Raw genomic sequence first — 136,947 nt, forward strand, 5'->3', positions numbered from 1 at the left:
AACTGTAAACATCCGCTAGGAAAAACAAACTTAAGTTGGTTAGCAATTTGCATACGTATTTAACCCCAAGCGACGATATGAATAAAGCCGGGGAAGGATATTTCAAGTCAGACAGCAGTTGGTAACAATAAAGTTTCTCAACACAAAAATTCAGATCAGGTCTGTGTGAATATTGTTCTTCATCATATGAAATCTCCTCTCCGGGGAAAAAAGGAAGGAGGGGAAAAAAATCAAACATACCATTTTTGACCATGTAGCCCGACCCCGGCTACTGCGGGGTGAAAAAATCGCTGATTTGTCTCTGCCTATCATCGGCTTTTGCACTCCCCACACCTCCTCCGGCCCTCTCAAGGCCCTGCAAATGTGTTTTGATATTCATGCCTTCGACTAGGCACATACAACCTTTCAGCCCTTCTTCCATATCACCGGGAAGGATGTCGAGGAGTATGTATCCAGTGTTGCTCCAGTGCGGTTTCCTCCCAGAACATTCAGCTGAAGCTGAGATATTGGATCTGTGGAAGCGGGTAATTATACGCATCCATAGAGTTCCGAGGAATATCCCATGTGATGCCACTGCGATTGCATGGTTCTTTGTGTTCACAGCGCTGTTATTAAAGTACACCTCCATCACAGCGGGGACTAGATAGTCGTCGATGAAACGGTCTGCCCGGGCAGCCATGGATTCATTACTCTCTCGGCTCTGATAATCTGGACCTCGAATTATTTGGGGCGTAGGACGACGTGAAGACCTGTAAGACGTCCCTTCCCTACTGCCAAAATCTACTTCCCGCAATTCAAACAATTGCGTTACAGTGGCCGCTGAGGGAGAAGGGAGATTAACTCCGCCAGTTCGCACGAGCTGAGCATCTAGTATGGCCTGTCCAGTTTTGCGCGCTCGTTGTAAATCCGACGAGAATATGTGTGTGAAGATGAGCCCTGCTCCCCCAGCGGATTTGGGGGTTGTCAAGTGCTCCCCTAGACGGAGAGCCTGGAGGACACCGTGGTTTGTTAGATGAGAATCGGTTACGCCTGCGCTGCTCCAAAGGATTTGTCAGTAACGTTTTCCAGGTCTTTCACTTTTGTTCTGTAAGAATGACAAGAGTCATAAGGTAGAAGACTTACTATTTATGAGCTACATTATCGACAGTTTCGCCGTGGCGGATAAGGAGGAGTTTCATGACTTTTCGCCACGCCCCGAAGGAAGAAACAAAAGTGAAAGGAAGAAAAAAAGTTGTGAAAAGCGGGACAGGAGGGGAACGAGGGGAATAAGTTATTCCCTTGGACCCTGAAAGAAAAGGCTTGGTAGGGCTAACTACATTTGTGATTACTGATTGGTCTTGGTCCAAATCACAATCAATAACCTAACCTTGTATGGTAATTGATACTAACACTACAGGCTCAGGCGTCGATTAGATTGATCTGATAAGATTATTCACTTGTTTCATCCGGGACATCCTGACGCAGCATCAGGGGGGGACATGTTTTGCTAGCCATCTGCAGGGACCATTTAAGTGGCTTGTGCGCCAATCTGACGTCTGCAGACACTCACCCTTTACCTACCACATCTGTAGTACACGTTGGCCTGTCGAATGCTATCCAGTACTCTACCTAGGAGTTGAAAGTGCAATAAAGATATTGGCTGAGGGTTCTTGATCGTAAGGAGTACGTACTCAATCCGCTGGCAGATGGTACCTGCATGTTTCGCTAGATACCTTTTCCTCGTGTCAGTTTCACAGTACCTTTCTTTCTCGAATGTAGAAAGCCCGTTTTCTATTCAATTTGAATAAGTGAATAGATAAATAAGCTCTTATGTTCTTTGCTCCGTCAAAGATGATCATCCATAACCCACCGTTCCGAAATGACTGCCACATTGATTGCCTTCTTGTTGCTTCTCGCAATCTTTTCGTGCATATCAGCACAAGACATTACCTGTCCTCCGGGCTCATTTCCCCAGACAAATGTAACAACGTTCACAGTCTCTTCCTCTCCAAAATCACTGGAGTCGACCTTGGGAGATTTCTATTCGGATAACTGCAAGTCCCCACGCCCAGTGATATTGCATTTCCTTCCCTGCATAATCGTGTAGCCCCTCTAACATGTTTACCTTCAGGGCAATCTCTCCTTCAAACATCCATAACCTTCACTCCTGCCTTTCTCTCTAGAACCCTGCACTTCACATCAGAATCTCTCAATATTACCGAAACCCTTTTACCCTCAACTCCTACGCTGCTTCAATGGCAGCTATCTTCGGGGACATTCGTGCTTCCTTTGGGGGGTGGAGAGTTCAAAGTGCTCTCATATAACCAATCTCTTTCTCTCCTTCCTGTATGTGACAGCGATTCATATACCACTGTAACCTGGAGTATTCATGCCTGTATCTCCTCGCCGTTCGAAGGGCAAGACGAGGAAGCGCAACCAATAAACTGGTTCAAGCTTCAGCACGACAACGCTGCCAGAATTATTTTTTCCACAGTCCCTCGTGGCTGGTTCGGTCCCGTTTCGACAGATCAAAAGAGCGCTGCATGTCCCACCAACGACTACAGGGCTTCTGTGCTTTCTAAACCGAATGGTGCCGGTGGGACTTTAAAGGAGCTATCACTCACACCTACACCTACTATTACAGCTGTGGTGTCAAGTTCTGTGTCAGCACCGGTACCGACGACTACGTTCAAGACGTCGTACCAACTAATTCCGTTACCTGTGACGGTGTCATTACCTGCCGAGAATGCCACATGGAGTACGGTTGGAGTGAGGAATGAGGAAACACGGACCTTTGAGAATTTTGAACCGATAGAAACTTATATTCCAGGAAATGGAGCAATAGGAATAAATAGTGTAGATACCACGGTGGTAATAGCAGCCATTATAGGATGGCTATTTTTGTAATGCGAAGGAAAAGGTGCGGCTCTTATGTAGAGTACTTGTGGGATCTCATTTGTAAATATTAAGTAGAATAACAATAATAATTCTGGGGTGATCATAGAATAAGAGTCTTTGATAACTAGGACTCTCGTACTCCCTCCCCTCACTGAACTTATCTGTCATCAGTTGGTGTAGCGATAAACCCTGGACCTTTTCGACTTAATGTTTGCAGAGCTGGCCAGCCGGGGTCTCTAGGTTGTGAGCTTGCTGGTAACAAGCTTACGACTTTATTTATCGGCACATGTCATACATATCAAAAGAACCAAAAGAAACAAAAAGATACTGCATGCTTGATAACTGTATTGCGTATAGTCTGTGGTCCATAATCCCTCAAAATATCAAGATACCTTCTGTGAATTAAAATTCTTTTCTTCCCGATTGGGATTACAACTAACTTATTGGTCTAATTCAAAACCCATTAATTCGTACCCCCACCCTACATTGTGACGTCTTTTAGGGTTAACATAGCGACAGAGCACTAATGTGCATATATATCGTGATTACTCAACCTTACACAAATATAAAATTTGTGCTTCATAGAAAATCACTCGTCCATGTTTTGCCTGATGCCGCGATCCTATTAGGGCATAGAAACCGAAAAATTGGATATAAACCCCCTTGACTGAGGGCCACCAGCTTGTTAATATGACGTATGTATAGATTGTCCTGGGCGGAAGAAGAGGTTAAGTGTGTGTTACATCAGATCTCCTTTCCAGATCTTTGGGGTGTTTTCAAAATGGGGGGCTCGCCCATTCAACACCCTATGCTGAAATTTAAATATACCACAGGCCCAGATCTGGAAATATACTGCATTCCGCGCTCTTGATAAACCAACTAGCTGACTCGGTGAGACCTTAAAATTGTATTTGCTTTTTGAGGTCATGGGACGAGAATTCGTGAGACACTCAAAGGCCTTGTTGACACAGATATATATCGACAGGTGCCTTTGGTTTGATTCTGTTGAAGAATTACTGACTGATTTAGAGCTCCTTCTCTCAAACGGAGCTCACTCTATCGTTGGCCGATAATAGCTGGGACACTAAACGCTGCCGTATCAACAACATATTGAAATTTGGTCTTTATCGACATTCTCACTTGCTACATTATATGATTAAGGCTTTGTTTGATTCGTTGCGTCGTTCCGTTTGTTGTTCCAATTACCGTCGTTTACATACACTCATGCACCTGGTTTCGAGACAGAGGGCTGCGGAATGACACTGGGCCTATCAGCGCTGTGCTGACCTTAAGGCGGCTTATCTTGCGCGCATACTGCACATAGGCAGGATCTTGATGCGAGGCACCGCACTCCTGAACAAAGCTTGACATACATATTTAGAGCTCTATCGTTATCAGTGGCATCACGTGAACAATGGAGGGGCAACAGCCTGTTGGGTTCCAGAATGGAAGCACGCGTCCGATACATTTGGCCCGTTTGCGTAAGAGGCTCAACAGATTCCCAAACCCCCCCCAAAAGTGAAAAAGAAAGATACGGGACCTAGAACCGTAGAGCGGGACGGCATGGGAAATAGTCCTCTAGGTGGCCGTTGACGTCGGCCCTTCCGTCTTCATCTCTCCCTCCTACCCCCACGGCTTGTTTATCATCCATCAATCAATCTCTTTCTCCCTTTCATCTCCATCGTTCTCTGCTCTTCAGCCATCCGTCAGTCTTTCGTCGGATATTTCCCGTCCAGTTTTCATATCTTTCTGGCTATTTCCCCACAGCCTTGAACCAGTGTCGTCCAATTACCCTGTCCCACTCGCCGCTATTATCTAAAACCGCTGACTGCGAGGTCTTGTCAATTCAACTCAAGAACACGTCCCCACCCCCGCTCGAACCTCTCATCCATTAAAGAGCCCCCAAAATCAGACTCAACCACAAGCAATAACGGAGATTTGCCACAATGCATACTTTCCCTCGCTCCGTTTACAGTATGTCCAATGTAAGCTCTTGCTTTTCCTTTCTCCGAAGACGCTTGTTTTTACTTGTTTCTTTTTCATGTTCCTACAAGGTTATGAGCCTTCAAATCCTGCTCATGTGACGCATATTGCTGGTTCCTCATTTCTCCGCTGTATGTGTATCCCCGCAGCTCTGTCCAGCCAGGATGCTTCGAGATTTGCGATCCAAGCTTCCCGAGATTCGGCGATTTCGGCAAACAGCTCATGCCTTGCTCACCCCCGTGCCCCTCCGAATGCATCTACCCCCCGGACTTTGGACCACGCGAGCAAAGGGAAATTTCTTCATTGTCTCAAAAGAAGAGAAGAAAAAAGCTCAGTAAAAAAATCCACAAAAAGAAATGCATTGGCAGGGTCACCGATTTTACCAACTGTGTACCTTTATGCCGCCATTCCCGTTCCTGAACACTCCTTGATTCGAAAGAGCTTGACAGTCACACGGGAAGTCAATTATCAGTGCGTGGTGATCAGTCGTCCCTGCGTCGACAGCCCACGCGGCGCCGTCTTTAAGATAGAATGAAGAGCTCACGATACTTTCTCCACTGCGGCCTTCAAATGACCGTCTGACCAGCTGCTGCTGCACCTATCATCCCAACCAAATTCGCTCTTCTCCGCAATAAGCCAAACCAGGGTTAGTTTTCTAAAGGCGACCCTTTGGTACCCACTCTTTCTACAAAGTCAGTTTGGGCCGTTACTACTGGTCACCCCACAACTCGAGCGATACCCCCCGTCAGTCGCGCCAAAGCATCCCTACCTGCCTTACCCACCACCCCACTCCCCTTTATCCGGCCCTTCCATAGCTCTTCTGGTAATCCAACTAAGACAACGGGAAGATCTGTCTACGCAAAACCAGCAACCCTTCGAGCTACTTTTCATTAACACTACCTCCCCAACCCTTCTAGACCTCAATTTGTCTGGAGTTTTAAATCTCTCTTTTATTTCTCATCATCTTTTCAACTGTTTCTTTAAGCCTCAAGATGTCGGAGCGTGTTGTTTGCATTCACATGAATTACCTGGGAGATGCCCAGGAAGAAGATGGAGAGGACATTCAACAAGTGGAATGCATGATGGCCACTAACTTTCTCGAAAATGATTTGCAGGTGGAAGATTCACACATTTGTGTAGTAATGGTGGGGCTTCCGGCTAGGGGAAAGAGCTTGATTGCACAAAAGAGTAAGTTGGACCTTTTTCTGGCTACTCCCCACTTCTTTTGAACTTCCTCTGTTATTGTGCATTTTTTTGTTGGATCCCGCTGGTTTGGAGATCAAGCAAAAAAAAAAAAAAGTTTTTTTAGAAGGATTAATTGCCAATTGAGCCTCGAGATTAGCTTTGGTGTTGGTTTGCTAATATTACCTTCACAGTTGTTCGTTACCTCAAGTGGCTTTCAGTGAATGCCAAGTCCTTTAATGTTGGATCCTACCGCCGTGCCGATACCCCAAGGCCTACAGCCGAATTCTTCGATACCAGCAATCCCGAGGGCGAGCGGCTCCGCCGTGCAGCTGCTGAAGCTGCAGTTACTGACATGCTCCGTTGGTTTGAGCATGAGAACGGCCATGTTGGTATTCTTGATGCTACCAATTCTACCAAAGCTAGGAGGGAGTGGATCAAGGAGCGCTGTGTGGCTAAGGGATATGATGTTCTCTTTGTTGAGAGCAAGTGCGATGATGAGGACTTGATCATGAGCAATATTCTTGAAGTCAAGACAACATCGCCAGACTATGTCGGTCAAGATCCTGAATTGGCTGCTAGGGATTTCAGGGAGCGCATCAGGAACTACGAGAAGGTTTACGAGACAGTCGATGAGCCCGACTCCACCTATGTAAAACTCATCAACGTTGGATCTCAAGTGATCATCAACCAAGTATCTAATTACCTCCAAACGAGGATTATTTACTTCACCATGAACCTTCACATTACCCCGAGAAGCATCTGGTTGTCCAGGGTAAGCACCTACTTTTACTCGTCTTCTATATTTCGGCGCTAACCTGTTTTGTAGCATGGTGAATCCGAATTCAATGTGCAGGGGAAAATCGGAGGTGATGCCAGTCTTTCTCCCCGTGGATTGGCTTATGCCGATGCGCTCCCGGAACTGGTTAAGCATTCCATCGGAGACAAGAATGTGACCTTATGGACCTCTACAATGAAGAGGACTATTCAGACCGCTAGGCATCTCACATATCTCAAGAAGCAGTGGAAAGCTCTGGATGAGCTTGACGCTGGTGTCTGCGATGGCCTCACATACGAAGAGATCGAGAGCAAATACCCGGAGGATTTCCGTGCCCGTGATGACGACAAGTAAAGCTCCTGGAGTTCTAAATTCTAATGATTTTATGCTAACGCAATATTCCTAGGTACAACTACCGTTACCAGGGCGGTGAATCTTATCGCGATGTCGTTATCCGTCTTGAGCCCATTATCATGGAAATGGAGCGTGGGGAAAATATCATGGTCGTTACTCATCAGGCTATCCTGCGTTGTATCTACGCCTACTTTATGAATATTCCACAGGATCAGTCTCCCTGGATGGAAATCCCGCTGCACACAGTTATTAAACTTACTCCAAGGGCCTACGGCACACAGGAAGAAAGGTAATAGCGCCAAGCCGCCCTTTTAAATACCTCTATTCAAAGACCATATACTTACAAAGTTGCGAGTTTAGATTCAAGGCGAATATCCCAGCCGTCTCGACATTCCGTGCCAAGTACACCTCTGCCAACATGGGCGGCGAGGAAGGCTTGGTCGACGAGGACAAAGTCCTCTCCCCAGCTGCTACTGGCGCCCAGGTCAACGGAGTAGTTCACCCGGATGAGGTTGAATCAATTGTTACACCTCATCACACAGCTACCACTCCCGCTTAGCTTTGCGCGAGCAGGAGCCAACAACCCTTTTTTGAAGGAAATAAAAAAAAGGAAGGACGGACGGACTAGAAAAATTTCGATGCGGCATGTACTCTACTCATCTCTTATCTCTGTTTTTTTTCCTTTCAATTTTTTTTTTTTTACATTTTTACTTCAATTTTTTTTTCCGGCAAAAGGGTGTGGTGGTTTTCCTTCTGAAGCAGATATAAGATCATAGCTCCTTCTTCTTCCATATGTGGTTATGAGTGTGGTGTTTGTCGGATTGAAAGCGGGGGGCTGGTAACGAAATCACTTGGGCGTTTACTCGGATGGGTTGGGGGGCGTCTATCGCAAAACTCAAACTACTTGCAGCACTTTTTCAATACTTTTTTCTTCTTTTCTTCATTTCCTATACCTTTTTTTCCTTTCATCTTTTTCTACTTCCTCTTTTTCTTACTCGCTTGGCTTTTGGTCTTTGGTTTCGAGATATCATTTCTGCCGGCTTACTTACATGGCTCTCTTTTTTTTCTTTCCTTCTTAGTTTGTATGGGGGGCTGAGAGGGGGTTTTCTCGGTCTTTACGGGTTCACGGGGAACTAGTTATATGTGGTGCCATGGGTTTCTTTTCCTTTTACACGATTGTCTTTGTCATCAGTCAGGCTCCAGACTAGACGGACGGTGTCTGCATCTATTCTGTATTTAACAGATAGTTAGAGATCTGAACAATAGTAAAAAAAGATCTTGCTGCTAATAAGCTTGCCTGTGGGAGGCGTCTGCTCTATCATGGAATATGGTTCGTCTACTAGTCACTCACGGGGTGAAGGCGGATCCTGTCTGATGGCGGTCAGGGATTTGAGGCCAATAAAAGAGTTAGGCTTTGGACGCCAAAGGCAAATTACTGCAAACAGAACCATCAGACAGGATCCGCCGTCAGCAGGTGAGCGACTGTAATACCCAACCTTATGTCCAGAGGGGAAACTGTGATCATAAGTTTCAACTGCTATTGAAACTTAAGGACTACTTGCTACGTATAACGCTGTTTCTCTCCCTGTCAGTGCAGCCTATACGAAAGCTGAGTGAGTATTTTACGGCAGTCTCTAGCTGAAAGCAGTGCGAGTGAGAATCCATGACCACACAGCTGGCTTGGCTCGCTTGTTAGCGTGTTTGTATTAGTTTGCCCTCGGTAGCTGTTGGCTTGGCGGGTCACATGCAGGCGTGTGATCTCTTACCCCGGATTTTCTTGTGATAGAGATATATTACTCCACAGCAGCACCGCAATAACATCTTCACCCTTGATACCCCACAGACATCTCTCATTCACCACTCACTGCTCGTTGCCCACTATTACTCACCTCTGACAGCTCTACAGCAGACAGCTAGTTAGCTAACACGCAACACCCACACACCCACAACACCCCCGGCGCGCACCACCATGGCCGCCCAATCCAAACTCCTCCCGCCCCTCCCCTCTGACCGCTCCCTCGGCAAGCTGCTCTCGTACGCAACCTCCGTTTACGCCAAGCACCGCACCAACATCTCGCGCGCAGTCTACCTCACCCTCTTCATCGCGCTCATCAACCGCATCCGCGCCGCCATCAGCGAGCAGAAGGCCGCCGTCCCTCCACCCCCACCCGATGCCGCCGGGGGCAAGCGCAAGAAGGTAGAGCTGAACAAGGAGTTCTTTCAGAATCTCTTCAGGCTGCTGAGGATTGTGATTCCCGGTGTGAGGAGTAAGGAGATGAGGTTGTTGATAAGCCATACGGTGTTTTTGGTGGTCAGGACGCTGGTGAGTTTGTATGTGGCGGAGCTGGATGGTAGGTTGGTTAGTGCGTTGGTGAGGGGGAAGGGGAAGGACTTTTTGATGGGGATTCTGTGGTGGATGGTGGTGGCGGTGCCGGCGACGTTTACGAACTCGATGGTATGTTACTCTGTCCGTCCGGGAGTGCGGGTGCGGGTGTGTGCAGTGTACTGACGGGGTTGCGGGGATAGCTATCGTATCACCAGAGTAAGCTGGCGCTGCAGTACCGGAAGCGTCTAACGACACACATCCACGAGAAGTATCTCTCGGACATGACCTTCTACACGCTCGGCAATCTCGACGACCGTATCAAGAACGCCGACCAGCTCATCACCGTCGATGTCGCAAAGTTCTCAAACTCGCTCGCCGAGCTCTACTCCAACCTGGCAAAGCCCGTGCTGGACATGGTCATCTACAACTACCAGCTGTCGCGCAACGTCGGTGGTGAAGGGCTCTTTGCAATGGCGCTGCTGGTCCAGGTCTCGGCGAATGTGATGCGCGTGCTGACGCCGCCGTTTGGCAGGTTTGTGGCAGATGAGGCACGCTTGGAAGGAGAGTTTCGGTTTAGCCATAGCAGGCTGATTGAGAACGCGGAGGAGGTCGCGCTGTATGCAGGCCATGAGAGCGAGAAAACGACGCTGGATAAGGGATACTTCACACTCATAAAGCATGTCAACCATATCCTCAGGAGGCGCCTGTATCATGGCATGATGGAGGACTTTGTGATAAAGTACTTCTGGGGCGCCCTCGGGCTGTGTCTGTGCTCGGTGCCCGTGTTTTTTAAGATCCCCGGGGCGGGCACGTCGCTGGGTGATCGGACGGAGAGTATGCTTCCTGCACCTTGAATCTTCCTGGAGTCGGGGTCTCTGCGCAGACAGTGCCATCTCCAGTTTTCAGTACCCCGAGTGGTGCTGCCCCACTCGTGCTACCGAGAATTGGAGCTGGCTCTGTCTAACCACCTGCCCCTCAAGACTCCCAATACCACTGCAGGCATACAATACTAACTAACACTCACAGGCTTCGTGACGAATCGCCGCCTCCTCCTCAGCTCCTCCGACGCCTTTGGCCGTGTCATGTTCTCCTACAAGGAGATCACTGAGCTGGCGGGCTACACATCCCGCGTCTCCACCCTGCTCAACGTCATGTCCGACATCCATGCCGGCCACTTCGAGAAGAATCTCGTCAGCTCCGCCTCCACCGCCGAAAACGCCGAGGTCCTCCGTGGCCGTGGAGAGGTCATCCAGGGCTCCTCCATCGAGTTCACAAACGTCCCCATCGTCTCGCCCAACGGCGACGTGCTCATCAAGTCCCTCACCTTCACAGTCCACCCCGACGAACACCTCCTAATTGTCGGACCCAACGGATGTGGGAAGTCCTCCCTCTTCCGCATCATGGGCGGCCTATGGCCCGTGTACGGCGGCGTGGTCACGAAGCCACCAAGCGAGGACATCTTCTACATCCCGCAGCGGCCGTACCTGTCCCGCGGGACGCTACGGCAGCAGATCATCTACCCAGATAGCCACGCAGAGCAACTCCGCCGCGGCGTGAGCGACGAGGAGCTGTTTGCTATCCTGGAGATTGTGGAGATTGAGAGCCTGGTTGAAAAGGAAGGGGGATGGGGCGCGGAGAAGGAGTGGCGCGAGGTATGGAGTGGCGGGATTCAGCAGCGGGTTGCCATGGCGAGGCTGTTTTATCATGCGCCGCGATATGCGATCTTGGATGAGTGTACGAGTAGCCAGGACCTCGACACGGAGAGGATCATGTATGAGACGGCGAAGCAGCTAGGGATTACGTTAATTACGGTGAGTCACAGGAGGAGTCTGTGGAAATATCATACGAATATTTTGCAGTTTGATGGGGCGGGCGGGTATGTGTTTACGAAGCTGGATGCAGAGAAGAGATTGAAGTTAGAGGAGTAAGTTTATCTCTTTCCTTGTTTAGTGATGAGTTGGCGAAGTGGTGCTGATGTGAGTGTGGGTGTAGTGAGAAGGAAGAGATTGAGCTACAGCTCCGCGCCGTCCCGGAGATTGAAAGGAGGATTGAAGAGCTGGAGGCCGTCATGGCCGAGCGGTCGTAATTTTAGTTATTTGGCTGTTTATTTTATATAGGAATCATTAAGGGCTTTGGGACTTACTTTGTTTTGAGGGATGGGATTTGTGGTGTATATTCGGTATTAGCTCTTTTTGTGCAGTTTTTTTGTGCTTGTTTGGGATTTGTGATCGTTTTTAGTTGGGGTAGGAGTGTAGCGGGGGGGAGGGGTGGATTGAGGAAGCATTGAGAAGGGAGGTAGGAAGATAGGCTTTGCATAGATAGCATTGCGTTGCATTGGGGAGACATAAAACAGTTACATCCATACACGAATAGAGGGCTTTGTGTATTGTGTTTTTTTTTACCAATCCACTTCATCCGGGAATACAGTCCATCTGAAATGGGTGCTTATTAGGGTCGCGAATGATGGGCCATGATGGTCCTATCCTATCTTCTAGGACTGTAGAAAGATCAAACTATTGGATTAGAGAAGAGGCGATAATTGTTTATAGGACAAGAGAGTTTCTAGCCTTATATGACATGATTGAGGACAAGTTGTTACGCTACCTATTCCTCGCCATAAGTCCACAGTTGTGGTATACGTAGCTGACATTCATGACACAGAACAGTACGCAGTATGAAGACCGCTGTTGTCATGCTATGGATCAATCGGTCAGGCCATAAGCACTGGTAGCCACAGGTTCCGGTTTGATGCAGCATGACGGCAGAAACATTTTTTATCCTTTATCACCCGATCAAACAGCCTTTGTTTTATCCTATTGTATTTTGATGTGGGCGCTGTATATTGGGGGTAGTCAGTTGGGCTTGGTGTCAATGATTGAATCGTTGTTCTCCTGCCTTGGCAGGATTCGTTTGGAGCTAACATCTCCTACTAACTGTCCCGGTTTTGATAGAACGGAAGGTTGGAACTTTGAATATATACCTCGGCCCTCGGATCATAGTTCTTTCTGCCTCTGGGCCGGGAAAGAAATATGTGGACCAAACTTCAACAGCCCGGTCCATCCATCAGACCTCTGCACAGTATGCACTGTTTTCTACTGTCTTTCTACTAGTACTGGGTAACTGTTGTTCACACGATAGGTGTTCTTGATAGTTTTTCTTATGAAAAGGCTCTGCCCCTTCTATCCTTGTATGGTCATCATTCAATACAATACTTCATTTGCCTTGTTTTCTGCAGCCACAAATACCCAGGTCCCATCCTTGAACCGGTTTCCTATTGGGCGCCTGTTGAAACGTATCGGAGCGGAAAAACAATAATCCGTCCGCCACAATCAACGAACCGCAACCACGGGAATGGACCTGTTACCTGGGATCTCGACGCTTCCCAGAAACCCGGTAATGAAGGCGGGAGGCAGCTCATCACCTAGGTCTCAGATATCTGTAACCTGGGATTTGTTCGATGAAGGGAGCCGGTGATGGGGGTCAAGGTTCATGGGACTAAAAATATGAGACACCGCCACAACCACACGAGCCACAGATGGGTCCCGAGACACTGGGGCATGCGTTCATTCGCAAAACTGCCGCTGGGGTTCGTTCCAGTGACGATTACCTACCGCGTGCTAGCTGTATGTACACCGCATCTTGCATCCTTCTTCTTCTTTTCTGGTTTCCCACTTGTCTCTTTTTTTCCCTTTCCCCTTCCCCAAACCCCACACTCTCTCGAATCAGAGACGACCACGAAAACGTTCACTACCGACCGGCGCTGGCTTGCATAGCGTGCACTCGGCTGCTTGCCTTGCTACTGCTTGTTTATTCGTTCCTTTGTGGTCCGGGAAGACCGTTTTTTTTTTTCTTTCCTTCGTCTGCCTGCATCTACTTTGTTCCCCCACCTTTTGCACTTTCTAGAGTAGTAGTCTTTGCCTTTTTAATTTTTTACCCTTCATTTCCCTTGCTGCATACGTGACGTGGGAACCTGCGGGAGCGCCAGTTTGTTTGGAGATATTTTTTTTTCTGGAGACAGCATAGAACAAGGTAGCGGTGCATATCCATCCGGCGTTCATCGAGTGTTTGGAATCTGAATAGACTTAGGTACGGGCCATGAATCTCGCGTCGTGCTCTTGTTTTCCGCACCTGCCTGTTTTTAATGAAGCTGTGATTTAATAGCAGAGCTGATCAAGAGCGCGGTTCGTTAACTACAGTAGTTACTTGGTTAGCTTGTTTTAGCATTAGTAGTAGTAAAGTAATAGATAGTAGCACCGCCCAGACCTCCGATAACCCACCCCCCAGGAAAGGAGCTAGCTAGGTCGACATCCATCTCCTTGGTCGTGGCACCCCCGGCCTCATCATCAGCATCACCACATACATACATAACCTCACGATCTTCGGCTGCTCGATCAATTGCCTCTCTCTCTGCCAACGCATTCTGCTTTCGACCCCGCCGCCTCCGACTCCCCCAATCCACCCCTCTACTGCATATCAAAAGCTCTCTGGCCTGACTTGACTCCCCCCTCGGGTTTGTGCACTGCTAGAGGAAGGAAGGAGGAGGGGCACACCCCGCATTCTGTGTCGGTGTTTATGCTGTGTTGTCGTGTTCTGTTTGGTCCGGCAGCAAATAATAATCATCGTTGAGCTTTTTGAGCTCGAGAGTGAGAAAATCTAGAGCTGGGTGTTGTAGTGTGGTGCGTGTTGTGTGTTTGTGGGTGTGGGAGGAAATAGTAATTTTTTTTTCTTGTGTGTAGAGCAGAAGTGAAGGAGGGGAGTCTGGGTAAGAAAAGCTGAAGCAGCTCTTCAGTGAAAGAGAGACGAGAAGACCACAGTTCGGTATTTATAGAGGACTGGTTTTCCCGCTGAGATTGAAGTTCATTCTCTAGCTACACTACTACTCTCTACACTTCTTCGATATACTTGCCTAGCCTACATTGCCTAGCGTGCCACATCCAAGTTAAGCACTACCACTGCATACTCCACAAGTCTATCTTCACGATCGAAGACTATCTACTGCCACTACTGCACGACCACTACTCTACTCTTAATACCTAATCACAAATGGCTGCAAGACTTATCAAAGAAGACCATCTCCTCCGCAAAGACCGTCTCAAGCGCGCTGGTCCACTCCCCTTTCCCGTCTTAGTCGTATTTTAAACTAGCACAACATATCACTAACCTTTCTTGTTTCTATTAGAGGATGCCCGCCAGACGCTCACGGCAGAGTTCCATAGTCTGGGAGCATCTGTGGACATTGAGCTGCGGGACCGCATCACGAATATCCACTCCAATGCGTTGGCGCTCGAGAATCAGAGCAAGACGTTGAGGAATAGGACTAGTGCGTTGGGGAAGACCACGAGACAGTGGGGTGGGTTGGCGGATGGGGCGAGGACGAAGTTGAAGGTTTATTTCTCTCTTTTCTCTCTTTTTAGTTGTTAGGGGTGAGTGCTGATGGAATGTGAGAATAGGAGATTGGTGATATACAGAATTGGGCGGAGATGATTGAGCATGATCTGTTGTTGATCGAGGAGACACTGAGGATTGTGCATGAGGATGATCTTTCGGATGATAGTCAAATGCAGTAGTGGTCTTTGTGCTGTTCTTGTTCTAAGCTGTTTGTTTGTGCTGATTATGCTATTTGTGCTGTATTCTTTCGGGTGGTCTATTCCTGTACTTGCTGTTTTTTGCTTTGATTTGCCGTTTTTTCTGTTTTATTCCTTATTCCCTATCTCACTACTTCCTCAATTTTAATTTTGCAACGACACGACACGAAACATATTTTACTGTACATGTCACGAACCTCCCGCCTGTTTGTCTTATCCACCATAGTCCGTTCCAAAAGAATGTTTGTTTGCCCCCACCAGCACCACCATCAGATGACGTTGTAAACTTCCCCATCTGGAGGCCGCTACCATTGGTTCGCTTGTCTGACTTGTCTTGTCTTGCCTAGTCCCTGCGTAAGTGATGTGAGTGCGTTGTTTGTGCATGATGCTGGTCTGTGCGGCCCATGCCAGAGTGTTTCACTAGTGGTTCCTTTTTCTTTTTTTTGTTTTGGTAGATGGCAGATGGGATGCGGACTCCCGGGGTAGGCCGGGAAGAAGGGATGGGGGATCTGTGGCGGTAGAGATGGTAGCTGCATGTGTGATTGGGTAGTGTCAAGTGAAAGGCGGTGAAGTGAGGAACTGGTGGGGGTGGGGTAGTGGGGTAGGTATGGAGTTACTGGGGATGGGATTTGGGGATATGGCTTCGTGGCTAGAAAAAAATGAAAATAATCATTGGCTGTTTTATCTTTATAAATTCTCATCGCTGGGCTAGACTAGGCTAGCCTATTAGTTAGGTAAGAAATTACTTAGAGGATAGAATAGGGCTTTTCGCGCATGAGGGCGAGGGAAGAGGTTAGGGCGAGTGAGTTAAACTACATGTACCTGCGTAGCTAATATGGCATATATACATGTATGCATGATGTATCTACACTATATTCAAACCAAACAGACATAATGTCTCAACCACTATCAAGTAAATACAAATCATAAACTGCCATCCCCCACCGAAACCCGAGAGTGATATATTATGACTGCATCTAGATCTCTCACAGTTCAAGGCTTCTATATATAGAAAACGAGCGACCACTGCACCTTCTCTCCCAAGCTACAATCAACATTGAAGAACTCCGCGTGTTTTAACTAAACCTAGACCCTACCCCTCACTCTAACCCATAGGCCTGGTCTCATGCCTCCATCCTATCACATCCACACTGTAGGTAGCCGCACAGGGATCTATCCGCACCAGATGCTGACCGGGTAGATACCACCAATAGTATATATATATATATAGGTATATGCGGATCTGGATAGCTATGGTAGTGCTGGGTGTAGTAGTTTAAGTGGAGGTGTCGAGTGACTGTGTGATTGGATGGGTGCTTTCATGGGTTATCACTCGGTTGGTGGTTGTGGTGGTGGGCTGGATTGTAATTTTTTGTGGGTCGGGGTTTATATTTACCGGATTATACAGGTCTAGATCTTGTACTGTTATGTATTTGAGTCCCTGTTCTATAAATACAGGTGTGAAGAACACAAAGAAGATACTCCAAATTTAAAGTCAACTACCAAACTCATCTATCAGCTTGTTTTTTTCTCTCCATGAACTTTTAAGCCTGGAGTTCTCACTGCATCCGCCTGTCTAGCCTGGTGTGGTCCGGAAGGTGGGTTACTTTCTCCTGTAAGAAGCCATGTCCGGGGGGTGGGGGGCGCCTCCTACTCATTGTTGACTCCTATTGTGGATGTGTCTGACGAGACACTATAGAGGTGGAAGAAGGTAGTCACTCAATCCCCCTCTTCTAGACGACAAACCTCATATTACCTTCCTGAATCTTGATTCAACTTGCCACCGCTCCAACTCCCGCACAATACCGTAGCCAGAATGTTGATTCTAGTATTAACGTTTCTTTGTTCCCCTTATTACACTACAAGCAGTGCCAACCCTTTTAAACAGGGCCCGGCTCCATCAATCCGTATACCTACCTAACCTTGTAGCGCCACTAAGATAAGCGGCAGTTCTGCCCTAAAGAGCCGGCATAAATAATGTCTCAAAACATGTCTTAGTAGGCGCAACATCGAGTGACGAGGTGTGATTTGGTCATGCATCATCACTCGGGTGTTGCTGTAGTAAGCGTGACTTCCAGGATCGGAGTGTTGCCGCTATTAAGCCCCTTGCACAAAAGACTCCAGCTCCAGATTCCGGTAACCTGGTTGGTGCCGGCTCTCCCATTCGGCCAGTCGGTCATGCAAGTAGAATTTAGAGCCAGGGCCGTCTGTCTGTGGAAAGGGCCTACTAAGTATGAGGAGTAGAGAGTAGACTACTTGGAAATTATAAGGCAGCCAATTAGGAGCGCTCTTGGCTCTTGCTACCGTGTGTTGTTAGTTTAGCACCGAGCAGAAACCGCTCGCCCCTTCCCCCATTCTATGTATACCACATACCCACCTCGAGATCCCCTAGAGTAACTACCAGCAGAGAAGAGATCAGATCCACACACACCTCTTCTCTACAGTTAATAACTTAGCTACTCTAGCCATTTTATTTTCGGGAACCAGCTTTATGTTCAAGAAAGGAATCATTTATAAAACTGTGCCCCCAAACCCAGGTATAAGACAATAGGAAAGACTTGAGCTTACAACAGAAGGCGATCTACCGATAGAGTAGACGCACAGGTCCGGATCTACATCTACAACACTAGATGCAATGCATACAGACCGCTGACTATTTCCCAATTCCCAACCCCAACAAAAGAACAGAAACCTATAGAGAATGCAGTAAGAGCAGGAGAAAAAAGGGAAAGAGAGGAGGCGCAAGACGAGATGAAAGGAGAAGAGTATAGAGAAGAGAGAGAGCATTTGAAAGCAACACTTAAAACCTAAACTTAAGCCCATCATAGAATAGAAAAGAAACAAAAATATCTCCCCCCATAGTTTATGAAACGAACCAACGTAGAAAGAAGGGGGAAAAAAGACAGCCACCGATCTAAAAATTTAACATTTTTTTGATTTTTCCCGGCTGCGTGCCCATCGTACCCGCATTCGCCGTGACTGCCGCCTCCGTATTCTTTTTCCGGGTAAAACTTGGCTCGGGCCTGCTCGGCTTTGGTGGCCACTGATCGTCGCGCTTCCAGCCTTCGACGAGCGCAGTGCAGAGATGCCTCAAATTTATGGGAATGGGGGGCTGTGCGCCGCCGAGGCAGACCTTTGTGTAGATCTGGTCGTAGGATGCGGGGCCAATGAGGGCGTGGAGCGGGTTCTATCTGCTTGTTAGCCGGGGTTTAGCTAGTGGGGTACGAATTGGGGGGGTACGTCTTTAAAACGGCTCTCGCAGACTCGTACTTCACCATCCTCGGTGGCCCCAGTCCACGCATCGCGACGGTGGGTCCAGAGCTTTAGCCCAAAATTCCACTCCATATCCGCCTCCAGTGCCTGGCGGTGGCGCTCCCTGATCTTGTCGGCGGTAGGGACATCGTCAGGGCTCTCCCACATGTACTCATCTTCCTTCTTATCCGTGGACCCCACATCGATCTCGAAGTCGCTATCGTCTTCGCGGGAAACCCAGACACCCTCGCGCTGCTGCTGATTTTTCTTCTTGGGTTTACGTCTCTTATTGACAGGGGGTGGAGTAGTCGCACGACGGTAGCTGCTGCTGCGACCGACACCCCCGAGGGTGGCACCCCCGCCATTAGTACCAGCAGGACGGGAGTAGTGGTGGGGGTCGTCGTCATCATCGTCATCATCATCATCGTCGTCCATATCTATATCCATGTCCGAGTCGTCGTCCTCGTCAGTGACCTCCTGCGCAGAGAGCCCGCTTGGTCGCCAGGCGCCCAGACTCCCCTCTCGCCGACCGATATCGAGAAGCTTTGTCTTCTTGGGAGGGAGGCTGTATTCCCAGCCGACAGCGACGTCGTCAAGAATGGCCTTTGCAGATTGGAGAGCTTGGTTGCGTTGTTCCTTGCTGAGCATTTCGCCAGTGGAGCCGCTCCCGAGGCGACGCCGAGTTGTAGGCATTGCAGGCATCTCGTCGCCCGAGAAGCAGGAGCGTGGGAGAAACGTGGTGGTGGATTTTGGGGGGGCCGTTTTGAAAGATGTTGTAGCAGACAGAGCCGTTGGGCTAGGCTGGCTTGGTTTTGTTTGGGGTTGGGGTGTTGAAACAAAAAAAAGAAAAAAGAAAAAACGAAGCTAGCTGGGCTGGTCTAATGATCTAGTGACGGGCTGTGATGGATACTGAGAGAGAAACACACGAGAGAAATCCGGAGATGATGATTATGATGAGGAGGAGGATGAAGATAAAGTGGAGAAGGAGAGGAAGAGAGGTGCTCGGGAGAAGAAGGAAGAGCAAGCAGTGAGCAGGAGGAGGGAAAGTGAGAGGAAGAGAGGATTACGATCGTAGAGAGCTCTCTCTATATTAATCTGAAACGTGGTTTTCCTATGCCGCTGCCAATGCAAGAGCGGATTTACCCCACATTTCAGCCGCCTGCGCTTTTTACACACTTGTACCATTTTCTTTTCTTTTCGCTTCTCACATCACACCTTTTCTTTGGCTGCTCACCTCACCTCGCACCACCCTCCCCCCCTTTACCTCCTAGCCTGCCCCCCCTGGACCCAGCAATGGGTTCTCGTGAGATGGCGGATCTTGTTTTTTTTCTCCCGCAATGCTTCTGTTGCCCAGCCCCCCCCCCACCCCTCCCTCCAATCCTGCGCCCCGGGTATGCATCGATTGATACCCGCTCCCAAAAGAAAAGAAACCTGTAAAAATAATCCTCCCTGGTCGGTGGGTCATGCCTCTCAGTTTTGACTGTGGCAAAACTCCATCTACATAATGGCATTTCAATTCTCCGAGGTCCCCCGAGATGCAGTCGACAATTCCCGCCTGACGTCGTTGCTTGAATCCAGGGCCCGCCCCGGCTAACAAATTGGTCTGTGCACGTGATAGCGGATAAGGCTGAACCCTGTGGCGAGAGGGAAAAAAAAAGCTTAAGTGCTTTTAGCTCGCCCGCCAATATAAAAACGGAAATTTCAGAGTTTATCTTCACGTCCATGGTAGCTTTTTGGCAATTGAAGAGGTTTCTCTGACCAAGCTCCAATTCTGTAAAGTGGGCAACTCAAGAGAAAATTTGTTGTACCAAAAACAGGGATGGGCTGCCGGGTGGATTAAGTGCAATGTGGGCCAGTTGAAGTTGAACCCGAGCTCATGACCTTGGTTTAACGCGACCGGTGTTGTAGCTTTTGGGAAGCTGGTGCGCGTGGCTCTACTGTCCCATCGATGCTCTATCAAAATGCAGATGTATCGAGTCTTCCGGGCGCGATGGTAATCACAGCATTCTCCCTATAGTGCAGCTACCGAAGTGGATAAATGGGATCATTATGCACAAACACAAGCCTAATGCATTTAGAGAACCTGCTTTCATTTGATAGACCCTGTAAATTGACTTGTAAGAAAAATTCGAGTGATATTCTCTGCAACGTTTATATGAGCATATGCAATGTATTATTAGTCGTTTATCTGCTGATAAATGTCTGACATGATATTCGCAAGTGTATTTTTACAGCTTGCAAGGAAACACATCAATATAGCGCTAGCAGCTAATCCTACCAATCCACCTGTTATTCGTGCAATGAAATTTGAAACCACTCATAGATTCCAGTCACCAGTCATCACTAATTACCAATACTAGAAGTATTGACGTTGCCCATGTACTTGACAATCAGCATTCTAGAAAGACTTAGATACTCGCTGTTCCTCCACCCAGTCTTGTAAAACAAACCGTAAGGCCCCTTTTTGCATCGAGGCCTCTTTGACGGACTCCCATTCATATCCTCTAACAGATAGAAACATCATTGGAAGATTCTTAAGAGCGATCTTTCCAATCAAAGCCGGATGATCCTTACAAGTCTCCTCAAGGAGAACTATTGGAAATAGTAACTTTTCCTCCGAAATTATTGATAGAAATCTTTCTTTGGTGCAAAAACGCACACCGCCTAGAATATTTGGCTGGTCATCGTTGGCATGAGTCACAGCTAGGAGTTTCATGATATCAGGGCATTCAGCCTTGTATCTTGCGAGAACTTCAATGGGCCCAGACTCGTACCAATCAGAAAAAAAACACATCCTCGGGGGGCAAATAGCAGTTTGAATTGGCATCGCTTTTGTACGTTCCCAATCGAAAAGGTGCCCCGAAACTATGATATTATGCCGAGATATGTCAGGATATTGAAGAATAAAAGGGCCATACTCGTAACGTGAACTAAATAGCTCGTACAGCATAGCCTTCATTTGCCAAAGAGCTACGAACTCGTCGATCCCACGCACAAAACCGTGATTGAGAAGATGACGATAGTATGCAGTGATTGAGTCAAGAGACCTGATCGAGCTAATCGGTGGGAAGTGCCTGTCTCCTGGTGGAACATTAAAGGCTGCCACGATTGAGTGAGTGAATGGTTTGCATCTATCATAAATGCAGGGACGGATGCCAAATTCCGCCTTAGTTGTCCTGATTTTACGAGAGTTGGGTCCCTTCTTGACTTGCCAAAAGAACGTATTAAGCGTCAAGTATCCGCATGCAGATAATGGATGTTCAGCCAATTCCATCCGATACATCATAACCTGTTTCCAGGTCTTCACAATTTAGTAAGAGAACTCCACAAATCATAAATAACCAATTAACAGTAAAGATGAGTCGGTGAGCGGCTTACCATCAATCTTGAGTCGCTCGGGTCATTCGGGAGCAGGGGCTCCTTCAAGAAATTGTCCAACGGCAACCAAGAGGGAGTACCCCCAAGATCCCCCAATAGGATGAATGGCCACCCAATCCTATTTCCAGTAATAGGTTTCCAGCTATTGCTCTGTAGATCTGGCGATTCAATTTTTATTTCGGTTTCACCCCCTGATACTAGCGTATAGCGTACATCATAGGCATATATCTGAGGTGCCGGAACCCTTGTATGTTGGTTGAGAAAACGTAGGGTAGCACATTCACTTTCCATTAATAACTCTCTTTCAGAATGATTGTAAGTCTTGAGAGGTTTATAGGGGAGCATCTTGTGATTGAAGTCTGTTGGAAACTTAGCTACCCAGATTTCTTCCTCTTCTTCTTTTTCGTTCACGTAGATCTTGTCTAAGATTCCACCAGCCATTTCACGAGCAGGACAGCTGTTGCCTTCTTCGAGTTCTTCCAAAGATTTATCATCGGGCGATGATAAATAAACCCCACCCTTAACAGGTTGAAAACGTAAGAACACAATCTCACTCCATGAGCCTGACATAGAGAGAGTCGAGCAAGTACGAGTAGGGCCATTCTCATCAATGACGCACTCGATCTGACGTCCATAACCATCAACACTTCCATGAATAGAAAGTGCAAATTCACAAAGAGCCTCTCGATTGATATTCATAAGAGTAAGCTTTCTGCGGAGACGCTTCTCACAGGAATCATGGTACTCAGTGGCCTCTTCTGGTGCCCAGCAGTTGTTGTCGATTCCAAGTTCATCGGTGACCACGGGGAATTGAGGGTTCACTTTCCACAGGGTGCCATCGATGATGAACTATTCCGTCTAAGTTACCGTCGAGAAACCAATAGAAGAGAAAGAGATGAGACTTACCTTGAAGTAAATTTTACCAGCATGTTTATATTCTCCCAAGAAGAGCAAGAATTCACCATCTGGTTGACGATTAAGTTCGATCCCAGGCAGACTCCAATCAGATGAAGCAAATGTCACATGTACAGTTTTTGCATCACAGTCAGGCCTAAAAGGTGGTTTAGATCATCTGTTATAATCTTCTTGGGAGTCGAGTGTAAATACCAACAGACGGCCAAACGAGGAAGGCCTCCCCATTGAGGCAGAGATTCCATGTTGATGATTTTATGAGATTTTTTTATGTTATCTTAGATGTATCGTGAGGAAGAGTGAGTGGGGAATTTATGTGGGATGATGAAGCGTTCTAAACAAATTATACTTATATACTCTAGGCGGTGTCTTAGTTCCAATAACTTCACCACCACTGTATATAAATTGTCCCTAGTGACGAACTGGAAAAGGGTATACGTACACATGTGGGAAAGCTTAAATTAAGAGAAGTCCATACGTATCGTCATGCAATACAGCCGTCTTAACGTACGCACAATATGTACATGTACATGTATGTATATGGTTTATTATTATATGTCGCTTTTATCAAATGTACTTCGGGGGTAGGGGTAAGTGAGAAGACACCCTTCACGCAATCTTGGCATCGTGGTGTCTTCTCACTTATCCCTGATACCGAAGTACAGGTCACATTTATTCATATGTATCCCGCTCTTAAGTGACAAACCAAGGGATTCTTGATCAGAAAAGAGAGTGGTCAGGCTGATTTAACGAAAGAAACCGTGTACTAGCTTAAGAAGTAGAGACTAGAGATATAGGAAGGCACTCCTATTTCCCCGAATCAAAGAGATTCATTATCCACCAATAAACATTTTACATGTGATTAAAGATACGTAATTTCGGGTTTCAGGTAAATTATGTCGAGTGATATATCATGAATAAAATATAATCTTTCACGTTCCTTCAGCCTCAGATATAAACCAACGAAAGACCCTGGGCTAACCCGTCTCCATGCTTCTATTGATAGTAATACACCAGAATGTATATCTACCGGATAGATGGCAACACTTAGATCATTAAAGCTACATATGTATATAATTCACCGGCATATTTATGATGGAACCTTAGTGAAGGTAATTTCTTTTTATAATAATATATCTCCATAATAAGAACTACATGTAGTGTCACGTAATAGTGAGTAGTAAACGTAACCATCTAGTAAGATGATAATTGAATAGAAATAGACACACTCCGACACCACGACCCTCCTCTATCAAAAATTCCCTGTCCTAAAACACAATAAACCAAGATAATCTATAATATACCTCTAAGTCAACGTGCAATAATCTCTCCCCCTCGAATATTGATATGAACATAGATATTGTTCTAATACGATACTAATAAACCCGGCCACACAAATACCGCCGGAATCACTGACAGTAACGGCACCAAGAGAAAATTCCCTCTCGTCCGCCGGTACCTCATCCGTGATTTCGGCAAAGGTGTTGACATACACCATTCCGCCTAGCAGTCCTTCCCAAAATATGACCAGAAACACAAGCCATATGTTAGGGATGAAGTTGTACATTGCATGTAGTACCAAAAGACAAGGTTCACACATTGTAGAAGTGCGGGCGGATAGAGCTTGCGAAAGCGTATAAATGGAGTCGAGGATCGGGAGATAAAGACGCCTGTCTGATAAATCGTATTGTACATTGGGTAGGCATCACGGTACGCCTTGAATGGCATTTCAGCAAGTGGGAAAAGAAGCGTAGGCGCGACACCTAGATTGATGGTGTACTCGGCAATGTAGACAAGAAGAAGAGGTAGCATACTGTTTCACGTGTTAAATTTGGATCCCATTAGGTTGTAGTTGCCCATACGCCGTAATTTGGACGCTTTCCGAGCCAGAGAGTGGATGGGACCTACTAGGGAAAGAATAGATGTTTCGTCTTCTCAAAGTTGGCTCTAAAGCCCTGCCATGCTGCCGTTGCATGGTCTAATAAACCTTTCTCTTCATGAGGGCTATTCACAGCAGAAAAAACATGCCCACTAGCAGAATGGACTGTCGCTAACAGCGCACCATCAGCATCATCCGTTTCTTGAGCAATGCGAATCTCTTCGCCATCCATAGCAACATCAGCACCCTCAACAATCGGTTCATATCCGTCCCATTTCTGGCCTTTGATCCTATCTAGTGGTAGAATCATAAAGAATGCGAGAAGCATGACGATCGGTAGAAACCCAAATGCCATCAAACTTTCCCTTATACCCCATCCGGCCCAGCTTGTCGCGAAAACATACAGCCCTGCGCCCAGCAATCCTGCAGCGCCTGTGCCAGAGGACCAGAAAGGCACAGCGAACCGACCGTAGAAATGTGTAAGGCCCAGAAATGATAGCTCCCCTCCGCCAGACGAAATGGATGCTAGAACAACACCAAAGAGCCTAGCTGGGAGCGATTCACCCCACGCAACGATTTGCATACCCACGAAGGCGAGCATGACGAGTATCGGGATCCGAATCCGGTATGGGATTAGGTGGATGTAGTAGGGAGCTGTCAACTTGGTGATAAAAGAGGGTCCGACATCTGCGAGGAGAACTATGGCCTTTGGTAGACTGGGACCAACGAGATCAAGAGCTGCTGAGAGGATGATGACATATAGGACATTGTTGATGCAACCTGCGCGCAACAGGGAGTTTAGTTGAGACGGATTCTAAAGCAGCTGGAATCAGGAAGAGCCTCGTGAGAGAGATGACGTCATTGTTTACAGTGAGAGGGAGATGGAGGAATGTAAATGGAGATATAACATTAAAGGAAGAGAAAGAGCAGGACGGGGAGAGGCAGACCAAATAGCCAAAAGGCTACACAGACTCGAGGGTTGGCGCCAATGAAGGCGGCCCTAATCCGGGATTTGTAGGCTGCAAGACTGGATGAGGGGGATCCAGGAACAGGTAACGAGAAGGATGACATCTGTGAGGCTCTGGATGACGACGCTGCTACTCCTCCTCGGGGCGGAGGTGTGTCTTCCATCTAGAGAGCTCGAGACAAGACAAGACTCTTGGTGAAAGAACGGATGGGAGGATAAAGCTCATAAAAGCTTAAGCTTAAGGGTGAGGAATGGAAGGGGAGGATGATCAAGCTCTTTTCTCCCAAATGTGCAGAAAGCTTTGAGGGGGGGGGACGAAGAGAGACACAGTGCAGCGCTGCCCTTGGTCGCCCTTGCACAAGACCCACCGATAACCACACACACACACACACACACTCTGCCTGATTTACGCACGGTGCTGTCATCCATGATCCCTTCCTCCCTTCCCCTCCCCTGTCTCACCCCAAGGTCAGCAGCCGCCCAGGTAAAAATAATAATAAATAAAAAACCGCGCGATGGATGTCGGTCTGCCGAAAGGGTTTCACGATAGGTGCGCAAAGTCCACAACCAATTAATTCTTATTATTTACATAAGGATGTACCGCCTACACTAGATTGCAAGCTACACCAGATACCAATACAGCCAACCAGCCAGTCGGTCGGTCAGTCTATCGGTCGGTCAGTCAGTCAGTCAGTCTGAACCAGACATCCATCCCACGACGGCCACACGTACATACATGTAGTTAATTCCCCCCGGCTCTCCAAGCTGCTGCTCTTCTTGCGAGTCTTCGTGATACCCCGTGCAGCAGCACAAAGCAGCAGTCACCTCTTGGCACTCTACGTAATCTGCACGATACGATAAGTAAAGCAATAAGAAAGAGGTGATGGCTGCAGAGGCTGCAGGCGGAGATCGGCACTCGACTGGATGATGGAGAGGGACAGCGAAGAGAAACCAACGCCAGGGCCACAGCCGTGTTAGAGATGCTCGTTCGGGAAGGGCCTGAGAAGGTGTGGGGTCGCCCTAAAAGCCGTTTGCTGCGAATGCACTGTGGCCTTGGCAAAAACAGGGCCCCCCAGCAAGCGACAGCTCCCTCTTTGGGGTATTGGGGCCTGCCAGGGTTCGTGTTGCGGGCGCCGGGCGTGGGAAACTCCATGGGCGACATGACATGGTTCATGGGCAAGAAGTGAGCCATGTATGTATTATTATTATTATTCTGTATGTACCACATACACATACTACAATCTGCTAAGACACGGCGCAGACAAATCGCATGAAAGCAGCGCGACAAATAATCTCTAACGGAAGAGTTTCCTGGGTCCCGTACATGCGTAGTAGAGTTGTTTAGTGTATGTACTTATCACACGCCAGTGGTACTACAGTGAGAGGAGCGACGGCAGCGGAAGTGAGGGAGGAGGAGGGGAAAATGAGAAGGAGGGGAGAAGGAGGAGAGATCGAGAAGGATGGGAGAAGGGAGGAGGAAGAGGCGGAAAGACCGAGGGAGAAGATCTAGTATGTAGTGAGGAAACAAGAAGGAAAGGAAAGGAAAGGAAAGGTTGGTGGTTCTAGTAATAGTACTCTATCTAGTAGCAGGAGATGTAGGGAAGGACCGTCCACGGCAGAGTCCGCCCTTGCTCATAATCCCTCCATCAATCAATCGCTTGATCTCTCCGAGAGCCAGCTCACCACCGCATTCTGCCTTCTCCCTCCTCATACTCCTCCTCCTTGATGTGTGCATCTGTCTCGTGCGTGTAGTCGGCAGGTGTTGGTCTCCCACCCCCCAACCCATCATCCTTTCTCACACTCACGCTCCTCCTCCGCCACTCCTACCCAGCAATAGAATCGAGATCTTCCACCATCTCGCTCTGCTGCCGTCTGCCTGCTCTCCCCTACTGCTTCTCTGCATCTCGGTCACCACCGGGGAGTTTTTCTTTCTTCCCTCCTTCCTCCTCCTCTCTTCCATCCTTCTATTTCGCTTCTCTTGGAGTTTTGTTTGAGTTTTTTCTTTTGAATTTTTTTTATTCCTTTTTTACGAACCCCTTCACGGTTTTTTACGCCCTCCTGATCGTCCCGTATATCTGCCCATCCGGTTGTTGCTACCGCGGATCGCGTTTTCATCACCACCCGTAAATTCCAATGGACCACCGCCATCACCACCCGCTCGGTGGCCCTCCCGGTCCTCCAACAAGCCTTCCTCCTCGCGCTCCTCAAGGCCATCATGACGACCGCGATCGCTCTATTTCCTCAGGTCCTCCAAAACGATCGAGAATGGACACACGTACTCCTCCAAATGGCGACATCTACTCCCATTCACACCTTCAACAGCAACAACACATGCACGCTGGTATTCCGAGGCAGTATAAGGAGGTTTCAAGGTCGCCAGAGATGGAGAGAATGAACGGGCCTGGTGTATACAGAAATGCTCCTCCTCCTCCTCCTCCTCCCCCGCCGGGTCACCCATCTCATTCATCTCAGCAGCAACGTCACGGTTAGCATTATTCTTTTATTATTATCATTCCTACTAGTTTTTCCTTATCCCTTTTCTCTCTCCCCCCACCCTTTTTTAATTTACTTTTTGTATTTTCGTTTGTGTGTGTGGGGTTACACGACGAAGACTTGTTCATCATTATCATGCTCGGGATTTCGCACTTCCAGTAACTTTAAGCCGGCGGTGTCTTCACTAGGAAAGATAAGCCGTGTGCTGCGTGCCTGTTGCTTCGGGACCTGAGTGGCTGACCCGTCACTATCTGAACAGAATCGGTACCTCAAAGCAACGCAATTCATCCTGTGAGTCGCAGTTCGACATTCATGCCACCCCCTAGAACATCAACGCCAGAAACGCATCAACGAGTATCTTCTGTTCACAGCTCGCCGCGTATTTTCCGAGGTTCGTAATTGTGATGCCTTCCCCCGCTTGAACCCGGTCTAGTTCCTTAGGCCCATGTCAGGGCGCGCTAAGCCATAAATGTCAATTCGCGCTAAGAACTAACCGATCCCGCATTTTAAACTTTTAGCACCCCCTCCTCCTCCACCACTTCCTCCGCAAGAATCAATGATGCAACAATCACTTCAGCAGCAACACGTTCAGCAGCAGCATCATCGCGGTATGCTGCCGCCGAATTCGCCCCATCACGTTCTAGCGCCTCCGCCGCAACAGCCGCAACAGCGACCGCCTCCTCCCAATCACCACCACCCCCAGGTCCGCCGCCGTTCGTCCAGGCACCGTCTGACGGTCCTAGGCGAGACTTGCCATCACTATCTAGTATATCCAACAGTCGACCGAGCATGTCTATCTCTTCAATGCTCGGATCGAGTGATCCCCCAGCACCCCCTTCACATGCCCCTCACCCTCACCCTCACCCTCACCCTCACTCTCACCCTCACCCTCACCCTCACCCTCACCCTCACCCATCACCCATCAACACCCACTCATTACCACCATCCTCTTCAAGGACTTCAGATTTCTCACCGTTAAAGCGGCCATATACTCCTGATCTAAACGGTGTCCCAGGTAATGATAGGGACAAGCAGGTTAATAGCAGCTCTGCAAGCCCGAGCACCGGAAACGCTCCTTTGCCAAGTTTTGCAGGCCCAAAATCGAATCGCGCCACACCACACGAGCATGTCTACCGTGCGCATCAACAATTGCAATACCACTCACTCGGTCATAATCGCGACCGAGAGCAGCAGCAAATTGACATCATGGGCTCCCAGGGACCACCACCACCACAGCGACAAATGTCGCAACCCGTGACAAATAGTCAGAGTATATCCAGCGTGCTCCACGATGAACCACCACCACCACAAAGACCACAATTGACGAGCTCGGACTCTTACCAGGAGAGAATGAGGAAATACGATTGGCAGCAAATGGAAGAGCGCCAGAGGGAAGAGGAGATGAGACTACGGGAGCACAGGGAGCGTGAACAGAGGGAGCGCGAGCATAGAGAACGGGAGAGAGACCGAGAGCATAGGGACAGGGAAGCTAAGGAAAATAGAGACAGAGCAAGGATAAGGGAGAGGACAGAACGAGTTCCCATTGGGCAGCAGCAACAAATGTTTGGCCGGGAGCATAGGCATGAACATCAACACCAACACCAGCCGCCTCAAACTTCTAGCTCGCATTTGTCGTACCCCATGACACCTACTTCAAGAATGATGGCTGGTCAGGATGCTATACCCGGCCCTCCGCCAGTTTCAGCAATTTCTACTTCCTCGACCATGGCAATGCCGCAGACTTCAACTTCCGGAACAGGTGGGCTAGGGGCAACCCCGGCTCCACTGCCGACGGCTACAACAACGGGACGGGAAGGGTTCCAGCCATTTACGGCATATACTACTCCAATGCCCCCAAGTCCATTTGCCATCACCAATCTTCCTGTGTTACCCCCTGTGGTAGAAGGGGGCCGAGATAGTAGGCGGCAAGGGTTTCCTGTAGGAGGTCCGTCTTTTGGAAGGGATGAGCCAGCAAGAGCAGAGGACGCTTTGAGGGGAGGTCTGAGCAGGCAATCCAGCGGACTAGCAGCAGATGAGGACAGAAGACGGAGAGAGAAAGATAGGGACAACTTAATGAGAGAAAGAGATGGGCCTCAAAGGATGAATGGGCCCAGTCTCGGTGACCAGGCGCAACAAAAGAGAGTGGGTATGGGAATCCAGAATATGGAAATTGTCAGCATGACACAAAAATGGAGCGAAGATTTCCAAAAAGGATTAATGGAGAACAATAGAGAGAGAGAGAGAGAAGAAGCTGGGAAGATTAGTCTAGGGCTGGGCAAGCGGGAGAGGGAGAGAGACGAAGAGGAAGCCGCCAAAGAGAAGAAGAAGAAACATCATCATCACCATAATCATAATCATCATTCACATGTGCAGTATGTTTTCTTTTCCTTCTTGTGTTTGATCGTATGGCGTGGTTCGTTCTAAGGCTAACTAAAAAGAAATATTAGTGCTGGTATGGTTCATCATCATCACAAAGCGGAAGAAGAAGTAGGTGCTCCTAATCTCGAAGTACCGGTTTCAAGGGCTGGCGCACGCTCGAAATCACCAAACAGCCTCGCACACATGCATCACCCTCACATGCACCACCCCCACCATAATACACCTATAATCCACCACCATCACAATGCATCCGCTTCCGCAAGTGCTGCTGCACCTCAACCAAAAGTCAAAACTAGCCTTCTCATAGATTCAACTAAGGTTACGGCCTCCTTATCAAAGCCTCGCAATTTCCTCGGTTCGGTAATATACCACCCAACTGCAACCCCTAAGCAGGGCTACTCTGTCACGCACACATTGTTGCCAAGATTCGAAGGAAAGGAGAACAGTATTTTCCAAGTCCGAATCCCACGGCGATACTTGAGTGAACAACAGAGAAAGGAGGTTCATAGACGCAGATGCGTCTGGGGGACGGAAGTTTATACCGATGACTCAGATGTTATGGCTGCCTTGATCCATCTTGGAAAGATTCCAGGTGTGATGCCACCGGATGTGGACCCTGCATGGGTAGCGGAATATGGTGCTAGAAAGATCACTACAAACGGTCAAACTAGCGCATCTCCACGGTCTCCTCTTGTTCCTTCTCCAACAAAAAAGAAGGTTAACGGAGCTGGCGGTAAGGCTGAGAAGCAACAAATGCAAGATATCCCGGTGATTCCAGCCGGAAAGGATCTCATTGTTAACCTCTTGATCCTCCCTACACTGGAAAGATATACAGGTTCTACCTGTAACGGACTTAAGTCCCGTAGCTGGGGTACTATTCATGATGGCATGAGTTACTCCGTATGGGATATTGAATGGGTTGAAGCGGGCGAGGCGGAAGCTCGGGGAGGCGGAAGCAAGAAACGGCGACTCGACGAAAGAGATTTCGTTCGGCGATGGGGTGAATTGCCCCTGAGTCGCGGCGGTATGGGGAACAACGGGTGGAGTAAAAATAGATGGAGCGTTAGTGGAGATGGTAGGGGAGGAGGTAGTAAAGGCAAGGTAGCAGAAGTCGGAGCATAACGATGTTTACTATGATGGGGTCTCCATATCCTCACAAAGAAGGGAACAACAAGAAATATAATGGAGTGGGATGAAACCCACAGAAATAATACTTTTTCCCTTTCCACTTTCTTTGTGTTTTAACATGTCGGCTTTTTGTTTTATTTCTCACTGTCTGGGAGGCATGCGCTCGGGGTTGGTTGGCTGTTTGTCTATCTTTTATTCTTCTTTTTATTTAAAAAGGAAAAGAAACATAAGCACTGTTTATTTATTATCCATCTTTCTATTAGCATATCCCTTTTGCTTTTGACGATATATCTTTCTATCTAGCGAGCGGGACGGCGGAAAAATTGTGCAGGTTTTTTTTATTGCTATTTTTATTTTTTCACCTTTACTGTTTTTTATTGTGACGACTCTCTTCTCATTTTCGTTTCGAGCAAGAAAAAAAAGCCTGTGATCGTTTGTGTGATTCTTTTTATTTTTGATGGGAAGATGATTTAGTATTTTATCGACGAATCTACCAAAAAATCAGTTTTTTTCTTTTCTTTTTCTGTCTTCTTGATCTTTCTTGCCATTCATCATGCTAAACAAAAAAAAATCCAAGCTCAAAAAGCCGATGGCGAGCCCTTGCTCAACAGACAAACAGGCGAGAGCCTATTTCGGAGCTTTGATCATGTCTTGCCCACCATCATCCATCATCCATCACTACCGCTGGCCCCGCCAGAGATACAAATGGGTTGCGTTCCGTTCGGGTCTCCCCACCAAAATAGAGTCTTGCACCTATTTCAGTATCCTCCCGAGCTAGCCTGCAGCACGGTATCTTCCCTCTGCCCACGTTCGGGCCTGGTGTTTCAGAGCTCCGGCCGGGAAGTCGAGACCGGCGCAATCTCGCACCCTTCATCCGAGAGGCTGGTTGTCGGGGTGATCGTATCTTACTTATGTATGGTTGGTCCGTCCGCCATATGCAGAAGAGCTTGGTGGAGAAGGGGGGGGGGGGGTGTAAGACAGACAGACAGATAGAGTAGACAAGATCAGGACGTGCATGGAAAATCAAGACCTTGAGTGTTTAGTCTGGGTAGGGCATATCGGCCCATCGGGACCACCTGCATGGGGGGGCGTAAGCGAATGTCTGGGCGCTCGGAGGATGCATGGGTTGCCTGTTTCGAAACACTGACACTGGTGCCGGTGGGTCGGTGGTTTCTGTTACTGATTTGAGAAGGAGGGGATAATGGGGGGGGGGGGGTTGTGTGTGATTGCTGTTTGGAAAAAGGCTTTTTTTTTCCTTCCTATTCTGCTGTTATCCAATGGAAGCTGGAGTATATCCTCCCGGCGCGATACATGTAGCTTTCCCTGAAGTGTAAACGTTCTGGGAATAAAAGGGGTCCTGCATTGTGAGGTGGCCGGCACGGCAGCTGATGCTTCACTCAGATCTTGTAATGTCATCAATTATCACTCGTGGGGTTGTTTGGTTAGAGCAGCATGTTTCAACGGAATGCTGCCACCCCACTCTGATTTTTTTGTATAAGAACCGTGTGATGCCCACCACTTTGCGGGTAAACCCCTCACGCTCATGATAAACCCCATCTAACCACTTCCATACCGGCTGTCAACATGGCTATACCTTCTCATCTTGAAGCATTAATCACTAACGTTTATTCGTTATCATAACAGCAACGCTTCCCCACAATCGAGCATGAATAGATGAGCGCTAGGGAAAGTGTTGGTGATCGGTACACGTCTGTTTCAATTTACAGGGAGGGTGGTTAAAAGATTTACAAAAAAATATAAAGCCAGGGCATACTACATGTACCCATGGGGCAGTGGTGCAAAACGAAAAGAAAAAAAGAATTTTATATGCACAACCCTAAAAGATGATTGAGGAAACCAAGAAAAGAGCTACGCGGAGAGACAAGATGTTAGTCGTCTTGCGACATTTGGCAGTTATCAGAGCACCAGGGGTATACCTTGCCCTAATCCTGATATTCCATCGAGTCCTCTATTTTGTGGCACAGCATGTATTTTGGAGCGGGAAAAATAGTAGTAGGTGGTTGCAGCCGTTTAATTTCTAGGTAGACACTTTGCAACATGCTTCCTGTGATTTTTATCGCCCTTGCAAACCTTCCCGCAGCCAGAACATTCCCGGTCGTTTTTACCGTGCCCAGTCTATGAAAAAGAAGACTGTTAATACCCACCCGCCATCGTTCAAAACTCCCATAGAAAGAAACTTTCGCACATACTTCATTATGGTATTTCAAAGCCTGCTTCGACTTGAACTTTTTCGTGCAACCCTCCACCGAGCATCGCCACCTCTGCCGCGCAGCAGGCATCGATGGTAGACTATGGATCTCCGCTGTTTGCGAGAAGTACGGGTTCGAAAAGTACCCACCGGCCATGCTGATGCTCTCCGTATCAATCATGGCCCCATTATCAAAATGTCCGGAGATGCATCCGGTATCTGGCATCATCATGACGTCTTCGTACCTGCCCTCTGGGGAGAGATGGCCAGGCACCGGTACCCCAGCTTTCAAGGCGGCAATGGCAAACTTTCTCCGGAACTTTTCACGGTCATCGTATTCTTGTAGAGCTGCACTGGTAGTGACCTCGGGCGACTGGGGGTAAGGGGGCCATTTGTATGTGTGTTGCGGGTTTGTGGTAGTGCCACCTAAGTTCTGCACGTGCATTCCCCAGAACTCCTCGGAATTCATCCGGTTTGATAGAACAGTATATATGGGTTTACTAGCGTATATTGTTAAAACTTTGTCCAGGGGACCTTGATATATGGTAAGGGCTTATTAAATACAGTTGTTTTAGATGACAGTCGCCCAACAAAGCGGGCTGGAGATAGAGAGTTGATGACTGAGGGTAGATATATGTTGGAGGGGGTGATGGAAGGATATTGGTATCGACGGGACGATGTTGCAAGTATCACCCTAGGGCTGGCTTTGGGCTTTGGGGGTAGGTGCTTGAGTTTGGGAAATAGATTTTGGTACTGAACGGTTGATGGAACAGAGATAGATTGAGATGAAACGGTGGGGAGAAGGTCTATAGCATTTTGTGTGTGAGCCGTCATCCTATGCATTTCACCCCAAGCGATGCGATATCCCCAAGCGAATATTGTATTAGGGGTGATTATGATAATTACCGAAGCTTAGAGATGGCTCCTAGTACCGATATTCTTGATGATGGGTGAAAGGGGATAATTGGATGGATGGAGTTGAGTTTCGGGCGATGGGTCGAGAGGTGAGGTGAGAGCTTAGGTTGTTAGCGGAGCAGCAGAGAGCACGCCAGAGAGAAGTGGTTTCTCGAGTCTAGAACCTTCGGAGCAACCAACAAAAACAAAATTAAATTTTTTATATTTGATCGCCGACCGGATGAGGAATGGTTATTATAATGGAAAACAGATAAACAATTTTAAAAACATGTCAGACTCGTACATTGAGGATTGCAGCTTGTTATTTGTGGCAGAGATAGATGTAAGAAAAGATCATTACCCCCGGCGGGGATGAACCCTAACCCACTGATTATCATGAAACCCCCCCCCCCAAAAAAAAAAAAAAATGCATAACAGCTCAAACTTTATTACCACACTGTTGTTGGCCGGTGATAATCACTCGGTATATATAGGCAAAAAATGGTCATTAATATAGGTAGTTGACCTGACGTGGCCCGGTCACCTCCGGATTTATCCGTGTACCATTCAGAGAAGACTGTAGTACGGCGGATCCGGAGGAGGTAAGCACATAGCTCAGGTACGAATTGGTTGTCCTCCACGAACATGCTACGAAATCGCAACGCGGGGTATTCGGGGGACATGTGACTTTTTTTAATTTCGAGTAAACAGTCCCTACATCATCAGCAAGCAGCACAGCACACACAGCTATCCCCCACCAATTGATTATCTTTGAACTAACAGGGCAGACTTGAGGGTTTAAATAACGATAGACCGGCTATACGCAACCAAACCATGATCACCATCGTGATAATACCTAATCATTTCAATATTCAGATGGCTCTTCGGAAACCCGGTCGTGTAGCACAAAAGAAAAGGAAAAAAAACCAACAGATCTGTGCGCCGGCCCGAATGTAAATGGTGTCTTATCTTATCTATGTAAGTTATCGATAACCAAGATGAAATTTATCCTTGCACATGCACAAATCCCATGGTCCATCGAGCTCTAAAAGTGAAGGATATCCGTGTTACATTCCACTCGGCTAGCGGCGGCAACTTGTATGTAGTGTTGTCGAGTGATATCGTGTGAGGAAACAGCCTGTTGGGTTTTATATATAGTAAGCTCGTGGGCATTATTATCCGACACAAATATGTGTAGTTTGCGCGAGTAGGGAGTCGACTCATGTGGGGAGTAAAATAACTAGGTGGCAGTATCTGCTTGTTTTTATAACCAGCAACTATTTACGTATCTAGCCTCTACAGGCTAGTTCTAACTAGGGACCTTTAATTTATGAATTGTGATTTTGAGCCCTATATGATATTGGTGACATCGAGGGCGATTTTGAAATTTTGGTGCAGTTTAATATCAAACTACAGTGTAATAGGCTCGATCCCGGCTTCTATTATATGATGTGATTGCTGCGTAGCACCGGCATCTATCTCCAGGCGGTGTAGGGAAAGGCCGTATCGCAAATAATCCCACGAGACTTGGAGTGCTAGTACTACTAAATATATGAACTCGCTGAGGAACGGAAGTTAAATCTAGGTATGTATCGAAGCTTTTCTCATAAATATACATGGATCTAACTTGTACGTATGCGGAATTCGCTCCAATCATTCAAGCACATAGCGAATGAAAATCTCTGTTCAGAGATCATACCTTTTACAGTCCAGAACTCATTATCTGGCCGCTCACGGAGGACATACAGAGTTATCATGTAGATGCCACCTCCGAGAGAGAACGCCCATAACTGTAAGTACCCCTCAATCTTCTGAAACTGGCTCCGGTCTGTTCGAGAATAATATTTTCCACTCGACGATATCCACGATCTCTAACTCCTCACCCACCCACTCTCCATCACCCGCGTCTGTCTCCCTTTCGTTTGGATTCCTCCGCCTAATGACTCCCAACGGTTTAGGTAGCTTCTTCAATGTACCCGTGAGTCGCTGATGTTTCCCCACGTATAAATATACACGCTGTGACTTGGAGTTATTTTTCTTGTCGTTTTCGTTCATAATGTCTGGAAAGACAAGACGCCCGACTGGTGTCTCGTGTGAGATTGAGTGGTCGATTTCCATGTTGTCCCCAGTTCCTTCTTCTTCTAATGGGGCCGAGGGAGCTGGCATGTTGATCGTTCCTTGGATTTCAAGCAGTGCCAATCCGGAGGGTGTTTGAAGGAGTTGCGGAAGTGGGTTTTGTTCAGGGGTTTCGTGTGGGGTTGATGGTGTGGGATGAAGGGGTATCGATGGCATTCTAATTGATAGGTTATGGAATGAGGTGCTGGGTAGTGGGTAGTCTATGAAGTCGTGCTAAATAAAAAGTAGAATGTGTAATGTTGGTTAATTTATACAGATGGATGTCAGGTACGTACATGTAGCTTGGAGGGACGCGTAGAAGTTGTGCCAAGACATCGCCGGAACGTGTAAATTAGCGTCACCTGATTCAAGGTTTGTAGTGACAAAACATGTACTTATTTACTTATCCGCAAATTTATGTACTCACATTAGTTAAGTAGTTGTACCAATCAATAATTACATCTAACTCGAAAATAGGCTTCTCAGTCCCAAAAACTCCTAAAAAAAGAGCTTTCCTAACGTCCGCAATGCCCTTGCGCGATTCCTTCCACGAACACCATCACTATGGGGCGCTCCCCTCCCTTCATATTCCCAGATACTGGGATCAATACTAAAACCAACCTCTTCAAACATCTCAGTTCGACAGGCCACCTTCACTAAATTTTCGACTGTCCTTGCAAACTCTCTCTTTTGTACCTCGATACCTTCTCGTTCCCCATAGATAACTGGCGGATTCACATCCGATCTTTTGGCACCACGCACTATAACCCACGACCCTCCATAACTGTACCATTCTTTTGAAAACGAGTTTTTTAGCAGAACAATGTACTCTTTTTGAGCGGCCCGATACCGCCCCTCAAACGTTTGGTTTACCCGTACATCGATTGGAATTTGCGTCTCGCGATTTTCGATCAGGTTTCTTACATATCCAGAGTATTTAATCAAAAAGCTTGCGCAGTCGTATGCAACTTCGGAAATATTTTTTATAGAGTCGACTTCGGGTTCTGACAGCCAATCGACAAGTTGAATGATTCCGCCGAGAGAGTTAAAAATGATTGTGAGTGAGCCTAGTACCGAAGGCAATAAAATCTCCGAAGGCTGTGTTATATTAGCTTTAGGACTTCACTTTATTATATTTCAAATGCTAAATAGGTGTTTACCTGAAGAAATCTGACACCCAATCTCATCCCCTCAAGGATAGATGTTAACATCGAGAGCACCGATATTATGCAAGGGGGGATGTTGAGTCAATGTCCTCTCGCATCATTAAAATGGTTTTTTCTAGAGCTATTAGGACAGGAATTGCTAGAATCCATCCACATGGCTTATAAAAAATGCATTCCACGTAAGCGGGAAAGATGACCCCGACAAAAAACGCTCTTAATGTAGGTTTGTTGTGATCTCCATCTTCAAAACTTCCTGAAAGTGCAGCCGTAAGTTGACCCACCAGGTATTTCTGCTCGCCATCAATAGCTGCTCTTTCAAAAACTGACTGGATGAAAGAAGTAAGTTGTTTTTGGCCCCTTTGATTATGAAGCTTTAATCCGTAGTTTTTGAGTTTACCAACGACATACGTAGGATCTGTTGCGGGAAGCGGAAAAAACTCAGGGTTGACGAAAAACACATCAACACTAATGAGGTCAATGGTGTGCTGCTGCAAGTATCCTACGACAGTTTGTACAAACTCGACATAAGCACCAGACGCTGCCTTCGTTTGCAGCTCCTAGAAAGAGGTAAGAATATTGACGATGAAACACAAAAGGAGAGATTACCTGATAGTTATCTTTCATCGATTTCATCATTGATTGAAGCATCCTTGAGTATTCTTGTTTGATTAAATCTCCCTTTATTGGTGAATCGTCACGAGTCACCTCATAAGACTTTCTCATATTCGCCAATACCGCTGTAGAAAATTAGTTCAAACTCCAAAAATGTTTTCGGACTATACTTACATGATATGAGAGATAGCCTGCGGGAGCGGAAATCGCTTTGAGAAATGCTAAACTGTTTGCTAGATTCATCCCATACGAAAGGGAGGTTTTCAAAGATCGGATTGTGAGGATCGCAATTGAGAAGAGTTGCAGTATATGTGTTCTGAAATTTAAGCATAGATTCCCGTTCCACCAAAGTCTTAAACCAGAAAGAAATAAACGCTTCCTTGTTTAGTTCGTATGTATCTGGTCCGGCTTGTATGACCTTTGTCATAAAATAAGCTGTAAACTTTCGAGTTTGTTCAGTATCACGAAGATGTGCCCATGATTCATGACTATAGGTGTTGAGATAAACACCCCACTCCTAAACTATTGTTAGCGTGGTTCCCCCTCCCTAAAAGGTGTTTTAGCAAGTAACCTTAAACCCAGTTTGTACAAGAAATCCGATTGCAAGTACCCAGGTATCAATGACTTCTACAAGCAAGGTTTCTTCCGGTTGTTTATCTGCACCGAAGCAATTGGAAAGCATTTGTCGAAGAGAGTCATAAATGGTATCGGAAAGATGCTATACGAGTTAGTACACTAGGGAATAAAAGTCAATCCACCAACGCTTTACCTTTCCGGCATCTTTTTTTGCATCCTGGACAACCAGATCGTCGAAGCCTGACCAATCCCCATAGTCTTGGCTATCTTCATCGACTTGAGAAGTGGATGGCGGTAAATCATCATTTTTCTTGCAGGAATACACGTACTGTTGCACAACATGAAGAACTTCAATAACTAGCTTGTGTGATAAGCGGTTGTGAGAATGCAGTATACTCGATATCGATACTGGTAAGATTAGCTTTTTTCTTTCAATCTGAGGAAGGTGCTTGCACATGCCTTTGCTTAGAATCCTGACAACACTCTCAACATTACCAGCAATTTCTGAAATTGCGGTATTTAAGCACTTGAATGCATTGACTAAAATGTCTTCTAACTGTTTTTGGTTGCGTCGAATATTTACTTCCAGCAAATCTTCCGATATGTCGTTGCCTTTCTCCTTAGAAGCTTTGTAAATCTTCTCGGCTTCACTCCGTGCTGCGTTATGTTGACTTAGTATTTGACTAACAATCACATCAAACCACTGAACAAAAGGTTCCAATCCATCTATGTCCTCCCCGCTATGTAATTTAAAACGAAGTAGGTTTGACCAAGTTCGGATGCTAACATTACAGGTTTGTAGATGGTTCGTTTCCGGATCAACCAGGTTGATAATTGCATCCAAAGGAGGCCTGCAATCTGGCGGGGCCGCCCAATAAAGCGTTGCAAGAAGATCGTGGTGATTACTCAAAGCATTTAGGTGCTCTATGCGAAGCTCTTCTTCTTTTGGGTACTGCCGTCTGTGATTTGGCATAAGTCTGTTGACCATGTTCCTAATCTTTTTAATGGTAAATCGTGAATTTGATGTGGTTTTCATCGTATTAATACCCAATGCAATCGTCTTTAACAGAAGATGGAAGCAACGATCTGAACTCTGAATAGCTAATGATGGAATCTTTCTAAGGTCTTGAAGAAATCCCACAGATCCGTACCCTGTTTCATTTTTGAGGTTGGCTAACTGGCTGCTCGCGAAGAATTGATAAAGAGTAGGAATTATGAGGTCTGGATTCGCCCAGCCCCATGAGCTGATTAAGTGATAACATCTCGAGTATAAAATACGACAATAAAGAATGATGGTACCGGAATGGCCTTCGGGACTTTTGTGATAAATTTTAAGAGGCTGAGTGACTAGCGTCTTGATTAAAGACCAGTTCTCTAGAGGAATCCTATTTGGCGGCTGTGATATGAATCCTAGGTGGTCGAATTGGTGCAGCGGAAGGGAAGTAAAAATAATACGCCAAATATTTTCGAATGATCGGATATCCAATGACTTTTCAATTTCAGTAAGTCGTGATTCGTGGTTGAAAAGTTGCCAGAACCCGATATCCAAAGTCCTTGCTTGGTTCAAAATTTGAATGGAAATAACCCATGCCTCTACAATATAATATCCTTGATCAATGCCCCTCTCGTGCTTATTTCTCTGCCTCTGATCCTCATAACATGCTCTGACATCGTCCAACCCGTATTTTAAAAGCTGCCCGAGAAGATATTGACCTGATTTTCGTATTGACTTCCCAATTTCAAGTCTAGTCATGACCTCTTCATCTGCTGATGCGAGCTGATATATTTGAAACTTGAACACCAGATCGAATAGTAATAGTTGGACTGTTAGGCGAGTTGACGCATTTTTTGAGCTAGAATAAGGGTTTCCCCCAAACGTTGTCAAGACACGATCACAACAATCATCGAGAGCTTGCAGAATCCTTTGCCCGAACGATATTAGGTCGATGGAATCCGAGAAATTGATAAAGCTAGCAAGGTAATTTGAAAAAAATTGCGAGAAAGAATACACCTGAGCGGCAAGAAAGTCGATTTCAGCCCCATCTAGATCATTGGCGCCTTGTGCTTTCTCAGCAGAATCTGCGATCTGATTCATGATTATTTCAAATTCTGCTGCAACAGAGTCTTGATATAACCCCCAATGTAGTATTTTATCTCCAAATGTGAAACTAATACTTGGGTTACTCCGCCCTTCTTTGATTGGGGCAGTATTCAAGGCTCTTGACAGTCCTCCATCTCCAATAAATGTATGATTATTGAAGAATGTTCCTGGCTTTAAAGGCATGGTATCGAAATTGAGCGAGTATCTATTGCCATACTTTAATAAACCTTGAAGTACAGGCTTAGTGGTCGTGGGCAACTCGTCTGGAGTATAATATTCCACATCCTCGAGGATGATATCCTGAGGTGGGGGCTGCCGACGTTCAATTATATCAACATCAACTCTTTTCGCTATGCGTTTCCGACGTGTTCTTGGAACAGGTCTAGGCGGCATAATTGTTTCTGAGGGAGAATCGGTCGAGCCATGATGGATTGCTGGCGTTCTATGTGACGTAGAGTCAAATAAATAGTTTCCCTCCATAAACTGCGAATTCCTCTGCGCTAGGTTTTGTAGCAGTAGAGTCAGATCAGGAGTAGCAGCTCTTCGAGGGGCCTGATGTAGTCTTCTGAGTGTATGATTCATGGGTTTCTCGATTTCGAGTTGGGCGGGTTGAGGTGTGAATCTCGGCGCATGAGTCGTAAACACGCCTCGGCCAGCTACGGATGTGATAGGATTGACGTGAGATTTTGGCTGAGGGCGGGTAGAAACAAGCTTTCGAGACACCGGCCCTCTCCGTACAACATTCAATAGTGTACTTTGTTGACCTCCTTGTCTTCTTGGCTGTGAGCGTTTAAAGGTACATGGGGGTTTGGATAACCTCTCTGGTGAGTGTACTTGCACGTCACCAAGATCTTGAGGAGACGCCAATCTTAGTTGATGACCGGATGTTTGGTTCTCAGAGTTCCTTCCCCAATGGTTGTAGATATTAGCCTGCGCGACACAATCTAAAGTTCCCTCTCTCCAATCACGTAGAACAGATTGTACATCTCTCGTGTCTGTTTCTGTTTCCAAAAAGAACAACTTCCTTGATGGGCTTTGTCGACCCTGGTCCCTCCTTTTTCTAACCTCCCTTTCTGCAATCTTTATGAATAAGGGAAGTGTAGTAGAAGTGGTAGCTCGATAGTATTGTGCTGCATCTAAGATTCCTAGCTTTGGAGCTGCTGATCTCTTAGCTCTTGTGGGCCTGCTATTCTTTGATGAAATATGGTCTGTTATTTTTGGTTGGCGCAGGCGGGTGAAATTGTTTCCCCGTTTTGAAGCTGAAATTGAGTCTCTACCATGGCTCATGCCAGTGGCTTTATGAGAAGCATTACTACTCACTTGGCGCCTCCTACCCTTTCTTTGCCTAGTACCTCTTCTAGGAATTCCAGGGAGCATTCGATCAATTCTGTCATCCTCAACAACATCATCAAAGTCAATACCGTCACTTCTGGGCGTGCTTCTTTCTCCAGCAGATCTTTTTGCCGGAATCGAAGCCAATATTAGTGGCTCATCACTGGAAGTGTCTGGATCACTGTGCCCCATAGAGAAAACGTCTGAGTCTGGGGGCCGCGCTCTGGAAGAAATTTTGGCTCTCGCGACTCCCGGCCTTGGTATGCCACCTGATGTTGGGGGTGTAGCGCCTCTTGCACTACGCCTAGTACTAGACCTGCCCATTTGTTGGTCTTTATTAAGCTTCCACCAAGACGCCGGAAGTACACCAGTGGTTTTCCGTTGGAATTTCCGGATCAATTGTGACTCGTCCTCCTCATCTTGCTCCTCACTATCCTCAAGGTCCTCCTCCACCACCACCTCATTCACCCCCTCTTCCTCCTCTTCCTCTTCCTCCTGCTCCGCGAGTTCCGTTTCAGAAGATGAGTTCAGGGGGGAAGAGAGGAGGTTAATAGGTGATGCTTGAGCTGCCGAGACCGCCTGAGATAATTCATTTTGTTGACCAAGATCAGAGTCGGAGTCGGAATCCATCCCAGCAAATAATCCCTGTAATTTGTCCTTAGACTTCGTTATATCAGTGGACCATTTATGAAAGCTTCGAGTAGTGTGATTAGACGATTTTCGCTCTAGAGGATTTCTGGAGATTATTTGGGGAGATGAGTCTATAGGCATATCGTAAATGTCGGAGTCTGTAGAACTTCCATCTACTCTAGCTCCAGCTAAAGACTGAGAATTCTCTTTTCTCTGATCCGAACTTACAGTATCTTGTTTGGATTTCGGGACGGAGCTTCGCTTAGAGTATGTGTGGGCTACTTTTCTGCGTTTCGCTTCACCTGGCAAGGAATTATTTGATCCCATTTGACCTCTGGGGGTATCTGTGCCTGAATGTAGACTATGCCCCTCGTTTTCTTCATCATAAGGGTATATTTCGTCCTCAATCACACGTTTAGACTGATGAACGGGCTCCGGAGGTGCCACATAATCGTTTTCCTGAGAATCCTTGTTCGTCCCTTGTGCACTCCTCGACTCTGTATCAATATCTTGTATTCTCAAAGGTTTTACGCCACGAGATTGAAGCGTCTGACGGTAACGCTCCCCTTCTATTAGATAGGGATTTTTCTGTATTGGCTTCCGCTCCCGAAAATTTCGAACAGGGGCACTCCACTGTTGATGATCGTTACTGACACTTGGGACTGCAACGTGAAATGTAGTTGTCAATGTAGCCATTTTTTCCGACATTGACGAGGGTCTCGGTGTAATAGTGTCGGTGGAAGACACAGAGGAGAGCGGCGAAGAATTTATCATCGAGGAACTATCAATTGCTGGGCCTGATTGCCTGAACTCTTGTCTTATAGGGGCAGAGGGTCCCCAGGCCTCTTCAGGTACCATTGGATGGTCTTCGTCCTGATATTGTAGGAAGATCTTCTCGTTTTTTGTGGCTTGGTCTGGGGGATAAGGGCACCGCCGTGGTAGAATCTCAACGCCCTAACCAGAAATTATAAGTGTCTATCCTGAGATCAAACCCTAGTCTACTAACCTGGGGGGACATAATTCTCTCGTCATATGTAATCCTGGAAGTTCCTAAAGCACTGTTTCTATCTTCCCTAGTTCCGACCAACTGTACCTGATCCTCCTGCTCCTCTGGTGTTTCAGGCTGGTCACTTATATCCACTATCGTAACCGCCTTATCGATTTCATTCTCTCTTATATCCACTCCATTTAATTGTATTTCTGAGTCTTCATGTTGACTAATTTGACCAGTTGTATGTGCGCTTTGTGCAGAATTTTTTGTGTTGGGTAGAACCCCAAGGATCTGATCTATATCAATATACCCTTCACGGATGGTATCGTTTTTAATCGTATCCTAAGAAAATTAATCCCTTTACCATTCCCGACAATTTGTGATGAAATGTTACCTCTATTGAGTGCCCGAGACGAGATGTAATTGAATCTGTTACCGAGCCAGCCGCAGCTATTTCATTTCCTCTCTCTTCAGTCTTGTTCACTACTTGTACCTCGTTGCCAAACTCTTCCCCGTCATCCTGTGTTGACAGAGCTGTATCCGAATCTTCGTCGTCTGAGTTTGGCACGAAACCCAATTCGCGCCAGTTCGTCATATCATTTCTTGGTTCGGAAAGTCGAGTTATAAAGTTAGAATTGAGTGGCAGTGGTTGCAACGGTGCGAGATCTTTGTTCTTTGCGCGGTTAGACTTATCTCTCGCGTGTCGTTTGGCAGAAGACGCGTTTTAATTAATGCGTGTCACCAGGATAAAAGCTGTAGTAAAAAAAATCCATAAAGTTATTAAATAGGTTTCAAGGGTAATTATAAGGCCATTGACTATTTTTCCTACTATACAATTTTTTTTCATATATTTTAAAACCGAAGACTACAGCACTTCATGTTTGCTGTGAGCCTGTCGCTAACGTTAAGTTAAGGTTTCCACGGTACTAATGGCTTTAACGGGCACTAAGCTTTATCCAGTGTAGTCTGTGTCGTATCGAGAGCAACATCAGTTTCAACTCTCCGTCTTATAACAACGTAATAACTATTATTGTTCAAGAAAACAAATCAACAAGCATTCCCACCAAGATGAGGGGAAATTCAGCTTTACTTCCGGTAGGGTTTGCGATTGCCTTTGGTATTATTAACGGTATATATCCCGGAAACATCGCTTGGTTCATGAATGTTCTCGCACTTACAACTGGGTGCAGGATACTCAATATTTCAACCTCTCGTTGTCGAGGAGCGTTTGAAGACCCTTCAAGAAAAGTACGTAAACATTTCTCAAGGTCATCAAGCGTTTAAGGAACCTAATAAGAGTATCTCATGATGAACAGAGGTGCTCCCGAAGCAGTAACTTCGATGGCATCACAAGAAAAGAAAACCGAGGCGGTCCAAATCGCAAACGCCAACGAGAGAGCGGCCAAAACAGTGCTACAAAAGCTGAAGACAGAAGGGAAGCCTACGAGTAACTGATGCACGCCATTTTCAAGAAGGGCTTAATAGAGTTTTGGGGGAGGGGGGGGGGGATAAGAGGATCATATTTTCAACTTTCAGCATGGGCTTCAATTCGCACCCGTACATATATATATATCTCTACACAGGATTTTGGCAGTGTTAGAACCTCAACAATAGGTATTTTGGGTTCTCGTCAATCTTCAGCCAAGTAGTGTATAAGTTTTGGTACCAATAAAGGGAATTGCATAATATCAGATACCAGTAATGTGTATGTAGCTGTGTTATGATTTGTGATGTGCTTTATGTCTTTCGTCTCCGCCCTTTCGGGACCTTGAACGATGCTGAACTTTGTACTCTTCGTCCTCTCTTGGCGACGCCGAACGACGTTGGTCCTTATACTGTCTTGGATTTCGGCTTCGACTCCTAGTTCGTCCACCGCTCTTGGTCCCCTCATAATCGTGTCTTCGTCTTCTACCTCGACCGCGATCCTTAGATCTAGATCGATGCCCAGTCCTCTTTGCTTCGCCTCTGCTCTTGTCTCTGCTTTTCCTACTTTTTTTCTGGTCGCCTTCCTGGATATACCGTAATTTGGTGGCGCACTGATCACAAACCCGGACCTTCACAAGTGCACTCTTCTTTTCGAGTTTCTCAACGTATTCAAATAACAACTCAAATCCTCTCAATCCTTTCCTGTCGTTTGAAACGACGTCCGGATCTTCGTCCGGATCTTCATCCAATGTGCTCTCCTCGTTTCGGCACGATAGGTTTGCGCACAAGAATTGTCCTTTCCCTGCCAGTACCTCCTCCTTCGTTCGCCACCTCATCGCAATCTTCCCAACAAAAAATAATCAGCTTGAATCATCGACTGGAGGATCCACAAAACCCACCTGCTTTTCCTTCCATCTCGCTAGTTCCACAACTGCAAACTCTCTGTACAGCTTTTGATAATAGCTCCTAGCCAGTCTTTTCTCCTCATCCATTTCTTCGCTTTCGTTATCATTTTCCTGGATGAATTGATGGTGTTCTTCTATGATGTCCCTTTCACTACGCGCCTTTTCCGGCACAACAATCTGGCCTCCATAGTAGCGGAGGTAACTGTTTGCTGCATGAAGGTGCCGTGCGTACGCTGACGTTGGGCCACCTGATTGTGAGAAAACACGGTTGGTTGAATTTTGGGCTGAGGAGGGCGTAGCTGTGGCAAACGGATTGATGCGAACGGACATGGTGAAGGAGGTCGTTCACACCCGTACAAGAGAACCAGAGAGTGAGTGAAATCTGGAGAGACGTTGGTTGTGTGGTCTGTGCATCCAGAGCCTCAGGCGCCGACCATGAACCTGGGTCAACGAATACCAATAGTGGAGATGCCCCTCCCCCCAAAAAAATTTAATTACACATCGTTGCACGAGTTTCTGTCCAGCAGCTAAAACTCTCTACGGTATGATTCACCGTGTTTGCCATTGACCTAGAAGGAATCTGTATCTTTATCAGGCCTGGTGTTGCATGTGGGTGCGAAGTTGTGATATAAAAAAACATGAAATTAGGAATGTATAGCTTCTCATCGGTTTACACTAGCCCTGACAAATACCTACATGTACCTAGATCACCGTGGACCCTTTATATCACGACTTCCCTATCAGGTTTGAGTAACACTAGGGTTAGGGCTTTAATCCTTGTCACCAAGGTATATAAATCTTCAACAGTCGCCAATCTCTTCAGTCCCTCACCGCACGCGTGTTACTTGTTAGTCGCTTCTATCCATCGATCAAACGAGCGTCAAACCGAGCGGAGAGCAATCTGAATTCTCCAGTCGTCTGCGAAGACGTGTTTGTACTATCCTGTATGTCCTGTTCTCTCTTCTGAGGAAACCGAAATTTTCAGGCTAGCTTTATGGGAGCTTCACACACTACGCCGTGTCTTCAGTTGGATATATACTGTCAAAGTAGCCATATTATAAATGTCTTTGCGCATCCATTCACACAAATTGTATCATACCAGAATTCAAAGTTTTTCAGATTGAGTTTATGCAATCACATATTTCAAGTCGAAGAGTTCCTGAAATGTTTCGGTTTGGTCCAATTTTAAACCAGACCGTGCACCCCTGTATCCCCGCGACTAGCAGGTATGGCGGGGTTTCGTCAGCTACAGGTACATACAGTACAGTTCAAGTTCATCTCAGGACTCACAACTATCTTCAGCCGCTTGTTTCTACTTCACTTTGCTCCTTACAATATAGCCCTTTGATATCACAGCAGCTTCTCAACGTCTTTGAGCATGTCTCTTATTAGAAGTAAGTACTGAAAGCTTTCAAGGATGGGATACCGGTTCTCATAGCTCTGATTTTACAGAATCTATTTATGCTGCCCAGCCGTCCACTACGCGTGCTACGTCTACACATCTCTCTGTTGATCCAAAGGGTGAACGTCTAGCATATGCCGTATTTTCCCTGAATCTCAAAATACTGTCATCCTATTAACATGGGTTTTAGTCTGGAAAATCTGTCTTTCTCCGCTCAATCGATGACCCTTCAATTAGCACGCAGAATACAGCTCACACTGCGAACGTTAATGTAGCCCGCTTTTCTCCCAGTGGTTATTATGTTGCTTCTGGAGATACTTCAGGAATGGTAAGAGTATGGGACTGTGTGGGTGAGGATATGAATACCAAGGGAGAATTCGGTATCATCTCTGGTACTATCAAGGACCTTGCCTGGGATGGAGAAAGCAAGCGGATTATCGCAGTTGGTGACGGTAAAGAACGGTATTTCGCCTTGGTTTTTCTACTTAAGCATCAATTTCTAAGCGTAAGGCAGCTTTGGACATTGTATAACCTACGACACTGGTAATTCCGTGGGAGAGATCCTTGGCCATTCATCCATCATTAACTCGGTTTCGATACGCCAGCAACGCCCATATCGAGCTGCTACCGCATCTGATGATAAAACACTCGTTTTTTATCATGGTACGCCATTCAAGTTCAACCAAACGCTCACTGGAAACCATTCCAATTTTGTTCAAGGCGTTGCATTTTCTCCTGATGGCGAACACTTCGTTTCTGTTGGTTCAGATCGTAAGATATTCCTATATGATGGCAAGACTGGAGACTTGAAGTCAGAGGTTACATATGGTGATGCTGGGCACAAGGGGGGCATCTACTCGGTCTCCTGGAGTAGTGATTCAAAGCGGTTTGTCACTGCATCCGCGGATCAGACAGTCAAGCTGTGGGATGTGGAGCAATCAAAGAACTCTTTTACTTGGAAGTTCGGGGAGGAGGGAATTCCGAGTATTCCAGACCATCAAGTTGGAGTTGTCTGGACGCCCCGGTCCGACGATACTATAATTTCACTATCTTTGGCAGGAGATTTGAATTATCTTAACTTTTCCGCCCATAAGCCGTACAAAGTAGTTCACGGGCATCAAAAGGCCATCACTGCTCTTAAGGTCACAAAAGAGAGCAAGACATTATTTACAGGAAGTTATGATGGAAGAATTTGTAAATGGGACACAACAGTGGGCGCAGCTGCTGGATTGGATGGGAAAGGCCATGAGAACAACGTCTCGGGCTTTGCGGAGACCCAGACCGGGTCAGTTGTCAGCGTTGGGTGGGATGATCACGCCAGGCAAATCGATGTCGGGGCTGGATGCTTTGTGTAAGCCCTTCAGTTAGGAATCAATTGAAGAAGGAAATAACTAACTTTGAACTTAAGTGCAAACGCTCCAACTGAAGGCCAACCCAAGGGTATCGCAGAACTTGGTCCGAATGGTTCTACAGTTGTGGTTTCAGAAAATGCCATTACCGCCTACGGCAAGGACCTCGAAATTATCGCTACACTAGTTCCTAAATACACGCCTACCTGTGTTGGTGCTTCATCTACATATGAAATTGCGATTGGCGGGCAGAACAATATCATCCAGGTCTACAGCGTTTCTGGATCTACAATTACAGAATCCAAAAAAATCATTACACGATCCACACCAACATGTCTTTCCTACTCTCCTAACGGCAAATACCTTGCTGCCGGCGATGCCTCAGGTAAAATCACACTATATGATACTACGGATCAAACATATAGTGTTAAAACAACACGCTGGAGTTTCCATACTGGACGTGTTGATAGTATTGTGTGGAACGACGATGGAACCCACGTTGTTACTGGAGGCCTTGACACAAATGTCTTTGTGTATAGTGTCGAGAATCCTGCGAAGAATTTGAAGGCTAGAAATGCACATATGGGAGGTGTCAATGCAGTAGGCTGGGAGGAAAAAGACGTGATTGTCTCAGCTGGGGCGGACGGAGCAGTTAAAAGATGGGGTGTCACATTTGCTGGTTAGCTTTGGCGTTGAATAAGCCACTTGAACAAGATTTTAGTAGTTAATTGCATTTATTGTTTCGCCATGGGAATCAAACACCAAAGCTGAAGGGGATAAATGAGATTTTATGAGTGATTGAATGTAGGTAGCATTCTAAACTTGAATGGCTGTCTTTGTAAAAAAAATTTAAGGTCTTAGGACTCATTATACCATGATACCACAGTAATTTATCTCGCGTTTAAGGAGAATATGGGCAGGGCTAGGTGTGTGCTACTCGTCGCTCAAGCCTTGGCAGGCCTTTGATCATTGACCTATCCCTAGATTTCCCTGGGAACGTCAATTAACCTCGATCACCACATCCCATCGACTCTCCACTATACGTTTATAATATATCTACACGTTCGAAGATTTTTGATCCCTCCAGAATCAATGAAAATTATTTTATCTATTTAAATCTCGGGTAGAACAAACTGGTGGGGATGCTTCATACTACTGAGAACGTCAATGTAGAAGTTGGACCTTTCGGTGCTTATCGCAGACCTAGGAAAGCCTTTAACATGCTTATAATATCTGGCTGTGAGAGGAGGCGGAGGAGAATGGGCAGTTCAGGGGTATTGCCATAACTGTAAAGTTGCACGCAATTAATGAATTAAACAAAAATATATATATATATATATATAATATCTGGCTAGTTAGAATGTTAAATAGAAGAGGCACCCCACAAGTCCATATTTCTCTATTTTCTCACACTTCCTATTGTTTAAACTGTGGCCGGATCTACTCATTCTTATTTCTATTCGGTAGAAGAAAGTAAAGAGCCGCAAATGTAAACTTCAGAAGTGTCTGATAGAAGACACGTGTCTGAAAGAGTTGGATCTATATAGATCACTCAGCCCTCTCTATTTTTCAAATTAATTTTTGGCTATTCCCTTTACGCTTGCTGTAGATTAGAAGTGTATTTTGTGTGGCACCCGTGACCCGTTGTGCTAAAGACGATTTATCGCCCATAAATCTTACGATATCGAAAACCGAAACACCAACTCTTCAACACGCCTCCCCAAACGCGTAATACAACATCATTTAAAGAATAGAAAACCAATAAAGAAATGGAGATTCAGCGGGTCAGTATGGAAAAGAATGACACAACTCATCCTTACTACAAATAAAAGTTATTCGCCGTAAAGAAGGGGAAAAAATAAAGAAAGCCGCCCAAAACTCTACGTAAAGCCCATGGTCTCTTGAAGACTCTCCCATCCATCTGGCTCTTGTATTACCACATCAGTCGCAGTCGGTATTATCTTCGATCCTACCGGGTATAGCCTATTTATTCATTAGCTTGTGTATACCTGTCAAGTGGATTCTACTTACCTAGGCATCTTGATATTAACTTTCGCGCCGAAAATATTGTTCGCCTTCCTATTGTTCTGCGGCCTCAAGCATTTCTTCGCAGCATCGTGATATAATGCTTTCGAGGTAACCTCCTCTTTCCATGCAATGAGTGACTCATAATGCTCTCTTTGTTCTAAGTAATGTGACCTTGGCGTCTCCTTAGCCGGTCTCCAAGTTTTCCGATTTTTGGGCCCCTTCGTCAAATCAACAACCTTTGATTGTGTTGCGAGTAGCATCAATTCAGCCATAACATCCTGTCCTTCGGTCGCAAGAGCTTGTTCGTATTCATCAACTTCTTTGACTTCTGGCTTTGCCAACAATGGCTCCAATAGCCACGAATCAGATGCCAGCAGGTCGTTCTTGATAACTCTTGCGTTCTCGTCTCTTAGGAAATTCACAGCTCCTGTGAGTGAAGTGATTTCCTTCTTAAGCTCATCTACTTCTCTGGCTGTAGCAACCGCCTTTTCTGCACCAATTCTGTCAACCTCTCCAAGTGCTCTCTTATCATTCGCAGTCTTCTTCCATTTATCAACCTCAGTCTCAAGGGATTGTATCTCTTCATTGAGATTCTCGATAGCGTCAGTAAGATCTTTCTCGCGTATTGCCCCTTCTGATACGAGCTTTTCGAGCTCTTCAATCCGCTCGCTCTGTTTAGTGACATTACGCATGCGAGATTCGAGGAGCTCGATTTTGACAGCGGATTCTTCCAAGGTCTTATCACGGAGCTTGATTTGTGTTGCACGCTCCAGAATATCATCTTTGAGACGACGGATCTCCTCTTCGGCGTCGACAGAAATCGTCTTGGTTGTTTTGAGTTCGTGGGCACGGACAATCCACGGGGCAGTTGCCTTTTCGACTGTCCGCTCGTTAGCAGGTGATTCTGTAGGCAAATAAAGATAAGACTTACACTCAGCAGTCATGTCAATATCCGAAGCCGTACTTCCAAGCTCGACAAGTAGATTCGTAAGGCTCTTTAACTCCTTTCCAAAAGCTCCAAATATTTCCACCTCCACAGCTACTAGCTCTCTCTCAGTCGTCCTGAAAAACATTGACTGCAGCTCTTGCCATCCAACATTCCCCTTCGCATCATCTGAATAAAGTAGCTCATAAACATCGTTCCCAATAGCCCTAGCATAATCTCCTAGCCGTTTTGTAGAATCTTCGCATGCTGTGAAGTTTCCCAGTTTATCTTGTGTAAGTGACAATGAACGTGCCTGGAAATCGTTTAGAGAACGAAGAATTTTGCTGATAATAACCTTCGCGCTCCGCGAATTTGAAACAATTGCGTCGGCACGCTTTGCAAAGCTCGAGGCAATGTCATTCTCGTCCTCACCCTCTTCAATGCTGGGGGGAAGTTTATTTTGGACCATCAGCTTTATTTGTGCCATTGCTGCTGCTGTGGACTCCATGTAGCTCTGCATCAGCAGAACTCTCATATGTAGATCACTCGCGAATCCTTCTAGATCATTCTTAAGGTGAATCTCCCCTAGGTGAGACATGAGTGCCATAGTCCGTTGCAGCTCAGCAACACACTGTTTCTCTTTCAAGTCATCTTTTCTCAATCCTTCAATCCAGCCGTTCAGAGCTCGCTCCACGGGGTCTAGCTCATAGAGTGCTCCCTGAAATCTTGCAAACTGTTGCGAGCTGCACCCGCTGATACAATTAACAAAGCGATCGCACATTGCACTAACCCAAGTGAGTTTATCACACATATCGCAAGCTGCCATAAGTGATTCTTCATGTCCAGCTTGTTCTTGCCCAACTTGGCCAGCGAGACGTTCCTTAACAAATGTGTGAAGAAGATGGGCCTTGAATGCAACGCGTTTGAAGCGGAGAAGGGCAAGTACGGAATCTCGTTCAGAACGATAGGCTTCGGGAAGAAACATTTGCACAATTGAGAGGTGCTCCACTGCTTCTTCAGCCTCTAGTCGACGCAGCTCGAGGTCGATTGTCTTATTTTGGGCTTTTGCGGCGGTTATTTGAAGCTTCATGTTGATATCTATCATTGAGCGCGAGCGAGCTGTCAGTTCTTCGGCCTCGGTTTCAGTTATCTGTTGGCTAGCTCTCATGTCCTCAAGGTCACTAGATTGATGATTAACACCCGACAATGCGCAAGGGAAATCATAAGAAAGGGAATGTACCTCTGTAAGTTAGTTACCAATTCTCTGAATCTCGTAATTGTGTACTCTGCTTCCTCATTACTTGCATCCAACTGTGCAATCCTCCTTGACTGTTCTCCAATCACGAGATCTTTGTAATCGATTTCCTCTTGCATCTGTTTCTCTGTTTCAACGTGATTAATTTCCAGTTCATCACTGATCTCCTTCAGGCTCTCCAAATCCTCGATTGTCGCTTTCAACTCCTCTATTTGTTCACTCATGCTTAAATTCCTCTCGGTAAGATCCTCAAGCATCTCCTCGGCGCCCAAAGCAGTCTCTAACTGCTGCCTTAAATCCTCAACCGCTGCTTCCGAGATTTGAAGTCTCTCTCTAGTTCCTTCAGCAGCCTTTTTGATCTCTACTAGTTCATTGTTATCCTCCTCGAGGCTTTTGATTGTCTCTTTCAGCTCTATTTCTGTCTGAGAGGTCATGTCTCTTAATCTTAGGAGTGCCTCTTTGAGCCTCTCGTTTTGTTTCTCCATCTGTAGCCAACCAGCGCTTGTCTTCTCCTCCTGTGTCATTTCCCCACTTAGCTCACTATTTTCCTCACGTAAAATTTCGACTTCCATTTCAAGCTCCTCCGCACGACCTCGTACAGCTTCAAGTTCTGCACGTAGTGATTCAGTTTGTTCTTCGGCCATCTCACGATCGAGGGTGGCCATTTCTACGATCATCTCGTTTTCGACCTTGAATTCCTCCATTTCTTCGAGGTAAGTTTTCATTTCCTTGATTTCTTTTCGAAGTTCGACAAGCTCGGCTTGCTGAGGTTGGTATTTAGCTAGTCGTAGTGATCAGTTTCTGCTATTAACAGGGATAGCGGATCCGTTTTCATCCAATATTTCCTTTATCCCATACCTTGAAGCTTCTGGATAATCATTTCAAACTTATCCCTTTCATTTTGTATTCTTTCCAGCACCTTCAATTTATCCCTATCCTCTGTTCTTTTCTTCTCCATCACCTTGATTGTACTTCTCAAGTCTTCTAACTCTCTTGCCATGGTTGCAGAAATAGCCCCGGCACTGGTCGCGCTCGGCCCAGTTACCGGCGGGCCAATTGTTGGCCCTGTGGTCGCTACCTTCGAAACTGGTTTTGGTGAGCCAGGTGACAAGGCGTTCGATTCCCTTCTCCCCATTCGTGTAGATTGGCCTCGAGGATCTTTGTCGTCGCTTTTTGATCTCCTCATTGCGCTTCCTGTACTGGTGATATCTGGGGAGCTCCGTTCAGATGATACATTTGATATACTTTGTTTACGCCCCCCCAAAACTTGCAATCCGCCGGGTTTCAACGATAGACGGTTGCTACCGGGTGGTGGACGAGCAACTGAGCTTCCGGCAGATGAGGCAACCGATGGAGTCCTTGACATAGACGTAGAATTAACTGTAGATTGTCGTCGAGCCTGTCCTGGCTTTGATGCTGTAGCGCTGGCAGTTTGCTTTCCCCCCGGAGGACCCATTGGGCCTGTACGTGGTGCGGTATTTCCGGAGGTGCGGGGGGTAGGTGTCCCTGTACCTACCCGCCCAACCACAGAAGGCGGTCTAACAAGCGGTGTACCTGTCCTTGAAGTTCCAGCACCGGGAGAGGGACTTCCAGACAGCATCTTCGTCGGCGATGCAGGAGCCTATATCTGAACATCAGCTTCCCATCAACTGCCCTACCTTCCAGACTTCCTTCCTCTCCCACCTACGACGGACATACCCGCATGCTTAAGGGTCTTGGTTGCGCAAGCCTTGGAGAACCATGTGCAGGCGAAACAATCGCCGAAGCTCTCTTCATAGCAGGTGGAGGAGGTCGCTCTATTAACCGTGGGACACCCGGTTTCACGAATATTCCTCTATTTGGTGGACAGTTGAAGTACCGCTCCCCTTGTACCGAGCCATCGTTTTTACCGTCTGGGCCTTCGAATTCTATTCCGATCCATTCGCCGGGAGCGAAGAGAGTTTCGCCGACATAGCGGACGATGGCGGCATAGCCGCCTACATCAACGTGGTCACCGACGAGGAACTCTGCTTCTGCCATGATCGTTGAATAGAGCTGGCGTTCGACGTCGAGAGTGCCCTCTGTTATTGCCTGAAGGGCGAGGTTGATTTGATCCTATCAGGGTAAGGTCTTAAAACCCTTCGTCTGATTTTCTTCCCTGAAGCCCTCTGTGATGTCCGTTGTTGACAGCTAAGGTAGGTCGCGAAACGACCAAGAAAGCTGTAACAGGCAATCCAACCCTAAACCTCGCTAAGCCCGAAATGGTTGCTACCCGTTGTGGGAAACATCGAAGATCACTCGTGAAAATAACATCATCCTTGAACCTCTCATTGATCAATATAGTATGCGGGCCAAGCAAGATCCGACTTGTGTCATGAATATCCACAAATCTCCGGATTGCAACTTATTATAGGTGGACATCGATTAGTTCTACCTTACCGTTAAACGTTAAATTCACAACTATAGTCCGCTCCTAGCGAGCGCGGCACCGGTATCCTATTAAGTACAGGAGAAAAGAATTAGGCACATGCATTACAGTATTGTTATGGCAAGTCGGGTTTGTTCATATTACTCGCTTCTCATTTTGACATAGGAAAAATCGGCACATCGTTCCATACATCAACTCTATCCTTCGCGGTCCCAGCCACAAGATAGCCCATGTTTTTCAACAAGATAATTCACTCCCCTAAGTGTCATATCGTCACAAAGTTGATCCATCAAAGATTGATAATCAGTGAACGTTATCATACCCCCCTCATCCTTCCAGATCATGAAGTCGTAATGATACATTATCTTCAACCACAACAGTTTTTTATGCCTAACGCACCGAAGGCACGAACTCATATGGTCCATCACTCTGCTTCGAGCCGCCTTATCTTGTTTATGAGCCCTTCTCTCCCATAAAGGCCTAGAGCGAGACACATATGTGTAATCACAATAATTCATGGCGATCCTAATAAGCGCGGCGTCTCTGAGTTGTGTTTTCGAGTAAGGTTTTCGAGTTGAAAAGGTTGTAATCGTATCATATCTCACTTGGAACTCCAGTAGCCAATTGCCGAAGAAAACATGTTTTGCGAGACTATCTCCAGACTTGAAAGAGCATCCGGCAGTAATGTGATCGTCGGCAGGGAAATCAACATATTTTCTGAATTTTTTGGCGGTACTGGTGAATAGCCGAAGGTTGTATCTAAGTTGACGGATGTCTTGATCCTCCAGTACAAATCTCATGGAAGCAAAATCGGGGAGAAATCGCCCGGAATTGGCGTTAACCGGTCGCTGGTAAACGAGGACTGCGGCGACAGTTTTCCAAGTTGCTTCGCTGGAACCAACCATATTTTTACAAATACCAAGGAGGATTGATTTGCGGTATCTATTAAAGAGACGTTTGAAGGTATTCGAGGTTTGTATGAGAGCGAAAAGGTCAGAGGTATTATCAAGAGTGAGAACAACCATGATTAGTATATCAAGGGGTAGCCCTTCAAGATTAAATTTTTTCTCTTTGACACGGTGCCGATGCATATGTCGATGAAGTTTTGGGGCAAGACCACGAAACAGGCATTCCATTTCTGACGGATTAACTTGGGGGCGGGGTTTTGAAAGGAGCAGTCTGATAGATTATAGGAAGGGAGGAATCAGAAAGTTCTGCTGAGGAGGTAGGTTATTGAGAGGCGGGTAACGAAAGAAGCTTAAAGTAGTGTATAATTTAGGAATTTTGAATCATATACTATCACTCGGTCAGCCGAGTATTCTTGGCGCCAAGTCATGGCCCCTGAGTCCTTGCCGGAATCTAATGGTTAAATGGTTAAATACATGTATTTAGTCAAGTTTTACTAATACCCGCCTTGTGTTCCTTGTGTAGTAAATAGTTAAAAAAATATTAAAGAAGATACATAACTGCTTGGAAATGAGTTTATACCCAATACTCAAAGCATTGAACTGCTCAGCTTTGTTTATGATACGCGTCCAGATATTAAAAGAAAATACATTCGAATGAAAAAAATACCAATGATTAACAATGTGAAAGTTATAAAAGAGATCAGTCGTGTAAATTGAAATAAATGGGCAAGGAGAAATTGCACACATTCGTTGGCATAAATGCAAATAACAAACGAAATAGCTAATGAAGCTCCACCGAGTTATTCAAACCATTTTTATACCCCATTGCAAGTAGATACACAGGGGTGATAATAGGCACTATCTTGAGCATAAAGTTTACTCATTCGCGTAGGAGTCTGCAGAGAAGAATGGTTGAACATCCGTTTCCTTCAATGTCAAAAAACGCTCCCCTTCTCTCCAAGTTGCTGGTGGCTTATTAGGCGGCGCTCCGGCTCCAGAGGCAGAACCGACGCTGCTTCTCACACTACTTTTCACACTTCCTACACCGCTCCCATGCCTTATCTCCTCAAGCGCGTTCAATCTCAGTTCAGGCACCTTTCTTCGACCCGTCGCCACTGAATTGATGTTGCCTAAAACGATATGAATAGCAACTTCGAGGTCTTTCACTACAGAAGTAGATTTTTTGAACCAGCTACCACTCCCGTTTGTTGGAACGGTAACCTGGAGTATGTGTTCAACCACGAAATTCAGGTTTTTATTGGTAGGGTCCGTTGAGATGGAGGTAGTAGCAGTAGGGGTGGTATTAATAGGAGATATAGCTGGTGATTTCCCCTTTCCTTTCTCAGTGTACGTTGGTAATGGAATACTATCGGCATTTCCAGAGTTCAAAGCGAGATCAGAAGGGACCAACGGAAGTGTCGCAGTAGGTAGGAGGAAATCGTTGATAAACGTCTGAAACGTAGGAAGGCGGATTTTGATGGGAAGCTCAATGACCTTCCCGCCCTTCAATCCACCGTCTGAGCCATCCATGATGTCAGGATTATCTACCATAGCCTCTCTAACTGTTCTAGCCTCCTCAGGATGAAGAGTGAACTTTCTCCCTGCAAGAACCTTTGACTGCTTCTTCCCAATAACCTTCATGTCCTGTTGATGACCCTCATCCTCGCTATCACTATCTCTATTATTGCCATCGGAATCAATCCGAGCAAGGAATCGTCTCTCGATAACCCTAACACCGAATCCTTTTGGTATTGCCTCGCCATCTTTAACAACCAATCTCAATCCCAGAGTTATCTCCTCGTCAGGTAAGAATTTGGTTTTTGGCAAATCTACTATGAGCTTTGCGACTGTGTTATTATCGTCGTCAATGATTCTGCATGATTTGGTAATTGACAAATCAAGCGGACGAGGTCTATCTATGATCGGCGTGCTGTTGCTTGAAGCAGAGATTGGAATATCTGCAGTTGTCAAGGTTAATTTAGGTTTTGCAACCGTTGCGGGGCCCTGGGATCCAATTTCAGGAGAGAGTGTGTTATTGGCTGGTCCTTCTTTCGCGGGTTCAACCCCCTTCCCCTTCCCGTTGCTTTGGTTCGGATTGGTATCCATCCGAGAAGTAGGTGAATGCAAAGATGGATCAATGTATGGTATAAAAAAGATTTCAAGTGGCTTGCTCTTGTACTCCCCAGTCCTTGATCTTATAGAAGAATCATCGCCTACAGGACCAGTGTGTGCGAGTTTCGCAATGAACGAATACACAAGGTTGGGATTTTTGGATGACGGTGGAAGGTTTAGATATGGGAAATTAAATCCAAAAAGAAATGTACGAAGTCCTTCCTGAAGGTCTTTGGTCTGTAGTTAGCTTTACGGTCTCTATTTCCATGCGCTGATCTAGTTGGCATTTTGAGGAATGTAAGATCTCTCACCTCCAGAATAAACCTCATGGGAGATGTTAAGAAAAGTAAAAAGATACTTGTCAACCTCTGCTACGCCATTGAACGTGACTGTAAGAGTCATGCCCTTCAAGGGCTTCTTAATCCGCAGTGAAACATTTCCTATGGATCGCTGTTAGTAGGCTTATTCCGTCTTGCACCGACGGCAACTTGCGGAGAACAGAAGAGTGCAGGACTTTAAGGTCAAAATAAGATTGGTAGAAGGGTCTACCAATCTATATCGGGTTTGAAAATTAAAATTTCAAAGCAGAAACACTGCTGATACTGACCATTGAAAACAGAGACCGGTCCAAAGACCAATTTCCCACTCTGACCACCAAGTTCCTCGATCTTAAAGTCTTCTACGCAGGATTCCCCTCCAACTCCTCTGAACCTATTTGTTGCTACAACTTTAGCAGCTACAGCATGCCACGCGCCCAAAGGTGTTCGACCGGCAAGCATGTCGAGCGAAGGTGACGTGAAGCTCGAAGGACGCCTTTGAATCGAAATACTGCTTTCTTGTTCGGATAAGGTGGTAGGCTCTGTGCTAGAGGTAGCTACAGCTGGGTGGAATGGGACAGTTTGTTTCGGTACTTCTGCAGGCGATGGATTTAAAGGTGACGTTGTCGAGATGTCCCTCGGTTCAGAAATTTGAGTTGAAGTTGAGGCTTGGGTACGAGCACGGAATGGCCTAGTGCAACAGAGCTTAACTGTCATCGTGATAATGTTAGCAAAGAACAAGGTGGTTTGTGAAATACAGGAAGAGTTATTGTGGCGTGTTGGCGGGGAAGAGAGGAATTAGAACAACGCTTTAAGGTGAATGAAGACATCGCTGTAAAAGCTCTGTTAAGGACATGTATGGTGTGTATGTATAATGCAGGTAGTCCTATCCTGGTATTAGGCTTACAAAAACAGCCAATGCCATTGAATAGCAAAACCAAGACAAAGACAACACATGATAGAATGATATGAGAGACTGACCCACGTACTTGGACGCGACTTTGGAACAGAGGTAAGGCTGAAAGCACTAGGGTTCTCAACAATGATATGTGCTTGTTCAAAAGGTTATGACGCGGAGAATGGTGAACTTTGTATAAATTCTACTTATCTACGTGTAGAGAGAGGCGCAGTCAATTGATGTATGATGTGGCAGGGCAGTTTGTCTAGAGTAAGGTGTAATCCTTGCTGTTTTCATGGCGCAGCAATAAATGGACCAATTGTGAAACTTCCTGGGGCATAGCAGTGTGGAAACTTGGAAGCGAAGCAGGGCTAACCGTATACAGTTAATATAAAGAATGCTTATTTGCTTTTCCTAAGAGTTTAGATCTCAAGGAGGGTAACTTCCTTGCTTCTAACGATGCATATGCAGATGCAAGGGTCGAGCTCGAATCATGGCACACCTACGAGAACAAAATGTCACTGCAGGTACTTAATGCACATCCAATAGGTTCACCAGCGGCTCTGCACTCAGTTTTCACTCCGTATCCACACACATGAGCAAGTTAAATATTAGTCGACCAATGTTCATAGACTTGCGTGAATTCTACAAATGTTGGGATGAGATTAGTTACGGGATACCCCAAGCTGAAGCCTATCTAAGTCGCAACTGTATTTACATAGGTATATATGAATTATATGTTGTAAAGAATCACACAAGACGTTGAAATTACCGTCTTTGGCGACTCATCTTGATTACACCCTCTACTCTTAACTACATGTAAAAGATCAGGTAGTTTTAATGTTAATGAGACCGTTCATCTTCGATTGAATTAGTAGACATTATATAGTACGTACTGATTGCAGTATTTATAACATGTACATGCATCTATATGAAGTACATCTACATGTACTTACATGTGATTACATACAAGTAAACCTCTATACTTGCTCTAGATCTATTGATTTGCAAAAGTTTATATATACGTATTGGAATTTTAAAGCACTGCAGCATGTAGCTTTCGACTTCATTCAATAATATCAAAACCTACACGTGTTAACCGTTTTCATTGTGAAAGATGATCAAAAAAATCCGGGGGTCTCTGGCTTGTACTTGCCGGATTTTAAAGAGTAGGACGGAAGTACAAGGAAGGGTGAGTCGCAACCGTACGTGCTTACACCTGATATAACACCTCCCAACACCGAGCAAGTATCATAACCATACGTTTTTCTGGAGGAAAATACTAGTATAGTATATTGGTAACAATAATTATCAAGCATAGTGGATTGAATTCATTGCATTGGGCTTCGTCAAGTTGGGCCTTGTTGCGTTGCGTTGCGCTGTTGCGGTACTGAGGTTGTTGTATTTCCGTCCTACTCTTTAAATTTGGCAAGTAGACGTTTACAGCCGTTGGAAAATTCATCATCTAGTGTAAAACAAACATCGGTTTGACATATGCACTACCCCCGGACCCTACACAGCCCATCGGTTATTTCTTAAATCATTCTTGGTGATTTTATCCGATCCTCAAGAAATTCACTCAGGCTTGCAGGAAATCCATTCCAGTAAGAGTTTTTAAATTCGGCTGCACTACATGATATCTATCAGCTCCAATTACTTCTCACTTTGAGTCTGATTTATCCTTCGAGTGTTTGCTGAAGTATGTGCTGATTGGTGATATCATGCGAGGATGGGTTAGCGCCAAGCCGAAGAAACTTCTCGCACTCTCATCTCCATCGTCTAGATCCTCTGCCTTTTCCCTTCCAGATTCAATGAATTCAGAAGCCAATGATATAACCAACATCCGCTACAGTTTTGGGTACGTGTACTCCTAACTCGTGAACGCCAATGACACTGCAGAAAGTTTATCCTTTAAACAAGATTTCTGTCAGACATATACCGGATGTCTCGCACAGAGGCAGTACTCTGTCAGCCCCAAGAGATGTTTCGGCATCCGATCTAAAGCTTCGAAGCGGGGATTCGACCCGAGTTTCGTTTTTGTGAAAGCAGAGAAGAAAACGTTTAGAATTCTGCAAGCCAGAGATCAAGCTTCATCCTAAGGTGCAGTTATTGGCTAGAGTGACTCACTTTCTGATTTATGTCGTTGCGCAACTGATTAGCTGGGCCTTGTAGGTTCTCCTATTCGGGGCACCGTAGCTTTCCCCTCCTTCCCTCCTAGATGCTCATGTCGAGCCCTCCGTTATCTTTTGAACAACGTAGCTAACATTGCTGGACCTAGTCTTCCTTAACCTCCCTACTTCATTCTGTGTCCAGCCAGGGTGGGATGCTCAATGGCGATGAGACATCTACCATGAAAGACCGAAGGAGGTCACCGAACACCTCGAATAAGCCCAGCAGGTGGGAATGGAGAACTCGATGGTTATCGACATCTGATTCTTTAGTGCCGGTGAGGAGAGTTACTCTCAGTAACTATTCCGGCGGATGTCAGGTGAACAGTGATCGCCTCGTTATCATGATTAAAACCCACGCTAGGTTCTATCTCCGGAAGGCATGCGACTTCTCTGGATGTGATATAGAGATGATGTTCTTATTAAAGGCGGGCTATTGACATACACTTCTGACCCAAGAACATTTTTCATGAGCTGTGTGTATGATTACTAATCAAGTGTCATCCAATCAGAACGAAGTATCGAACCACGTTTTTATTTCTCACCTTTTTGTCGAGGAAACAATACAATCGTTGGAACCGACCTATCCGGAATCGATCAGACTTACAGGCAGAAGTGATCAGAAGCCTCTTGTCGTATCGAATCTAGAGATAGCTTCAACACTTTGCCCCGCTCCCGCTCCCCGTGCTTCTCGGAAGCTTTTCTTAGATAGGTCATGCTCAATTGATGAGCTAAAATGGCGGATGATCCTGATAACTATCCTAGAAACCCTCGTTTGGAATGCCTCACTACACCTATGGGAAAATAACATCATGGAAAACAAAATGGCATGCATATTCGGCAGCAGGAAGCGCTGAGGAGTTGAGAATTCTGATAGAGGTTTTCAATCACCAATCATCTTATGCGACCCTTGGGCATTCGAAGGCAAATAGTACCGTGTGCATTGAGCGAAAGGGTTAGGGTTTCTCACCATAGTTATCTGCGAGTAGTCGGGGGAAGGGTGTGGATTGATGTTCATGCAGAGTGATGGGTCTAAGGTTGCGATGTGAAAATTAATGCGAGATACGAAAATTCGAGATCATCCGGGAAAACATCCGGATGGGTAGCTCGTGCAGCATCACAGGCGGGAAAAAACAAGTAATTGGCCGAGATGATTTTGGCGACTTCAATCGCATATGAGGACCCTTTTACCGAATAGGCCCTCGGGAAATAAGGTTTGAGGTCATTACTTTAAAAGAAAGTTGACACTGCCATCTTTATGTCTCGGCTATCGAGTAGGTTCTCTGGTAACTCTACCCAGAACTTGCAATATAAGTAAGGGTTTCAAATTATCAATTGCAGTAGAGTAGAGATTCATAAGGTACATTGCAGTAGTAGTAAGCCCGACTCCAGTATATACATTAGTTCGGGAAATTTAGGAAGCGCTCCAACGGGTTTGTCACCGGGGAGATGAAATAGGCGGTCACTGCAGTCATGAATGGAATTACTGTGATGTCGCTGCAAGACTCTTACACGCCAGCCACATGGCAGGACCGTGGGCGGGAGCGCGCATAGAGTGTTCTACTGTCTACCAGTACATATGATTAGGTAGAGGAGAGGGAGTAAGCACATGTGTAACACCCAACTAATCCAGTGCTGGACGTCATCAGAATTTACTGCTGGAGCTGGAGGGAGGGATAACTGCGATTATAATGTTTGAAACTTGGTACTGTAGCCTATGCGACGTATGTAGTCCAGAGTACCTACATGTATGTAGATACTTCCAATTCTAATCCTTGATTTTCCAATGTTCTGTCGAACTACAAAGGAAAACATGTCAACGGCTGGGTAAACTATGACGAAGACGGAAGGAAGATCCGCCAAGCCCATTTCACGCTGAGCCCCACAGTTTTCCAACAAACAGGACGCCGAGAAGGTATCATGCATGGCATATCAAAGGTTCCAATTTTTCTATCTGGCCTGGTTGGTAACTCGGTAACCACTGCCATACTTTCCGTGAGCATTTCAGTGGTGAAATTCTGTAAAACGGATAATCTTACTTAGTTGTACATACATACCCCTACACCCCTAACAGTCCCCACAACCTTGAAGGATCCGGAGGTCATTCGAACTTTTCAACTTGACGAACACGGGACTGCCTAGTAAACCGCAACACCCTCTCTCAAAATCACTGTCTGTCACTTAAACAACTAGCTGTGCTTTTTCTTGCTTTCCTCCCCCCTAAAGACTGCACAGTCCTTCTCCGCAGCCAATAAGTGTCCCTTTGTGAAGCACGCCCGCCGGCTGTCTCGCCTCGGTACCCCCTCATTCCGAATTTCTTGTCTGACTGTTCTCAGTTTTGTGCCCCACAAAGGCTTCCCACTATCGTGATACCAATATCTCTTGTATCACGTTGCCCTGTTAACAGCAGCTCAGTTTCTAAGCTTGGCTGCTCTATCCCTATTTCGATTTTCCTGCGCTCCAGTGCAGGAATTGCTTAAAATACAGCCATCATAGATTCCCAACCTCCTCTTCCTGAGGGGGATAGCACGGTTCCAGTCGAATCTTTTCAGCTCCAAGACCTTTCATATATCCGTGATCAACGCCGGAGAGACGAGAAACAGAAGAGAGACGACGAAAAGTTTATCAGACGACTTGAACAAGCCGAATTAGGCATGAAGTTCTCCCACAGTATCCAGTTCAATGCAGTTCCAGACTGGAGCTCTCATTACATCGCGTATTCGAATTTGAAAAAACTGTAAGTCGTTCCAGATTCCAGCATTGTTTTAGGTTAACTAGGGGGCTCTAGTGTTGATTTGGCTAATCTCTTGACAGCATCTATACCCTCGAGAAGAGTGTTGTCCAGTCACAAGCTCATCCCGAAGAAAACGAAGAATCGGCGCTCATTCCACGAGGAAGAGATGCCGAGCCAGATGTGATTTTCCGGAGGGCACTCGACCATGAGCTCGAAAAGGTCCTTTCATTCTATAAGTCGAAAGAGAGTGAGCTCCTGAAGGAAGTTTTTGAGCTTTCTCTCGAAGCCAAATCGTTTGAGGACGGTAACGATGGTGACGGAGGATCCTCGATATATGGCGGGAGCAATAGCGGGAGAAGACGCAGTGTAGGGCCTTCGGGGATGACACGAACGAGAAGTAACGACTTCCAAAGTGATAGAGACGAGGAGTCAGATGCTTCTGACGAGGATGGCGAGGATGCACAAGCATCAGGCCTACTTCCGAAGATAAAAAGAGGAAGAACGTGGAATAAGGATAGCTCACACAGCCATCAGAGCCATCAGAGCCATGGACCTTCGGACTCCCGGAGACGTGATTCTCAAATCTATGATGACTTTCATGAGCAGTCGATCGGTGCATTATATGATAAGAAGATTATGTTAAAGAAGCGGAGTATTTCGTTATTTGTTGCCTTGAGGGAACTGAAAAGCTTTATTCAGCTGAACAGGACGGGTTTTACGAAAGCGTTAAAGAAATACGACAAGATCATGAACAGCCACCTGAAGGAGGAATATATATCGTCTGTGATTGAGCAATGTTACTGCTTCCGGAGGGCCACAACAATTGAGTTGGATAATGCTATCGCCAAGATTGAAGAAATATACGCAAATTTGATCACTAAGGGAGATGTGGAGGCCGCTAAAAAAGAGCTTCGTCTTCACCTCAGGGAGCACGTTGTATGGGAGCGCAATACGGTTTGGAGAGAGATGATTGGTATTGAGCGAAAAGCTCAGGCGGCGAACATGGGACTGAGAAGGACTTTGCTAGGGGACAACACGGACCCCACAAACGCTAGGTTAACAGGAGACGAACCGGAGGTTTCTGCAACGAAGGAGCTTGCCACACCTGTTGGCAGGATTAGATATCCAACTTGGCTATTTACCCCTGGGTTCTTTACGCTATTTGGTATCATTAGTATATTTGTGATACTATTGATCGTCCCAATCTCCGAGAGCCCAGAGCAGCATAACTGCTTTGCTATGCTGGTATTTGTGTCTCTTTTATGGGCAACAGAAGTAAGTTTCATCACTATTACACAAGTTAGTAATTCAATCTGATCACAACGGTACTATAGGTTATCCCTCTCTTCGTAACCTCTCTCCTTGTCCCATTTTTAGTAGTCATGTTACGGGTTGTAAGAGAAGACGCCAAGGGTCATCGTCGTCTTGAATGCAATGAAGCTACAAAATACATCTTTTCGGCAATGTGGACTCCTGTGATCATGTTGCTTCTAGGAGGATTTGCGATTGCTGCAGCACTAAGTAAATATGGCATCGCTAAGATGCTTGCAACATTTGTTCTTAGCAAGGCAGGAACAAGACCCAGGACTGTACTGGTGACCAACATGTTCGTAGCTATGTTTGCGAGTATGTGGATCAGTAACGTCGCTGCGCCGGTTCTGTGCTTTTCTATTATTCAGGTGGGTAGTTCCAAGAATCGTCTTAGCTCCAATATACTAACTATTTTTTTGTGTGTGTAGCCAATGTTGAGGAACTTGCCTTCAGAATCGAGGTTCTCAAAGGCATTGATTCTGGGAATTGCCCTGGCCTCCAATATCGGAGGCATGGCATCTCCTATCGCCAGTCCCCAGAACATCATTGCGCTTCAAAATATGACCAATCCTCCTAGCTGGGGTAGTTGGTTCTTTGTTGCCCTTCCTGTTTGCATTCTCTCCATTCTTGCGATATGGGTACTTCTCTTGGTTTCATTCAACCCTGGGAAAGGCACAGTTATTATGCCAATTCGTCCGGTTAAAGACAAGTTTACTGGTGTCCAATACTTTATCACACTCACCACACTTGTAACGATCGTTCTCTGGTGTTTTTCCCATCAATTGGAGCATGTTTTTGGTGATATGGGAGTTATTGCGATTATTCCCCTGGTTTTGTTCTTTGGAACTGGTGTTCTGACAAAGGAGGATTTCAACAATTTCCTGTGGACGATCATTATCCTCGCAGCTGGAGGCCTCTCCCTTGGCAAGGCAGTCAATAGCTCTGGACTCTTGCACACGATTGCTCTCGCCATCAGGCAAGAAGTAGAAGGGATGAGCTTGTATGGTGTACTGGTGGTGTTTTGCGGATTGATACTCGTAATCGCGACATTTATCAGCCACACTGTTGCTGCTTTGATAATTTTACCTATAGTAGCACAGGTTGGTGCGGGGATGGATGAGCCACATCCAAATCTATTGGTTATGGGCGCAGCATTGATGTGCAGTGCCGCGATGGGACTACCGACGTCAGGCTTCCCTAACATGAGTACGTTTTACTCTCTCTCTCTCTGAAGCATTGCGATTTAATAAGTGTATGTGTATTTACTAACAATGTCTGTAGCGGCGATCATGATGGAAGACTCACAGACTGGGCAAAGATATTTACGTGTTCAACATTTCATTAGTAGAGGTATTCCAAGCAGTGTGATCACTTTCGGAATCGTCATCACAGTTGGGTACGGGTTGATGCGGATTGGTGGTTTCTAATGAAACAAAAACCCGGTCTTGTGCATGTTACCGAAAATTTCATATTCACTTCGAGGTTGGATTTGAGCATGAACTTTATGCGCTAAGAGCTAACGGACAGTTTATGAGCGGGGTATATTCTTTTTGCATCTATGGGCTTGATATAGGGGTTGATTTCAATTGCTTTGGGTGACTGTACGTTATTTTTTTCCAGCGGACTGCATATATGCCTATTGCTTGGATTTTTTTCCATTGAGCTTTGTTGGTTTTAGGGTCGGGGTTCAATAGTGTAACAGTAGTATTCAATGTTATGTGGTCGTAATTGAATATTGTGTGCATTGCTGCTGTACGGCGCCGGAAACAACACACCTATCAAAACAACCCAAACCACAATTGTAACGTGCGGAACGGCAAATGACTTTGGTTTGACAAACTTGGAGTATAGGCTGTTAAAAGTCCCAATATAAGTGAAATAAACCCAGAAAATTCAGCCTAGATATTTATCATGGAAGTGTAACTTTATGGAGGTTGTATATGGCGGCGCGTATGTATGTATCTTACTCCCGAAGCTACATAAATCTCTATCATCCTATCCTGGAAACATATGTACATCATCTCTACACGTGATTTAAAGGTTTCTGGTGGCGCCCCCATGTTCGAGCTTTTTGGTGCTCTCTCCAACTACCGGCTTTAACTATCGGCCTACTCTAGGAAGGGAAGTTTTTAGTCCCGCTAAACAACTTCACGTCATACATTGTAAAGTGTACTTTACCAGTGTTTTGTCTCAGCCAGAAGCTCGGTGATATCATTCTGGGCTGGCTCTACCACAGGACTAGCTAGAGCTGTAGTTGCACAGCCAAGAAAATATCGATCTGATGGAGAGATCTCTCTTCCAATCAATTAGATGGGATGAAGTAAGGCACCTACACCTACACTCAGTGAATTGACATCATAGAACTAGCTACCCGAGAGATTCCAGGGGTTACATACATAAGTAGTTTTGTCACGGGGTCTCTCACAACGTCAATCATTGATCCAGTTGTGTCTGAGAATTGTGGATCGATCTGCCTCGATAGTTTTGGGTTGGCTCACCCCCGATCTCCGCACAGCGTGGCCTTTTAATCCTGTAGGTGCTGCAGAGTCCCTGGCTTGGCTAACGGAAGTGTAGCTTCGTATCAAGGCAATTTCTTTAGGACGTTGCCGTATCGATGGGGCCCTATCGTGGTATGGATATCGACTTACGGCCAAGATGCTGCCCTTAAGATAAAGAAAGTCAAGTTGTTACGTATGTGCGGATATCACTGGTAATTCCGGTGCATAACTGCATGTGTAGTCCACTATTTGATTGATGAGCCGTAAATGTATACTTTCTGGTCAGTATGTATCTTTTTGTACCCCACTGAGTGATATCCAGTGATTCGATTGGCCACAGCCACAACGCTGATAGGCTACTACATATCATAGCCTTCTCAGCCAAAGCATTAGGTTCCCTTAGAGGAGAACAAATCGTATCTCTCTTTCATCTCCCCTTCCTTCCACACCTATGCAATGAGTTTCTGCGCAATTCCTAGCTGGGAGCTCATGTAGCTATCCTTAAACACCACCAGTTAGTACACAAGGCGTACTTATATTAGTCGCGCCCCGAAACATACACTTCGTGAAGGCCCCCCTTTGATCCTGAAATCGATACTGAGGATTATGTACAGCGAAGGTAATAAGTGATGGAACGCCCCGAGAGTACAAACACCAAATGTTGGTGGCGTTTTACCAAAACAGGTATTGCTCTGTTCCATCACTTATTACCTACCGCTGTACATATAGGTACATACAAGGTAAGTGGCTCATCCCATTATCACATGGGGCGCTTTGAACTAGCTGTTTGATAGGCCAGTTGGCCCCATAATGTGATGAGATTTATATAACCAATAGCCACTACCGACAGAAAATCATTTATGTACCTCTTTAGTATTTTGCTGCACCCGGGGATTGTTGCGTAATGTTTTTCAGTCATGAGATATCACGCCCTGGGTTCTATAAATAGAACATGTACCAGAGAGTCCTTCTGTAATGACCAGACATGTCCGTTAATGAGAATACTAAATCACGTTATGAGAAAGGTATTTAGACCCACTAACCCCGCTGTTGATGCTGCCCACCCCACCAACTCTCCAACTTCGTTATCCTATGTTATATAAACCCTGACCATTGGGGCCCTGGAGGTACCTGGATCAAACATCACTAGGAATGACCCTCTCCAACAGCCAGTTTGGAATTCCGGCACCGGGACCAATTTCGCAATTGCCTCCAGGAGCCTTCACGTCCCAGGCGGATGGTTCACATATAAAGTGAGCATGAGTGTGTCCACACCTTCCGCAATTGCAACCAGGAACCTGGTCACCAACAAGAATGCAGCTCAGAGAGCTATATAAAGCCCAGGATAAACCTTCAAACAAGCTTCTTTTTCATGGGATCGATAGTTCTGTTCTGTTGGCCTGGGAGCTCCAACGGCTGTCGGGTCTATTGTTTCCTCTGCCCGGTTTGGCGGGATCAGCTATGGAACGGCATCGAAATCTTCCCTGTTTAGAACAGAATGTTGGCCTCGAATGGCGCTAGGCAAAAACTTGGGGTGTTTCAATCCCCAATGGGGTCTTTGGGGGCTAACTCTACCCCGAGGTGCGCTTAATGATAGATGTCCACTACCGAGTACTTGAGTTATTGCTAGAACACGGGTCTATCAGTACCAATGCTGTTTATATCACTGGCGAGACCATCACACGTACGAACGTCGATGGGAACCTTCGAGGGCACATCGGGGCGAGAAAGCGCTGGGAGGGACCCCGAGGCACGGAACAAACTAACACCGGACCCGGAAGAGTCTTCATCGCCAGCTGGCTGTGGAGGGATTATGCTATCAATTTTTCATTACCCCTTCTTGCGTTTTGTAATAAGGCAGTGCTCGGCAGAGCTAGAGGCCAGATGTTGCTTTATGTAATGGGTGCCATACGCCCAATATATAATATCAGGCATAGTGGGGAATATATATACGCTACCGGGTGATCTACAGGGCTCTCGAATCGAAGATACAGGGCATGCGTACGTACACGCCCCTCATATAGTGGAAACGACACTACCAGTAGAAGAAGGCTGACGCAGCGTGGCAGCCAGATCTTCTCTTGTCTTGTCTTAGTCTCTCTCTCTCTTTTTTGTTCTTTTTATATCTACACCTGCAAGAGCTAAAAGTGTGAAAAATGATCGAATAGGCAACTATCTATGCAAAAAAGGGCAAAGCAAAAAGCAAAGCAGAGCAGAGCAAGAAAGCATAAGAAGGATAAACTCCAATATAGGTATGATGAGTAATTTCTTATAGCAAAAATGGCAGCAGAAGAAGTAGTAGTAGGAGGAAGAAGCAGGAAAAAAGGTCAACAGATGTACAGCAACATCCCCTCGTGTGGTTATAGACGAGCAGCTTAGTCGTAGAATCTGCGGTTGGGGTTGGGCCCGAATATGGTGGTACGGATGGATGGCAAGGCTTCGGTTTCGAGAAGCTTGAGGCGCTGTTCGAGGGTGTTGTCGATTGAGATCTTGCCATTACTACCGGTGATCCAGACACCACCGTGGCTGGAAATACTATTAGTGGAGTAGGTGATAGTAAAGGGACAGCAGGACTTACCATTCCTCTAGCGGCCAGTCATGATCAACATTAACAGCAATATCCTCCCCAGCCATCTGCTTATATATTTCCTTCGCCTTCTCCACTGCCCTTCCAACGATATCATTATCGCAGCTTCTACACCTGAGCTCTACGCTTGGCTCGTTCATTAAAAACAGTCCCTCCAACACCATGTTGGTCAACACCTCCTCGTATCTTCCATGGTCCTCACAAATTGACTTCAACTGTCCTCTGGTGTCCTCAAAGATGCCGTCCAGCAGGGCCTGACGGGCCGACAAAACCTTGATACGCGTCTTGTTCTTCACGGTACTCTGGGCTATCTGCTGCGAAAGCGACGCCTGCTTGTATTTACGCTCGTACTGGGTGTCGATTGCGGCGGTCTCGGCACGCACGAGACGGCTCTTTTCAATGGCGAATTCCTCGTCGGCCTTGATCTCGATCTCGCGGGCTTTTTCGAGGGCTTCCTGCTTGATGAAGGCTACCATCTTCTTGAGCTCGCCAGCGACCTGGGTGGATGTGAGCGGGGGGGGGGTTCTTCTTGTTATATATATATAGATTACATATTGGGGGGTTTGTGATGGATGGGTTATGAGAGAGATAGCTATGTGTGTGGTGGGGGAGGAGGGGGGGGGGGTTCGTGATAGAGCTCTGTGGAGGAGGATGGTGGATGCGGGAGCTACTGTGGACTACTAACCTGGTCATCACTAAGTGCGTGGGCCATTGTGAGGGCTCGTTAGGACGATTAACTACGTGAGGAGCGGTTTCTGTACAAGCAGCGAAAGCGATAGCTGCGATGAAGGGTATCGAGAGCGGACACGAGGAGTGAGGGTGGTGGGGACTTGGGTGTTGAAGATTAGACACGAAAGGCGGGGGGGGTGGTGGTTGAGAGTGAGAGTGTCTTGTCTGTGGTTGCAGTCTGCGGAGCTCCAACCAGTGAGTGACGGTGACGACGATACGTACGACCGGGAGGCTCCGCATGCTGTAAGTGGACAATGCAACGGCCGGGAGTTTTCGCGACTAAAAACGCCTCTCGGATGCTCCCCAATAGATGAAAGGGGTAACCGATGGGTTGCGGGAGAGTTGTATGCATATTGGTTGAACTGCTTCATTCGTTCGTTCGTTGAGTTCGAGGGGAGCAGCAGCTCACGGATGTCAAAATACAGGGAAAGCTCTGCTGGGGATGCGCGGGTGGTGTGTGCATTTACTTACTCTAGTTTTTTTCATGTGGGCATGATCACACAAGGTTGTTTATTTTGCGGAGAAGCAGGTGCTACATTGATATAGAGTGTAACTACAGTGGTGGATAGGGTTTTTTTCTTTGTATTTATTTATGGAGAGTGCTGCTGCTGCTGCTGCTTCTTTGATCTCCTGCTCGGAGAGGATATATTTTTGTCCGTTCGCGTAAACACCACCACGGCCACTCGGTGAAAAGGCTTTTGAGGACGGGGGGGAGGATCCAAAGTGCAGCACCTGGGGGGCAGTTATAATTACTCTTTACTACGCATGTACCCTGTTGCTGCTCCTCTGCCCTATGGATGTTGGGATCGATGCATGTAGTCCCCCATGCGAAGTAAAAGGGGAAAGTCGCCGTCTCTTTCTTTCTCTACATACTCTAGAAGAAGTTGGATTCCGACATCGTGCAATTATACAGACGTCTCCCTCCGTCCAGTCTTTCGTTCTCCCATAATTACTTCTTTTCCTTTTTCCTAGGAGATCCTCGCCTCCTCAACTGTCTGTCAGTCAGCACTAGAGCTTACATACTACTAACTGCTTCTTGAGTTAGCTGCACAGAGACAGTACTGTAGTTACCTGCTGCTGCTGCTGCCCAACCCCTTCCCCTCCTTCTCCCCACGAACGAAACCAAACCATCATTTCCTTGTTTTGCATTCCACTTTCCTTCACCAAGCATCTGCTAGTACTACTTACTTGCTTGGTTTCTATACTACGTATATCACGCCCGACATAAACATAAACATAGCATCTACATCAGCTGCACCTGCCGGTCCCTTAATCACCTCCAGACAACACCACCACACCACATAGACATACATACATACACATACATACATCCCATCTGTATCTATCCGTGTAGGCCCACCAGTCCTCGACACCCTCCGCCATCATACCGCCACCCCCTCCTCCACCCCCTCCACAGCTCCCATGGGCCTCGGCGACCTCTCCCCAGGCGCCCAGCTCACCATCGGCGTTAGTGTCGGCGTTCTCAGCACCAGCATCCAATCCCTCGGACTAACCCTCCAGCGCAAGTCCCACCTCCTCGAAGATGCCCTCCCACACACGCACAAGCGGCCGCCACACCGCCGGCGCCGCTGGCAAATCGGAATCCTCCTATTCATAGTCTCCAACATCCTCGGCTCGTCGATCCAGATCACCACACTGCCGCTGGTCATCCTATCGCCGCTGCAAGCCTCGGGCTTAGTCTTCAACAGCATCTGCGCGACGCTGATCCTTGCGGAGCCCTTCACGCGGTACAGTCTTGTCGGCACGCTGCTGGTGTGCGTGGGGGCGACGCTGATTGCGGCGTTCGGCGCAATGAAGGAGCCGGCGCACAGCCTCGACGAGCTGCTGGAGCTCCTGGGCACCCGCGGGTTCGTGCTGTGGATGTCGGCGACGGCGCTGATGGTGGTGGCGATCCTGGGCGGGGTGAAGGCGTGGGCGGTCATGCGGCCGCGCACGAGGAGCGCGCCGAGGGTGCGCCTGATGAGGGGGATCGCGTACGGTTGCGTGAGGTATGTGCTTTGCCCCGCCGCGCGCTGCTGCTGGGACTGGCTGCTAACCCAACCCCCTCCCCGTCCGTAGCGGAATCTTGTCGGCGCATTGCCTGCTGCTTGCAAAGTCGGCGGTCGAGCTGCTGATCAGGACCATCGTCGACCGCAGTAACCAGTTTAATAGGTGGCAGTCGTGGATGATCATTGTTGGCCTGGTGACGCTCGCGCTCACGCAGTTGTACTATCTCCACCGCGGGCTGAAGCTGTGCTCCACGAGCGTGCTGTACCCGCTCGTCTTCTGCGTCTACAACATCATCGCCATCCTCGACGGGCTCATCTACTACCAGCAGGCGTCGCGGCTCTCGGTCCTGCACGGCTGCTTCATCGCATTAGGGACCGTCATCCTGCTCAGCGGCGTGTTTGCGCTGTCGTGGCGCCTCGAGGAGGAGACGGCGACGGCGGCCGGGAGCGCGCTGTCGCCCGGCGTGGGCTTCGTGGATACGGACGACGAGGAGGAGGGCGAGATTGATGATACGCTGGCGTCGCCGAGGTTCTTGAGGAGGCGCACGATGAGCCAGGCGGACCAGATCTGGGGCGAGCTGCTGGACGAGGAGGCGGCGGAGGAGGCCGATGAGAGGTCGGGGCTGCTGCAGAGGAGTGTTAGCTCGCCAGGGGGAAGGAGAAAGTGGGGCAGGGAAAGGAGGGGTAGCTATATGTTCCCGCGGGTGGGCGGCAGCGCGAGGAGGGTGAAGAGGCCGCAGGATGCGATGGGCGGGTGGTGGAAGTTGGGGTGGTGGAAGGGGAAGGGGGAGGAGGATGCGGCGGCGGTGGCAGCAGGAGCTGAGGGGAGGAGGGTTAGTGTGGGGACGCTGGGGAACTATGGCGGGACGGGTATGGGGAATAGAGAGGTCGTTGTCGTGGATGGAGAGGTCTCGCGATGATCTTGGACGAGTACCGCCCACCCCCGCCTTCCTTTTGTTCTTTTTGTTTTTTTGTATTTTTTTGGCCTGGTCTGCCGTTGCATCTGTGGCTGTGTGTTTGTAGTTTTATTTTTTATGGGTCTGGTCTGTATGGGATGGGGCGGGCGGGTGGGGGAAGGGGGGCGGGCGGGACTGATAACTTGTACTTACATTTTACTCTTATTTTTTTCTTTTTTTCTTCTCTCGATCTTTCTTATATTATGTCTCTTTTTTGTCACTTCTTGATATATTTATTAGGGCGTTAGTAGTCTATTTGATCTGTTAGGAATATTCTTTTTTTTCTTCCTTGTTTTCTTTTGACTGATATTGGTTTTTTTTCCCCTTTTCCGTGGTGGTTTTCTCTCTCTTGTGTGTTATCCTGCTGGGGGCTGGTGGAGTATGGGGAGGGAGTAGAGGGGAGTAGAGGGGAGTTGGGAGTAGAGGAAGGGAGAGTGTGTATAGATGGCCGGAGTGGGTTATACATATACAGCGGTGGTAGAGCGAAGGGTGAGTGTGAAGACGAGAGATTGTGGGGCAATGAGAATAAGAAGAAATTCGGGAGATTGATATATATATGGCAGCACTGGAGAATTTGAAAGAAATTGGTCAAAGAATCAAAGGAACGGGAAGGAACAGAAAAGTGGAATGGAGCGTGGTGCATGCAGGTATATATATACATGTGCAGAGGATCGATGACGGGAGAACTACGTATATATGCACCCGGGCCCCCCATACGTTGCTGGATTCTGTATATAAAAGGGCAATAAGACTGTCGTTATATAAATTGTGGGTTGGGGGGCGAGTGATGGTTCGTGATTGAATTGATTGGGTCCGACGAGAAATTCCGCAATCTATTGTACAAGTACGTTCGTGGTGGATTGTGACTACAGGGTTAGGTGTTGTCCCCCCTAGCCTGCCTTGCCTTGTCCCCCATCCCCTTAAATATTGCTTCCCGGTCCTACAGTTGTGCGGGCGTGGTAGTCTAGTGGTAGACGCCTCGTCCTGTCTTACACCGTGTGGGTTGAGCCCATGATCGCCCGGAGACGTCCGGAGGTCGTGAGTTCAACTCCGGGGGTGGGAGGGGTGGGAGGGAAGTACGACACTTTCACGGGAAGCAGTGTTCAATCTCGAATTGGAACCTGTAGACCGTGGGGTGGCGTATAGTCGCAGCATCTACTTTTTGTGGATATTTTATTACCCATTTTTTCTTTCTTTTTCTGAAGGGGGTATGAAGAGGGAGCTGGAGGGGTATGTGTGATATCGATTGAAAACTCTACAATTAATTGCAGATTGAACTATCTTAGCCTTATCGCTCACTACTTGGCTAATCGGTCTCCAGGGCCGGTTGTAGGATTAGGCCGGTTTAGCGAAACTCTTCCAGGCCATACTTTTCTTTTATAGTATAGTAGATATCGATAGGATCTACCCCCCCTCTCGAGCCTGGAAGAGACCATGCCCGCCGACCCAACAACAAACAAAAAGTCGGCGGGGCCGTCCTGCGAGTGATGGGCTATGATCCAAATACCCTTTCTTTTTTTTATTTAAGATCCAAATACCCTCACAAGACCTGCATGCAGGATAGCCTACGTTTCTGCTGCGAGTTGTAGGGTTCGGGCTTTATCTAGGACAGGGAGAGGGGTGTTTGGGTAGTTTTTTATGGCGTGTGTAGCTAGGTAGCTTTGGGGTGTAGTGGTTTATATTATCATTGTTAAGTTTGTATAGTTAACTAGGCGGTATATTTCACGGCGAGAAATAGTTGGATCGTAGTGTGTGTGGTGGGGGGTATGTGTATGTAGGTATAGTGCCGGGCGACTCCCACTAAACCTCCAAGACACAAAACATATATGAAAGAACGGTACTATGTTTCCGAGGAAGGTGTGCACACTTGGCAAAGTTGTTGGCCCATGATTCCGCCTCAGCCATACCCACTACAGCCCTGGCTTCTGGGTGTGCAGTCCATCCCTATAAGGTACCAAGCTGCTATTACACGTTGAGAGGCACGAAAGGTTCACTAGGCTTTTTATTTCCCCCAGAAGTAATATTATTGACGCAGGGGTGGGTAGGCTGCAATTGAACCCCACGACCAGTGAGCAAATGATGCATTCATTAATCTCGCATCCAAATCCCTTTTTAGAAAGAAAAAAGTACTACCACGCCATGCTAGCTAATCATTGAATAGAAAAAGAAGAAAAAGGCGCTCAAGTCTCTACGAGACTTCACCTCGGGAGAGAGAAATGCTCACTGACCCGGCACTATACCCCCAGGGACCGGCAGCCACTGTCCCACATCCCCAAAGTCGACCTCCACCTCCACCTCCACGCGCTCATCCTGCACCAGCCCCGCCTCAACCAGCAGCCGCCGCCCCTCCATCGTATCATTCACGCAGCTCAGCACCTCCCACACGTCCACGACGCTGCGGTCGACCGCCTTCAGCCAGTCCACGATGCCCGCCTGCACGGCCATCTCCTTAGCCGCGAAGTAGCTCTTCATCAGCTGCGTGAGGATGTAGATGACCTCCTTCTCGGTGGCGCTGTCGGGCGTTGGTGGCAGCGTGCTTTTGAGCGTCGTGACGAGCGTGCGGAAGACTCGTGGAGTGCAGAGTGCGCCGAAGGGGCCTGAAAGAGGGCATTTTAGATTGTTGGCGTGGCGCTGGGTGATTTGGGGGGGGGGGGGGTACTTACCAGGTGCGGCGGCAAGGCAGCGGAGGGCTTTGAGGGCGCGGAGGCGCGGGGCGGGCGGCCGGGTCGAGATCTGCGTGAGGAGGAAGTCGATGTTTGTGGGTGTGGTTGCGCGCTCGGTGATGATCTTCAATGCGCTATTCCCCCCCCCCCCCCCCGGCTCCTCCTCTCAATTAGCACCACCCTTCTTCAATAAACTCGCTACCATTCGGAAGGAAGGAAGGAAGAACTAACGCGTTCCTCAGGTCGAAATTGATCCCCCTCGCCAAAGCCTCCAACGTCTCGAGCTTGATAGCTGCAGACGACATAGTCAGTATCTGCTCCACCATGCGCATGTCAGAGGAAGAACCGTCTTCGGTGGACCTGTCCACGGCTGCATCGTTCGACTGCTGGGGCGGCTTCGAGACGCAGCGCGTCTTGAAGGCCTGCAGCTGGGAGTGCGTCGTGTAGGCGGCGTAGAGCGCGAGCAGGCCTGTGAGGTGTTTGTTAGTTGTGGGGGTTGGTGGGGGCGGGGAAGTACTAGGGGGATTGACCGCCGAGGACGTAGAGGTATGGCGGGGTTGTGGATGAAGACATTGAGAGGGCGGTTGTTTAAACTTGTGCCCTGGTGAAGCTGCTGAGTGACGATGGTGGGGGTGCCGAGACGGGCTGTGATTGGTTGGTGTAGCTAGCTATCACAGCTGTAATCCTTACACTGGCTGGTTTGCCTTGGCGGGAATAAGCTAGTATCTGCGCTCTATGGGGGGGCGGGACAGAAATCGGCACATTGATTGGCAATTAATCGGACACCATTAACAGCTCGATTTGTTCCGATACCCTTTCTATATTTGACCTAGCAGTGTAGTCGGGCCATAATAGGCCAAACTAAACAGAACAGGGAGCTCTCTACATCTCCATGAAACATGCTGGAGGCCAAGAAGCGGTATTCAAGAGAAGGGTTACATCGATAAGATATCAAACCTTCAATTAGCCAACCGACAGCGCTTTCAGTTTTTTTTAGATCCGAGAATTAAGGGCTAGAAAAAAATATCCTTTTTTGGTTCTATAGTGGAGATGGGGGTGCTGGTATAACAGTAACTATCTTGTAATTTAGAGCTATTATTTCGTTCCGTTCAGCTGGGTTGTCTATAGATCTGTGACCGAAGGCGAGGGCCGATGCAATGGGCACTACAAATAACTGGTGTCGGATCCTGCTGGTGATACGAGCGATGTTTAGCATGGACAGCATCTTCATACAGGTATCACAAATCCTGTCACGCATGATACACCAGGCGCATCCATCGTACTGCACCACCGTATGGTTGACTGGCTCCCTATTTATGTGCGTTAGCTCAAGCACATGGGCAGCTGTAGCTTGAAGCCGGACTTAAAGCCCGTCTGACCGGCCTGTAGTAGGTACTCCAAACCTTGTGGAGCCAGATCTAGAGTAGGCGTTGAACTCAAGCGGGTGTTTCAAGCTACTTTCGTTTCTGTACACTTTGGTGAATGGCTTTCTGTGAAGTTGCTTCCAGAAAGACTTGCTTTTCGTTCTGTTTAACTCGCTGATTGGCACTGGCGGAGATAAGAGTTGCAACTGCCGTTTCTGGCTGTAAAGACCCTGCAGATAATACTTTTGGATAGACGAGTTAGCGTATTGTGATGGGAGCGAGTATTGGAAGTGGTGAGAAAACTAAGAAGAGAGGGATCGAGGAAATGGAGGTTTTAAGTTAAGTCACAACCCACCACGTTTAACAACGCTCTCAACTTCGCCACGATATATCCGGCCCGACCGGAATGAAGTAATGGTAAAAGTTGGGCTTGTCTCAAATATGCTCGCGGTGAATATTGCAAGATTTCTTGCTTGGTGTTTCTTTCGTTTTTTGTCGCTCGTAGACAGCTGATTCGAGTGACATCTCATGATTAGTCACCTGTTTGATGAATTGATTGATGTCTTTAATGTAGTGGTTATGTAGATTAAACAGCTTTCTTAGCGCTACATGTACCAATAGCTTTTTCAACGAACTACAAGGTTCGACTTAAAGAAGTGGGTATCAATGCTATGTCATGTAGTATAGAACCACTAGCATGGGGCAGATTATCAGGTTAGGTGTTAAAGCACGTTGCGGCTGTTACGTGGTTGCAAGCAGTTGAGGATATGTGTCAGTTTTGAGAACTATAAGTTAAGCCGCGGTAACCCATTAGTTACAATCATTCTTCCGCTCATGCTCACCCTCCACTCACCCGGGCAATAAATCAAATCTAGAGGAGCCAGAGGAATATTCTCGAGCCCAATAATAGAATCGCCATGCAGGGAGACACTACACTATATCTATAGAGGACGGGTCCGACGGGTCCGACAGACAGATAACGTGAAGATATATGCGGGGTGGGTGCGCATAAATTTTAAATTCCATCATAAACACTCACTCGTTCCAGAACCCTCAACCACAGATTCTCACTCGCATGCCTATAGCTATCGGCTCGCCCTCACTATCACCACACCCACACCGCCAATCACAGCAATTGTCCGTGTCCGAACAAGTTTATATATTGCCAACTTTTAAATCCAAATCCAAATCCAAATCCAAACAAAAAAAGAACCAATCCAACCCATCCGGGTATGTATCCTGCCAGCCGGCCCATACTCCATCCTGTATCCCAGTATCCTTTCTCACTATAATTTCTTCTTTTCCCCTTTTTCCTTCCTACTAACTAAAACCAGTAACAAATAGAACAGACAGAATAGAATAGAACAGGAGAGACCAGCTAGTGGACCAGCCACAGCCACAGCCACAGCACGAAATAACAAGACTCTGTGCCTAGGTTACCCACGACTCGAAAACTCGGATCGTGGCAGGCATACGTATATAATCAGCTGCCTAACTAGCTATCAAAGTGCTACAGGCACCATCACGGCACCGCGTGTCTGAATTCCTTCAAAGCCCAGGAAACCCAAGGAACAAATAAAAGCCGAAAAAACGAAGAAACCAGCCAGCCAGAGACAGAACAGAAAGAAAATCGGATATCAAGATAAAAATAAAAATAAAAAAATAAAAACGATAAACACCACTGCTTCCCGACAAAGGAAAGCGAAAAAAAAAAAAAAAAAAAAAAAAAAAAAAAAACAGGAAGGGAAAGAAAACGAAAACCTAATAATACAAGCAGCAGAAAACACCGAAAGCACCAACAAACCACTCCACCCTTATTAACACCTAAGAATATGACTCAAAAGTCCATGCAATCCAGTTCCCCAAAGTCCAAAGCCCGAGTCCAACCAAGCCTAAACAAACCAATCAGTCTAGCCAAAGCAGTCAATCTAGTCCGGTCCAACAACCAGTGGTCGGTAACCACTGCCCACTTTCTCCCCAAAGACCGGTAAAAAAGAATAAAAAAAGAATCCTATATAAAAAGCCTAAAGAAGAAAAAAAAACCATAGCTAATAAAAACCCACCCATCACCCCACCACAGCCCTAACGCTCCTCGTCCCCACAAACCCTCTTCTATTCCTCCCCGTGCGCCCTCGACTGAGCCAATTATGCTTCAGGGTCTTGGCCAGCTCATCGATCTTGTCCTGCGCCTCGTCGCCTGTCAGCACGCCCGAGAGCACCGATATGCACTGCAGCATTCTGCCGGCATTATGTGTTACATCACTCTGCGCCATTGAGAGGTCGAGCGTTAGAGTGCTGAATAACACTGTGGATCACCTATCATTAGCAACAGATCAAAAAAGCGAATACCAGGGAAAGAAAGTCTACCTCGTAACCGCGAAAACAAAGGCAGGACCACAAAATCTCTAAACCCCATCAGCACCAACCTCCTCACGTCCCAACCCCTCCCCACAATCTCCACCAGCTCCCCCTCCTCCCTTAGCTCCCTCTGCAGCGGCAAAAACACCGCCTCAAAGTATGGCAACACGTTCCCAAAAAGCGCGCTCCACACCTCGACCAGTCTCGGTATGCTGCGCTCGTCGCTGAGTCCGGGGTCCAGCAGGCCCGGATCCAGCAGCCGCATGCCAGAGTCAAGCAGGTCGCGCACGTCTTCTAGGATCTGCAGAGGCTGCCGCCGCTCAATGCACCGCCGGATGTGAAGTGTCACAAGCTTGTTGAGGTCCTCGACTGTGTTTGTGAGCGGCTCAGACTTGAACAGTGGGATGACGCGGGAGCAGAGGATTGGCCAGGCCGTGTCGGCAGTGATGACGAGCGTGGGGTCAAAGTCGTCCCACGACGTTGCGGCAGCAGCAGCAGCGGCCGCAGCGGCGGCAGCAGACTTCTTCTTGGCGCTGGTAAGGTCGATGCCGGATATGCTCTGTTTGAGCTCCGACTTGAAGGCCGCGGCCGAGGGGGACGAGGGCCCAAACGAGTAGAGAGAGCCGCCGTCGGCGGAGATTGCTTTGCTGTTTGAGCTGCTAGAGGAGAAGGTTATGCCGCTGTGATGGTGGTGGTCCTTGTCGCGGCGGGGGCGCAGGAAATGTGGTTTGTGCGAGTGGTGATCCTTTGGCGGCGGCGAGGAGCTATATGAGCTGTGGAGGAAGGGAGACGACTCGCCGGGCGCAGCCACGAGCGTGAGCGTTGAACCCGCCATGCTCGAGAAGGATGTCTTGCGGTCGCCACCGGAGACGGCGGCGGCGAGGGCGGCGGCGGAGGGCGTCATCCAGGGCATGGGCGAAGAGATGCTGGCGAGCTTGTTGGGCGAGGGTGGGGGCCTGTGGGTCTTGTCCATTGTGGGGGTGCCGATGCGCGCGGGCTTTGAGAAGAGCTTCTTCTTTGAGGACTCCTTCTTCTCCTTTCCCGCGGAGAGGGGCGTGGTGAGCGTGTAGACGGGGGTTGGGGGTGTGGGCTGTGGCTGCGGCGGATGTGGGATCGCGTGTGGTGTGGGCGGGGAGGAGGTGGAGAAGGGGGTGCTGGGGGCTGGTGTGGGCGTGGCCGCGAGGACGACGGTGCTGGTGATGGGCGGGGAGGCGGGCGACGGTGCGGTTGCGGAGCGCTTTCGCGAGGCGGAGGTGGTCGTGCCTGCCTGCATCGCGTAGGCAGAGGGGGCCGGGGGTGAGGGCTGCGAGGACTGCGTGCGGGTGAGCGTGGGCTCGAAGTAGCCCTGCGCGCCGGCAGACATGGGAGCTGCCTGGGTGGGTGTTGTGGGCGTGAGCGTGGGCGTGGGCGGGAGCAGCTTGATTGTGCTTGAGGGGATGGGCGTGGATGTGGATGTTGATGTAGATGTGGATGTAGATGTAGATGTAGGTGTAGGTGTGGGTGTGGGTGTAGGTGTAGATGCTATGATGGTATCAAGCGTTGTAGTTGTTGTGGTGTTGAATGCCGTTGTGGTGTCGCGAGCGGTCATGGACGAGGATGTCGAGGAGATGGAGGATGCTGAGGGCGACCGTCCATGGGATGGCTGGTGGGCTGGGCGGTGGGGCGACCGGATTGCTGGGCGACGGGAGGGCTGCATCTTGAACTGTTCTGCTACCGGGGAGGGGATGGGGGATTGCGTTTTAGGGTACTTTCCCTCACTGGGGGCTGTACTAGCTGGCTGGGACTCTTTTCTCTCTCTCTCTCTCTCTCTCTCTCTCTCTCTCTCTCTCTGTCAACGGGGCTTCTCTCCTCTCCTCTCTTCTCCTCTCCAACTGGCCCGACTAACGAAAATGTCAATGGGAAACAGGACCAGCTAGCGTCAGTGGGCACTAGTTTCGCCGACCGGGGGCTGTTGCAGTATGTACTGAGTTCAGCGTGGGTGGGTGGGTGCAGGGACAGCCTTCGTTATAGTCAAGCTGTTATGATATGTAGTTAGATGCTGTATGTAAATATGTAGGGTCGTTGCAGCAGGTACAGTAGAGTGCAGACAGTCCGTCCTTTGTCGTCTAGCATGTGTTTGTGTGAAACGAGGACGACGACGACGACGACGACGACGACGACTGATGATGGCACTGGGCCACTGCTTATATGACACCCTATCTATCTCCCTCCCCTCCCTCCCTCCCTCCCTCTCTGCCTGTTTACTTGTTTACCCCCATGGCCCATCCATCCATCCATCCGCAGCGATGGTAGCGATGAGATCTTCCTCTTCTATCTATGGCTCACTCTGCAACCCACCCACCCATCATGCCGGGGCTGTGCAGGCAGCGCAGCGCAAGTCAGATCCATCCCACTGACGCCATCAACCCATCAAGAAAGAAGCACATATACATGTGGGGGCCGTTCCTAGGCCCCGTAGTAAGTAAGCAACAGACAGCCGGGTAATCCACCTTACTACTACTAGCACTGTCTACAACAGTAACCATAGTAACCAGGGGTACACACTACTGCGGGTAGAGCACCTCAACAAAACCAAAAATAGCCGTCCCTGACAGCTGCGACATCCTCCTGCTTTAGCCCCCAAGTCTAAGACACTCACCATCTCCCCTTAATTCATCTCCCGAGAGGAAATAAGATTGCACCCCTGTACAGATCAGATCGGGTCCCCGGGGGGGGGGGGGGGTCCGAGCGCGTGTGTGTGTGTTACATAGAGTATGTAGTGGGAACTTGGGGCGCTGGGAGGGCCGGGTAATGGCGGTGGGAGGATTGGGGATGGGGATGGGGATGGGGATGGGGATGGGGATGGGGATGGGATGGGGATGGGAGGGGGGGCGAGTGAGAGGGTGTGATTGGGAGGTGGAGACTAGCTGCGGGTTTTTTTGTTGCTTTTTTTTTTCTTTTCTTCCTTTTGGACGGGCTTGGAAGAGAAATTTTTGCCTCTGAACTAATGGAATGAAATCTCGATACATTGAAGCTTAAGGGGTCTGCTTTGATCAAGATATACACCTTTTTAGATGCAGATACATAGTACTTCCTTGGCGTCACGAAACAACCAGCAAAACCCAACGTCGCGACTCAGAAGAAAAACATTAATCCAGCACACAGCCTCAAACACAACAATTGAACATCTGCACATAGCCCGTGGGTCTTGGGATCGAGACTATGGCTTTACCCACTGGTGCTGCAGCTGTCTATTTCTAGACATTGAGATCGTGTTGGACCCTTTCACGTTTTCTCTGGTGGTAAGTACTAGTGGGGGGGGGGGGGGGGAATTATGGATACATGCGTATGCGTTTAAGCTTTAATTGGCATTAGGGTTGGGGTTGGACTAGCATTTCTTCTCTCGTAGTAAAGAGAGGAGGATGGGGCCGGGGTCTCGCTTTGGTTTCTCGGATAAGAGCTATATATATGTAGAGAATCAATGAGTAAAAATGTTCTAGATAGAGCTGCCTAATATATAGCTGGAGTAGTATCTGACCAAAGTACTTTGAGCTCTCGTTCTACTAGTGTAGCGGCGCTTAGTATTCGCTCGATTGGTGAAAATTAATCGGTCAGGAAGATCCGAATTTGCGAGGAGCTAGCCATGAGTTACAAAGCCCATATAACTACCGGCGCTGTTCGAAGCGGTTCAGATCACCAATCGTGCAAGTAAGTAATTCTTCGGGGAGTAAAATCGATCGAAAGTATTCATGTCGATTAGAAGGCCTGCAGGAGCTCGACGGAAAAGCGGTGGCACTATAATACCATCTCCCACTAGTATAGCAGCGGCGGTAAGAGGGAAAGGAAGATATTAGCTTACTTCAGTGCTGTTTCGTGAGTAGAGCCTTTGCATGGATCGTGTGTACAAGGAGAGGTGGGAGAGGGCTGTTATATAGGCATTCCACAACTCCAAATCCCTATTCGCCCACCCATGCAAACGCCATTGCTCGTTGCCCATTGCTTATTGCCCACTTGATAGAAAAGAAACCCCCATTGAAAGTCCCGCGCAGGTTCATGTAGGATTATGTCAATAGGGATGTTGCATAGACAACTGCAGGCTTTATTCAGCGGTACCTACAAGGTTTTGTCGCCCTATAGGAGCAGATACTAAGTAAAGTCAATGGTTAGCTCTATCCACCGCTCAATGTGGAATACACTTGCGCCTTGAGATGGCAATTTCTGTGTTGGTTGCAGTTAGTAAGTGCGGGTCCCATTATATCCCACCATAAAAGCAAGATGCCCATTGAAGGAGTGTTATTAGACCGGTCATGTAACATGTTTGGTTTCCTATTGGGACCTACTCGGGCCCTTCGAGGGCGTCGGTCCAGGTACCTGTGCATGGCTGGTTTGTAAGAGTATGTGTGAGCCTATGTTTGAGAGCCAAGAGGAATATCTTAGCCATTAGAGTTGCCACGAACGAATGGTGATTTTGGTGCCTTATGCGTGTTACGAAATTGAATTTGACAATGAAACAAGGAAAGTGGCATTAGCTTTGTAGATCATCAGCCCTATGGGGCCATGAAGCTCTATAAGACTCCCACAATTCTCATGTTGGGCCCGAGTATTTGGAGGTGGGTGTCATCCGCTCGATGTATTGTAGTATCCCTCAATATCTTCGAACTCTGTATGGGCTACACAAATGATGAATTAATCGATGTTATTTGATGTGATCGACACAGGCTAGTGATTGATTAATTCTGCTCTCTCCGATTGTAGAAAGCAGGAGTGAATGGGAGTTATGTTATCAGATATCAGGCTACCCCGAAATTTAGTGCGTAGTCAGTGGTCCACATAGAAAGGCGGGACAGAAGGACCTCTCCATATATTTGTAGCGTGCCCGCACCCATCCCATAGAAATTATCCAGATTTGTATGCCTGACGCGGTTTATCTGATTTCGCGGCTGGCTCATCCTCCATTCTACCCGTCACTTTTTTTGTTTGTTTACCTTTCTCATCCTTTTTACTTCATCCCATCATCCCCACCACCTCACATCTCCACCACTTCCTTCCATCCTTCGCCCTTGAAAATTCCCCCAACCTCTGCTAGTTTCACAGCCTATCATCAAAATTCATGATGGATAAGAAACAAGTGAACCCCGATGGTCCCACAGAACTTGTCCTTGTTTCACAGTTCCAAGGTGCTCCCGTCTATAGAGTAGTCGCAAAAACCAACTCTACCCCGGAGTCTGCGGCCCCCGTCCAAAGCAATTCGCAGGGGAGTTCTCAACACAGGGAATTGAGGATGCAGGACCCAATTGACGGCTCAGGTCGTTTCCCTCATCCACCACGTGAATCTGTCCCCGAAGGTCAAATCGGAGCAGATGCGGACCGTGGTCTTGAAATGATTCCGGTTCCCATTCCATCCTTCCCGAATATCACACAAGGGCAAGCTATTCTTGGATACACCAATAGCCAATGGGCTTATCTATATGTAAATATCACTCGTCCTTCATCTCTTACTTTTGAGTTTTTTTGTCTAATATATATTTTCCAGAGTCGGGCCCAAGAGCTCGTAAGGCCGTTTGCCGATAAATATGCCCAAACAATCAACACGCCAATCCATCTGCGTGCTGAAAACAGTGCAGAAATTCTGGGGCCGCTCGTGGAAGCGTTTCCTGGCTTGCAGCGGTGTGAAGACAACTGGGGCGCTAAGTGGGTTGTCAGAAAGGCAAGACACGCAGTCAGTGTCAAAGATGCTTCTGAAAGACGAAAGTCGTCTCTCAAGCCTAGTATCGAAACTATGGCATCATCATCGGCAATCGCGGCTGAGGGCCAAAAAGTGGTGGAAAAAGAAAAAGAAGATGATGATTCTGAGGGCGACGTTGAAGCCGCCAACGAGGAGCGTCGCGGTAATGACAGCGTCGTCCACTCTCCAGGTGTCGGACAAGCTCCGGTCCCAGATTGGCACAAGTACATGACGCCAAAGTACACCCAAGGGCGCGGGCCCAGCCTATACGGGCTCACAAAGCCAATAATCCCGTTCTTTGAGCCTACTGCTGGCCCACCATCTATGCGTCACTCCTCCTCCGACCTTGATAGTAGCCGCTCCCTGGCTACTAAGAGACGTAGTAAACGTCTTCCACACCCTCCACCACCCGCTCAGGCCAGTCCCACGGGCGAGCCAGTGATTGTCAACCCAGACCACCAAGTCACGAGCGGTCCCACAAAGCACTTGAGTGCAGTAAGCTCCGCACCATCTCCGGTCAGGCGAACAATTGGCTTTACCATTCCTAAAGCCACCCGCCAAATGTCAACCCCGGTTCTATCTATGTCCGCAGATAGTCCTAAGCAAGATGACTCAGACGATTCAATGCAGATGGACGAGCAGGAAGAGCAACAGGAAACAAGCAGCAGATACCATAAGGCTGTCCCTGAATCTCCACAAAGAGGTCAAGTAGACCAGGGGTCTGCCAAGCGCACAATGGATCATCAATATACCGATCATCCTGCAACAGAAACCTTCGTCCTACCACCTATTAGAGGGCTTCTCCCAGCCCCAAGCTTTGGAGTCGTCCAAGAAAGAGGCAGCCAAGCAGGAATGTTGCCTTTCAGTAATGGCAGCAGAGCCGGACCTGGATTTGGCAATAGCTTTCCAAGGTTCGACCAATTAGCCGGCAGTTCAGGTGGTGACAGAGGTGGAAAGATCAACATCGTCAATAGGGATCCAGGGCCGAACATGGGCCATTTCAATCGTGACCCTTACGGCAACTTTGGCAGGGGTAACACCCATAATGCAGCCCCGAATTTCCAACATGGAGGCCAGAATGTGCAAAACGGAGGTCAAGGTGGTTTTAATGGAGCCCCTGCTAGTCCTAATGCGGGGCATTACCACCAGGAGAGCTTCTATCGAAACACTGGCAGCTATGCTAACGGACTGCCCACCGATCCATACGGGTTTGTTATGAATCAGGGCCAGTATTATGGTGGTGCAGCTCCAGGCAGGCCTTCTCCTTATGCACCCGCTCCTCCTCACGGACCAGGAAACAATGTTCACGGCGCCGCTAATCTGAGCAACGGCATCAATGCTACCCTCAACATTCCACCGCATCCTGGTTATAGCCATGGTGCCAGTAACAATAATCTCTACCACCCGCAGAGCTTTGGTTGGAATGAACACAACGCCCATGGACCTGCTCCCAGTGGCCCGAATGCGATTGGAAACGAAGGCACCAGAACTGCCATGGACGGTGCTCTTCCCCATCCCGGTGGAGGTACTCCGAGGGCTAGTCGTGGAAGGGGCAGCAGATCTTCTAGACAGCTCCGTCATGCTTCCACCTGGAGCGGCAATCCTTACTAGTCCAACCAACCAACCACCGCCCTCCAAATCAGCGAATCAGCTGAATCTGAATTGCCCTTTTCGCCAAGAAGAAAAAATAATACTCTGTTCAAAATAGCAACCTTTCCCCTCCCTATTTCTTTTCCTGTCTGTCAGGGTTTTCATGTATACTTATCTTTTGAGGGGGATTTCAGTGTTTAGAATGGCGTTATGTATACTTATCATGTTGTGGTTTTTTGTCTTGATTTTCGTGTTCCTGTTAACGCGTGTTTTTGCTTTACCACTGGTGGTTTTTTGTTGAGGATGAGGGGGATTAATAAAAATAGATGGTGATAAGGAATAACTTGAGTTGCTACCTTCGTGATGTTGATGACGTTTGATAAGATGAAGATTATTGAGAATGTGAAGTGTCTGAATCGATTCCTAGGCCTAAATATCGAGTAGTATTCTCTTGTAACGCTGATTAACTTAAGTAAACGTGAAGATTCTTGAGAATGTAAAGAGCCTTAACCAATTCCAAGACTTAAACTATCGTGTACTGCCCTCCTACAACGGTTATTCGATGCTGTATGCTTTTATAAGATGATGACTTGTAGAAACTTGATAAATTCAGAGCAAAAACCGATGAACCTAGAGCAGAAACCGATGAACACAGAGCAGAAAACAGACACACGAGAGTATAAAGGGAGAAGCAGAAGAAGAACGGCAGCCACTCGGGATAGAGTAAATACACTTGGCAGTCTAGTTGTCAGGGGTTCCCATGAAACATGTATTATGATGTCGCTAATGCGGAGCTACCCCCCACTTTTTGCACTCGCTGGATTCGTACCACACGGAGATTGGGATGCTAGGGTTGAATGGCGGGACATTGGGCTGGGTACATGCATCTACATTGCTATGATATAGTAAGGAATCAACACTACTACATGTAGGCAGGTACTAGAAGCGGCAGGGAGCAAGTGTGATATATGGGAGGATTGCTAGGGTACAGATATCTTGGTCCTAATAACCATGCCAGATACATGTATATACTATATGCAGTATTTCTTGCATCATCTCGAGCCGCTTTCTTGGTGTTTAGTACAATTAGTATACGTATACACCCAACAACTTATCAGTGTACTTGCCCTTGAATTCTCGAATGCGGGATAAATTGTTTGGATCACTTACTTATTGGGAAAGCTGCCCAATTGTGACATTTAACTAATCTTTGAGTGATGAGTTCTGACTATAGAATGCTTTTCTCGCTGGTACTCGCACTCCACTGGCTTTCATCAGGTTGATGTACTTAGTTAACGCTTGAATTTAAGCCGCAGCCTATCGGACTTACTCTAAACTTGAGCTGCCGGGCTTAGTGTTAATCGTGCTACTCAACCGGATATGGAAGTTGTGATAACTATAGAAACCCATAGTTCCTCACGATTCTACACTACATGTAGTTTTATTTTCTAATCCGTGATATATCACATAAATAGTAATAAAAGCTTCTCCGCGATGTTTCTGTTACGACTTCCCTATTGGGTTTGAGCAACACGATTGAGATCAGGCCTAAGCTTAAGGGATGCTAAACGTAACTGCTAGTACATAGCTCATCGTCAACGCCATACTCTTCTCGCGCCGACCCAATTTTCCTTAAGAAACATCGCTACAAGTACCAAAACACCTACCTGACCCCCTTTTTTGCAGTCCCATGAAACCCACAACCCCTCAATACTCGTCGCAGCAACCGTACCTGAAAGCCAATGATCGCCACAACCAGAAATACGCCGCCAAGACGCACACTAAGCAGAAAGCAGGTTCCCCCTGTCAGTCTGTGCTGCACGTCAAGCGCCTCCCGCAAAACTCTTCAGCGCACTTCACAGCACTAACCATCCCGCGATGACACACACCCAAAACAGCCATTGAGTCAACCCGGGCAGCCAGCAGCAGCGTAGCAGGACCGATCGACCATAAATTCCCCCCATTCGCACACCCTCAATTGCTCTCCACTCGCTCGCTCCTCTCAATTAATTCCCCACTCACCTCTAGCTCTACACACCACCGCAATGGCTCTCCAAATGGCTTCAAAGCGTCTCCTCCCTTCGCTCATGCGCCCCACCTCGCTGCGTCAGTTCAGGCTCGCCTCCAGCCTCTCCAGCGCCGTCAAGGCCGAGATTCTCGTATGTTGCGCTCCAATCCAATCCAATTGCAATTAATTGGTAGCTACAGTAGCTAGATCATTGACAATTGTGCAGCATGAGACCACCCACCCGTCCCACGACCCCCCCGCGGACTCTGGGTCTGCGCGCCTGATTGCGGACCATGAGAAGTACATGGTCGCAACATACAGCCGGCCCACCACCATCTTTGCAAAGGCCGACGGCAGTCATCTGTGGGATCTTGAGAACCGCCGCTATGTTGACTTCACCGCCGGGATTGCCGTGAACGCACTCGGGCACAATGATGAGGTCTTCCTCAGTGTTATGGCTGAACAGGTACCTCTCTCCCTCCCCCCGTCTCTTTTCAGAACTAGCACCCACAAACTAACCACCCCCCAAGGCCAGCCAAATCATCCACACCTCCAACCTCTACCACAACCTCTGGACCGGCGAACTCTCCAAGCTCCTCGTCACCAAGACACACGAGCACTCTGCCTTCGCCACCGCCTCCCGCGTCTTCATCTGCAACTCCGGCTCCGAGGCCAACGAAGCCGCCCTAAAGTTCTCGCGTAAAGTCGGCAAGCAGCTCGGCGGCGACCGCAAGACGGGTCTCGTCTCCTTCCACAACTCCTTCCACGGCCGCACAATGGGCTCGCTCAGCGCAACCCCCAACCCGAAATACCAGGCCCCCTTCGCCCCCATGGTGCCCGGCTTCAAGTACGGCACGTTCAACGACATCGCCGGCATCCCCGAGCTCGTCACCGAGGAGACGTGCGGTGTGATTGTGGAGCCGATCCAGGGCGAAGGCGGTGTCAACGTGGGCACCACCGAGTTCCTGGTGGCGCTCGCCCGCCGCTGCCGTGAGGTTGGCGCGGTGCTCATCTACGACGAGATCCAGTGCGGTCTTGGGCGCACGGGGACCTCTGGGCGCACCAGTTCCTGCCGAAGGAGGCGCACCCGGACATCCTCACGATGGCCAAGGCGCTCGGCAACGGGTTCCCGATCGGCGCGACGATGGTGAATGATTTCATTGCTGAGAAGATCCTGATCGGCGACCACGGGACCACTTTTGGCGGTAACCCGCTGGCGTCTAGGATTGGGCACTATGTGTTTAGCAGGCTGAGCGACCCGAAGCTGCTGAGGGGGGTTGAGGCGAAGGGGCAGATCTTCAAGAAGCGGTTTGAGGCGCTGGCGGCGAAGTATCCGGATGTGGTGAAGGAGGTGAGGGGAAGGGGGTTGATCTTGGGGTTGCAGCTGACTAGGGATCCCAAGGAGTTGATTAGGGAGTGTAGGGAGAGGGGCCTGCTGGTCATTACGTGCGGGACAAACACGGTCCGTTTTGTGCCACCGCTTGTGATTGAGGATGAGGTGATTGAAGAGGGGCTGGCCATCTTTGAGAAGGCCATGGAGGCCTGGGTCGCTATGGAGTAGGTTAGCTAGGTAAGTTAGATAGTCTAGAAAACGGAGGGGAGTTTGGAAGTGTTTCTTGTTTGCAGTAGAATTAAGGAGCGAATAAAGATTGTTATTTTTGCTATCAATTTAAAATGACTCTGCAATTCAAAACGGGTGCATCTGTTCTAAATTCCCGTCAAAACAATCATTTCCCTACCATCCACCTATTTTTTCCCACCCACCGATCATTTCTCCCCCGCATCACACGCCATCACTCGATAACGCCACACCACACCAGCGCCACACCATGACAAAAAAAAAAACACGAACCAACCCACCAACCCCACCACACCCTACAAACACACACGCAGACCGCACCATGTCCGCGCCCACAACCACGACGCCGCCCGACCCCGACCCCGCCATGAGCGTCTTCCTCCCGCCCGTCAACCGCGCAATGCGCACGCTCGACCGCTCCTTCTTTGCCAAAACAATCTCCCTCGCGGCGGCCCACGTCTTCGACGCAAAACACATCACGCGCTTCCAGAAGGAGTGCGCAAAGGACGTGCTGCGCCTGCCGAGGACAAAGACGATCATCACAGAGGCGGACCCGGCGGCGCCGGGGGGGTGAGGAAGTTGCTGCTGTTGAGGCCCGAGGTGAGGGTGGATGGTAGGTAAGGCGGTTGCTCGTCACCCGGTATGGAGTGTGGGTTTGTGGAGTTGTCAAGCTGGTGCTGATGAGGTGTATGCTGTGGTGTGCTAGATTTGTCGACGGCTGGTGAGAAGACGAGAGAGTATGTGGAGAGTAAGCGGATTGAGCTGCTGCCGTATACGCTGCAGATGAACTACGGTGACTGGAGCTACCGTGTGTCCCCCTTCATCCCCCCTCCCCCCCCTCCCCCCTCCCCCTTCCGCGCAACAGCTAACACCCCACAGACGAAATCATGTCCGCCATCCTCCCCTCAACCCTCATGTCCGAGGTCCCCCAATCCTTCGCCCAAGCCGGCCACCTCGCCCACCTCAACCTCCGCTCCCACTACGCGCCCTACAAACACCTCATCGCCACCGTCATCCTCGACAAAAACCCACGCATAAAGACCGTCATCAACAAGCTCGAAGACGTCGGCACCGAGTCCGAGTTCCGCACCTTCCCCATGGAGCTCCTCGGCGGCATCCCCGACACAAACGTCGAGGTCAGCGAGAGTGGCTGCGTCTTCCGCTTCGACTTTGCTAAAGTATACTGGAACACCCGTCTCGGCGACGAGCACGAGCGCGTGTGGCGACAGTTCGCCCCCGGCGACGCCGTCTGCGACGTCATGGCCGGTGTGGGCCCGTTCGCGATCCCCGCCGGCAAGCGCGGCGTCGTCGTCTGGGCGAGTGATCTGAACCCAGAGAGCTACAGCAGCATGGTGGACAACATCAAGCGCAACAAGGCCGACGCCTTCGTGATGCCCTTCTGCAGAGACGGCCGCGAGTTCATCCGGAACTCGGCCAGGGAGCTGTACGAGCGGTCGCAGAACCCCGAGACCAACACCATCGTGATCCCGCCGCCGGCGCCAAGGTCGCGGTCCAAGGCGCCCGTGGGACCGCCGCCGGAACCGACGGTGGTGAGGGTGCCGCCGGCGTTCGCGCACTATGTGATGAACCTGCCGGCGACGGCGATTGAGTTTTTGGATGCGTTCCGAGGCGCGTATAGGGGGCTGGAGGGGCTGTTTAAGGAGGAGGAGAGGGGGAGGAAGATGCCGATGGTGCATGTGTACTGCTTTTATAAGAATGCGGAGCAGGAGAGGGCGCCGGAGGATATATGTAAGAGGCTGAGCGAGGCGATGGGGTACGAGATGAGGCCCGAGAGTGGGGAGGTGACGCTGGAGCATGTGAGGGTTGTGAGTCCGAATAAGGTGTATTATTGTGTGAGCTTTCGACTGCCGAGGGAGGTGGCGTTTGCGGAGGTTTAGACGGCGGGGGAGGGGGGTTCTTGTGCTTTTGTAGATAGTAATCATCTCCGAGTTAATTTGGCTTTTTTTCTCGATGTTTTGGGGTTTGGTAGAGTAGTGTTCCTGGTTTCATGCTTGACGTGTAAAAGCAATCGCTGCTTGGGTTCTGGTCCTGGATAGGCCTAGGGCCGTGTATGATTATCAGTGTAATAATTATAACCAATAACCCATGCCTAGCTAGAAATCCACCCCAAGCACTCCCCGGCATCATTAGAATAGATTATTGCACCTAAAGCTTTATAGACAGCTGCCCTACATTAGAACACCGAAAGGTACACCACGGACTCAACACCATAACCTCCCACACTCCATTAATCACATCCCAGCTACCACCGACTCCAAAGCTCTGCTTCAGTTCCCCCGTTCTGACCGCTACGCTGACCGTGCCCAGAATTATTAAAATATTAATATCCCGGTTTAGGAATGGCCTTGGCAAGGTAACTTGGCATGGCCTTGGCACGATGCTTTAGTAGAGGATGTCCTCGACAACTAGTACTTAGCTAATTCGTTCACTGACACCGGGGAACGAGTACTGAGGAGCCTTGACTCCGGCTGTACGGCCGATGATGTACTGCGCTGAACTCGCGTGAATAGGGTTGACAGCGTTGCCTCACAGGCTTTCTTGCACCATAGCTTTCCCCTCTATCTCTTCTTTTTCCTTCAATGAGCTTGCTGACCACAGGGAATTATCGATTTCCGATGTAGATTTTCTCACTCTCTGGGATAGATTTCAGCCATAGCTCTTCACTCAGGCTGAGGTCACAAGGGTTAGAACCACCGCGCTTCAACTTAAAAAGATCAGTCTGCAATCCTGAGCGCCCTGGAGTGTGGAATCCTCGTGTAGTTATCTGAGCTAAAGAAATTTTAGCTCACATACATACGGGAAAAGTGCTTAGGAGACAGTATCTAGAAAAAGCCCAACTCATGGTAGAAATACTAACCGTATAAAGAGCTAAGCACAACATGTTTGCTTGAAAGTGAAATGCAAAAAGACTCCGGGTGTCGACTAGAGCGCTTTTATTTCTACCCTTTGAGGCGCTTATGTGTGTGGGGAGCTGGATGGGTGTGTCTCTTTGCCCGCTTGGTCTAAGTTGGTGCAGGCATTAGTTGAGTAGGTTGGAAACGCTCTGCTGTTTTAGTTGAAATTGAGGAGGTTGGCTGAGATCGTCCCAGATACCGTTTCGGTAGGTAGTAACACGTACCACCATGGTAATATATGTTGTCCCAATAAAAGTATTTATAGAGGCCTTATATCCTTTAGTAGGTGCAAAAAAAGCAACGGCGACTCTAATACGCCCCAAAGTCGCACTCCCCTCAGCTGTGAGCAGCGATATATGGTGGTATGTGATTACAGCGAGCCTTGTGGGAGTACTTGTCCTCTCCCGATACCCCCCAATCCCTCAGTCTTTCCATGCATGCATCAATCCATGCTCCAAATATCTCTACGATCAATGAGAAGTGTGTTATCTCTGGTCATAGCTAGTAAAAGGTGGTAGTGACATTCTCGTGACTTAATTTCGCCTCAAAGTTAACTTCCTTTAGCACTGGGAGGAAGTGGTGCAATAGGAGCAACCTCAGTATCCCCGAGTCAGCGGGTAGAGAGGCAGTAACTACACGAGCGAAGGGCATGTTAGTCTTTTCATGCGTATGGCTAACGGTAGAGGCTGGGAGTTCCTTGAGACTCAGATAGTAAGAATTGTCCCTAAATATCTCACTCCCCATGGCCACCACCGTGCACCGTGACTGCAGCCACAGACGCCAACCTCGATTGTATTCCTGGTATTCGTGGCAAAAAGTAAAGGATATAAACACCGATCCAACTTGGAAGGGGTCTCTAGGCATTCCGGAAGAGTAGGTGAGGGTAAAGGTAGATGTTGGGTTGTTTTGCGAATTGGCGAGGCCTTGAAGGATTTTGACACAATTCGGGACGCGCATTGCGGGTATTGCTTAGAAGTGCTCGAGTTGGCCAAAAGCAGGGAGAGTTAACCTACTAGTAGCGCCACAGCTTCCGCCTCTCGGGAGTCATAATCCCACTACAGAAGGTAGCACTGAAATAAAGTTTTACGCTTTCTTTCTTGTCAATTTTGGCTAAGAAACCCTGTTTTGAACACATCCAGTAATATATATTATGAAGTCCAACATGAGTAGCGATTTATAAGGTACCATAAATCAATAATAATAAAAAGTATCGTATCCCTAATCGAAATAACCGAAACAGAATATATGTCACAAGAGTACACGCAGAGATGTTAGGGCCTAGAGCTCCTTCCATATAAATTCCTCTTTTCTCAGACGTATCATAGGCCTCTCCCCGAATTCCATGCCCATGCCGAGGCCACTCGATAAAAATAATCACAACGCACCCTCAAGAAATCAATTTCATCTCCCTAAACCTAAGTTCCCTTAACTTCTGGTTTACAAAGGCCACCGCTTTCTCGAAAGTTTTCTTCCCACCCTTACAAGCCCCACTCTCCAAATGCTGGGTCATCCCGCTTAACGTTGTAAACGACTTCATAATCCCCTTACCTCCCACAGCAAGCCTTAGCGGGCAATGGTAACTCAGCGGCGCATGCGCTGCCGAGTTCATGTGCTGCCACAACGCGTGGGCGGTTTTAAATGTTCGAGTACTGCCCGCAGGACACATAGGGCATTTCTGGTCCCCTTCGACAAAAGCAAGGACCTCTATATCAATACTGAGGCCATCAACGGAATCTGGGGTAAGGACGCCGCCAGGGAAGTGGGGAACAACTGCCATGCTACCTCGTTGCGTGCTCGAGGCGTGCGTACCGCTCACACTAGAACTCGATGAAGTCACCTCACTTCCACAATCACCCTCACTATCACTGCTATCGTCATCGTCGTCGTCACTGTGTATCCGCCCCTCAAGTCCGGCCTGAAAAGTAATGATGCTCCCTGTGTCCTTCTCCTTGATGAGATGATCGAGCTTCTGTCTATTGATCCCAGAAATACACGCCCCGCTCTCAAGATGATGCAGCATTGCAGACGGCGCCATGAATGTCTTCTTGCACTCACTATCCGTAATGCATTTCAGCTCCTCGATCAACGGATTATGCTTTAACGAACTCATATGCTGCTTCAGCGCATACTCATCCTTGAAGGTGCGGTTGCACGGCCTACAGAAGAAGCCAAGCAGTGCCGTCGGCCTCTCGGCATGGACTTTATCACGAAGATGCTGGTCCAGCGACGATTCAGAAGAAAAGTCTCTGTCGCAGTTACAACAGTGAAACTGAGTTGCATCTGGGATTGCTTTTGTGGTAAGGAACCGGACCTGCCCGTGATAGTCGATTGTGTAGCAGTTGCGTTTGCTGGGTATGTGGTAGGCGTTTAGGTGACTGTCTAGAGCGCTCTGGTAGATAAAAAGTCGAGAGCAGGGTTTGCAGTAAGGCCACGGTGAGTGGTTGATAGAGGCTTGGCTGTGGTATTTAAGGGCCTGATTGGTGTTAAAGCTGGGTCTTTTGGGGCAGATGTAGCATTTGAATATCGACATGATCTTTGTTTGCGAGTAGAGAAGGCCTCCCACTCGGTAGATATATGATCTAGAGGCTCGTGGCTGTTTCAGCTACACCACTAGTAGATATCAGAGGTTTGGTTAGATCTGCGTATAGGATTCGGTTCTGAGCTGGAGTTATATACAACCGAAAGCCTTTCCTCACATCTTATATGAAGGGCATCTGCTTGGACCCTCAAAGTGCCAGCTGTGGGCTGATCTTACGATACAAACAAAAAAATCTTGTGCCGGGTAGATGCATTCCGCCCTGTAGGTGGATATTGGATGCCTAAATATGTTGCAAGAGGGAGTAGAGGGCGACCCCGTCAACCCTGTATACACCACTTCAGTCAATTCCTTCATTGGCTCCGGGAAGCAAACATTAAGGAGCCTCACCTTTAACTCTACTTTATCCCTTAAACTGTCGGAATTTTTACGGCTTTTTAGTGCTGTCGATCGCCCCAAGCAGGAAATCAGGACTCCCGGAAGAGGTTGATACAGGTCACAACGGTTCACGGCTAGATCTAGAGAGGTGCTAGTGATACCCAGAGCACAATTAGCAACAAATCAAATCTTGATGTAGTATACTGCTGCCCACCATGGCTAAACATTCGCACCTTGAAGACAGAGGAAGGGATAATTACCACCCGGATTAGGGTGTGCGCCAAGGCAGGGTCTTATCAGTCATTAGTAAATGGATTGTACTATATGCTGGCGGACACGACAACGGGGTCGGTAAAAGTAGAAGAACGCCAAATCTATCTCTTCACCACAAATCAATGATTTTTGAATTCAGCCACTGTACTTCTGTAGAGAATCAGTAGGAGAATCAAAGTACGGTCTGCGAATTAAATTAGGTTGTGTTGTTGAGAAAAAAGGATTTCAATTTTGTTAGGCAGGACAAAGTTTGTTACCCATACAAATTTGTTAAGGCCTAATTGAAATCCTCACGAGTCAGCACTCGCTCTGTCCTTATTAGGCTTAACCACTTCCCTAAAAGGGGCTGGTCAGCACCTGGAACTTTGTTACTTCTGCCAAGACTGGACCCGTTGTCGTGTCCGCCACCATATTAATGATATTGTATCAAGTTTGCGGAGTTGTAAGTGTTGTGGAGTGGAGGAAAGGTCTAGGATGTGTCTTGTCCAGTGTTGGTAACGACAGGGGGTATAATTCATCTTGGAGTCGGGTCATAAGTTTGATAGGACCGGGTCTCCGCATCAATGCCAAGAAAGACGATTCTAGTAGAAAAATATATATAGACTTCTCTCTAGCCTCCTTCCCAGACACATTCGGTGGCGGTTGAGTCCGACTGGTGCGGACAACAATAAATTACTACCACACCAAAAGTAGGGGATGACAACGAGACTACGTGTAACTTTTCTTAGGTTTCTCATAGTTTACGACCTGATCATAATAGGTGCGTGTAAAGTCCTTGATATCTATACTACATATCTAAAGGATACGTATGTAGATAACCCTAGTAAATCGGGGGTCCTAAACGGTCTTGGTCGTTCCGGGCGGCCCGCATTTTTCTAAAAACCTATACCTGTGCATGCGTATGCGCAAGGGATCCTCGAACAGGACACAGCTTGCGTTCCATAAAGTTCTTAGAGTATAGGTACCTTTGAAGTTCCTCGCTTCTCAAGAATTCTATTTATTATCTCCAACATTCATCCGTTCCAGGACTTGTCTTACTCCAAGATTTTCATTGTCAAGTCCCTTCATCTTAAACACCTGGTTGAGATAAAAACAATCTTTTCATCTCTAAAAGATGCATAAAGATTTATTTTTTATCGGGCATCAATTGATCTCGATCCTTCGGCTTTTCTGGGAGTAGTTGGGCCAACCATTTCGCTGATAAGACATCAAAGCTCAAAGAGTTCAAAGATAAACTGGATGTCTCTTATCTTCCTAGGAGTAGTTGGGCAAACCATCTCCTGATCAAACATCAGAGCTCGAAGAGCTCCAAGATAACTAGAGGTAATTCTAATTGATTCTTAATAATCCCGTTGTCTGGCAGGCTTGTACATTCTTTGCATCTTGTTTATCAAAGAGAATGCAGTCTTTGGGTTGGTCTTTCATCTCACAGTGAAAATGATGTAGCTAATCCAAGAATTGGTCATTTTAGCAATCTGTGAAACCAACTATCGCTGTTGGTCCTGTCTGTGGTGACAGTCGCTCTATAACAAAAGGGCGGGACACTTTACTCGAAAAGTGCCAGATGGAGGTAAACCCTGCTGGGGAAGTGCCAGAAAGAATTAGGTCTTGCTCCGTGGTTGAGATGGGGGGGTTCAAGTGTTGCTAGGATATTTCATCTCTGTTGTTTAGAGATTTAGCCACAAAAAGGCAGTGGGTGAGACAGTAAGTTTTAAAACCATGAAGACTTAAATAAGATTTGTTAACGGAAACGTGGCTGGGTGGTTAGCAACGACTGTCTCATCTTGCTCTGCAGTTTCGTTTTCCTAGGCAACAATATAGTACTGGGTTCAAAGCCTCCTCATATTGGACACCGTTATTTCCTTAGTTTGTTTGAGGTATCGGAAATCGAGATCCTAAGATACAGGATATACGCCAGAGTTACGCTCACGAGGCATGTACTGTTGGGTTCGATGGACAGGCTTTATGGTTTGCTGGACCACAGCCAGTTAGCCAGCCCTGACTCAACTGTAAGTTAACCATGGTCAATCCTGCTCTATTCTGCACATCAATAACTGACATCTGCAACCCTACAGTAAAGTGACCAGGATTCCCCCCCAGAACTCGGTGAGGTGCGAACAGCCACCCCCCAGACCCCCAAAAGATCCACTTGCCCTCCCAAGCTGTGGCCTGAGTGATCGATGATGATATTATCGATGTACTAGAGCAGTCTCCCGAAGATAAGACACCCACGCCAAGAGCACGGTCACCACATCAGGACGACCGGGTCCTGGTAGGAAAAATAAAAAGAAACAAGAACGAGCCCGTAGAGAAACGGGCATGCAAGCTATGTGGAGTAGTGCTATCGTACTCCACTTCATTGAAATGGCATTATGCTCAACATTTGTCGAGCCATCAATATCTGACTCCCTCACGGGTCTCGCTCGTGGGGCGGGGCCGCACTGGAAAACCTCTATCCCGCTCCCAGAACTGCCCGCTATTATCGAACAGACCAGCGACGGTCCTGGTCCACGAAAGCTTAAACGAAGAGGGCCGAAATTTCACCAAGTTCTCTGTTTGAGTAGTTGGGGGGGTATTGAAATCAAGGATATATCCTTGGGTGGAAGTAAAGTCAATAAGGCGCAACCAGTCTTTGGACTTTCAAAAGATCTGGTTGCCCTCTCGGTGGTGTAAGAGAATATTGAAGTCAAGGATTATTCTTTTGGTGGCAGAAGTACTCCACAAGATACAGTCACTCGGTCTTTGGGCGTTCAAAAGATCTTGTTACCCCCACAACTGCCTCGGCAAGAGGTATTGAAGTCAAGGATGATCCTGTGGGGATGCAGTGCTCGACAAGGTACAGTCGCCCAGTCTTTGGACTTTCAAAAGATCTGGTTGCTCTCCCAAGTCCCAAATGCTTTCGAAATGGGGCATTGAAGTCAAGGATTATCCTGCGGGTGGACGCAATGATCGACAAGATAAAGCCATCTGGTCTTTGCATTTCCCAAGGGTCTGACTCTTCTCCCAGGTCTTTTGAGAGGAGGGTAATGAAGGTAATATATTTTCTTTTCTTAATTATCAACTTTATGTTGATATCGTATGTGGGTGAAAACAGAACTTCTAAGAAGACCATTCAGCTGATATATCCATTTGTCTAGGATACTGTATCCTTTGATCAGGGTCGTTGTTCATCCAGGCCTGCCTATAATCTAGAACACCCAGGAAAATGGCATCGTCGTCCCAATATGCCGGACCACTGAAGATCCCCCTCAATGCCTATCGAGGCCTTGGCCAGAAGACAGCATTACCTCACACATACGAAGAAATCCTTCGATGGGCCCTTAATCCCCAGAAAAGATACCGAAGGAGTCATCCTTTTGATCATAGGATTAATTCCCATGATGCAACACTCACCAGAAGGACTTCATGATACAGAATCACTACACATTGAGTAGTTTGTAATTGGCAAAGCTCTTGTGGATTGTGGAGCTCCTCCAGCAGACCCTATTTGATATCTTTGAGATTTCTCCTTATCTTCGGGAGCGTACACATGCCTTCGTACGAACATGGCCAAAATAGCACGATTAAGTATCGCTGCATATGGAGCTAGCTGCAATTGGCGAAGCCACTGTGGATTCGGCAGCTCCTCTAATGTTCCTCATTCATTGCTCCGCAAATACCTCCTTATATTCAGGAGAGTATAGTTGGCGAAGCTACTGTGGATTCTGCAGTTCCTCTAGTAACTCGTATTCAACTCTCGCCGAACTTATCCATTGAGAGGGTGTAATTGGCGAAGCTCCTGTGGATTTTGGAGCGGGAAGGAAAAGAAACATTGTTTCTGTGGGTGTGACAGCTGCAGAAACGATATTAGGCCTGTCTCTTTTAGTATGGATTTGTATACTATTCTTGCAGTATATTATAAAATAATAATATTAATATCAATATCAGTATCGAATTTTTCTCATCTCTCAGCTTACTGTAAGGCTCAGTCATAGGTATAATTGTATGTCCTACGTCGATAAGAAAAGTGATTCTCGGTGCGTTTAAGTAGCGTGAAGGGCCCAGTGCCCATGCTCATGTATTTGAGGCCTACTCGACCGGTCAGCGACAATTCCAAATTTCTCTCTTGTTCTGAGGGTACGCAGATCACTAAAGCTTATAAACTCGCTGCTAATTCTGTAAACCCATGGTCAGTAAGAAAATAAATCCCCAGCGTGATATCACCGCTAACAGGAACATCTAAAACCTAAAATTCCCTATCAGATAGGGCTACAAGGTGCCCTGGAAGTGTTAGTCTTGGGCGGATAACGAGCTTGGGTAAAATGACTGGTAGGAGTTCTTACACACCATTTCTGCTGAAGTGAACTATTATAGTAAAGAGGCGTAGAAGAAAAGATATATATAGAGAGAGAGATAGGGTGAAAAAGAAGGAATAAAAGCGGACTCATCTCAATGAGGGATAAAAAAGAATGGAAACGAAGGATTTTATCACAGTAACTAAACACCAAGAGCTTCAGAAGGATTTCAGTGGGTGCTGAAAACACTTACTGATGCTGAAGCTCCTGGAAGCGTATACTGCTGATGGAAGTTGTTAAAGTGGGGTGTGTTGATTGATGGATTGGTTTTGTAAATCTGGTTGTATGGGAAGAAGACGGGAGGGAGAAGATGGTGTGCTGATTCATACGTATCTTGAAAAACAACCAGACTTACGTATATGCAGTCTGAATGTAGTTCTGATGACGGGAAGAGCCGTGGAGTACCCCACCTACAGATGCAACTTAGGCGATACTCTATCAGCATCGAATACAGCCAGATCAAGTCAAAACATAAACTACTGAATCACACGCTATTTCTAAGCATGTGGTTAAAGTGGATTCAAATCGAGTTTGTGTGAGCATTATTATAGCAGGACACCTCCTGAGAGAGGGTATTCTAGTATCGACTAGTACGTCTACAGAGGAACGATGTCCGACTGAGTTTGGGTTATCAGATTCGTCCAGCTACTAATCGATACTAAATGCTCTCAAGTCTATGTAGCTTACACGATTATCTATGCTAGTTCGGTTAAATGAGTGGCTCGAGACCTAATCCCGTCCTAATTGTCTCATCTTACTTTTCCAGGCTTCAGGTCTCGCCTCGAGTATTTTGCAAAATGTCCCAAACTTATTATATCTCATTCGTTACCCACCGCCACCACATCGGCACGCCTGAAGTATCGGGAGATAAACATCCTAATTAGGGAATCGGGTCAAAAACTGTACCCCCTGGTGGGGGAGTGGCTTGGTTTCTCCCTAGGCCTTGAGCCTGATATAGGGGCGCTGGGGATGTCTTCATTCCTTTTCAAGTAGCCCGAACAAACTTTGAACCACCATATATGTCGAACTGAACCAGCTCGAACCACGTTTCATTCCTACATAGTCCCCAATAACCGCTGTTTCGTTGGAAAAATAATATCAATACTGCTATAACCCGTGATATATTCGCTTGGATCAGCATGCGTCAAGCAGCTATCACGACGTTTGGGCAACCGGGTTAGAATATTTTTCGTTTCTGGGATCTGTCGTTAGTTTCTTGTCGACTAAACGAGTGATATTACATGATCCACATTACATGTATGTGCTCTTCTACGTCTCACCTAAATGTCCCACGACACGCAGTAAGTCCCCCCCCTCTCTTTTTTCTCCTAAAGATTACGAGTGCTAGTAGACGCAGTATACTTGCCATAGGTGCAAAAAGAAGAAGAAATACCGAGCAACAAAAGACTTACGCGATTAGTATCATCCCTCAAGAGCGTCGCTACCATGTTGGGCATTCTTAATCAATGCTTCCACCCCAGGTTGAACCGGTGGTGTCATGCAACGTAGCAGAGGCTGTTACCCCTCGGCCACGCCACGGTGCTGTGTAGGTGGCTCGGGTTGTATATAACCCGCTGGGTAACTCTGAGCCAGTGCGACCAAGGGGGCTCGAAGCAACTCTGAATTTTTGGGAGTACAACATGCACTTCCCTCGAGGTGCCTCGCTCTCGCTGATCTCTCTCTCTGTCTGCCATGCCTCGAGGAACCTCGAGGATGATAAAGACGACAAAGACTCGACCGGGAGTGATTCGATCCGGGAGAGCAAAAAGCAGTACTTTTTTCTTGAAGATAAAAATCCGATTCCACCGTCCACCTCATATCAATCGAGCATATCAACTGTATACTTTCTTTAGTAGCCAAGAAACCATCATTGGAAGTCCTCGGGCAAGGACATACGGACGCTCGTTCCCATAAACTACATCTTATATACAATCGATCATCATCATCACCGCTCCAGTACGAGACCTACCACCCCCGCGTACACGCCATCCCCTACCAAGGCCGAGTGATATTGCAAGACGCAGGTCACACAGACGCCATGACATCACCGACTCTGCATGCATAAAGATATCCAACTCCAACAACATCACCATCTTCTCCACCTCTTCTCCACCTTCTCCACTCCACTCCACTTCAATCCCCTCACCACCCACCGCAACAATGTCCCACCGCGACGATGACCACAAAGAGCCGGACCTCGTCTCTCTGCTGTCCGGCGACCAGCGCGCAGAGCTCACCCTCCTCATAGCCACCGCAACAGAGCGCATGCGTCGTAACATCACCGAGATATTCGACGCCCCAGCACCAGCACCAGCACCACAGCCAACTCCCCCAGCGGCAGCCAAAGACCCAGCTGCAGAGGAAGAAAAAGGGGGAGCCAAAGACACTGCTGCTGAGAAGGAGCCCCACAAAAAAAGCATCCGCCTGCAGGAGCTCCAGAAGACCGCTCTCACCTCCTTCGACGCCTGGTCTTCCGCCGTTCTGCAGCGCATCAGCGAAGCCGTCCACTCCGACGTCACGCCCACCGAACAGACCCGCCTCCTGCGGCGAGCATCAACAATAGCTTCCGAGTCGCCAGCGCCCGCAGTACCAGAGATCTATGCACCCATCCCCACGCCGCTCACGTCGAGCCTTCCACCCGACTACCCACCCATGGTGCTCCACGCACTACTCCTTCTCCTCCTCTCCCTCGAGCGCTACGATGCCCGCTCGCGCGTCCTTCTCCTCATCACCGCCTCCTCCCTCCACGTCCCCGCCCACCACCTCATCACGCAAGAAACCCAGACCGCCCACGTCCTCGTCAAAGCCGCGCAGATGTCCGGCGACGAAGAGTCCAAAGCCCGCTCCGACGCCTCCAAGTCCAGCAAATGGTGGAAGGTCGGCCTCGCCTCCGTCGCTGGCGCTGTAGCCATCGGTGTGACCGGCGGGCTCGCCGCGCCCCTCGTCGCCGCGGGCGTCGGCAGCGTCCTGGGCGGTATCGGCCTCGGCGGCACCGTCGCCGCAGGCTATCTAGGCGCTATGGCATCGAGCGGCGCCATCGTGGGCACGCTGTTTGGCGCGTATGGCGGGAAGATGACGGGCGAGATGATGGAGCGCTACGCGGCGGCCGTGAAGGACTTTGCCTTCATCCCCGTGCAGACACGCGCCGAGCGGCTGCGCGTCACAATCGCCATCTCGGGGTGGCTCACGGGGCCGGAGGACGTCACTGCGCCGTGGGGGTGCCTCAACGGCAACGCGGACGTGTATGCGCTCCGCTGGGAGCTGGATGCGCTGCTGGACTTGGGGTCGGCGCTGCAGACGATCCTCAAGTCGTATGCGTGGGGCTATGTCAAGTCCGAGATCATCAAGCGCACGGTGTTTGCGGCGCTCTGGGGAGCTGTCATGTGGCCGGTGGCGTTGCTGAAGATTGCCCGCGTCGTCGATAATCCGTTCTCGATTGCGAAGCGCCGCAGCGAGAAGGCGGGACGGGTGCTCGCGGATGCGATCGTGAACCGCGCGCAGGGGGAGCGGCCGGTGACGCTGGTGGGATACTCGCTGGGCGCGCGCGTGATCTATAGTTGTCTGCTGAGCCTGGCGGAGCGCGGCATGTTTGGGCTGGTGGAGAATGTGGTGGTTATGGGGGCGCCGGTGCCGGCGGATGCGGACGAGTGGCGGCGGATTAGGAGTGTGGTGGCGGGGAGGTGTGTGAATGTGTATTCGGAGAGCGACTATATCCTGGCGTTTCTGTACCGCACGAGCAGTATCCAGCTTGGTGTGGCGGGGCTGCAGAGGATTGGGGTGAGCGGGGTGGAGAATGTTAATATGGGGCATGTGGTGGAGGGACACTTGAGGTATCGGTATGTGACGGGGATGGTGCTGAAGGATATCCTAGGGGAGGATGTGGAGAGGGAGGTGGTGGAGAAGGAGGAGAGGGAGTTGAAGTTGGTGATGAGGCGTGAGGAGGAGAGGGAGAAGGGGGAAGGGGGGAAGGGGCAGGAGGAGGCGGAGGGCGAGATTGACAGTGTGGTGGACAAGGCGGAGAAGGAGCTGGAGGAGAGGAGGAGGAAGAGGACGGCACTGGAGGAGGAGAGGAAGCAGGCGATGGGGGAGTAATTGATACCTTGCAATTGTAGTTTAGCCTTGCTGTTTGTTTAGTCTTTGTGTGCAAGCCGGGAATTGTGGTTATGGGAATGGGGTAGCTATAGATACATGCAGTTACGAATACACGAGGGTGTTTGAGACACCACTTCTTCTTACGAGCTTTTTGTGCCATGAAGTGTTCTTGTGCGGAATGTAGATCTTACTTATATCTCACAAGAGTGTGGCCAGTGAGAACTTGAAGTACGTTCGTGGTGGATTGTGACTATAGGGTTAAGTTTCACCCTAGCTCACTTTTTCCACTCTCTCCCTTAAGTATTACTTCCCGGCCTTTAACAGTTGTGCGAGCGAGTGTAGTCTAGTGGTAGACTCCTCGTCTTGCTACACCGCGTGGGTTGAGCCACCTGACCACCCAGAGAAATCCGGGCCCGGAGACGTCCGCAGGTCGTGGGTTCAACTCCGGGGGTGGGAGTGATGCTTTAGAGGCCTGGGGAGTGCGGCAACGGGGAGCAAAGTTCAATATCGCGAATTTGAACCTGTAAACCGTGAGGGACGCATGGTAGCAGCATCACTTTTTGTGTATTTATTGTCCGTTTTTGGTTTCTTTGGAGAGTCATGAGGAGGGCCTTAGTGGGGTATGTGTGATATCGATTAATTAATTGCAGATTGAACTATCTTAGCTTATCGCTCACTATTTGGCTAATCGGTCTCCAGGGCCGGATGTAGGATTAGGCCAATTTAGCGAAACTCTTCCAGGCAAATGTATTCTTTTATAGTATAGTAGATGTTGCGTGGTGTGGCCGGTGGTGTGATGAATCGCATCATAGGTTATCACTCGCGCTAATTTTTTCGTGTGCATTGTTGTTGCACCACCAAGAACACCAGAAATTCAACTTCAATCTCTCCCCCCACGACACGATTTGCGCTCCGTAATCGATCTAGATCAGTCTTGGGTTCTGGATGCAGGCAAGGACTCGAGCCGGTGTGGTCATTTAGGGCGTTCTTTCTAGTCTACATGGGGGGGGGGGGGGGATTACATTGCTGAGAGTCGGTAGTATCTCGTGTGTAGTGTATGCTCGTGCTTCAGTCTAGGGAGGCAGAAAATGACTGATGCCATGTACGTCTACAAAGTCGGTCGTACCTTATGAGAGAACAGAGTTGGCAAGCAACTACTTCATTATGGGCATGGCGATCCAGAGGTTGGAGGGTGTTATGGGAGGGAAGCTCCGGGTCGTCTTCTACAGGCGGGATAAATAGGCCCAGTTGACGGATCTTCTGTAGTACGTGAAAACGCAACGCCCGTGGGTGGACATTGCGTTGTCCAATACACCCGTTCGAGATGATACTTTTCGCTGACGTTAAAAGGTCTGTCCGTAAAGTGCCCCCCCCCCCCCCCCGGGAGACGCGTGGGGAAAATGAAGGGCAAAAGGTGAAGAACTTGCATGGTTTCCCTTTGTATGGGGAGGTCCAACTGTGTAATGACCGACCGGCACGTGTTGGCCAGATAGATGCTTGTGGGTGAAGCATCTGAACGGCCTGTCCTAGGGGGGGGGGGGGGCTCTGTGTACCTGCTGAGCCGTTTATATACGACCCGGGCCACATTGACAGCACCGTGGCGTGGCCGAGGGGTAACAGCCTCTGCTACGTTGCATGACACCACTGGTTCGATCCGGGGTGGAAGCATTGATTAAGAATGCCCAACATGGTAGCGACGCTCTTGAGGGATGATACTAATCGCGTAAGTCTTTTGTCACTCAGTATTTCTTCTTTTTCTTCTTTTTTTTTGCTGCCCTTCCGCATGCAAATTCCTACTGCTGATGAATGAATGGTTCATAGGGTATAGAATGGGGGGAGGATTTGTGCGTCGTCCCGCCGCGTATCCGGGGGTGAATCCTGGGGACTAGCGCTAGAGTGCAGTCACGGAATATCACTCGCCCGATAGCCAAGGAGCTAAGTAACGAGCAGGGACCTCGAGAAAGAAGCTCCCTTACACCGAAAAAATCTTCTCTTTTACAGTACATGTGAGAAGCCCGCGATAAATAACCCCACAACACTGACACGTAGAAGATAAAGAATGCTCTAAACGTCTATTCATATCCGAGTGACACACCATGACCCACATCTCAACCCACACATACACACACAGCACTTCTAGCTACATAGGGAGTGTCCAAACCAAACCACAGTTCCATACCTACATGTAACTAGCTACATACACATACATACATACACAAATTAAAAAGAAAAAAATAGAAAAATGAGAGTGGTATCCTATCTAAAAAAAAAAAAAAAAAAAAGCCACCACAAGTTACATATGCCCCATAACACCCCACCCCCCCCCCCCCCCCGCGGGCGGAAATCCCATCCCTTGCTCGCAAGAAGCAAGAAGCAAACCACATGTATGTAGCCCAAGACAAAGCTCAAAAACAGAGCTCAAAAAAAGGGTAAAAAGCAAAAAAGTAAAAAGCAAAATAAAATAAAAAAAACATAAAAAAAAGGTGTAAAGACGACGCCCCCCAATGCAAAAAAACGCACACACACACACACACACACTCACTCACTCACACGCACCAGCAAACTAGAGTTTCGCCGCCCCCCGCCTCGCCATCAGCGCCGTGCCGACCTTGCTATCGTTCCTCCGCCCCAGCACGCCCGAGATCCAATCGCCAATCTCGACAATCTTCTGCAGATCCACATTCGTGCTCACGCCTGTGCCCTCGAGACTACATCCACACACACCTTCATCAGCTCTCATCCACTACACACACAAACTCAGAAAGGAGGGGAGGAGAAGGAGAAGAAGAAGAAGGGAAAAACATACAAATACACCAAATCCTCCGTCGCCACATTCCCCGTGGCGCCCTTCGAATACGGACACCCGCCCAGCCCCGCAACACTGCTATCAAACGTCCTGATCCCCGCCTCGAGCGCAACCAGGCAGTTCACAATCGCCTGCCCATACGTATCGTGGAAATGCGCCGCCAGCTTCTCGGCCGGCAGCTTGCGGTCCTTGATCAGATAGTTCACCAGCGTCCCGATCGTTCCTATATTTCACCACCCACTCCTCATTAGCCCCCCATTTTCCCCATTGTTTTTTTGTTTTTTGTTTTGTTCGCACAGGGAGGAAAAAAACCTACCGGGAGTGCCAACACCATTCGTATCCCCCAACGACACCTCATAGCACCCCATCTTTAGCAGGGCCTCGACCACATCCGCCACCTTTGCCGGCGGCGTCGGCCCGTCGTAGGGGCACTCGATGATCATGCTGACGTATCCGCGGACGGGGATGCCCTGTTCGCGCGCGCGCTCGACGACGGGGCGGAAGCGCCCGAGCGACTCGGCGATTGTGCAGTTGATGTTCTGCTTTGAGAAGCCCTCGGAGGCGGAGGCGAAGATTGCAATCTCGGAGGTGTGTTGTTGTTGGTTGGTGGTGGTGGGGATGGGGGCCGGGGTGGAGAGGTACGAGGTGAGCCCTGTCATGTTGGGCGTGAGGTAGCTGTAGGTTACGGGGACGGGCGCGGTGGGCGGGTGGCGGTTCAGGTGGGTGTGGATTTGGGGGGTGTCGGCCATTTGGGGGACCCATTTTGGGCTGGGGGTGGTTAGCGAGTGAGTTCTTGTGAAGAAGGATACCAGTATGGGCTGTGGATGTGTGTTGTGGTGCGGAAAGAGTACTTCGGCATATCCGCCCAAACACTCTTTCCACACAACAACACCTCTCCCTCTCTCCACTCTCTCCCCGCGAACCCATAGAATAAAAATAAAAAGAACATACCTCACAAACGACCCCGCCTCAATATGCCTCAACCCGGCACCACTCAGCCTCTCAATGAGCTCAATCTTCGTCTCCGTCGACACGATCCCCTGCTCATTCTGCAACCCATCCCTCGCGCCCACCTCCACAATCTTGACCGAGCCCCTCGCCGGCACCTTCCTCACTGCCATCTCGTCGCCCTCCTTCTCGTCGGCGCCAACAGCCGTTGTGGACGTCGAGGCCGAGCTTACGCCGGGAGACACGCTCTTGAAGCGGCAATGAGTGTTCGCACGGAACCCGACCGCGGGCTGGCCGTGTAGTTGCTGCTTGGCGAGGTGGCTGTTGGTACTACTGTTGTTGGCGGTGATGGTGCTGCCAATGCTGCTGGTGCTGCCGGTGGTGCTGCCGGTGGTGCTGCCGGTGGTGCTGCCGGTGGTGCTGCTGTTGCTGGGGATGCGCGGCTTGAAGCGGAAGAAGGAGGAGAAGCTCGAGAGGCTCGAGTAGCCGCGGGCGTAATATACGCCCAGCGGCCGGCTGAGAACGACGCTGTTCATTTTACGGGTGGGGGTTGCGGTGGGGGGGTGCTGGTTGCCGGCGTCGGGGTTTGGAGCTTGGTTGGGGGTGTCTGCTGGAGTGGTGGGTCTTTGTTAGCGGTTGTTTATTTGGTCATGCAGGGGCTTTGTCTGTTCTGGAGTAGCTATAGTAGGGTCTGACAGGTAGATATATTGTTGTAGAGTGCTCTGGAAGGCGAGAGAATGGGATGGAGTGCTTACCTTTGCCTGTGCCTCTGCTTGTGCCTGTGCTTGTATTTGTGCCTGTATTTGTGTCTGTTGGAGGTGTGAATACAGACGTCGCTGTCGGCCGAGGACGGAGGTTCGTCTTCTTTGCCTTTGGTGTCGTTGCAGCTGTCGCGGTTGTCGTCGGCGTTGACGTTACAGGGTCCGTTGCCGTGCTCTTTGGGGCGTTAGTCCAGAAGCGGAGCCGCGGCCTGTGGGGGAGACCCAAACACATGATTGCAGCAGGGTAAAGGATTATATGTATCTATCTATATGTATGGGGAGGGATATCGATATAGGATACAGGATCTAGGAAGAAGTACGAGGCAGGACGACGGGGAAGGCGAAGAAGATAAAGACACCGCGGGGGAGGATCTGGATCTGGGGGGGGAAGGTGCACTCACGGCACTGCTACAAGTACTAATACTGCTACGGCTGCTGTTGCGGCTGCTGCTGCCACCGAGTACGGGGGGGGACCTCGATCTCGACAGCCTCACACGCGAAACAAGCAGCGATGAGTGCCAGAGCGGAGGAGGACGACGAGGAGGAGGAGGGTGCAGCAGTCGGGCTTTTGAAGGTTTACTCGGGTCCAGCATCGCACTCTTCTATCTCTGGACGTAACTCGCTCGCTCGCTCACTGAGTCGACTAGTAAGAAGTGAGAAGGAGTAATAATAGAAGAAAAAAACAGGATCGATGGAGAATGGAAGCCGAAGAGAAGCGAGGTCTAACTACGGGGGAACTTGGTGGGGGGGTTTCTTTCTCTTTCTCACTCTTTTTTTTTTTTTTTTCAGCTGTCACGACAGCCAGCCCGCCCGACCGAGGAGGGACAGGCGAGTTTGTAATCGCGAGGGGCCGCGGGAGTGGGGGGATTGTTACAAACCCTGTGCAGCAGTGCTTTTCCAGGGACGAGAGAGTGAGGCAGTGAGTGAGTGAGTGAGTGAGTGAGTGATAGCAATGACTTCATTCTTCTCCTGCTACCCTGGAGCCTTGGCTTGCAGCAAAATGTGGGGGAGATTTAAGGCCTGATGGGGGAAGCGGAGGGAAGGGAAGGAAGGAAGGAAGGAAGGAAGGAACCGCCAACCCGGATGATCTCCACTGCTAGATCGGGACCCTTTCTTGCCTGGCCCGGGAAGCTGAGGTTGCGCGATGCAAGGTGCATATCATCCATCATCATCAGGGTGCTGTGGGTAATAATAGATCATCTTGGGATGATATCGCTTTAATTAATCCTGTGTGCATATGTAGAACGACATTCTGGAACACCATGCAGACTCGACTTGTAGAATACACTGCAGAAACCAAGAAAGAAGGCTTCCTTTCCCTCTGAACATCTCATCTCATGCCACCATCAAAGCGACCGAGACTGAGACCTGATGAAGTGTCGATTCAGTCATTCCCCAGCACCTCTCTCTCTCTTTCTCTCTTCTCTGGGGTTGGCGTTATCCTTTTATTCGAAGCGGAGTCTTATCGATTGCTGGCTGACCGAGTGGGTTAGGGTTACATACATACCTTGACATCCCACATCCCACCATGCACTGACATCCAGGGAACCCCGCGCCAACCCAAGAACTCGTTTCAAAATCTCCCTGTTTAAATACTCATTCTCATTCTCACGGTGGATTTAACGGCCCACACAGACGATATTTCCGCCGGCGCCCCCCAGAACCGAATCACTAATATTCCTGGCAGACGCATCTCGATTCTGCCGGCTATCAATCGCACGAGTACGAGCTTAGCTTATTCCCGGGAATTTTCTGACAGTCTCAAAGCCAAAGGTCGGACATCGGACTTTATACACCACCACCACCACCAAACCACCCTCTCCCCTGAATATCTTTCCCCACAGGGATATCAACCTCCATAATGACTTCTCCGGACGCCCCAGCCGATACCGCTCCCACTTCCACAGCAGATATCCCCGATACCGCCGTCGCCGCCCCCGCGCCGAAGCAGCCCCGAAAGCGCTTCGTCGGCAAACGAACCGCCACCGAGCTACAAACCCAGAAGGCCACCAGCACAAGCACAGGCATTGAAGAAGGAGATGCCCTCCAACGTACGTCCCCCCTTCCCCTCTTCCTCCCTCCCCCACCGGGCCCCTCTCGGCCGTACTCCCCCAAACCCCACTTCCATCCGGTCCGTACCCCAAACCACACCCCACTAACCCCTCCCCCCACAGTCTCCTCCAAACCCCGCCGCACCGGCGGCCGCGCAATAAACCAGATCCCCCCCGAAATCCTCCACGATGAGGCCCTAAACGCCGCCATCACGCTCCTACCGGCCAACTACAACTTCGAAATCCACAAGACCATCCACCACATCCGCAAGACCTCGGCGACGCGGGTAGCCCTGCAGATGCCCGAGGGCCTCCTCCTCTTCGCCTGCACCCTCGCCGACATCATCGAGACCTTCTGCCCTGGCGTGGAAACCCTCATCATGGGCGACGTCACATACGGCGCATGCTGCATCGACGACTACACCGCCCGCGCCCTCGGCTGCGACCTCCTCGTCCACTACGCACACTCGTGCCTGATCCCCGTGGACGTGACTGAGATCAAGACGCTGTACATCTTTGTCACTATCGGCATCGATGTCACGCATCTCGTGGACACGATAGAGCGCAACTTTGCCGCGCCGAAGCATCTGGCCCTCGTAGGGACGATTCAATTCAACGCCGCCATCCACGCCGCGCGACAACCGCTAGAGGCAGCGGGATACACACTAACAGTCCCCCAGATCATGCCACTATCAAAAGGCGAGATCCTGGGCTGCACCAGCCCCCAAATAAACACCAAGGAGGTCGACGCACTCATCTACGTCGGCGACGGGCGCTTCCACCTTGAGTCCGCCATGATCCAGAACCCGACGCTATCCAGCCACCGGTACGACCCGTACTCCCGCCGCTTCACCGTCGAGAACTACAACCACGACGAGCTGTACAGTTTGCGACGGGCTGCAATCGCCACGGCGCAGAAGGCGCGGAAATATGGGCTGATCCTCGGGACGCTGGGGCGGCAGGGAAACGCACATACAGTGGAAAGGTTGGAGGAGCGGTTACGGGTGCTGGGGATCCCATATGTGGTTGTGTTGCTGTCCGAGATCTTTCCGGGGAAGCTGGGGATGATGAAGGATGTGGAGGCGTGGGTACAGGTGGCCTGTCCGAGGTTGAGCATTGATTGGGGGTATGCGTTTGAGCGGCCATTGCTGAGTCCGTATGAGGCAACAATTGCGCTGGGACTGAGGGAGGAGCAGTGGGGTGTGGGCGGGGAGGGGTATAAGATGGACTTTTATGCGAAAGAGGGATTGGGGAGGACGAAGAAGGGGGAGGGGCTACCGGGGTTGGAGGTATAGAAGGGGGTATATAGAGGGAAGGAAATAAATAGGATATGTATATGGCAATTGTTTTCACTGAGTTGTGTGTTTGCTATTTTTCCGGTAACGGAATGCCACATCAAAACTATCGATAAAAATTCGAGGCTATGGTAAAGAAGTAGAGTTGTAAATCATAGTGTTCAACTTAACAGCTCTCAAGAAAAGAGACGCGAGTAAGTTATAAGTAGAGTGTATGCGTACCCATCCATATCCACATCCAACCAACAAGCCATTACCCCACTCAACAAGTAACAATCTTATCAAATCACAACTGTACACCCCACCCACCCTGTCAACATTGGTGTTGGCGGTTTCTTTGATACCAGGTCTATCGTCTAGAATGGACTGCTTACCTAGAGTTTGCTTGTTTTCATATCAGCCTTGACATTTTCAGGCTCTTGAAGTTGTAGTGTTCTGCTTGGTCTATTGGGTGGACCCCGTCTTTAGAGTTTTGCTCCTATCCGGATAGGAGGATGGAATGATTTCTCAGTTGCAGCGAGCTTAGCTTATAAGTCACCTAATCGCTGAAACATGTCCTATAAACACTTAAACCGATGATCTGTCCCACAGACCGTTTCCAGCTAATGAGGAGGATATATTGATGGGTGAGTGCTAGCTATTTGTGTCATGCATGAAATATCACTCGATGTGCCATGCCGAAAGGCCTGGGTAGGGTTAGGTTCGGTGGCGGGATGGCAGCAATTGAGATACACGGGTGGTCTACGGGGAAATCGGTTGGGATGTCTGGCACTCGGTGGAGCAGATATATTATACTGGTTGGGCAATTGCAGATAACAGCCGACTGGTGTTGTGGGTTTAGTGGGGGGCGTACAAGTATTACCAACTTGAAGCTAGCTTAAAAACGAGAGCCGACTTGCCCGGTCACAGCCAAAAGCACTAACGAAACCATTGTTGCCATGGGGTTGAATGGCCGACCGGTATAGAGCTCACGCTCTGTGGTCGTTCAACCCACCCTCGATTCGGACGTAGAAAGAGATGTAACAGCTTAGGTAGCTGCGAACTCTTTTTGCTGGCGGGATAAAATATTTTTCTTCTTCTCCCTTTTTGCCCCAATTACATAAAGGAGGATGACATTCTTCTTCTTAGATTGTAGGGATGGATCATGAGGTATCACTCGTTGAGATCTCCCAACCACCGAGAGCAGCAACTCGAGTTATCAAACTGTAGCCTACCGGACGCCTTCCCGTAAGCTATTGGGAGTGTTCTATTGTAATAGAGGATAATTTTCGAATAAACCAGGTTCCCATAAGCATACGGTACAGTGACAGAAACATGGATAAAACGACTACCGCAGTCATTGGCAATGCCGTACCACTGCTGTACCACTACCGTATACTTCGTTGAAATACGGAGATGAAGCGGCACATTCTCACAATACCGTACTGATGCGGTGTCAGATTTACCCCCAGTTCTAATACTGTAATTAATATAGATTCCTAAAAATCCAACGGGTGCCTAATACTAATTGGGTATCGCGAAGCCGTTTTTTTGGGACTATTTCTCGCGCTAGCAAGGTGTTTTCCCTATTGCAACGGATAGAAAATGGATAGAGTTCATGAACCAAATAACCCCCCCCCCCCCTTGGGGGGATCTATAAGAAACACATAGACACCCTTTTCTATTCGTTAGAACACCAAAACCCGATCTATCCGGCGATAGAACGCCCGCTATAGCTTACGGGAAGGCGTCCACCCATCCTGATATCCCACACTCTAAAGAAAGCCAGAGAGGCAGAACGCCACCCAACCCATAACCAGTGTGAAAGAACTCATCAAAAAAGATACAATTTTTACAAGTAAAATAGCTCATAACCCCCAAAGCGCGTTTCATTCCCCACTCCCTATCCTACACTCCCTATCCTACAATCCCTATCCTACAATCCCCCCCTTCCCCCGCCCGCCTCCCATCAACATCTTCAAAAGTCCGTCACCCTCCCATTAAAACTATAATCCCCATGCCTCAGCGGATCATTCTTCGGCCCGCCCACCTCGCCCGTCTTCGGATTGACATCGCCCTCAAACTCCGGTGGCGCGCCACGCCTGATGTCCGGATGCACCAGTTCGCCCTCCTTCTCCACGCCGGGCTCGTAGTGCTGCGACGTCGAGAAGGCGCCCGAGGACAGTCGCTGCAGGCGCTCGAACTCGGCTTGTTCGGCCGGGGAGAGGCGGGGCGGTGAGGGGGGCGCGGGGGGGATTGATGAGTGCCGGGGGACAGTGGTGGTGAGGGTGCGGTGGAGGGGACGGAGGCGGAGGGGGAGGCGGAGGAGGCGGGAGGACATGGTGTGTCTGTGTGTGTGTGTGTGGAGATTTTTGTTATTGGGTTATCGTTTGGTTGTAGGTGAAGTTGAGGTTTTTGTGTTATTGTTAACGTTTTATGTGAAGTGGCGGTTTCGAAGTGAGGTTCAAGTTCAAGATGTCGGTGGTAGTGGGACTACAGCTATTTGTATGTGGGGCGGCTCTGCCTCGGCTGTCCGGGATCGGCCGGGGTAGACTGCCGGATTCGGTAGACCGTAATATTTGGAGGCGCTACGTTTCGCAGAATAGATATTACGACTTGTAGAGCTGAAGTGATTGTAGACGGAGCTGAGAGAGCTTGGAAACTAACTTGACGTAAATCAACTAGAACACAAATTCAACACCAGGCAAAAAAAGAAATACCTTTACTCTCCAAACCGCAAAACCTCAAAACCCACCAAGCAACTAGATCTTATCAATGCCAAGCCTCATCACATATATCTTCTAGTTTAAGGGACAATCCTTTCGCCAATCCCTTAGAAGAGGCAGGCAGTAGATGGGAGTAGATAAGAGAAGAATACGAAAGCCGCACCAAATACCCACAAACCGCCAAAAACCAAGAGCAATAATCCTGCCCCAGATCGAAGCCCTAGATATAGCAGCGCGGCAAATTGCAAAAGCCTTGATAGCTGCTCAAACCCCATACAGCGCGCTAAAGTCGCAATACCCGGCGGCTTCGAGACAAGCGTTAGGCTTAGAGGCTTCGATATAGAACTAACTGTCACTGTGTCTTTGGTGTTGCATTATGCCATGTCGATCGGCGTTATATTATGCCTTCTCGCCTGGGCTTGCTTGCCAGTGTCTACGAGACTGGGGCCGCTGCTGAATGGGTGTCTTGGGTATTTGGTATCTTCGTTAACATAACTGTTTCTGGACCGCTGTAAGCTGAGCGAGCAGTTACTAGGATTGAAGTCCAAGATGGTTACCCAAAGCCTCAAAGGAGTAGCAAGAGGGGAAGCCAGGGTAAGGTTGCAGGAAGCGAGAGCAAAGAAAACCACCAGAGCCTCAAGTCCTCGCGCGAATGTGGCAGGACGTCCTTAAGAAGACATAGAGAAACCCCGAGTCGTATTTTAGACTGAACGAAGGCTCTGGTTATAAGCTGGAGGGAAGAGGGGGCCTAGGTATACCCCGACCCAAGAGTATATGATGGTTGTCGGAAGGCAACTTGCAGAAAGATAGTTTTGGCCGAGGTTGGTTTGAGGTGAGGTTGCGGGTTGGGATGGGTAACTGATGGTAGGAGAAATGGTGTCATGGATTCTCACTCGCGGCAACGGGTGTTGTTGAACTAGCAAACCAGCAACCAGCAAACCCACGTACCGTACCTCGTAACCCTCAACAAGAATCATTTCCGCAAGCAAATAAATATACATCATCACCCTATCAAAAGACCAAAAAAAAAGAATACTAAAACCAATAAACACGAAAAAAAAAAAAAAAAACCGGCAACAGGATATTTAAGATAATAAAAATAAAAAATAAAAAGAGCACAAACTCCCCTCCTTCCCTTACATCTTCCCCACGTTCTAATTGAGACTATCCAGCTACATAAACTATTCATTCTTCGCCACTCCCCTGCCAAACGCCTTCTCCGCCTCACTCCACTTCCTCCGCTCCATCTCCATCCGGTCAACGTACGCCCTCCCAAACTTCCACACCTCCGTGCCACCCAGATTCCACGCCTCTACTGCCCTCCTTAGCCGCTTCTTTTTCCCGCCGTCTTTGGCGCTAAACGCATCCTTATGCGTCGTATCCAGAACCTTCACCTGCTGCGCATCCGGCTTCGGCAGGTCAAGCTTCAGCTCCTCCTCTGTTGGTAGAGTAAAGCCTAGCGTCCACTCAATATCCTTGAATCCCGCGTCACTCGTCGACAAGATTGTCGTCGACGTTGGGTTCGCCGTCGCAGCCTTGATCGTCACGACTCTCGGGCCCGACCCAACCGACACGGGTGTCGTCACAGCGCGTAGCCATTCATCGCGCTGTGTGCGCCGGCGTACGAAGCGGATAGATTTATCCTCGGAGTCCGTGGAGAGGTTAATCTCGGGGTTGGTGAGGGCGATAAACGTGTACGGATGAGGAATTGTGCCGAGGGAGAAGATGCCTGTCTTGTTTGTGAAGGTCTTACTGGGCGTTACCTTCAATCCATTCTTACAGGGTTTGCAGTCCTGCTTATTGCTTGGGCACGACTCGGGATCCGGGTTATCAACTGGGCAAGCTGCGAGGCGTGCTGCAAGAACCTGAGCAGGATAGTGGAGTGCGCCGAGGGTTTCCGGGAAGGGGAGAAGAAGGGAAATCCCAGATGAGTAACGGGCGATCCAGTTCTCGTGCAGGTGCGCATTGATAAGCTTTGGGAGATCGCTGAACTGCAGTTTGGGGTACTTGAGCTTGATTGCCTCGGAGGTGTAATCTGCAAAGGATTTTGGCAACGAATCGATGTGGAAAAGATTGTTTGCCATCTTAGTGGCGCCCTCAATGGTCACGGTGCCGTTGTCCCCTTTGGTGGAGGTGATGTACTTTAGCACCGCATCGATTGAAGCCTTATCGCCGGCGAAAACTCGGTGTCCGTAGTTCTCATAGCGCGTCGCATAGGTGAAGTCGCAGCGTCGCAGAGCTGTGAACGTGTGGTCGTCGTATGGCGCCATAGGAATGACCTGTTTCATTCACTCACTCATTAACCATCACTCCACTACAATACTACACCTCCGGCGCTCAAACGTACCCTATAATCCACCAGAACACCAGTACCCATACGGCTCCAAGCCAACCACCTCATGAGCTCCCTCTCAAAGTCTGGGTGAAAGTTCCCTGTGTCCCTGATAACCCTATATAATCCGTGCTCCTTGGCCTCTCCCATTCCCAGTACCACCGGTTGGAATCCCTGCGCCCAGAACGCGCGCCTCCACGCCAGCAGCAGCTGATCCTCCACCTCCGCATCATCACCTTTGGCATCCGAATCATAGAACGTATACACCGGACACCTCTTCGGCATTGGCGGCAGCACACTACGCTCCTCGTCGCCCACGGCAATATTGCTCGAGAACGGATTCAGCCATTTCCAGCTAGAGAACCAGGAGTCGCTTGAGCCGGTAGAATTGGTAGATGGTGGGGGAGGCGTGTGCGAGGTGGGCTTAAAGGGATTGAGGTCCTTGATTGAGTCGGGGATGTGTGGGTGCGCGATGTCAAGGCCGATTACGGACTGCTCCGCGGTGGTGAGGAGGGACGCGGGAATGAAAAGGAGGGCGGAGACGGAGAGGAGCAGGATCCCCGAGAGGAATAAAAGCAGACGACGGGTAGAGATTGCTTGACTGCCGGCGATGAGACGCAGCTTGAGACCTGGTGGGGGTTTCATGGAGATGTAATTGGGGTTTGGGTTTACGAGTTGACTGTAGGATTCGATATTGAAAAGGTGTCAGGAGGAATGCTAATTGACAGTTGTTCACTAGGGAAGCTATTCACGCGGACATCCGTGGGGATAGAAAATGGGTCCAAGGTAGGCCTCTGATAATTGAGGGGATGGTGGGATGTGGGAAGTGAGATATCCTGGGTGCCTGTGCCTGAGTCCGAGTCCGAGTCCGAGTGGTTTCTGGTGAATACGGACGGATACGTTGAGCCCCTTTGTGGATCAAAAGCTAGTTTTGGGCAGACACGAAGGTTGATCTCTTTGCCAAGCCTCTCGGCAAGGACCCTGTCACTCGCATAGCTTCACATGTTGTCACTCGAATATGTGCCTCAGTCAGTCCACCCGTGTTCACAACCTCCATTGTGATTAGCAAACTGGTTTTTCATTTCCATATACATTTTTTGTACCTCATATGCCCCAATACCAAGTAAGCCTAGAGTCACCCTCATAACTACATAACTATAGAAGAGAGAATAACGGAATAGAAAAAAGAATCGGCGTCATTTCGTTTCATAAACTAAATTATACTACAATAATCGCACTGAAAAAACATGCGGTCCCACCAAGTAACCCTACTCCTTATGGTCAATATTGATAGCTTGCTTGTTATCAATCTCCAACTCCCTCTCACGGAGATCCCCAAGGTAGTCTTTGGACTCCATTGTAGGTACAAACCAGGGTGCATTCTCCCACAGATTGTCCATAGCCTCCAAAGGAACCTTTGCGGTCTCAGGAAGAAGAGCCCAGAAGAAGATGGCGTTGGTGAAATTGCAGACAATCTATATTGCGCCTATTAGTAGCCGTAAAACCTCAACCTGACACTGAGGGGAGGTGGCAACATACGAAGAGAATGTAGTATTTCCAACCAATATTCGTCATAGCGATAGGGGTGACCTGTCCAATCATGGTGTTCATGGCGAAACTCATCATGGTCGCCAACGACACACCACGAGATCTAGTAGCCGTGTTGAACACTTCTGAGGGGATAATCCAAGAGAGCGGACCGCAGGTGGCACTGAACGAGAAGTTGTAAATCCAGGTGGTAGCAATAAATCCGATCTGAGCGCTCATCGGGTTATCTTTGCCAGGCGGGAACAACGCCAGAAGAATGGCTCCAACGATGAAAGTAACGCAATTGCCCAAGTTCCCAAAGATCAACGGCCAACGACGACCAAATTGATCAATGAACAAGATACACAAGAACTGGCCCACAAGAGCAACGATAGAGTTGCAAGCCTGGTAGAGCAATGTCCTTTCGGTACTGACACCAATCTGCTTGAAGATATCTGGTGAATAGTACTGGATGGCACTGACACCGGTCAACTGGATTGACGACTGCAGAGCCACACACAAGAAAATTCTCCTGAAGTTGGACTTGTTCTTGAAAAGCTCTCCCCAGGTCTTTGCGCTGTGCTCATGTTCGTGGGTGATCTGTTCCTGGATCTGCTCGAACTCGGCGCGGACCCACGGGTCATTCTCGTTTCCATGGGCGTGGAGCTTGGCAAGGGTCTTAAGACCAAGGTTGACCTGGCCGTTGTCGATGAGCCAACGTGGTGATTCAGGAAACAAGAAGATGAGAAGACCGAGGATGGCTGCTGGGACACATTGGATTGCGAGAGGGACACGCCATTGGTTGTCGTCAGTAGGAGCAAAGCCCTTGTAGGCGCCGAAACCGATCCAGGAAGCGCAGAGGGCACCGATACCCAACATAAACTGCTGGAGAGCAGTGATACGACCACGAATTGTAGGGTGCGCCAACTCGGCCTGGTACAGCGGGATAATCATGCAAAGAACACCGACACTGCGATTATGTAAGTTTAGTTCTGGATGCGAGGTATCTTGAGCATGACTTACCCAATACCGGCAACGAAACGTCCAGCTTGGAGGAATCCAATGTTCTGACCACCAGCCTGGAGACCACCTCCGAGAATAAATGTTGCAGTAGCAATGGCAATAGTTCCACGACGACCAACCCAGTCACCAAGGTAACCTGCGAAAAACGAACCGCAGAAAGCTCCCGCAGTGAACAGCGATACTACAAGACCTCTGCAGACACCGGTATGTTAGTATACCATTAACAAGGCCTATAAAGTGGAGAGAACACACTTCTCATTATCTGAAGGGCTGAATTTTGCAACGAAGGAATCCGAAGCCACAACCTGAGCAATAATACCCAAATCATAACCGTAATTGAAAGACCCTATCGACGCGAACAGGCCGACAAGGAACTGGTACCACTTTGGTGGAATAGTCATCTCGGAGGAAAAAAAAAGAAGCTCCTGTCTCAAAAGTCAAAAGAGCACACAAACTGCACGACTGAACTGCGGTAACTGACTGAGCGGCTGTCTGGGTGAACGGACAGAAATCCCAATTGCGGGGAGGCCTCCTCGTGCCATTTAAATAATCTACACCTTTATGCTTCGCTTCCAGTCCCCCCTACGCTGTTCATCATTGCCCCATACATAACTCCGGATTATCTGATATCACGCTTGCCCATGGGGCAAAATTAATAACATGCGGCGCACTCCCCTGCCTCTATGCCCACGATCCCCGATTTCCCCATTTCCCCAGCCTGAACCCTAGTCGAACCCCAGGTGTCCCCCACCACACTAGGATAGTTCTAACGTGGGGATGGGATGATATACTAGCAAGCATCGCACGTTAGGGGTGGGCACAAGATTCAGGGATTGAAGCCAGAATTGATTTCGGGAACACCTATTACCCACGTAAGCTACATCACGAGTAGGGCAAGAATTGGGGAGCCGGGACTTTGAGCTTTTTCAGGGCTAGCTGGTAGCTGCGATAATATGCTCTGCCATGGAGTTTAGATCGTGGGGTATCGTCTCAGAAAAAGGGCAGGTGCTGTCGAACTCAATGCTGTATGTAGGTAGAGTATGTAGGTAATCTGTGGGATATATTGACAGGCATACTCGGTATACGTACTCGCGATAAATTGCGGTTGGCCAAAAAGTTCCATATGGGGGTTGGTAGGCAAGCATGTCGGACTATCGGTGTGAAGGCAGCGAACGTGAGACCAAGGCTTGATATTCGGCACGTTCCAACTCGGCTAAATTGCAATAATAGAGTAGTGGGCCATGAGATTTCAGACCCAGTCTCACCTCCCTCTATCATAGCCGCGTTCCATTCCTCCCTCGTGGTCCGAGGTTCTGAGGTTGAATTCACCTGACCGCAAGCTAGAGAACGAGAAGTTGCTTTTGGGAATACAAGCGAGGACGGGAGAGCCTGTACAGCTGGGGCGTAGTTTTATATACTCAGGCTAAACGGAAAAACAATTAGAAGGCTGGAGGTTAATAGCCCGAGCCCTCAAATGCGAGCTAGACAATGAACCGAAGAAAATTTTATCGTGTTTTTGATATATTGATTGATGATGATTGCTCGATGATGAGGTGCTGATTCATACTAGAATGGCGGGAATCCCGGTTATTGGATATTCTGAAATGTTTCGTGATCTTGATATGAGTACTACTAATCCAGTGACCCAGGTTCAAGTTTTTCCGTTAGTGCATATATCGGTACTTGGATACATCATACATGTATGTATTCAGGAGAGGCTAGTCCGATTTACCCATCATCCTCTGGGACTTCTATGTCTTCCGTGCCTTCATCGGGAGCATTCGCGGCCACAAAACTCTCCGATATTCACGGCAGGCTCGGCAGGGCGGCGGCGGCCAGGGGACGTTGGAAATGTCTAACAACGCGTTGAACAGTCGGCATGTGCCTAAACTGGCACCGGCACCCTCGCGTGGGAGAAGCAGAAGCAGGGGATGGCGCATAAGCCCTACCCCGCTTTCCTTCTAGCAGGGGACGGTTAAAAGCTTGAATTTAACCATTTAAACGCTTTTAAGTAGACTACTGTAGTGTATTTATTAGCACTAGGATTTCTCCGACGTCTGCCCAGACTTTACAATTCACGATCGAAACTCTGAAGGTTGAATAGAACGTCAAATGCTTGCTAGTGCCATGAGATCCCCGCAATTGGTATTCTTCCAAACAGCGGTGAATCCCAGGTTTTCAGGGGCCATCGGCATCAGCTGCATCTCATATTCTACATATGTACATAGATACACCAAAATTTTGAATGTTTGAACGATAGGCATTCTCTTCTACCGTTTTCCCAAGTCCCCGGGACTCACGATCTCTCGATTTGGCTTCCGCTATCTCATCTCTGCTAGACTTCGCAGTTTGGCAGTTTATCCACCCTTTTTTATTGTCGTATGTACCTCCTACACTCAGTTTCATGTAGCTTCCTGGGTATTTCCACGGTGTTGGTGAGCCAGCTGCAGAAATCCAAATGTTTTCTCCACTTGTCTTCCCGATCCGAAAGACCCCCTCATCTTCGATTCCGTCCTCATGACCTCTTTCTTTGAGGGGACATTTAAACTCGTCGTTTCCTCTGCCCTTTCAGAACCCATCTTCTCGTATTCCCCTCTGCCATCCCTCTCCTCTGCACCGCTATTCTGAGTTTTTCTCCCCAATAAATTACGTTCCATCCATATATTATTCGCCAGTTGATCCGGCACAATGACGACCTTCACCAAAATCTCTGAGGATGCCACCCCCTCAATCAGCATTGACACCGACCGTGTCCTGTCTGAGATCAAGCCAGAAATCTACTCCGGCTTTACAGAGTGCGTAATCCATTGACTCTCGCTTGCCTGTGACGCAATTGCAAAAGATCTGTGTCACCATCAATGCAGTTCATCCCATTCTGACGAGAGTTCATAACCACTAGACACATGGGAAGATGTATTTACGGCGGTCTCTATGATCCCGGCAACTCCCTCTCAGACGAGAACGGCTTCCGGAAGGATGTCATTGAGGTTTTCCAAGAATTGAAGACACCCGTTGTTCGGTATCCCGGAGGGAACTTCGTTGCGACCTACCATTGGTACGAGGGGGTTGGACCGAAGGAGAATAGACCAGCGAGGTATGATAAAACTATGATCCTAATCCTAGCTCTGGGTCAATTTTCGGTTAAAATAGAGATTGGCTAACCTAGTTTGGTTGTTTTGTTAATAAAGGCCTGAGCTTGCATGGGACGGGGTCGAGATGAACACATTCGGTACTGATGAGTTCATGAAATGGTGTAAAGTTGTGGGGACGGAGCCGTATTTGGCGCTTAATATGGGCACTGGTACCCTTGATGAAGGTAATTTTGATTTCTGAAGAAAAAAAGGTTTTGGACATGGTTCTAATGAGCTTCTTTATTAGCTTTGGGATGGGTTGAGTACTGCAACAGTGATAAGAACACATACTGGGCCAATATGCGCCGAAAGAACGGTCATGAGAAACCATACAATGTAGGCCATAATTCCCGCTATGTCACTCTCACCGCAATTCTCGTCCAGATTCTAACTAGCACCGTTTAGGTTAAATACTGGGCTCTCGGAAACGAAGTCTATGGAGAATGGCAGGTAGCGGCAATGACCAAGGAGGATTACGCGAAGAAAGCGTACCAATGGGCAAAGGCCTTGAAGCTCCTTGATCCCTCAATCACTCTTATTCTTTGCGGTGAGACCGGGTACTCAGACTGGGATCGATATGTCTTGCAGGAGTGCATTAAGTGGACCGACATGCACTCCATCCACATCTACACATCTGACAAAGAGTAAGCCCACTAGATGAATCCCGTAATATAAATAATCCGGAGTACTGACCGATCTCGTAAATAGACATCTCCCCAACGCCAGCGCTCCCCTCTCAGCCGAACGCTCCATTGAGATAGTCGCGGCCTACATCGACCAAGCACGCATCCAAGCGAAGTGCAAGACCCGACCGACAATCTGCTTCGATGAATGGAACATCTGGGACCCCATCCGCGCGCCTGGAGACAAGGGCGCGGAAGAGCTATACACCGTATCGGACATGTTAGCCATGGCCGTCTGGTGTAACGTTTTCATTCGTCAGTCCAAGTGGCTCGGAATGACAAACATCGCTCAAAATATTAACGTGATTGCCCCTGTCATGACCACGCCCCGTGGCCTCATTAAACAGACAATCTACTTCCCTTACTTCCTCTTCACAAACTACATGCGCGGAAACACGCTCGGCACCCATCTTAGGTGCGGAACATACGACGGTAGGACTCAACCTGACTGGATTGAGACCACTATGGATACCCCTTGGCTGGACGTGTCCGCCTCGTTGTATGAAGGAAAGGTCGGTCTTGCAGTCGCAAATATCCACCCAGAGAAGGCGTTTGATGTCGAGATCAAGGGACTTCCAGAGGGTGCCGAGGTGGACGTCTACTATGTTACCGGCGAGAACCTGACTGATGTCAACACTGAGGAGAAGCAAACTGTGGGTATCAAGGAGAGCAAGTGGACCTCAAAGGCAAAGTATACTTTCCCTAAGCATTCGTTCACTCTGCTGAGGTGGAAAGCATAAGTGTGAGAAGTGGTGCGGGGTCGAACAAACAAATTAACGTAGAGAGCGGGATTTTCTTCGTTTTGGCTGGGAATTGTTGATCAGTTCACTTTGTCATGTGTATATGTAGCTAGAAAGAGCCATTATTTGATATAGAACAAACAATGCATGTCGTTTTCTTCGTCTGCGGGGGTACTCGGGTGATCTGATTCAGCCGAATGCAAGGGGCGGGAAGGTGAATTTTACTCTAATTTACGCATAAGTGATGACGTCTGGTTAATTTTCCGAGAGTCGCGCATATTGTGGGTGTGGCTCCGGTTAATTCTCATGGACTGGCGAGTGAGGGCCCGTGAGTAGCGGGCTTTTCACAAGTGCGTCAGGCCACCAAACGAAACATGATTATGGCAGATCATTCGTGGAGACTGTAGGTGCTCCTCTGGAGATTATAGGGAAAGTAGATCATTTATGTGCAGGAAACGTGTTAGATATGGGCGATCTCTGTAGTACTCTCTCACTTTTTATTGACGCAATGGGCCGTTTATTTTTTTTAATTCGACCTTTATATGTGCTTTTAATATTACTACCAGGGTAATACTAGATCATAAGAAAGTTACCTCCGGGGAGCCGGCCGACCAGGGCCAGTAGGCAATGCGTGCATATATTCCCGGTCGTATGACAATTCCATATATCTTGAGTTAGTCGGAGTTTAATTAGGGGAATCATCTCTATTTCCACGGAGACAAGAGTAGAGGCAGAAGAGATGATATTGCTAACCGAGTGATATTTTATGATTTAGAACACTTGTTACATGCATCAGCACCGAGTAGCGTCTCTTCATTGGTTGGTTACTTATAATGATCGGGAAAGGCCTAAAATAACACAGTGTTCAGTAAAGGTCTAAAATAACAGAGTTTTCAGTAGACCTGCTCTACAATATCACATGGCGTAAGATGATATAATTCGCTATAGCTTAGTAGGGATAGATATTTAGTTGGCCTGACACTACGCCCGAATTATGAAACAGAATAAGTATTCCTGAGAACTGGCGTCCTAGTCTTAGTGGAAATGACAGTGAGAGGTCGTATCTAGTATTCGGTGAGTACATGTATATACCCCTACGTAGAATCCGGATCCACGCACCATTCTCCTGCAGCCATCGACCCCTTGTGTTGTCGATCATTTGTCTAATTGCAACCAAAAGCCGTTTAAATAGTATCTATCACGAGTCCGTAGAAGCAAAGGTAACGTAACCTATTCATTATAGTCTACAATGCTTCTAAGTCCTATTTGAGCCACGGAATCATCGCCATATGTATCCCAACAACCAAGAAATTTCTAAATACAGTGCGGAGAAAGAGGAAAACGTCCAAGATATATATCAACCTCATCATATGGTACAAATACATAAGCAAAGCACACACACATGACGCCGTTTAACTCATTTTTTTTTTTTTTTTGTTTCCTAATCGTCTAGTCCCCTAATAGACAAAAGTCCCGGCCCATCAATCTGCCCTTACTCTACCCGTACCCTCAGACTGTGGCTGATCAGCACCCATTCCAAATCCCCAGTTCGCCTTTCTCTTCTTCTTTCCCTTCTTCTCTCCGAACTTCTCATCGAACTTCCTGATCTCTGTGAGAGAGGACATGTCGTCGCTAATACTGGCACTGATCTCCTCAAGTGCCTTGGCGAAGTGGCGATCCTCTAACAGTCTCTTCTCGGGGTATTGATATTCCTCGCCAGCGGACTTTGCCTTTGCAGCATCAGCATTTTCCTCGCGGACACAGGCAAGTGCGGCAGAAACACAGATATTCTTCAAATCAGATCCAGAGAAAAGGTTTGTCTGGTCTGCAATGGACTCTAGTAATACAGTGGGCGCTAGAACTTCACCCTCAAGGTGAATCTTGAGGATCTCAAGCCTATCATCGCGGGTGGGAAGGTCAACAAGGATTCTGCGGGGAAGGCGACGGAGAACTGCATCATCAAGGTCGAAGGGTCGATTTGTAGCAACCATTATGAAAGCAGTGGTTGTTAGATCAGCCCATTCTTTTAGAAACTGGTTGATGATCTCGCGGTGGGCAGTTCTAGTTGAGTGACTGTGGCGGCTGCCAAAGACTGCGTCGGCTTCATCTATGAAGACAACACAAGGAGAGAGTTTTTTGGCGAGTGAAAAGATGGCTTTAACGTTCTTTTCACCCTCACCAACATACATGTCAAAGATTTCTGACCCACTGACTTCAAGAACCTATGGTAAGATTAGAAACTAGCCGTGATAAGTTAATTGAGGGGGAATTGGTGCATACTGTAGCTCCACTCTCTTTGGCGACGGCTTTCGCCAACAAAGTTTTACCAGTACCGGGGGGGCCGTATAATAACACCCCCGGTATCCTGTCTGTTGCTAAAACACCATACTTGAACGCCTCTGGCCTTATGAGTGACATTGAGGTTAATGTTTTCAAAGCCTCGATAGTTTCCTCTGGGGCTCGGACTGAGGAGAATCCTGTATGAATATTCTCAGGGTTGATGACACCGCCGAGAAGCTTCTTTTCATGTGGCGTGCAATTTTTCGGCAATTTTACTTTTGTACTTTTCCATTCCCCACTAACTTTAGTGAATGTCGGGTCAAGTTCACCATCCATTTCTTCGATTTCCTTCATTGTTTTTTGTCGAAGACGCTCATCAGAGGCCCAAGCAAACTTTATTGCATCACTATTGTCGAGAAGTTCGGCAGCTTGTTTAATTTCTTGGATTCCAATCTCTCCTCCTTTGCCTAGCCGTTGGCCGAGCACAGTTGTCGCGACACGGTGAACCCGATCAAAGTTCCAAATGGTATCCTTGATTCCTGAAATTACCGTGTCATCCTCGTCTTTTTTCAAGTGCCAGTCCTTGGGGAGAGTTAAGGAGACATCCTGGCCTGTATCTCCACTTCTCCTTCGGATCACATCTCGTAGGTGACGGATATTGACCTCTCGTATCCGAGCTTCTTTGTCAACCCTGAAAACATCGCTCAAAACGTTATAAAGGTGAGGGGGGACAAGAATCGTCCTCTCATAGGAATCCTCGGGTTGAGACTGTATCAAGCGTAAACCTGATTTTGTGAGGTTTTCTGAAGTTTCCTCCATCGACGTTGTGCCTAGAATTATGATATTTTCGCCATCTCGGCGCCGTCGTTGAACTATATCATGAAGCATACGAATTACCGCATCTCCGGAATTAGTTCTTTCTAGTTCGCGATAGTCGCGGATATGAACTATTGTTTTGTTTGGTCTTGACTGGCGCTGTGTTTTTATGGTTTCTTTCGTATTTTCTTTAATGTCTTTCGGCGTTTCTGAAGTTGATGTACCCGTAATAGAGAGAGAAGATTTTGCTGCACGCTTCTTTTGAGCCGCGGTTATCAGGGCTTCTAAAAGTGCTTGCATTTTTTTCTCGTTCGAATGATCCGAAAGAGTTTCCTGCGTTTTACCAAGACCTGGCACGCTAAGGGAAGAAATTGGAATTACAGTTGCTCCTGCCAATCGCCCAGACATCAAAAGCTGCTTTAGAGGCTCAGGAAGATTGCTGATGAGCTGTGAAGGAAACCCTTTCGGTGGTACAGGCTCTGCTTCATGTTCTTCTTCCTCTTCGTATTCCTCTTCCTCGGTTTCCTCGACGTCTTCCTCGGTTTCCTCAACCTCCTTCGAGAGGGAAGAGGCGAGTTGGGCGTCATACCCTATGGAGCGGATTGCGTGAGACGAAAATCCAGGAGAGTTTGATACTGGAGTTATTATTAGTTCTTGAAGGCGGATTAAAGCAGTGGATAATACTCACAATGCCGTGAGTCACCCAAGAAATCACCAGCTATCTCCTCCAGATCCTGGGCGTCAATCCGTACGAGATCCGCCCCAACGTCTGATGCTACAGCCTCCACCACTGCGTCCAAGAAGTAGATCCCACCTTCTTTTGGAAAGTGAAGGAGACAATTCGACTTCATAGAAGCGAAGCTATCTAGGTAAGTTGCTTTGGGTAGCATTAGTCCGGCTTGTACATGGGTTATGATTTCCTTCCATACAACATCGTCTACCCAATAACGATACTTTTTCTCTGCTCTTATCTCCTCAAGCAGCTGTTTAACCTCATTTGTTTCTAGTTCCTCTTCAGATTCGGCCTTCCCTGACTCTGTAATTTCCTTAGCTGGAGAGATCCCAAGCTTCCAATTCGCCGGATCCACAATGCTGTCCTCCCGCAGTGTTACCCCATGTTCGAGAAACCAAAGCGGTACCTCAGGTTTCGGCATTGCCGGGATCGTCTTTGGTATCAACCGTCCTCCCCTCGACTTTGAACCCGATGGCCGACCCCGCGATCGTTGAGGCCGGTCTGCTGGGTTCTCGTCACCACCATTGGAGAGAAGGTCTTCCGTCTCTGGCTTTATCGTAGACTCTGCAGGTTCTCCATCCGTTGGCGAGGCTCCACTCCCCTTGCTTTCTCTCGGGGGCGAATCGGTCTGAATATCGGTCTTCTTTGTGAAGAAATCTGTGGGAGTAGCGTTGGGCTTGTGCGGATCATTCGGGTCGGTTTGGAGGGCTCTTGGGGTGCCATGGAAGCATCTTGTTGTGCTTCGGAGGTGTCGTGGGGGGAGGTTCGGAAGTGGTCTTCGTCGCGCGATGGGGAGCACTGACAGAAGCGCCCGTCGGGTTACAGCTAGCATCAGCCTTGGAGTGGATTGTATAGAAGGCAAGCTGTTTCGGGCTGCCCTTGCACGTTGAGGGGTCGAAATGTTCCTCGAGCAGTTCTTGTCGCTTGGGTCTGAAGCTTCCAGGGCTAATTATTTTTTCCTTTGAAGAGGCGGAAGTGCCAAGACAGGCTAAATATGACTATCAGCTCTCTATCTTATCTGATCATCTAATAACATCAAAGTCAATGATCAAATCGATTAACCAAAGCCTAAATCACCACAATCTAGCTTTGGAAAGACTCAGCAGTTCTGGCAATACATGAAGACATAATTCGTTAGACTTTCAGCGATATCTGTCTGTCGAATCGTCACAGCTATCTATAGTCTCAACTGCCATTACATGGTATGGTGCGCACACTCTTAAAGGTGATATGGCGGCATACGGAAGTGGAACAATTGTGGCTATAATAGGGCCTCATGGGCCAATAAGAGGGCCACGGATCAGTCAGGTTTGCTTTTCTGGGGGTATAAATGGGTATAATACTGTTCCACTTTGTTCAGTCTTGGCGCTTTTTACATACAAAATCAGCCAGTTTCAATCTCCAATAACTTCATGACCATGATAGATATTAAAAATCTGGTAAAATAGAACTAAAGTTCATCACTATTTCTATACTTCTATTTGCCACATTTTTGATATCATCTTTAATGAGGAAGTTATAAGCGATTGACTTTCCATCAACTTTGGTTACCTTTAAGAGTGGGCGCACCATACTTCTAGAATCCCACATAAACGTAGGGTGGGGTTTAGTAGTATTTCAATCTAATAAATAGCACCATCTAGCCTATATCTTTGCTACCATTGATAGATCCTCACTCCCAATCACTTCTATATAGGTACTATACATGTCTTTCATCATTTATATTATATATGCTCCTCTCCGGTGCTGAACATCCGCAACCCGCTCGCAAGAAACCCGGGCCATAAAAGAAAGTCCTAGCACAAGAAAATCTTTCACCCGCGTTTTTCTACTAGAAGTTGCATACTCGATCTAAAAACCTTTTGTATCATGGAAATACCTATAATATACATTATCAACTCTTCTAATTAACCAGATCCACGGTCTCCAGCCCTTTCATACACATCAATACATGTATGATAGTCATATACTGCCACCAACTTTCCGTTCCGCCATACTCACAAACAAACAGCCACCCAGCGCGTATGAGTACCCTCCCCTTCCTTGCCGCCACTACCCCAAGCCGCCCGTGTACCCCGCTGCACACTTATCCACAAGTACGAGATCAAACCTCCTTACAACCAAGGCCAGCACACAGCCCCTCGTACACCCTAACGTCGTGAAACATGAGAATCCCTATAATTAAGACTGCATACCCAATTATACTGACCGGGAATACGTATCTCCCGCCATAGGCTGGGTGGTAGGTATTTTTTGGGTTACATCATGACATGTCACTCGCGTTGGGTTTACTGGTTAAGTGATAGATAGGATGAGTTGGCAGTATCCTGAGCCATGTATGCTATGGTAAAATCCTGACTGCTTTTTTTCGCGAAATTGCTTGCGGGGTAGTCTCATGCCCAGCCTCTGGTGCGATAGTAGTAGGTAGAACGGGGAACGAGTTGACAAAATTCTGGGAACGAAATTACTTGTGGGTATTGATCTTTTGATACATATGGCTATGTAGGCTACCTATCACCACCAGGTGTTTTCAAGAACTTAACTACTTACAACAAAGCACCCAGGTTGCAAACCACATGTGGTATATTCGAAACCCATCCTACAGTTTTCGATCACAAGGCATCACTCGACCCAGCGCAACCACACACCACGCAACTATATGACGGAAGTAAACATTCAAATGAGCAAAAATACACAACCACACTCTTTTTTTCTCCAAGCTTAACTGTTAAAAAGAAAATGCCCATGCACACACACACCCACACACCCACTCTCTCTAAAATCTCAGATCCCATCCAATTCCGGGTCCCAATCTCGGCAGCTCCTCCGCCACCTGCTGCACATCCTTGTCGCCTCTCCCGGACAGACAGATCACCACATCCTCGCCCTTCTTCATCGTCTTTGCCAGCTCCATCCCGCCAAAGATGGCATGCGCGCTCTCCAGCGCCGGGATGATCCCCTCCAGCTCCGACAGCTTCCGGAAGCCCATAAACGCCTCTGCGTCCGTGGCCGCAATGAACTTTGCGCGTCCCGAGTCCTTCCACGATGCCAGCTCCGGGCCGACACCGGGGTAGTCCAGTCCTGCAGAGACGGAGTGCGTCTCGTCGATCTGGCCCTCGAGGTTCTGGAGCACGTAGGTGCGCACGCCGTGGAGGACGCCCTTGGTGCCGCCGGTAAGTGTTGCGGAGTGGCGCGCGGTGTCGAGACCGTCGCCGCCGGCTTCGACACCGAGGAGCTTGACGCTGGGATCGTTGGAGAAGGGGTAGAACATGCCGACGCAGTTAGAGCCGCCGCCGACGCAGGCTACGACTGCGTCGGGGAGCTTTCCGCGGAGGGCTTGAAGCTGGGACTTGGTCTCGTTACCGATGACGGACTGGAAGGTTCGTACGATGGTTGGGAAAGGGTGCGGGCCGATGGCAGAGCCAATGATGTAATGGGTGGTTGAGAGGTGAACAACCCAGGCCCTGAGCGCCTCGTTGACGGCGTCACGGAGTGTTCGGGAGCCGGCCTCGACAGAGACGACTTGGGCACCGAGGAGCTTCATTCGGAAGACGTTGAGGGCCTGGCGGCGGACATCTTCGGCGCCCATGTAGACGGTGCACTTCATGCCGAACTTTGCGCATACGGTTGCAGTGGCCACACCGTGTTGGCCTGCACCGGTCTCGGCGATGATTTCGGTCTTTCCGAGGCGGCGAGCGATCAGAACTTGGCCGAGGGCGTTGTTGATCTTGTGGGAACCAGTGTGGTTGAGATCCTCACGCTTGAGCCAGATGTTGGCACCGTCGCAGTGCTCGGTGAGGCGCTCGGCAAGATGGAGCTGGCCCGGGCGGCCCATGTATGGGTAGTATGAGCGGTATTCTTCCCAGAATGCAGGGTCTTCGTTGGCCGCTACGAAGCCGGCCTCAAGCTCCGCAAGACAGTCCATTAATGATTCAGGGACGTACTGGCCGCCGAATTCACCAAAGCGGTCAGGGATTGCCTGCAGGTATTGGGATTAGCAAGTGGTTTTTGTGATCATGAGTTACGAAGTACATACGTGGGAGTCAAGCTCGGAGGCACTGAGTGCCATGAGCTGATCGCCGAGCCCAGGACCGGAGGGGACGTCCTTGTCAGTGATGACCGCAGTGGGGTGTACGGCGCCGGTCTCGTTGGCTTTTCCAATGGCCTCGACCATCCCGACTTCGCGGGTTGTGGCATTGGTGTCCCTGCCGACAACGTGAGCACAGTACTTCCTGACGGCCTCTGGCCTGGAACCTGGTGCGGCCTCGTCAAGAACATTGACGATCTGAGAGCCAATGACGACACCCTCCGCAAACTCGCCGACAGAGAGGAAGTGCTCGCGGGTGGATACACCAAAACCAACCGCAATGGGCGTGTTTCCGGATGACTCATGGACCCTCTTGCAGAGATCCCCGAGGCCAGCATTGAGTGTCCCTGTCGCACCGGTGACCCCCATGCGTGACACAACATATATGAACGAGTCTGCGATTCTGCACAACAGCTTCAACCGAGCGGGGCTCGTAGACGGCGCAATCAGTGGGACGTAGCTCATTCCCTCCTTTCTGCAGCTCTCACGGAAGCGGACGGCCTCCTCGGGAGGGAGATCGCAGATGATGAAGCCGTTAACGCCGGAGGACTTGCAGTCCTGTACAAACTTCTCGTCGCCGTATGCGAGGATGGGGTTGTAGTAGCCCATGAAGAGGACGGGGACCTTGAGGCCCTTGGCGCGGGCATCGCGGACAACGGCGAGAGTTGTGGTAATAGAAACACCGTTGAGAAGGGCGACAGTATTGGCCTTTTGGATAGTGGGTCCGTCGGCGATTGGGTCGGTGAATGGGAGACCGAGCTCGATGAGGTCTGGATATAGAGGAGGGGAAGAATATGAATTAGTTTGGAAAGTATGAAGAGAGGTTTGAGCAGTCTTTCGTACCAGCGCCACCAGCCTCCATAGCGAGCATCACATCAACAGTCTCACCGGCGGTGGGGTAGCCGGCGGTGACATACGTGACGAGGGCTCTCTAATATTTTGTCGGTATTAGCTTCAATTGCTTGATAAATCTTTTTGGGGGGGGAGAATGCACCCTGCCCTCGGCCTTGCACCTTGCGAATGCTTGCTTGATTCCATCGGCCATTGTATACTCAATAAGATGTATATGTATAAAAGTGAACTGATTGACAGGCTGTTGAGTGGTTGGAAAAACAAAGAAATAGCGGACTTGCCCAGTTCCTTATATATGTTCGGGAGTGACGTTTTGAAGGGAAAAGAAAAAAACGGTTGGAGGGGCCGGGTTCTTGGATGTACCTACATGTACCTACTTGGTGGGTATGCAATCGGCTAATGGAGCCGCAACCCCCGATAACAGATAAATATTTACAGCCATTTGGTGATTAAACACCAAATCCCGACCAGCAACCGCCCGGCGCAGGGGTACAGGGGCATCCATTTGGTGATTAAACACCAAACCCGCACCCGCCGGCGCACTCTATCTGAGTGATTTGGTGTTTAAACACCAAATATCATCCCGATAGTCTACAACGATTGTGTCGCGGGCGGGTGGGCATGGTTGACGTCAAGCGCAGAACCCGGGCGAGAATTAGTATTTGGTTATTAAACACCGTCAAACTGTCCACTACATGTAGCTACATGTTACTTGCATACATGTACCTCTGTCTTGCTGTGTAAGAGTCATACCTACGTTTTGTATGCGACCATAGACTTTGAACTTGATCAGTCCGGAGGCTAGCTATCGTGTAGCACTTAGAGTACTATACAGCGGTCGGGTAAAAAGTAGAGGATGGACCTGATAGCTGAATACATGTACTATAAGTTGTTTTTGTATTAATCCCGTCAGGCTAATGTCCTTTGTGTATGTACATGTAGTAATGCTTGACTTTCTGGCATCACGATACATCTGTAAAGGGGAAATATGATAAGGTTATCCCTAAAACGATCACCAGATTCTTCGATTCCAAATTAAAGAAAGTTTCATGTTACTCCAAGTACTAGCTGCCGTTGACTGGCTGCTTGCATGATATCGAGCTGTGTTACATAATCCCACCCCACATTCACATTGCACTGTCGCATCTCTTGAGGCTCACCTCGCTCAGAGTCTCAGACACGCCTCACACTAGCCATCCTGGGTGGAGGGGCAACAACAACCCCCCTCCCCATGCAGGTGGATGGCAGCTGCATAAGAAAAAAATCTAGAGCCAAGACTTCATGTCAATAATCCGCCTCTCCACGCCCACGAAGGTCTCATTCTCACCACGCTCAATTCCCCCCCCCCCCCCCAAAACCCT

At 48.4% G+C, this 136,947-nt stretch overlaps 36 protein-coding genes across 36 annotated transcripts; 17 read left to right on the plus strand and 19 right to left on the minus strand.

Moving 5' to 3' along the window:
* Positions 1-268: 268 nt before the first annotated feature.
* Positions 269-1,178, minus strand: LAJ45_03070 (uncharacterized protein; the record flags this gene model as incomplete). Its single annotated transcript, XM_046112659.1, has 2 exons — positions 269-1,034; positions 1,123-1,178. The coding sequence occupies 2 exons, from the start codon at positions 1,176-1,178 to the stop codon at positions 269-271; spliced, it is 822 nt and encodes a 273-aa protein (XP_045974148.1).
* A 680-nt stretch (positions 1,179-1,858) lies between these two features.
* On the plus strand, positions 1,859-2,886 carry LAJ45_03071 (uncharacterized protein; the record flags this gene model as incomplete). Its single annotated transcript, XM_046112660.1, has 2 exons — positions 1,859-2,033; positions 2,111-2,886. The coding sequence occupies 2 exons, from the start codon at positions 1,859-1,861 to the stop codon at positions 2,884-2,886; spliced, it is 951 nt and encodes a 316-aa protein (XP_045974149.1).
* A 1,937-nt stretch (positions 2,887-4,823) lies between these two features.
* On the plus strand, positions 4,824-7,733 carry LAJ45_03072 (uncharacterized protein; the record flags this gene model as incomplete). The annotated part of the gene is made up of 6 exons (XM_046112661.1): positions 4,824-4,862; positions 5,976-6,048; positions 6,237-6,817; positions 6,872-7,170; positions 7,227-7,463; positions 7,535-7,733. 6 exons carry the CDS (start codon positions 4,824-4,826, stop codon positions 7,731-7,733), a joined length of 1,428 nt encoding a protein of 475 aa, XP_045974150.1.
* Positions 7,734-9,143: 1,410 nt separating this feature from the next.
* LAJ45_03073 (uncharacterized protein) lies at positions 9,144-11,586 on the plus strand (the record flags this gene model as incomplete). Its single annotated transcript, XM_046112662.1, has 4 exons — positions 9,144-9,629; positions 9,701-10,334; positions 10,527-11,424; positions 11,493-11,586. The coding sequence occupies 4 exons, from the start codon at positions 9,144-9,146 to the stop codon at positions 11,584-11,586; spliced, it is 2,112 nt and encodes a 703-aa protein (XP_045974151.1).
* A 2,957-nt stretch (positions 11,587-14,543) lies between these two features.
* On the plus strand, positions 14,544-15,067 carry LAJ45_03074 (uncharacterized protein; the record flags this gene model as incomplete). The annotated part of the gene is made up of 3 exons (XM_046112663.1): positions 14,544-14,604; positions 14,680-14,885; positions 14,951-15,067. The coding sequence occupies 3 exons, from the start codon at positions 14,544-14,546 to the stop codon at positions 15,065-15,067; spliced, it is 384 nt and encodes a 127-aa protein (XP_045974152.1).
* Positions 15,068-17,999: 2,932 nt separating this feature from the next.
* On the minus strand, positions 18,000-19,030 carry LAJ45_03075 (uncharacterized protein; the record flags this gene model as incomplete). Its single annotated transcript, XM_046112664.1, has 2 exons — positions 18,000-18,272; positions 18,326-19,030. The coding sequence occupies 2 exons, from the start codon at positions 19,028-19,030 to the stop codon at positions 18,000-18,002; spliced, it is 978 nt and encodes a 325-aa protein (XP_045974153.1).
* Positions 19,031-20,735: 1,705 nt separating this feature from the next.
* Positions 20,736-22,872, minus strand: LAJ45_03076 (uncharacterized protein; the record flags this gene model as incomplete). The annotated part of the gene is made up of 4 exons (XM_046112665.1): positions 20,736-21,638; positions 21,716-22,564; positions 22,622-22,766; positions 22,823-22,872. The coding sequence occupies 4 exons, from the start codon at positions 22,870-22,872 to the stop codon at positions 20,736-20,738; spliced, it is 1,947 nt and encodes a 648-aa protein (XP_045974154.1).
* A 1,258-nt stretch (positions 22,873-24,130) lies between these two features.
* LAJ45_03077 (uncharacterized protein) lies at positions 24,131-25,637 on the minus strand (the record flags this gene model as incomplete). The annotated part of the gene is made up of 3 exons (XM_046112666.1): positions 24,131-24,440; positions 24,536-25,286; positions 25,454-25,637. The coding sequence occupies 3 exons, from the start codon at positions 25,635-25,637 to the stop codon at positions 24,131-24,133; spliced, it is 1,245 nt and encodes a 414-aa protein (XP_045974155.1).
* Positions 25,638-27,606: 1,969 nt separating this feature from the next.
* On the plus strand, positions 27,607-31,467 carry LAJ45_03078 (uncharacterized protein; the record flags this gene model as incomplete). Its single annotated transcript, XM_046112667.1, has 6 exons — positions 27,607-27,958; positions 28,226-28,230; positions 28,293-28,357; positions 28,485-28,702; positions 28,982-30,338; positions 30,414-31,467. The coding sequence occupies 6 exons, from the start codon at positions 27,607-27,609 to the stop codon at positions 31,465-31,467; spliced, it is 3,051 nt and encodes a 1,016-aa protein (XP_045974156.1).
* Positions 31,468-33,310: 1,843 nt separating this feature from the next.
* On the minus strand, positions 33,311-35,259 carry LAJ45_03079 (uncharacterized protein; the record flags this gene model as incomplete). Its single annotated transcript, XM_046112668.1, has 8 exons — positions 33,311-33,342; positions 33,411-33,442; positions 33,524-33,609; positions 33,684-34,182; positions 34,247-34,302; positions 34,376-34,488; positions 34,589-34,607; positions 35,200-35,259. The coding sequence occupies 8 exons, from the start codon at positions 35,257-35,259 to the stop codon at positions 33,311-33,313; spliced, it is 897 nt and encodes a 298-aa protein (XP_045974157.1).
* A 1,930-nt stretch (positions 35,260-37,189) lies between these two features.
* LAJ45_03080 (uncharacterized protein) lies at positions 37,190-44,694 on the minus strand (the record flags this gene model as incomplete). The annotated part of the gene is made up of 10 exons (XM_046112669.1): positions 37,190-37,789; positions 37,852-37,881; positions 38,139-38,414; positions 38,464-38,594; positions 38,644-38,986; positions 39,041-39,187; positions 39,239-39,453; positions 39,505-44,062; positions 44,115-44,441; positions 44,494-44,694. 10 exons carry the CDS (start codon positions 44,692-44,694, stop codon positions 37,190-37,192), a joined length of 6,828 nt encoding a protein of 2,275 aa, XP_045974158.1.
* Positions 44,695-45,167: 473 nt separating this feature from the next.
* LAJ45_03081 (uncharacterized protein) lies at positions 45,168-45,554 on the plus strand (the record flags this gene model as incomplete). The annotated part of the gene is made up of 3 exons (XM_046112670.1): positions 45,168-45,228; positions 45,290-45,347; positions 45,416-45,554. 3 exons carry the CDS (start codon positions 45,168-45,170, stop codon positions 45,552-45,554), a joined length of 258 nt encoding a protein of 85 aa, XP_045974159.1.
* Positions 45,555-45,817: 263 nt separating this feature from the next.
* Positions 45,818-46,759, minus strand: LAJ45_03082 (uncharacterized protein; the record flags this gene model as incomplete). The annotated part of the gene is made up of 2 exons (XM_046112671.1): positions 45,818-46,366; positions 46,424-46,759. The coding sequence occupies 2 exons, from the start codon at positions 46,757-46,759 to the stop codon at positions 45,818-45,820; spliced, it is 885 nt and encodes a 294-aa protein (XP_045974160.1).
* Positions 46,760-47,807: 1,048 nt separating this feature from the next.
* On the plus strand, positions 47,808-49,864 carry LAJ45_03083 (uncharacterized protein; the record flags this gene model as incomplete). Its single annotated transcript, XM_046112672.1, has 5 exons — positions 47,808-47,823; positions 47,882-47,970; positions 48,022-48,293; positions 48,346-49,182; positions 49,240-49,864. 5 exons carry the CDS (start codon positions 47,808-47,810, stop codon positions 49,862-49,864), a joined length of 1,839 nt encoding a protein of 612 aa, XP_045974161.1.
* A 1,196-nt stretch (positions 49,865-51,060) lies between these two features.
* LAJ45_03084 (uncharacterized protein) lies at positions 51,061-55,407 on the minus strand (the record flags this gene model as incomplete). The annotated part of the gene is made up of 6 exons (XM_046112673.1): positions 51,061-51,163; positions 51,212-52,088; positions 52,140-53,314; positions 53,374-54,169; positions 54,247-55,009; positions 55,087-55,407. The coding sequence occupies 6 exons, from the start codon at positions 55,405-55,407 to the stop codon at positions 51,061-51,063; spliced, it is 4,035 nt and encodes a 1,344-aa protein (XP_045974162.1).
* Positions 55,408-57,579: 2,172 nt separating this feature from the next.
* LAJ45_03085 (uncharacterized protein) lies at positions 57,580-60,370 on the minus strand (the record flags this gene model as incomplete). Its single annotated transcript, XM_046112674.1, has 5 exons — positions 57,580-59,045; positions 59,127-59,255; positions 59,423-59,842; positions 60,114-60,159; positions 60,347-60,370. 5 exons carry the CDS (start codon positions 60,368-60,370, stop codon positions 57,580-57,582), a joined length of 2,085 nt encoding a protein of 694 aa, XP_045974163.1.
* A 1,381-nt stretch (positions 60,371-61,751) lies between these two features.
* LAJ45_03086 (uncharacterized protein) lies at positions 61,752-63,006 on the plus strand (the record flags this gene model as incomplete). Its single annotated transcript, XM_046112675.1, has 6 exons — positions 61,752-61,888; positions 61,951-61,990; positions 62,080-62,130; positions 62,309-62,518; positions 62,711-62,910; positions 62,964-63,006. 6 exons carry the CDS (start codon positions 61,752-61,754, stop codon positions 63,004-63,006), a joined length of 681 nt encoding a protein of 226 aa, XP_045974164.1.
* Positions 63,007-64,852: 1,846 nt separating this feature from the next.
* On the plus strand, positions 64,853-67,670 carry LAJ45_03087 (uncharacterized protein; the record flags this gene model as incomplete). The annotated part of the gene is made up of 5 exons (XM_046112676.1): positions 64,853-64,935; positions 65,013-66,207; positions 66,267-66,611; positions 66,672-67,449; positions 67,525-67,670. The coding sequence occupies 5 exons, from the start codon at positions 64,853-64,855 to the stop codon at positions 67,668-67,670; spliced, it is 2,547 nt and encodes an 848-aa protein (XP_045974165.1).
* A 3,446-nt stretch (positions 67,671-71,116) lies between these two features.
* On the minus strand, positions 71,117-72,040 carry LAJ45_03088 (uncharacterized protein; the record flags this gene model as incomplete). Its single annotated transcript, XM_046112677.1, has 3 exons — positions 71,117-71,267; positions 71,320-71,825; positions 72,014-72,040. 3 exons carry the CDS (start codon positions 72,038-72,040, stop codon positions 71,117-71,119), a joined length of 684 nt encoding a protein of 227 aa, XP_045974166.1.
* A 1,439-nt stretch (positions 72,041-73,479) lies between these two features.
* LAJ45_03089 (uncharacterized protein) lies at positions 73,480-74,986 on the plus strand (the record flags this gene model as incomplete). The annotated part of the gene is made up of 2 exons (XM_046112678.1): positions 73,480-74,066; positions 74,137-74,986. The coding sequence occupies 2 exons, from the start codon at positions 73,480-73,482 to the stop codon at positions 74,984-74,986; spliced, it is 1,437 nt and encodes a 478-aa protein (XP_045974167.1).
* Positions 74,987-77,045: 2,059 nt separating this feature from the next.
* Positions 77,046-78,258, minus strand: LAJ45_03090 (uncharacterized protein; the record flags this gene model as incomplete). Its single annotated transcript, XM_046112679.1, has 6 exons — positions 77,046-77,068; positions 77,251-77,619; positions 77,686-77,819; positions 77,917-77,977; positions 78,032-78,154; positions 78,216-78,258. 6 exons carry the CDS (start codon positions 78,256-78,258, stop codon positions 77,046-77,048), a joined length of 753 nt encoding a protein of 250 aa, XP_045974168.1.
* A 2,857-nt stretch (positions 78,259-81,115) lies between these two features.
* On the minus strand, positions 81,116-83,103 carry LAJ45_03091 (uncharacterized protein; the record flags this gene model as incomplete). The annotated part of the gene is made up of 2 exons (XM_046112680.1): positions 81,116-81,354; positions 81,417-83,103. 2 exons carry the CDS (start codon positions 83,101-83,103, stop codon positions 81,116-81,118), a joined length of 1,926 nt encoding a protein of 641 aa, XP_045974169.1.
* Positions 83,104-86,499: 3,396 nt separating this feature from the next.
* Positions 86,500-88,722, plus strand: LAJ45_03092 (uncharacterized protein; the record flags this gene model as incomplete). The annotated part of the gene is made up of 2 exons (XM_046112681.1): positions 86,500-86,856; positions 86,920-88,722. 2 exons carry the CDS (start codon positions 86,500-86,502, stop codon positions 88,720-88,722), a joined length of 2,160 nt encoding a protein of 719 aa, XP_045974170.1.
* Positions 88,723-90,746: 2,024 nt separating this feature from the next.
* LAJ45_03093 (uncharacterized protein) lies at positions 90,747-92,270 on the plus strand (the record flags this gene model as incomplete). Its single annotated transcript, XM_046112682.1, has 4 exons — positions 90,747-90,860; positions 90,936-91,175; positions 91,240-91,713; positions 91,776-92,270. The coding sequence occupies 4 exons, from the start codon at positions 90,747-90,749 to the stop codon at positions 92,268-92,270; spliced, it is 1,323 nt and encodes a 440-aa protein (XP_045974171.1).
* Positions 92,271-92,610: 340 nt separating this feature from the next.
* On the plus strand, positions 92,611-94,186 carry LAJ45_03094 (uncharacterized protein; the record flags this gene model as incomplete). The annotated part of the gene is made up of 4 exons (XM_046112683.1): positions 92,611-92,783; positions 92,834-92,901; positions 92,995-93,096; positions 93,168-94,186. 4 exons carry the CDS (start codon positions 92,611-92,613, stop codon positions 94,184-94,186), a joined length of 1,362 nt encoding a protein of 453 aa, XP_045974172.1.
* Positions 94,187-96,590: 2,404 nt separating this feature from the next.
* Positions 96,591-97,733, minus strand: LAJ45_03095 (uncharacterized protein; the record flags this gene model as incomplete). The annotated part of the gene is made up of 1 exon (XM_046112684.1): positions 96,591-97,733. One exon carries the CDS (start codon positions 97,731-97,733, stop codon positions 96,591-96,593), a length of 1,143 nt encoding a protein of 380 aa, XP_045974173.1.
* Positions 97,734-100,718: 2,985 nt separating this feature from the next.
* On the plus strand, positions 100,719-101,063 carry LAJ45_03096 (uncharacterized protein; the record flags this gene model as incomplete). Its single annotated transcript, XM_046112685.1, has 1 exon — positions 100,719-101,063. The coding sequence occupies one exon, from the start codon at positions 100,719-100,721 to the stop codon at positions 101,061-101,063; it is 345 nt and encodes a 114-aa protein (XP_045974174.1).
* A 3,821-nt stretch (positions 101,064-104,884) lies between these two features.
* LAJ45_03097 (uncharacterized protein) lies at positions 104,885-106,816 on the plus strand (the record flags this gene model as incomplete). Its single annotated transcript, XM_046112686.1, has 1 exon — positions 104,885-106,816. One exon carries the CDS (start codon positions 104,885-104,887, stop codon positions 106,814-106,816), a length of 1,932 nt encoding a protein of 643 aa, XP_045974175.1.
* A 2,563-nt stretch (positions 106,817-109,379) lies between these two features.
* Positions 109,380-111,924, minus strand: LAJ45_03098 (uncharacterized protein; the record flags this gene model as incomplete). Its single annotated transcript, XM_046112687.1, has 6 exons — positions 109,380-109,524; positions 109,623-109,845; positions 109,939-110,390; positions 110,574-111,177; positions 111,326-111,506; positions 111,733-111,924. The coding sequence occupies 6 exons, from the start codon at positions 111,922-111,924 to the stop codon at positions 109,380-109,382; spliced, it is 1,797 nt and encodes a 598-aa protein (XP_045974176.1).
* A 1,268-nt stretch (positions 111,925-113,192) lies between these two features.
* LAJ45_03099 (uncharacterized protein) lies at positions 113,193-114,677 on the plus strand (the record flags this gene model as incomplete). The annotated part of the gene is made up of 2 exons (XM_046112688.1): positions 113,193-113,382; positions 113,506-114,677. The coding sequence occupies 2 exons, from the start codon at positions 113,193-113,195 to the stop codon at positions 114,675-114,677; spliced, it is 1,362 nt and encodes a 453-aa protein (XP_045974177.1).
* A 1,957-nt stretch (positions 114,678-116,634) lies between these two features.
* Positions 116,635-116,997, minus strand: LAJ45_03100 (uncharacterized protein; the record flags this gene model as incomplete). The annotated part of the gene is made up of 1 exon (XM_046112689.1): positions 116,635-116,997. One exon carries the CDS (start codon positions 116,995-116,997, stop codon positions 116,635-116,637), a length of 363 nt encoding a protein of 120 aa, XP_045974178.1.
* A 1,566-nt stretch (positions 116,998-118,563) lies between these two features.
* LAJ45_03101 (uncharacterized protein) lies at positions 118,564-120,359 on the minus strand (the record flags this gene model as incomplete). Its single annotated transcript, XM_046112690.1, has 2 exons — positions 118,564-119,661; positions 119,730-120,359. 2 exons carry the CDS (start codon positions 120,357-120,359, stop codon positions 118,564-118,566), a joined length of 1,728 nt encoding a protein of 575 aa, XP_045974179.1.
* A 623-nt stretch (positions 120,360-120,982) lies between these two features.
* LAJ45_03102 (uncharacterized protein) lies at positions 120,983-123,409 on the minus strand (the record flags this gene model as incomplete). Its single annotated transcript, XM_046112691.1, has 8 exons — positions 120,983-121,189; positions 121,254-122,211; positions 122,265-122,456; positions 122,517-122,689; positions 122,746-122,752; positions 123,124-123,125; positions 123,180-123,222; positions 123,354-123,409. 8 exons carry the CDS (start codon positions 123,407-123,409, stop codon positions 120,983-120,985), a joined length of 1,638 nt encoding a protein of 545 aa, XP_045974180.1.
* A 1,543-nt stretch (positions 123,410-124,952) lies between these two features.
* Positions 124,953-126,818, plus strand: LAJ45_03103 (uncharacterized protein; the record flags this gene model as incomplete). The annotated part of the gene is made up of 6 exons (XM_046112692.1): positions 124,953-125,059; positions 125,164-125,358; positions 125,453-125,580; positions 125,643-125,731; positions 125,801-126,039; positions 126,104-126,818. 6 exons carry the CDS (start codon positions 124,953-124,955, stop codon positions 126,816-126,818), a joined length of 1,473 nt encoding a protein of 490 aa, XP_045974181.1.
* A 1,481-nt stretch (positions 126,819-128,299) lies between these two features.
* Positions 128,300-131,479, minus strand: LAJ45_03104 (uncharacterized protein; the record flags this gene model as incomplete). Its single annotated transcript, XM_046112693.1, has 3 exons — positions 128,300-129,040; positions 129,099-130,549; positions 130,603-131,479. 3 exons carry the CDS (start codon positions 131,477-131,479, stop codon positions 128,300-128,302), a joined length of 3,069 nt encoding a protein of 1,022 aa, XP_045974182.1.
* A 1,944-nt stretch (positions 131,480-133,423) lies between these two features.
* LAJ45_03105 (uncharacterized protein) lies at positions 133,424-135,779 on the minus strand (the record flags this gene model as incomplete). Its single annotated transcript, XM_046112694.1, has 4 exons — positions 133,424-134,626; positions 134,684-135,504; positions 135,578-135,665; positions 135,729-135,779. 4 exons carry the CDS (start codon positions 135,777-135,779, stop codon positions 133,424-133,426), a joined length of 2,163 nt encoding a protein of 720 aa, XP_045974183.1.
* Between the last annotated feature and the right edge of the window lie 1,168 nt (positions 135,780-136,947).

Source organism: Morchella importuna (assembly GCF_003444635.1).
Source record: "Morchella importuna strain M04M26 chromosome Unknown Morimp01GS006, whole genome shotgun sequence".
Taxonomy (NCBI): domain Eukaryota; kingdom Fungi; phylum Ascomycota; class Pezizomycetes; order Pezizales; family Morchellaceae; genus Morchella; species Morchella importuna.